This window comes from Cyprinus carpio, chromosome B2 (assembly GCF_018340385.1).
Source record: "Cyprinus carpio isolate SPL01 chromosome B2, ASM1834038v1, whole genome shotgun sequence".
NCBI lineage: Eukaryota > Metazoa > Chordata > Actinopteri > Cypriniformes > Cyprinidae > Cyprinus > Cyprinus carpio.
In genome coordinates this window covers 18,671,071-18,815,249 of record NC_056598.1, presented here as the reverse complement: position 1 = coordinate 18,815,249, position 144,179 = coordinate 18,671,071, and the positions used below count along the sequence as shown (strand labels likewise).

At 39.9% G+C, this 144,179-nt stretch overlaps 1 protein-coding gene across 9 annotated transcripts; it reads right to left on the bottom strand.

Moving 5' to 3' along the window:
* Positions 1–23,166: 23,166 nt before the first annotated feature.
* On the bottom strand, positions 23,167–143,491 carry rnf220a (ring finger protein 220a). 9 transcript variants are annotated; one of them, XM_042718516.1, is made up of 17 exons: positions 143,303–143,491; positions 133,022–133,859; positions 54,652–54,781; positions 49,821–49,869; positions 46,939–47,034; positions 44,745–44,787; positions 43,511–43,615; positions 42,404–42,525; positions 41,660–41,786; positions 37,224–37,320; positions 37,028–37,114; positions 36,870–36,925; positions 35,720–35,819; positions 29,138–29,246; positions 28,294–28,464; positions 27,993–28,067; positions 23,167–25,026 (listed from the first exon to the last, which is right to left on the bottom strand). In XM_042718516.1, the coding sequence occupies exons 2-17, from the start codon at positions 133,668–133,670 to the stop codon at positions 24,955–24,957; spliced, it is 2,088 nt and encodes a 695-aa protein (XP_042574450.1). In that variant the 5' UTR covers positions 133,671–133,859; positions 143,303–143,491; the 3' UTR covers positions 23,167–24,954. The 9 variants fall into 9 exon arrangements, with proteins under 9 accessions (XP_042574450.1, XP_042574451.1, XP_042574449.1 ...); XM_042718517.1 differs by having other exon boundaries at positions 42,482–42,525; positions 143,186–143,470; XM_042718515.1 differs by having other exon boundaries at positions 143,186–143,467.
* Between the last annotated feature and the right edge of the window lie 688 nt (positions 143,492–144,179).

The following is a 144,179-nucleotide window of genomic DNA, read 5'->3' as shown; positions in this document are numbered from 1 at the left end:
CTTGCCTACACTTACATCAGCGGAGATGAATTACGTGTTCACCAGTTTCTGCACTCCTATTGGCAGTTGTCTCCTTGCATAACTGCTCAGTTGCATAAAGTTAAACAGCCTTTAACTTTTTTGCATCCCTGAACTAACAGTCAGCAACCAACGGTCGGTGTTGATCAAATTTCTAGAAAATGAACTGCTTTGCTGGGGGAATCTGCAGGGCAGACTCTATATTTTTCTTCAGACAAACCGTCATTAAAGTGCTCTGAGGAAAATTTTACTTTGATCCCATAGGCATTATATATATCTCACCACCAATTTTCAGTCTCCCTTAACCCTTTGATGCACAACATGGGTCTAAAGTGACCAGACTGAGTTTATTTTTATCTTTTTTTATTTATTTCATCATTCAATATTCCAAGAATTCCTCAATTAACTTGTTTTTGACCAAATGCTTATTTTCATTTTCAATGCTGAAATTAGACAACGTCAAGCTGTTGTGGTCGTGCCGAGACAGCACTTGTGTTCGTTGTATCCATCACAGTGTTGCCAAGTCTGTGGTTTTCCTGTGGAATTGGGCTTCTTTATCACTGTTGCCGTGGGTTGTTTTTCATTTTTTTCGGGTTGTTGTTTTTCGCGTCGAAGCGACCCCAATAATGTGTATTTTAGTCCCTGGAACACAATTTTTATGGGGGGACCCCCTCGAAACGTGGTGAGTTTGGGCTAGGTTTGGGTAGCAATTGGGAGGGTTGTGTTGTAAAAAACCTGGCAACCCTTTCCTTCAAATAGGTAACGTTATTATTGCTAACATAGCGACTCATTGAAAATTACATCGGCATCATCTGTGTTAAAGAGAAAATCACTTCATCTGATGTTTAAGTGAATAAAACAGCCTTGACAGCCTTGGAGTTCCACAACTATTGACTTTGTTCTCTCTCACCGGACTTGTGTGTGTAGGTGATGTAAAAGAGGAAAGCAGGTATTTGGACCAAGCACTGTGAGGCAAGAGAGGGGAGACTCAAAATGTTTCTAAACTTAAAACGCATTTTTGCCCTGTTTGTGTTGTTTTACTACTTACACAATTATTTAAAGTATAAATCATTGTTATTTATAATACACAGACTGGTTTTTAATCATATTTTAGGGGGGGCAACCCTCAGATAGGGGGGTCCTGTCCCCCCCGACCCCCCCGCTATTTCCACCTGATTTCAGGTATTCATTAAATATCTTGTTTTTAATTTCCACAAATCATTATGTTTATTTTACCTTTTTTACTTTATAAACAAACACAGTTTTTGTATTTCTACATAAATTTTACACACATGGGTCTAAAATGACCCATATAGAAACCTTTGATATTTGCTTTTTTTATTATTATAATTTTTTTTTTTTTTGCAAGTAGGAACATATTTACTGTAGAAAACTATTCATCTGCCCCATATTTCACAACTCTACATGGCTGCTTTTGTATATTTGATGCATGTTAGTCTTATTTTATAATTTATTACCACAGAAAATATTTGATACATTATTAAAGATAACTAGACGTAATATTTGAATGTTAGGCTAAGGTTACCTTGACTTTAAAAATCAGGGATGTGTCTGAATAGTGAATCCAAATTCTGAAAGGCACAGAAAACAAATAACATGTTCTACGGAGCCACTAAAGGGACATGATTAGCCGCTTGCTAGTGGTAGCCTTTTACATTACAGTACATAAAATTACAATTACCACATAAACAGAGTAAGGTGAGATGACTGATAGGACAATGGCAAATGATTTGCAGATTCTGAGCATCACCGACAAAAATCTAATCTTGTGAAATGTGTGGCAAGTACTGGCGCTCCATAGTATACACAGAGTACGTGTGATCGGTAATCTCAAAAGTTAAAGTAAAAAGCGAGCGTGCATTCAAAAGCGATTTCAATGCCCCGCATATTAATAGCGGCTTCCTGATGACCGCAATTTATATACAGTATAATTACCTTGCAATATACTTGTGAGAGAAAGCATTGAAATTCGTATTTATTCCCTTTAGGGCTTCCGTAGTACAGTACATGTTATTCGTTTTCTGTGCCTTTTCGAATTCAGATTCACTATTCGGGCACATCCCTATCAGAAATCCATTATTAGTGAGAAAGAGAAACATATCCAATACTATTAGCCAGCTTGTTGCTGACATACTCAATTCTAGCAGGCTAATGTTATCTATGTTAACAAAATAAAAGTTAAATAAGAACATTATATACAAGTATATATTGTCACTGTCAGGTAAAAAACCATAGCATCGCCATAGTTCCTCATTTTTAATTTTTGTTAAATCAATGCTATTTATCTGTCAGTGTTCCTGAAAAGTAACAGTTTTGCACATACAAGGTTTCTGTCTGACAGTGCCGATATATTATATTTTAAGTATATAAGTAGAGGTCTGACCTTGGCATCTTGGCCAAATTTGCCCATTGCCACCTGACCATTATCATTTCCTCCTAACCATCCCCATATCTACTGCTTGGCTTCATCGCTGTTTCCACTCCATCAGTAAGCTGGTGTGTGGTGGGAGTTCTGGAGCACTATGGCTGCTATCACATCATCCAGGTGGATGCTTCTCACAATGTAAAGCTCTTTAAGTGCTTAGAAAAGCACTATATGAATGTAATGAATTATTATTATTATTATTTTAAGTATATACTTGAACAACTGCTTGATGTGCATTTGAAAATATTCTTGTGCTTTTGATTTTCTTTATCCAGAGTTTTAGTATAGCTGGTCTCAATCATTTTAGATTAATGGTTGTTGAGATGCTACAAAAAGAACAGGACATGGAAGATCAGGCAATTCTTAGTCCTGATTCAGAGTCTGAAATATGACTATGTGCCACAGGGTCAATCTGGAGTTGTGGGTGTAAATCCAGCTGAAGAAGACTCTGTGATGACATTGAAGACTTGTCTGATGAGTCCTCTAAGAGGAAACTCAGACCAAGTCCAATAGATTGAGTAAAATGGTTTGCATCTACTCATGTAAGTGGAAAATATGGAGGTGGTCTATGCTTCTGTGTTACCACCCTCGTTGCTTACACCAGGGCTGAGCAACATCAGTCCTGAAGAGCCACAGTCCTGCAGAGTTCAGCTCCAACCCTAATCAAACACACCTGAACAAGCTAATCAAAGTCTAAGGGTCACCAGAAAGCTACAGGCAGGTGGGTTTTTATTAGGGTTGGAGCAAAACTATCCAGGACTGTGGCTCTCTAGGACTCCATCCCTGGCCAACAACTTCACTTTTTTTATTTCAGTTACATTCACTACAATTCACTACAGTTGAAGTCTTAATTCTTTTCTTTTATTTCGCTTGCATAGATGGGTCGTTTTTGACCCATGCGTCCAAACTTGATGTAGTAACACAAAACCTGGCAAAAAATAAAAATAAATAAATATTTAAATTGTGGTCATTGAAAAAAGATATTTGAATACTCATGGATCATGGAATTCATAGATCAGGGTATATTAAAAGCTGAAATAAACTGATTTCAAAAGATATAACCAAAAAAAAAAAAAAAAAAAAAAAGCCCAGCAAAGTATGAAATAACATAGGAAATTAATACGGGTCATTTTAGACCCATGTTGTGCATTAGAATGTGTTTGCATAGTTTGTGCATCAAAGGGTTAAGTGCTTTAGACGCAGCCCTTCCCCACTTTTCTTTTTTGAAAAATGCACTATTTCTGCATTCCTTTGCAAGTTACACAGCAAAGTGGTTTAAATCTTTTCATACCTTCATATGTAATGACATTCTGCTGCGTGATCAATCACAACTTCAATGCTTCGAGCAAGGACATTCATCAGTCAACTGCAAAATGCTTTTACAAAAATTAATGGAATTTGAGAGACATGAGCAAAATCAATCGGCAGCTGAACTGGATTCACTCAGGCTGAAGAATGCGATTTAATTAATCATCATTAACTGAATGTGAATGGGATAAGAGATGAAGAGTGTGAGACAAACCCAAGGGGCACGGAGGTATGTGGCTCTTCTCCAGCTCGTCTCTGGCATGGGCCACGGCACGTATAAAGTCCCGGGGGATTGTCGACAACCAGCGGCTTCCAAAATGCAAAGAGGAAACTCAGCGGATTTGCTTGTGCGCAACATCAAAGACCTGAGATAGAAAGACAATTTCCACTCCAGATTTTCTATTTAGATGTTATTGGACTAGTGGCACCAGCAGTATGAAAGACATTGAGCCACACTTCTTGAATGGGAAGTTTGGGGTGATTTTGTCTCCTGTTGTGCTTGGCAACAAACGAAATCCTGCCATTCCTGATTAGAACTCCAAACATCAAATGGAACTTATGTTCTGTGTAGGCTCTTTGAATCTGATAAACCATTTGTTTGTGCTGGGTTCTGATATGCATCTATGCCGTTAGTTGTTAAAAGCCCTCTGCAATCTGCCCTCCAGCGCAGAGCAGCAGCCGTGGCTCGCAATCATTACAGTTCATGAACTAATAAGTGAGCAGTTGATAAGGAAGCGCAGTCGAGGTGGTAGACGTGACTGTGCGGCCCAAGGGAGTACTATCAAAACTGTCACAGACTGCGCGAAATGAAAATGTCTTGTGTTCAAACAAGCTGATGACAGCGATCAGGTATTTGATAATGCCACCAATTTTGTGATTGTTACTGCATGAGACATGGAGTTTTGTGACATGTGGATTATGAATATGGCCACTGATATTTTATTAGTATTAGTATTAAGTTCATCTCACCCCAAAGCTAAACATTTTAAAGTCTTGTGTATGGGCAACAGTGTGTGAGAAACAGCAGAATAATAATAATAATAATAACGTTAATAATTATAATAATAATACAACTCTGTGTCTAATAATAAATACTGTGGGTGCTTGCATGAATACAGCAAGTACAGCACCCTCCAGTGGTCTCACAGTAGTGCATCTAACTAAGGCTGCATTTACACTGCAGGTCTTGATGCCCAAATCCGATTTTCTGACTATATCCGATTTATTTGACGACCCGCTTACATCATCTTTTAAAAGTGACCCGTATCCGATTTTTGCATTTACACTACACTGCTGAAACTACCAAACGTAGACATTCTGACCCGGAAAAGGAAGTAAAACAGCACGAAATACAATGGACGCAGATGCAAATAAAATTATACAGTGTTTTGCTTTCCACAATATTTTGAAAAGTCAACAAAAAAAATCAGCAAAACATTGGTCTCATACGGCGGAGAAAAAAGCGCTTAAACCGTGCCTCCCCATATCTCATGAAATGTCTTCAAACACGGATTTATTTCTGTAACAATCCTGCATTTTTGCCTGCACTGTCTCTTCGCCCCAAAGACTCAAAATACATGAAACCTCCACATTGCTCCACTGTGTGTATCCTTCGTCCTCCATCGCGCCTATAATAAGTCATGTGATCTCAGTTGGTGATGTCCACCTGAGTTGACGTCACTTTTTTTAATGACGTACGACTCGCATTTACTGGGGAATATCCGATTTGCCTGCTTACATGGCACACGCAAATGCACGTATCCGATTCATATCCGATTTATTACCACATATGAATGAGGCCTGAATCCGATCTGAGAAAATCGGAATCCATGCGGTTTTTTCCTGCTTACACGTTCACCGGTCATATCCGATCTGTGCCACATGAGAGGAAAAAATCGGAATTGGGTCACTTGAACCATGCAGTGTAAATGGGGCCTAAAAGAACTGTGAGAATTTGAAATTTATCTCAGAACTAAGAAATGCATGATGTAAAAATGTCTGTTTAAAATAATTTGTAATGTGTAAAAATATACTTTTATAGAAATAAAACAGAATTGAAAAACTGAAAGAAAAAACGAAATCACTTAATACAATGAAAGAAAGTAAATAAGCTTAGAATGGAATTTATGTTTTTTTTCTTGAACTGCATTAGAAAGTTAAAGGGATACTCCATCCCAAAATGAAAATTTTGTCATTCATCACTTACCTCCATGTCGTTCCAAACCCATAAAAGCTTTGTTCGTCTTCGGAACACAATTTAAGATATTTTGGATGAAAACAGGGAGGCTTGAGACTGTCCCATAGACTGCCAAATAAATAACAGTGTCAAGGTCCAGGAAAGTATGAAAAGCATCGTCAGAATAGTCCATCTGCCGTCAGTGATTCGGCCGTAACGTTATGAAGCGACAATAATACTTTTTGTACACAAAGAAAACAAAAATAACGACTTTATTCAACAACTCCTCTCCTCTGTGTCTCTACAATTTGTTAAATAAAGTCGTTATTTTTGTTTTCTTCGTGTACAAAAAGTATTCTCGTCGCTTCATAACGTTACGGTTGAATCACTGATGGCAGATGGACTATTCTGACAATGCTTTTCATACTTTCCTGGACCTTGACACTGTTATTTATTTGGCAGTCTATGACACAGTCACAAGCCTCCTGATTTTCATCCAAAATATCTTAAATTATGTTCCGAAGACAAACAAAGCTTTTACGGGTTTGGAACGACATGGGAGTAAGTGATTAATGACAAAATGTTGATTTTGCGGTGAAGTAACCCTTTAAGTAATGAATATAAACATATACAATATCATTCAAATGTTTTGGTTCAGTAAATTTTATTTTTACTTTATTTTATTTCTATTTTAAAGAAATTAATACTTTTATTCAGACATATTCGACTGATAAAAAGTGACAGTAAAGGCATTTACAATTTTATAAAGCTTCTCTATTTTAAATAAATTAAGTTCTGGCAGGTCAAGTTAGTCAAGCTCGCAGCAGCTGACTCTCAGCTGATCCCCATCCACCTTTAGGAATACAACACCTATCTAAGCATTCATATATAAGGTCCCTCAGTATTATCAGCAGTTTTCGCATTGCTCAATAGATAATTACACTCATCCATCCCCAACTCCTCCTCTGTCAGTCTGGACTCAGCCTTCTGATTCTCCTTTGAATCAGACTAATTATAAATGTCTACATTAAATTTATGAAAAATTAACTTTAACGGTATCTGCAATACATTCATGTTGGTTCTGTTCTGTTTACCCTGGGGGGTTATCGCCGCTCTCCCTGCTCTTATCCATGCTAGGCTGCCCAGAACATAACCATACTGCCAATCCAAACTGTATGCTAATTGTCAGTCATCTTTGACGATAGTGGTCCTGACAGAAATGCTGTTCTTGAACTCCCTCTTCAGCAAAGAAACCTAAAGATATCATATTTCAAAAATATGAAGCTACATTTTTAATGTTGATAACAAGGGATGTTTATATATATATATTTATTTATTTATATTTTTAAAAATTGAATGCCCTAATCCACGCTTTACATATTTGTGAACAGGAATCAAACATCAGAGCAACAAACTTCAGAAAGGGACTGCTGGCATATCAGTGTAATCTAGTTGGTCTGACTTGTCTCGCTGATAAAGGATAGCTATCATTTTAACGACAGGATTGTTGACCAGTGTTTGGACAATGGGTAAATCAGTCAGCACATCTCGACACATTACACAGCATCAACCTGGCTGTCGGGGTAAATAAATCAAGTTCCAGATAACTGTGACTGATCAGTGAATAACCACCTCACGACAGGCCTGGTGGAATTTGTTTTGTCTGTGTTGTAGCTGAAGTCTTCAAACTGAAGCGTCATGGATTTGTGTGTGAAACTGAGGTAAACAACAAATGATATGATGCTGGGACCAATCCAGTATGACATCAAAGCATCACCGTACATGTTCTAATTGATACGGTCACAAATGCTAAATAAAGGATCTTTTACCGCTTCATTCTTTTAATTGACTGAATGAGTGAATAAGGCATAATTGTACCATAACAGTACCACAGTTGTTTGGAGTAAAATAAACACACCTGTTGTGTCCCAAGGTGCTGACTGAGAAAAAAAGCATTGAAAGATACCATTCAACATAGCATTTCTTCATCCTTCACAAGTTATCAAATGAAACTGATTTAATATTCAAGTGATTGATATTTGACTTGAATATGCAGCGTAGTATAGTGTATAGGTGTGCAATTTGACTCTCAATTTTACTAAGTCCTGCAGTGCTTCATAAGAAGGGGAATGCTATTCGTGATAATGAATAACACAACCTCATACAGAAAGACAGAGGTTACCCAAAAGTATGTAAAGACAAACCAAAAAAACAAACAAAAGCACCCCACAGAAACCACAGCTAAGATACAAGCCACCAGCGCGATAACCAATTGGACCTTGATGAGGGTTCCTACAGAAAGACAGATGATAATACTTCTTGCCCTTAAAATGAAATGATTTAACAAACCAAACATCACATCACTTGACATGACATAAAACAAAAACACAAAAGTATGTAAAGCCCTGAAGCTGAAATGAGTTGATTGATCAAACCTGACAGCTTTTGACTTGACATGCCCTAAAACCTGCATAATAACTTCCAAAAAAAAAAAAAAAAAGCACACCACGAGAAACCACATGCTAATAACAAGCACATGCGGATACAAAATTTGTGCACTTGTCATACCTTAGACTATTGCTTCATCCTGTGATAAAGAAAGAAATGCAAATATTGGTTGATCCATAGATACACAGAAAGACAGAGTGATAAGGAGGGAGACTGAGAGAGAGAAGGAGAAAAAGACAATCTGGACAAGAGCCAGGTATGTGTCGGCCTGCCTGAGGAGCAGAGATCTGTCTGTTTAACTAGATTGACGCAGATTGACCAATGGGACAGGTGCCCCTCTTGTATTCCAGCCTGACTGCATCATCTCGCTGATAATTACCCTCAAGTGAATATCTCTGAGACATCCCCATCAGCAGATCAACCTGAGCTTCACCCGAGCTTCTGCACTGAGTGGGCTTTGTGAATTTTACCTAAATATGCTGATGAACTTTTGTATTAAAGAGGAGGAAAATGTAAAAAGTTAAGATATGAAAAGTTCCCATTGTCCAATCAAACAGTGGAAACTGTAGAAACCTTAAGTATAAATACACTATATGGAAAAAAGTATTGGAACAGCTATAAAAGCTTCCAATGTTCTGGAAGAGTTATTGAAGAGTTTCTATGTGAACTTTTGCAATTGGATCGAGGTCAGGGCTCTGTTCTTCCACACTAATATGTTGAAGATGAGGCTAGTTAAATAAATAGATTGGATAATAAATATACAAACATGGTCATTGTTGTAACTCAAATGGATAAAATACATAAATCTTTCATATTAGGCCTGAATGTTTTTGAGAGTGTAAATATTCCTAGAAACTAGACCTAAAACAAGGACAGACGGTAAGGAAAATTAAAATGATTGCAAGCAACAGTTCTGTGTTTCTTGTACTGTGTTACAGTACAATTAAATCTGATAGACACCTTTGCCCACTTTTCCTCTGGCATAAAACCAACAACAAAAAAAGAAACAAATATAACAGTACATTAGCTGGAGCACAATAATAGTTAAAAAAAAAATCCTACAATTTGTTTACAAGATTTATGATGAAATATATCACGTTATTAATGACAGCAAGATTGTGCCAGTCATGTACTTACATTATTGTTGCACTTTGGCAACAAGACCAATCTGCATTCTTATTAGCTTATGAGGTTTTAAAAACACTTTAACTGCTTTGACAAGTCTTATTATATAATACTGTTATGCAATAAGCAGAATCCATGCTTGGTGTTTAAAAAAATGGTGAACAAGTTTCACACACCTAGTTCTGGTGATACATCAGGTTTTACAGTTTGGAGGTATTATGTTGTCTGAATTATTTATAATTATTATTTTAAAACCGGGCTTTAAGTTCCAAGAAACTAGACCAACAAAGAAAACATTCCTGTAGCTTAAATAATAAGCAGTTCACTGAACCAGCATTGTTAAGGTCATGATTCTTAAGGAATGCATTAACTTTCTAAAAAGTATATATGCAGAATCTTTGGATAACAGCATCTGCCAAATGATACATATGTTTGCAAACAGTTTTTGCTATTGTGTTTTGGTACCAGAATGCAGTACAAAAAAGTAGAATTAGACTGCAAAAGAGTGAAAGAGAAAACAGTGTGTGGTAGTATTTGGCATCTCCTCAGAGGATCCCCTACAAGCAAGGAGATTTAGAATTTTTCCCCTGACAAGTATCTGCATGCTGAAAGTGCCAGTCCTGGTTCCCTCATATCTGATCCTTATCTAGTGTTGTTCACTTACACGCTCTTTTTTGACAGCTCCACGCTAGGTGTCTGATACACTCTGACTTCAGCTTAGAGCTCTTGTTGTTTCTTACAAGGCTAGAGGGCACCAAGATGTGGTTCCGTTGAAGATGTCCCATTTAAGGCATGATCATGGGTCTTGACTGAAACATATTTACAGACATAGTGGGTTCAGATTACTGGGCTGGATTCATCATCTTGTCTCTGAAGAGCAAAAGGCTTAGTGGTATTTATAGACAGAGGAAAGACTAATCTAGAAGGAAGTCTGAAAGGCCTCCAGCCATGCTCAGATAATGACTGAAATCCCATGTCAAAGATACATAACCCTGACCTGAAGATATTAATGTACACATAATGTACACTGACATTTAAAAGTTTGGGGTCAGCAAGATTTGCTGTTTTAAAAAAAGAAATTAGTTATTTTATTCAGCTAATATGTATTTAAGCGATGGTAAGCAAAATAAAACACTGAATAATTTTTTTTGAAGAATGTTAGTAACCAAAGTCAATGGCAAAGTCATACAGATTTAGAACGACATGAGGTTGAGTAAATGATGACAATTTTGAATTTTTGGGTGAACTATGCCTTTTTAAATTGATCAAAAGTAACATTAAAGACATTTGTAATGTTGCAGAAGATTTATGAAAGATTCAGCTTTGCCATCTCAGGAATACATTACGTTTTAAAACCGTTATTCTAAGTTTTAATATTTCAAAATGTAACTGTTATTATTGTATTTCTGACCAAATAAACTCAGCCTTGGTCAGCATAAGAGACATCAAAAACATTTACAAATCTTACCGACCCCAAGCATGAAAAAGGGATACTCCACCCCAAAATGAAAATGCTGTCATTAATCACAATCATTAATCCCCATGTCGTTCCAAACCCATAAAAGCTCCGTTCGTCTTCGGGAACACAATTTAAGATATTTTGGATGGAAACCGGGAGGCTTGAGACTGTCCCATAGACTGCCAAGTAAATATCAGTGTCAAGGTCCATAAAAGGTATGAAAGTTGTTATCAGAATACTCCATCTGCCATCAGACATGCAATCTGGGTTATATGAAGCGACGGGAACACTTTTTGTAAGCAAAGAAAACAAAAGTAATGACTTTATTGAATAATTCCTTTGTCAACGGTCAACAGCACATCCTTGTGGCACAGATGATACAGAAGAGCATACACAGCATACAGTGATATGGAGAGACACAGAGGAGACCGTTGACAAAGGAATTATTGAATTAAGTCATTATTTTTGTTTTCTTTACTTACAAAAAGTGTTTCTGTTGCTTCATATAACCCAGATTGCACGTCTGATTGCAGATGGAGCATTCTGACGACGACTTTCATACCTTTTATGTACCTTGATTCTACTATTTACTTGGCAGTCTATGGGACAGTCTCAAGCCTCCAGGTTTTCATCCAAAATATCTTAAATTGTGTTCCGAGTTTGGAACAACATGGGGATAACTGATTAATGACAAAATATTCATTTTGGGGCGGAGTATCCCTTTAAATACATAGTATATACACCATATACGCACCCTCATGTCAATCAAAACCCATATTTTTGTGTACGATTTTCAATGAATAACTTTTGGTCCATTTCTAAAATAAATCTATCATTTATCTTCAGAAGACTTGAAATATAGAATATGAATAACTTCAAGGTGCTTTTTTGGAGCTTAACAGCCATCTGCGAGTCCTCATTTACTTTTGTTAAATGGAAATGAACAGCATGGGCATTCTGCTAAACTACTTATTTTGCGTTCTACAGAACAAGACCAATATTCCAGGTTTTAAACAACAAAAGTGTGTAGATGATGTCAGAATTATTATTACTATTATTATTTTTTTTTAGGTAAATGATCCCTCTCAGCAGTTTAAACAGAATCTGAACCCACAATATAAATAATCTGTTTATTCATCATCTCTCATGGACGGAAATGACTGAGAAGTGTAAGCGGAGTTAAATGGTACACTGAAGCAATAAACTTTATCTTTGTATTTACAGATGCCATGATAAAAGTCGAGCAGAGAAAGTAAAGGAACAATGATGTGGATGTGGTTTTGGCTTTTCTTGTTCTCAATGGAAGTGGCAGATGAGCAAAACCTGTCCTGCAGGAGGAGAGCCTCAAGAGAGCCGTTTGATGTTCTCTCAATAAGCCAGTTCTCTCTTTTGTCCCGATCTCTTTCTTCTCTTTCTCTGTCACTCCTCTCTCTTGTTCACACACATTTTCTGGCTTCCCATCCCAATCCCCCCTTACTCCACACACGCACTTCATCACACACACACACACACACACACACACACACACACACACACACACACACACACACACACACACACACACACATATATATATATATATATATATATATGCTTATTAGGTCTTAAACATTTAGCCCAGAGAACAAGTATTTCCAGGCTGGGACATGCAAAAACATATTGCATATGAACTACATCCTCCCTGTCAGTCCTGTTTACCTGTCGCCATGTCTCACGCTCTCATGCAGGAGCGTTGGAGTTGACATGTAGGAAGTAAACAGAATGCCTGAGCTCCAAAATATAATAATCCATCTCACACCTGCACCAAACCACACATACAGCGTAAGTGCTGTAGGCAACTGAACTGATTTTAAGGAGTTATGTTCTTTTTTGATGGCAGACATTTTGTTCCTCTATGATGAAATTATACGTCCATGTGCCATAATCATAGTGGAAACGTGAATAGATGTTTGAAACCTCTTCTTTGTGCCCGCCAACAAAAGGCATTGTCCGCCACAAAGCCTGCTCTACTGACAGAAAGATCTGGTAAAAGCAAAAAGGCAGCCATATCAAATACGATGTTAACTCTGCGCATGTCAAGCCGGGGTCACTGGAGCCAACGTTACCTGTGTAAATCACCGCACAATGGCTCGCAATCCCAGTATTCAACAGGTGACATAAAGGACCTTTGGGAAGTATAGTTTCCACTGGTCCTATTCTGCAACAAAAGGTTTCTTAAACATCACTGCCTGAGGACAAATCATACGACACTCCGAAACAGGAAATCTCTAAATCGCCCATTGTCTGACACCACATCAAAATCCTCCGTGCACACAGGTAGGCTGGGGGAGGGCCAGGCTCCAGTCGTTTTTTTGACAGAGGATATAGAAGGACTTTAAAGAGCAAGTCTAAGAATACACATCCTCGCGCAGGAGCAACACTTGAACGAATGCCAGCTGGTGTATGCTGAATTAGCATCATCACCTTTTGTGCCATCCGTGCTGAAATACAGCCATGAGAAGTGTTATTTTAGTATTATTTATATACTATTATATTGTGGATTAGCGTTTATATTTTCAGTTTCCATTTTAATTTAAATAGTTTTTTAAACATTTCTATTTAGCTGTAATTTATTTTAATTTCAGTTGGAGTTTTAGTGATTTTAATACTTCAACTTCAAGCAACATTTCTAATTTTCATTATAATTTTGTTGTAATTTTTTTTTTTTGTGTGTCTAATATTTATATTTTATTTCAATTGAGAAAACGTTATTTAACAGTCTTATAACAACAACAACAACAACACTGCTATTCAGGCTAGACTGAGATAGACAGTTTGCAGAGTCATTGCAAATCTAATGTAAGCTAAAACGATCCAACACAAAAGCAGCTGTACAGTGTTGGTTTAACAAGGATGTTAAATATACTTTTGTGAGTGTGAGAAAGCAACTTAGTCAAATATATTTCCCTTGAGGCTTCATGCTACAGCAGAAGTAACATATACTGTACATACTTTAAAACGGACAGACAAAGAAGGAAATAATGGAATTAGCTGTCAGATTTGCATAGTCTTTGGTTGTAAAGTAAGAGAGAAGAAAAAAAACAAGCACCCCAAGGCATCTAATGACAGAGATATTTTGGAATCATTTTGACATCGCAAAAATATTAATAGTGCAGATGAATGACTGAGTTTATGAAAACTGATTTGCTTTACTGTACTGGAAAGAGAGAAAAAACCATATCTTTGCCATAGGAAAACGAAGAACATGCTACATCCTGGTAGATGAAGAAAGAAACAAACTAGCATTTTCATATTCAGAATGGTTTCAATATTTACACTGGGAGTTAATAGGAAGAGCGATAAGGTTTATTTGCACTCTTGGGATGTTTACATTCACAGTAAAGAGAGATGTTACATCACATGTTTTTATGTCCCAACATAAAGTCAACTGTGAAATGCATGACGCAGGGGTTATACTAACCTGAAATGGTGTTTTCTCTCTCCCTAGTTGTATTTTAAATCCTAGTGAATCAAAACATAAACATTATATCCTCCTCTTCTGTAAAGCTGATAACTGTCTGCAATTAAAAGAAGGAACGTTTAGCATCATGAATGGGACAGACAAAGTTCTTAAATACTAAAATTTGTGGTTAATTAAGGCAGAAAATAAAGCTGGCAGTCAGTTACAGAATACAGTGGATTTGGCGGACTTAAAACCAGTCTTTCCAACCCCCTGTTTGCACAGGTGAGTCACGGCCGCCTCGGGCCATCATACTCTACCTTTACTTTATAAGACAGAAAGGATGACAGAAAGAAAAGAAGAGAAAGAAAGAGAGTAAACTAGGCACATAATCATATTTCAGCATGCCTCTCCTGCTCTATGCAAGTACCTATACAGATTGCATTCATATGTAAAACAACCACAACAAAAAAAGATCTCCTCAGAGGTTGAACAAGATCATTCAAGAAGCGGAAACAGGCCTTAAAAATGGCATAGATAAAATACAAAATGACCCTAAAATGTGTTTATTTGCTGCCCTCTAGTGGATTCAACGATGTACCGCTGACAACAAAAGTAAAGGACAGAACAAAGAATAGCCATGGCATGACTATACACTACATATCAAATAAGATCGAATGTACTAGAGCGAGTAAGCACACTTTGGAAGCTGGCAGGTCAGATATCCATGATGGTAGACATATATCACAGGTAACAATGGTCTGCCCAGCAGGAGTGATGGTCAACATTCTCCTGCTCTCTCACTATATTGACTGTAAGGATCAGAGATAACAGACTGAACAAGACAACATCCCTCTGGCCTTATCTTACTACTGGGTCTGGCCCAGGCCAAACTGTCGCCTCATGCCTGATCGCTCTCTCTTTTTCAAGAGTTGCCAAGACATGAGGATTAGAAATGGGTTGAAAGTATAGAAAAGTCAGTAAGGTAATCAGAATGGTAAAAGGAAAATAGTTTATTATTTCCCTTCAGTCTCTACAAACCAAGACCAAACATGTTTTAGTTTGTTTTTAACCAGCAGAACCCTTTAAAATGAAAGGGATGGTTTAACATTCAGTCATCATTTACTCACCCTTTTACATTGTTCTATACCTGTTTGACTTTCTTTATATAATGAGGGGAAGATTTTCAGTGAATTATGACTTAAAAATTCAGTTTTATTCATTGCACAAACATACTGCATAGCATCAAAATATTAGGCAGACAGTGAACTATATACACTACTGTTGAAAAGTTTGGGGATTGTCAGAAGTCACCAAGAAGTTACACTCACCAAAGCTGCATTTATAAAAAAAAAAAAAATTAAATTAAATTAAATTAAAAACAGGAATATTGTGAAATATTATTACAATGTAAAATAACTGTCATCTATTTTTAGGTGTTTTAAAATGTAATTTATTACTGTGATGGCAGTCAGTGTCACATGATCCTTTAAAAATAAATTGAAAAATCATGCCGTTTACAATCAGTTAAAAACAGTTGTAAACCTGTTTTTTTTTTTTTTTTTTTTAAATAAACCCTTACTAACCCTAAACGTTTGAATATGTGGTCCATTTTTATGGTACTTTTAGGGTGTTTTTTTTTTTTTTTTTTTTAAGGAGCAGGTCATGCTTCCATTATTATAAAGAAAAGGGTAGCATTCTTCAGCATTCCAACACTTTTTGAGTAATGAATGAACATGAATTCATGATCTTTCCAGCCATCAATGATTTTTGGATACAGGTTTTAAAAACCCTTACAATTTAGACCAATTCACTATAATGAATCATTCAGTCTGATTTGTGAACCGGTTTGAATGAATCATTGAAAAGAACCAACTTTTCCAGTCCTGGAAAACACAGTTCCTTTTTAGCGTTACAAAGCAAAGAAGGTCATACATGTTTAAAACAACCATAAATGACAACGGAATTTGCTTTTGTGGATGAACAATCCATTTACATCTCTAAATGAAGAAATCCTCAAAGTGAACTATGTACTGTACTTCATAGAGTCATCTGATCTCAAACTCCTTAAACATGTTTACAGTGTCCTAACAGCACCAAGAACACCTCACAATAAATAACATTACTAACAGTACAGTACACTGTTTCCTCACAACAAAGCCAACATTAACTATGTACTGTGTCTGTGTTTGTTTGGCAACAAGTGTAATGTTTGCTAAGCGTTGTAAAAATCCCCTAATTAGAGGCTCTTCCCATTAAACACGCTAAAGTCCAGTCGCAGGATTATGACACAGTTTAACGCACACAGTTAGTGGTATTATTACACAATTAGCGGGGCATATCCTCGCTAAGACAAACAAAGTAATGGAGTGTGATGAGCCACGGCTACAGTACAAGTACTGTTCTTGAAAGAGAGAGAAAACCAAAAAAAGCCATTATTATAAGCCTTTAAACAGCCTCGGAAAACAGATGCTTCAACATATTTCTGTATTAAGACAGTACACAAACTGCGCAAACACCTTCGCAAGATTGTGTTAAACCAGATTAAAGGGAAGCAATACCGATGTTCTAGCAAACTGAATTCACTATGTCTGATCTAGCAGGACTTGTGAGTGGCACTACAGGCTCATGTGAGGCCACGCTCAGACCTGTCATTCACCTGCCCCAGACAGACAGATACTGTAAGGGAAACAGAAATAGCAGAGCCACACATCCTACACCCCAGCCCCCCGACATGCAGACAAAGGGCCAGTGTTTGCCTCCTGGGCCGACGGAAGATGAAAGGTAAGGTGATGAGCGGGGCAGATGAAACGGCAGAGTCAAAGGCTTCTCTTGTGCGAGCGCTGTGTGTGGAGTGGGTAGCGGAGGGGCTGCTGGGGGTCTAAAGTTTCAACTGCTCGTGCCCATGTGCGGAGGTTACTGATAGCTGGGTGCGATGCGTTTTCAGTATCACAGAGAAACATTTTAGGGGTTTTAATAAGCTTAAAATTAAAATTGACATGAAATAAACATGCATTCTAAAAACTTTCCCTTTCCATTTGGTCTGGTTACATGATGGAACATAAAGTCCACTTTCCACTTAGATTTTCAATTTTTTAGATGTCACAAACCCAAATGTGATCACCCTTGTGCAAGGGACCCCCATGCTAAAATTTAAAAGGCATCTATAAAGTTTCTAGTATAAAATCCCAGTTTATACTGTGAAAATTTGATATTATGTCTAAAATATTATTTGGAAATAAATAGTTTATATTAAACTACAATACTATGTTGTTTTTCTACTCATAGTACTGTACTGTTAGATTAGTTATTTTATTATTATTATTTTTTCACTGAACTTTTCCATGGAGCCTATTTTGAAAAACCCTGTCCTGGGAAATTATGTATAGGATTTAAGGATGGCAGTTTTGGATTTAAGAATTAGGTCTGCTGAAGAGAGAATATTGTGCTCTTAAATAAATAAATAAAAATAAATGCTAGCAAGTTGCTATAAGGACTACAATGGTTGTCTCGCTTGTTGTCTTGATGTCTAAGCATATGAACTCAATTTTTCATAACTGTAATATGTTCTCTTTCATTTCGTCATTCTTTGTCAAGTTTAACCTTTATACCTTAAAGTATGTAAGTAACACGGGTTGCAAACAGCAACACATTTTGAATTTTGTCCAAAATTACATTCTGACCTGTAAAACATACCGCCAAAATTTTCTTACTTCTATAATAAATAAATATTTATGTTTGCTATGTATATTTATTTATTTTTGGACTGAAGAAAGGCTTATACTGAAATAAAACAATGCGAGACATAAACTCAGGTTATTTTTGACATAAAAATGTCAAAATAATATTACTTTTTATTATTATTATTAAATTATTTTATTTAAAAGCTGCAAGCAATGATCATATGAACATGATCGTGACAGCCTGTTTGGCTGACAGGCCACTAGCAATTTTAAAACATATTGTGCAAAATATGTCTCAATGCTACAAAATACAAGACTCTTGTTACACCAAAAACCTCCTCTGGACATGTTAGACTCAAAATAGAGCTAAATAGCGTAGTGGCTAGTTGATCACATGGGAACTGCTATCACGCAAGTGTATTCTCCTCACACAACAAAACCATTGAGAAATCAACCGCATACACATGACTACTGTATCAAAATGCCTTTGGATTATCTTTCTTGCTAATGAGAAACCAAACGATTCAAGATATTAAAAGCGTTCTAACTCAAAATGAAGTTTACCTTTGCCTTGAACCCGCTAGTCTCTCCCAAAATCTTTAGCAGTGCTTAGCGCCCTCATGTGGGACGTGTGGTGTACTACAAGACAGCTCGGGGATTTGAAATGGTCTTCTATACAGTAGGCCTGCGTGCATTTAGAAATCTTGGGAATAAATCTCTTATTTAAAACAAATGCAGACCAGAGTTCTGGGATGTGACATTATTATTAGTTTTTTTTTTTTTGACTAACTTTTTCAATAGCTGTTTTTTTTTTTTACATTTACTATAGAGTTTTATGATGAGATTAAAATATGAATACTTAATTTTTTCCTATGATACTTTTAGCATTGCAGTTTTACAAAACATACATTCCTTTGAGTAGACTATTTTACCTGCTCAGGCCCTCAAAGCCAGACAGCCTGTTTTGTAATTTTTTGAGGTCAGCAGGTCAGGCCTTGTTTCTTTTTTTTTTCTTTTTTTTTTTTTTTTTTTTTTGGCAGTCTATCATAATCAAACGTGGCAGGCAAAGTTGGTAAACACTCCGGCAGGCGACAGAGGATACAATGAGTATGAATGCATCTTGTTGCAGGGGTCGTAATTCGTTGTTCTTGTGATTGATATGTGTAATCTCAGGGAAGTAGCGGATATGAATGCTACAGCAGATTTTCTTTGGTAATAAATAGGTCTTGGGAGAGATTACTGAGCCTGGGGAACAACACTCCCACGCTGGCCCATTAAGAGTCGACGGCAGAGAGGCTTAATATCTCATCTTTCACGCGAGCAGGTTTATGGTAATCCTGTCAGTGCTAACACACATGCATGCACATACATGCACAATCCCCTACACAAACACACAAACCATTTCACCTCACCTCGTTATTAAACAAGCGTCCCTGCTAAATCCTCATAATGTCACCAGGCAATCTTGTAAGCATTGGTGAATATAAGAACAATTCAGTATGGCTTTAGCCACAACGTTAGCTAGAGAACAAAGCTTTCAAACAAGCATCTAATTCCTCCAGGCAGCTCGTGAAAGACAAAAGAAAAGGGGCCATTTTGCATCCATAAACCATAACCATCCAAAAGTGCCTTAATTTCCGTTCACTGTCAAATGAACAGATAAAACTTTGGAATATGGAAAACTGTGGATGGTTGTAGTACTTTTTAGCTCTAACATCTGTAACTCTGTTTTAGTTTTAACTAAAAAACCTTGAACTTTTTACATTTTAGTTTCCAACCTAAAAAAAAAAAAAAGGAAAAGTATTATTCTAAAACAGCAAACAAGTTATACATAAAGTATGCACTAGCAGTGTGTGTTAGCCACTTTCATAATTAGACTTTTCATATTTACACAAATATCTAATTTTGTTTAATCTCTGTGGGTCCAGCAGAAGTAAATTTAACTTATTACAAGATTATATTTCCAGGATCAAGTTCAAAAGAACAGCATTTTACAACTCTTTTGAAACAGTAAAAAGATTTTGCTGAATAAAAGTATTCATTTTGGAAGGTGATCATGTATGGTGGTAATTCCACGCCATGTTTGGCAAAAATAACTCTATGACCAAAAACAGTTGTCTATGTTACAGGGAATTGAATCTGTCTCTATCCACTTATGGTCAAGTGGAACTAATGCACAACCAGTAAATTTTCTTTATATTGGCTTCCTGAAAATAAGACAATGTGTAGTTTAAATGCACTCTGGAGATGCTATTTTTCATCACTAAACCTGGATGAGCAATTTAAAAATATGCCAGATGGCCAAATATTTCAACATTCCTTAATTTCCTACTCCAGCGCATAACAAAATATCCAAAGCCTTTTTTTTTTCATCTGTCAAGCACCTTATGTGAATCGATCTTATAAAGAGGCTGAGGAGAGGAGAGGCTCCTAATTGAATGAGTTGTACAAGCACTTCAACCAGGAAGTAGTGGACACTGAAGGGGTGGAGACACAGTAAAATTCCCACATGAAGGTGTAAATTACCATTGGTACAGACAGCCAGTGCGATCGAGGAATTACACAACGCAGAAGAGAAGGTCTGTCCTATTGATTGGTCTGCGGAGATGTTTGTAAACTGCCTATAATGGCCCCCACACTTTATACTCCCCATCAGGGATGGCTTTGACCTCCAAAAGCAATTTCTATAGATCTGCTTGCACTCATCTGGCTTCTTCCTGGTTCTAGCGCCACTCAGGCCACAGGGTGGGCAGTAACCTGAGCCCAGCCCGCAGCCTGCCTAATGCACTCTATGGATCGTGCGGCTGTCTGGAATACACAGCCTTTGACAGTAAGTAAAGACTTGGGTTAGATGGTAGAGAGGTGAGATGATCCAACCACAGGTACATTCTTTCACCACTACATAGGAGACACATTACTGCCTGGACCCCAGTCTGACCTCTGGTAACCATTAAATCCCTGTCCCTACAAGGTATCACCAATACTGAGGATACAACATAGACATCAACCAGATATCAGGTGCCTTTTTATGAACAGGATCAATAAAGTTCAGAGAAAACTGTATAATTTTAATAACAGTATATTATAGCTACTGTTACAGTAGACTATATGAACAAGCTATCATGTGTTTTTTTTTGTACTAAAAATTTTTAACTAGTAGAGACTAATCAAATGTAATCTAATTTCTAGTTTTTTTTTTACATCAATAAATTTCAGAGAAAAACTGTAATTTTTATAAAAATGTATTATATACTAATTTTTTTTTTTACTAAAAGTTTTTAACAACAACAAAAAAAGAATATACATATATTATTCCAGAACTGCAAACAAGTTGGAAAAATAATTTAACAAATACATAAAATATGAAAGCACAATAAGATGCAAAAGAGAACTTAACTCGGTACTGGCTGTGAAGCAGCTCTCTGTGAACACAGACATCCACACATGCGCACAGAAAGCCGCTTCAGACAGCTCGCCAGTGGTGCAGTGAGTTCTCTTTTGGGCTTAAACGGACAAAAAGAATTATATAAAAAGGCCCATTTTTGGTGAGTGACCACGTAAACACAGTCTTAAATTTATTAAAAAGTCCTAAATAACTACAAAGAGTTGGGAGAAAATCGAATGTTTGTCAGATCCATGTCATAAGCATCAGGTTTTAGAAAGACAGCAGGGCTTTTAAAGTAAAATCTGCTCTCAGTCTCTGCCATTTAAAGGGGAAAAAGGAAAGAAAAAGAGAATTCTTTTCAAAGAGAGAGAAATTTTGTGGCTTGAAAAATGCTATATTCATTTTATAGTTTATACAATTTATAGTTTATGTGAAGACTGTTTTTAGTTCGCTTAAATTAAAAGTTATTTCAATGCCTAATAAATGTTTAATTGCCTTCAATTATACTGAAATGTTGAATGGCTATAACTGAGGGAAAATGCATTCTTAGTAACAAGATGCCATTAAACACATTTAAACTATAGCATTTCTACTATAATTTGAAGATTCAGTGTGAAATTACGACAACATAAATATATTAATAAGCGATTAATTACAGAAAAATGTGATTAATTTTTTCATCGACTGACAGTATTCAGCATTTGTTATATATAAACAAATAAAATGTAAATAATTGTAAAAATAAAATGTATATTTTATATTTTATTAGTTTAGTTACCAAGGCAACATTTCAGATTTTAAGTATACTGTATAATATTTATGTTTTGAGCTTTACCTGTATGTTAGTTAACAAAAACTACTGTAATGATTTTTAGTAAACAATGCAACCCCAATGCAACTTTAGACGACTGACACTGAATAAAAATGGCCTCACTTGAATGTGCACAGTAATTAAGTCCATAAACTGCAACAATGTAACTGCTGTTTACTTGCAGGTTTTCCAAGCTTGTTTCGTTCCTTTCAAAAGAACCCACAAACACTTCCAACAAGAGGCTGGAGCTAGCCTACAAGGACTTAATAGAATCTCCTGCTGATTTTCCAACATATCTATCAAAATTTTATGGGCATCTGAAAATGCTTATGGACCCTGCTACTGTTTTCTCTAATATAGCATGTACCTAGAGTTTGGCCTGGGATCAGAGGCTTTACTGGGGAGGTAGACGACTTCTTAATTACATCTTGTCATTTCATTGAAATTTAAGTTACAGTCTTTATTGTTAAAGTGTGCGGTGCTTGTGCTTTGATACTGTTCAGGTAAAACACCACCTTGGGTAAAGCCTGTAGATGGCAGAATGGAACACAAAAAGGTCCAAAATTAGGTCCAAAAAGACCCAATTCGATGCACTTAGTGTCAGGGAAGATATGAAATCAATGGGCTAGTCTCAAAACCTCATTATTATCTCTACCGGATGCAGTGTAATGCACATCGATATTAAAAATTGCAATGCGTTAGGAAGTTGTTTTGCTGCCTGAAACTCAATGGACAAATATTGACTGGTGTACTTCAAAAGCTATGTCAGCATGTGGTAACATGATAACCAGCTTCACTTCTAGAGTATTCAAAACTAGCGTAGTTCCACTAGGCAGACCAGTGAATGAAGCCAGCACATGGTGACCAGTTCAGATTTACAGTCATTTAATTGATGTCAAATGTAACTTACAAACGGGAAAGACACGTACCATTTTCAAGAATATACAAGGACACAAATCATATCACACAATCATCTTGTGCAATCTGTCATCTTTGGGGCAGGAACGAATTGTTCGGCAAAGGAAGAATACAAAGAGTCAACCCTAATCCTCATTTACTACATGTATTTTACAAAATAGTTGCAGAGAGAGGTATTTTACATGTGGAAACAATCTTGAGGATATTGGTACAGCTGTTTTTACAGTTCTTGACTGTGACCCAGCTATGGTGAAGATAGATTTAAAGAACAGTGGAATAAGTTACAACATTTGACTGTTTATTGTGGTGTTGGGATCAGCAATGACCTTTCATTTCTTCCTTTTTTTGCGCTTACATCAATACAGAAATCACAGAATACATAGATGTACAAATATAAAGCACACGGTCTCACTCCTAGGGAAAACGTGAGCAGTCAGTCAGTCGGCCAGTCAGGGAAACAAGTCTCGACTCTTCAGTTCTTTCTTTGAGGGGAAAAAAAAGTCTCCGAGAGAAAATCGGAACGCAACTTTTAAATGAAACCAAGTTTGATGTTTTCAGAAAAGTCCCTTTTTTGAGGGAACACTGATAATATGCAACCAGTAAGGGGTCTTAATACTGTATGTTCAATGGAATGAATAAGCAGTCACTTCAATTGTTTGTAACAGACAGACAGCATTCAGCATTAAAGTCAAAAACGCTGAAAAACGTGGGTGAATAAAAGCAAATCTTTCCATTTCTTAGAAAAAAAGCAAAGAAAAAGAAAGATACTTTCCCTTGTTTCAGGGTTAAATCTACAGTTTTTACTGAAAAATGTACACCTAAATCTTTTAAGTCCTAGTTTGAGTAGTTTATTATTATTATTACTTAAATTTCTTCCTGTACAATGAAATACAACTTCAACTTCAAGACAACAACATCTGCTTTAAAAATACAGAGGGTTTTCTTTTCTTTTTTCTTTTTCTTTTTTAATTCACCAAGATTGAAACATATCCCCTCCCTCCCGACCCAAGCTGCCCCCAACTAAAACTGGACTTTTATTCAATATATTCTTCTGTATGTGTGTATGTCCATGTGTGTGTGTGTGTGTGTATACAAGTGTGTTTTGTTCTCTATGTCATTTACTCACAACACTGTAAACATACAGAGACTATTATACATGTGCTTGCACTGATTCATTGAATTTGGTTGACATCACTAGAACACCACAAAAGTAGTAATGATTTGGGGGTGAACGAGAACACAATGAAGAATCAAGGTCAATGGGTTCTGGAGAGCCTCAGGTGGTCCGTTTAAAGTCTCTTCTTATCGTCACGCTGATGTTCCAGTCGGGTTGACGTCAGCAGTCTTGGTGAAGAAGTTGCGAAAGTGGGAGACGAAGAGCAGCAGCAGTGCGGGTGGAGGGACAGAATGAGTACTCTTTTCTTCATCTGAGAACAACACGTTCCTCATCAAGGAACCAAGCTGACTTTGGAGAGGGTGGACCATGGACCAACACAAGAGGGAAGGCGGAAAGCCTCTTCACATAAGCATTTATAGTAGAGAACTGAGTCTACACAGTCCTCATTAGTCCTATGCTTGTGAAGTCAGTCCCCATTTAAAGTCAGTGTGAGTCTGTGCTCGAGTCTCTCATGGTCAGGACGATACTTAACTCCCTCAGGCGGTGGGGAAACCAAAAACACTAGCGCGAATAGAAACGAAAAGTAAAACAAAACGGAAAAAAGACTTCGGGCTGTTTTGTTCACAAATACACACGCCTGAGGTCCCCTGGCGACGTGATGGTGTTGCATTGTGGGCAGAGTTTCTTGTTTCCCTGTTGAAAGAGAAAGACAAAAAAAAAAAGAAAAGTAAGAAGATGGTCAAAATGCTATGCTAACAAAGGCACTCTTGGTGTACAAGCTTTTATCCTCTTAGTTTACCATACCATTGATAAAGTTTGGGGATGTGTTATTTTAATACATTTTAAAACGTAAATTATTCTTGTGATAGCCATTACTTGAGTCTTTAGTGTCACATGATCCTTCAGAAATCATTCTAATACACTGATTTGGCACTAAAAAATATTTATTATTAATCAAAATAAAATAAAATTCTTAATATCTGCATAATAATATCACTTAAACCTTTATTTTTTTTCAGGGTTACTTTTATTTGAAATAGAAATCTACTGTAACTTTTTAAATTTATTTAGTCACTTTTGAGCTATTTAATACAATTTCTCTCTTGAAAAAACAGAACAAAAACCTGAGCTCAAAAATGGAAAGGTAGTGTAGTTTAACAGCGTGTGTATGTGGACATAAAAATGGGCCTTACATTGGCGGCCCACCCTGTTCGACAAGCATGTGCTTTTCCCACTACCACTCTGATGTTTAGCCAGTACCCATAAAGCCTGCACCATAAAAGCAGGAGAACAGCAGGCAGAGGTAGAGGAGGAGGAAGGTGAGCTGTGTGGTCTGCTGTCTACACCACACACATGCTACACAGCGAACGACTGAACATCACAACAGGATCGGCAAACTACATACTCAGCTTCAAAAATACCACAACAATTGACAGAGACTCAGACAGCAAGGCACAAGAGATATAAAACCCTCACGTTTGTGCTCTGCCCCAAGAAAGGAACCCAACTGTTAGCTGAAGATCAGACAGAAATGTTACAGTAAGGAATCTCGCAACCATTGGCGATCATGTCCTCGTGTAACCTTCTCGCACATATGCCACTGATCACACACTGGGTGCATTTCTCCTCTTACACATGAAGTGCACTGCTTTGGCTCCTATAGGAACTGGTATGTTTAAACATACAGGAAAGAGACTCGCTGTTAGTAAACTAAGGGGTCTGGGAGCAGTAAGGGTGTCAGAACGTTACCCTGCGGTGTGCCTTCACATCTGACTGTAAAGAGGATTTGTGGCTCCTTATGATTCCACTGATCCCAACCGTACAGACTGAAATAAAGACATGGTCTGACTATGTGAGTGGTTTATTTTGATGTGGCCGGCATGAAGGAGTAAAACTGTGAAACTGAAGTTGAATTCTCCTATACAGAATCAGGCTAATTTAGGTTCATTTTTTGTAAAAAATAAATAAATAAATAAAACAAAACCCAAAGCAGTGTAGCAGCAAACCCCCAACGTGCTTCCCTCTATACCCACAATTCCCCAGAGACAAAGAGGACCTGAGATTTGGTTTCTTTGTTCAAGGAAGCAGGAGTTTACCTAGTTTTAATGAGCGTAGGCAGGTCACGGACTAAACGCGGGCTCCTCGCATCAGCGGCGGGTAGCTGCTGTGCTCCATTAACTTCATAAAACAAGGCTGACGCTAACCAAATTACACGCATTTACTTTGATCAAGACGCAAGGAGCCCCGCCGTGCTACTTTTATTGCTGTCTTTAGGCAACAATTTTAATGCCTGCATTACTAACAATCCGCTGTGGCAGCGCGGGCTGGCGCGCACACGTCTCTGTTCTTGTCGTGAGCCGTACACACAGAAGGCCTTGCGATAAGCGGAGATGGAAGGAGCTGATTTAATATATAGCATATTGGAAAAGGGCTGAAGCTGGGAAACATTTTCTTATTAATTGCTTCCGTGTGTGGTGACAGAATGTGTTAGTGGCTAATGAGAGCAGGCTCCCTGAGGAACACTGGCTAAAACAGCTAAGAAAAGAGGAAGAGCTTGTGAGTGTAAGTGTGAAGATTACAAATGGACAAGAAGAGGCAATTGCAATTCTGATGATAAGAGGTTAGCCGTCTAAAGGGATTAGAAGCTGGAGCACTAGGTTAGGAATCTCACTGGTCTGGCTGAGACGAACTCTTCAACTTATACTGTAGCCACAGTATTATCAAAATAAACTACTTCATTATCCGCATTATACAGTGGCCCAGGCCATGAGTGACTCACTGCATGAGAAGGTCTGGGCACTCTGTAGTGTGTAGAATTGAAATTTAATATGTACCTGAACTACCCGCATTTCAAAAATGAAACCATCCACATCTGCAACAGCCATATTTCTGTTACACTTCATTTTTGGTCATACAGATAAGAGTAATACATATTACAAACCTGTAAAGACTCTACATTTATTTGTGTGCACTCACAATTACAACAAAACGCGCTTTTGTAAAATAATGAAAGCAAACATGATGCGCTTTCTGCCGTCTCGGTCTTTGTGAACTTCAGCGCGAAACTCCGTGTAGTCTATATCTTTGCCTAACAGACATTAAAAATATATCTATAGAGAGTAAAATGTCTACTTTCAAATTAACCAATTCAAATGGAAAACAAATATTCTCAGATTATGTTATCCGTATGAAACATGCAAGCGCATCCACTACTGCGGAGATGAGTCAGCGTTGCCGAATTCTTAAGCTGAAAACCAAGAAAGCACTAGTGTATTAAATTATTAAAACGTTAATGCAGTCTCCTTACTGTTTTTCCCTTCTGCCGGTGCGCTGTGGCAAGCTTTATGCATGTGCTTGAGTGCTTATTAGGCTATGTAGGCAATTAAAGGCTCATAATAATGATTTAAATGGTTTATTAATACTACTAACCGACCAGAAAAATCCTTAGTCGAGGGCAGCCCTGTTAAATGGTGTTGACAGTACCCTATCCTGATTCTTAACTGTCAGCATAATCAATTTAGCCCAATTATTTAAAAACAAATACATATGTATTGCAAAGCAATGTGTAGAATTTAACATAGAAACATAGGTTTTCAGATGTTGCCTAAATCTGCAGAACATTCAGTGAGCCTACTGAACAGCAAGTATGTAATTCTTACCAGAGTCCTTAGCCAGCATTCTTCACAGTGCACATGCCAACACTGGATGGAGGTGAGTGGCATTGTATATGAGTCCTGAGTTAGAGAAACAAAAGACAAAAAAGAGCAACGATTAATTTTACCAGATCAACTGAACATAATTCACATCTAGCCACCCACATACACAACATCAGACGTCACTAGACAGCACCAGCACAGCACAGATCGGCCATGGGGGGCAGGCAGGTGGGCAGTGAGGGAGCATGTGGGGCAGTGCAGGGGTCAGGCGGGGTCAGGCCAATGGGAGCACAGAGAGCCTTACCCTCCGGAGCGGCAGCAGCTTCTTAATCCCACTGCTGGCCGCAGTGGCAGTGCTGCAGCCCGTTACGTAGCCTCTGTACAAACAGTACACGCCGAGCTGCAGGGCCTCTGCGCTCCCGTGCCTCTCGACCACCTGATTCTTGCCATCAGCCCCTGTTTGGGTCGGCTTGCGCTGCAGGGATATTCAAGAGCGGCACTGAGAACAAGAAAGTGGCCGCTACGGCAGGCACAGACACACACATCAGACCAACGGGTGCAGTTATCAACAGAAGCACTCGGCCAACACTGAGCCAAGATAAAAGGGATGGTTGTGAGTTCTGTTGCATTTTTCTGTGAATATTAAGTTTGGATATCATGCTTAGCTGTCTGAAACACTTCTAGCACTTTCAGCCCAAATAATTGACTGAGAATGAATTTTTTGGTCTGCTATATATCTAATAACCAGAAGGTGGCAGTAGGCCACCACTGGGAAATGCTCAGCCTCAACAGACTGCAAGACACAGAAGCAAAGACAAATGTCTTGAATGTCAGGATGGATCTAATCTACCTCCAGACCAACAGAGGCATGTTAGATTAGTCAGCACCTACAGAAATGTTTAGCACTGATATCCAACAGGATGGCCACTACTTCTAGAAGAACAGCTTCAACAGAACCTTATTGTGCGGGTTAATTTCCAGTCCATGCGAGATTGAAGCCACAGGGGGCAAACCATCACAAAGCTTCAGCCGACTGGGTGCATGATTGCGGGTGTTAGGTTGTATCACCACAACATGTTATTAAGGATGGGTTACAACCAAACACACCCACATGAACGCACACAATATTGACAAGCAAGAGTTCTCACCATGCATATGAGACACTTGTATCGGTCTCCTCTGAGGATCTGCTTTTCCAGTTCTCGTATGCGGGCCTTGAGAGCCTCCAGTGTGGTTGCTGTGGAGTCCTCCGTGATCCTGCAGGTAAAAAATAATTAGAGGTTTGTTAAATTAGAGCATTGCAAACCAGTTTGGTTCATACATAAAACTGCAAACAGTGGATTGCTAATTACTTTTTAAAAGTTGTGCAGTCAAGCAAACTAGCAATTTACATTTGCAAAGCTACCACACAGCTTCAGTTCAAACAAACAAGAATAACTCCCAAAAACACCAACGAAAAACTAAAAACAGATGGCCCGACTGGAAACGATGAATTCATCACTGCTAAGGACCACAAAGTCAATATGAACTAATGTTTTTTCTCTATTGTACCACCATTTCAACCTTATTAAATGGGGTTCTGGGCTTCCTCAGTCCTCTGAGGTCACACTCGCACCAGTTCCACCCAACTTCTCACCTCTCAGGCTTTCACAAAACATCCCTCAGACAAATGCCTCTCAGCTGCTGAATGTATATTTAACACTGTCCACAGCATATGAACTCGCAATAACTAAATCAATATAGCCACCATTGATTGTGCGGCGAGGCGCTTGGCGAGATGTTTATGGTGATCCGCTCATTTTCCAGCCAGATGGAGCACTGATCTACAGTATTGATTTAACGTTGCGCCAGCGTTCTCCTAGGCACAATCCCCCCGATTAGTGCCTGCCGTTCCACTGCCTTTTCCAATAGCTTCATTTATTACATGCCTGTGTGACTCCACAATGAGTACACGCTCACCACACACACTAGGACATGGGCCTCTCTGTAATCAGGCAGTATTAGAATGTAAATCAAGGAAGGGCTATTAAAACGGAAAGAACCATTTATGGACTCAGCATCTCCAATAAGGCCAACCTAAAGGAAGAACAATGACAGTGTAGCTGAAGAATCATTGGCACTTTGAGAAGTAAAGCTTAAAATCTGGCAGCCAGGAATTTAACACATCCTATTTCATTTTAAGTTGCAATCTCTGAAGTAGCAACAGATCTTTTCTTCTGTGTTGTGACATGAACAAGAAATACTGAAAAAGAAAAAAGGACGGGGACTTCTTACAATCCATCGGCTGTTGATTGGATGGAGGTCGGGTTTATAGGACGGAATTATTCAAGAAGTTTTAAAAATTACAAGGTCAAGACAAATAAAAAAACACGCATGGATAAATCGGTCACAATAAGATCTACATGTATTTAGAAAAATAAAGGGTGAATTTTTATTTTTATTTAATCTCAATAAAGAAGATGTTAGTAAAACACTGAAGTCTGTCATCTTCAGGCATCTTCTCAAGGTCATCCTAAACCTAAGCCAGATTTCTCTCAAAAAGCCCCTACAACACAACGACCTTGACCAAGGAGAGCGAGTCGTCCGGACGGTCAATTCCCTACATCCTACAATCAGCACAGGGACTATAAAGCTTTAAAATCTCTTCTTATTAGTGGGCGGCTTGTAAAAAAGCATTTAGTCTTGATTAGCGTGCATGCTTATAAAGCAGACAGGAGAGTAGGTGTACCGTGCTCCATGCCTGCTGTTTTTCTTTAACAGCTTCATAAATCGCTGCGGTTCACTTGCCCGTATGCCGTCACCGGCCCTACAAAAGAATACAACTTTTCCCCCAAGTAATGCCCGACTCGCTCCAGCATGAATATTCATTGTGTGGTGCTTTATAGAAAACCACATTCTAAAAGTTATTTAATTCCCCCGGGTTATAAAAAAGGGTTTTACTCTTTCTTTATGTGGATGGAGATGGTGAGATGGTTTGGGGGGAGAGAGAGCCAAGCTATGTTTTAATACAAAAGCAGGTGTAAAACCTGGAGCTGGGTGGCTAGGTAAGTTCAAAACTGGAAATCTTTAAGGTGCCGTTGAGTGTGTGGGAGAAAGTTTTAAACATATTAAACACAGGCCTTGGCTCCGCTTTGCAGCAGTGTGCTGGCTGAATAATGCCAATGACGTCATGAAGGGAAGGAATAATGTCATTTCAATTAAGAGTTACATTACTCAGGAAACCACAATGAGGACTGACATCCAAACTAATAATGTCACTTACCTACAGCTGTGGTCTATAACGGCACACTCATTATATTAAAAATCAATTTGGATGTTAAAAACAATGATGGACGTGCTGGTCTAATGCTTTGTACAGGCATCACTCTCTATTGGGGGATACTTTTATTTTTTTAAGCAACAAATTCACAAGTTAAAACAGGAAGAAGATGAAGCTTGCACTGCTATCTCACACTGCCATTACGATCTGGCTCTGAGTGTGAAGCTATTTCTCATTTCATTATCCTGCCCCTTAACCATCCGTCTTCATCAGAGCCGAGCCTAACTGTAGAAGGCGGTCTAATCTATAGGTCTATATGGCCTGACATGAGAACACATGAGTTACAAGTACTGATGGGACAGATACTGGGAGATCTTTATAAAGTCGTCACTTGGCTGCCAATCAATCCTTATATTCAGTTGTGATGGTAAGGGTCAGTGCAAACTTTAAATCAAGAGGCTGAGCACAGTAGCTTGTAATTAAAAGAAAAGAAATAAAAAGTAAAAAACTCAATTTTAAGTATTATATTTTAATTATATATATATATATATATATATATATATATATATATATATATATATATATATATATATATATATATATATATATATATTTTTTTTTTTTTTATTACAAAAAGAATGTTCCTAAAAATCAAAAGGCTTTTTTTATTATTGATTGAAAAGTGTAAAAAATGGCTGGTTAAAAAAAAACCTGATATAAAACCATTCAATTAATGAATTTGAGACTAAATTTGATTATTGTGGAGGTACACCAAAGAATTTCAAGTTGAGCATGAAATTTGGCTGCAATCACACGGGTGGCAAAGAAGCCCTCATTTATCATGTGCGGAATGAGCAGGGACAGAGGCGACCCCTGTACCCAGAGATCATTACCCATCTGGGCACAGGAGAGCATGGAGAATTCATCAGCCCCCTCTGCCTCACGAAGACACACATGTATACAATTTACACAACTCAGACACAGTAACATGCTCACCCTCTTACTCCAACACACACACACACACACACACACACAATCCACAATGAATCACTGTAACTAAAGGGGACAAGTCTCATTTTCATTGCAGATTGAAATGCATGCGTTTTACAAACAGTGGGCTTGGGATTGTTTTCAGGCTGGAAGTGGCATGAAATGATTTCAGCTCCTTATGTGGCCTCTTTAAAACTCGCTCAGATTAAGACCCCTCACTTCAGGAAATTGGAAATTAAAAAATGGCATAGTCATTACCGTAAATTTGCATGCTTCATCCATTTGATGCACACCATGAAGAAAAAATAGCACAAATACGTAATTTTTGTGAAGCTAAAATTAAAAAGCTATGGCAACTGCCCTGTGTTTCGGCTAGGAAAGAGTTAATACACTTCCCTCCCCCTTCTCATGACCCCTCAGGATTTGATTAATGATATCATCATTGAGATTTATCTCCCCGGCCCCTTTCATAAGACAATATCGCGTAACATCCTGTGATACCTGATCAAATCAGCAAAAGGAGAAAGAAGAGGTGCTCTTCGGAGGGCTCTACTGTCGGGGAGAGATGGATAGATTCAGACGGAAGGCCGAGGAGGACGGGCACAGACTGGGAGAAATATTGCGAGCGATATTAAATAAACGAGTGTGTGTCACGTCTGGAGCTAAGCGCTAAGCTAATAAAACGGGTGGCGGGTGGGTTGCGCTCATTGCTCGCTCTTCTCTATGACATCAAACAGCTGCAGTGATTCATACCCAGGCCGGCTAAAACACTTAATGCCCCCCGATACAACGCTACGGCTAGTCCGAAAGTGAGCAAGACTTTAAGGAGGAAAGCAATGAATCAATCTAAGCTGTCACGCTCCTGCAGCTCCATTTAGGAATCCTGTTCTGTCCATTTTCATCCTCCTACTTGCACACCCACGCTCGGACAGAGACACACAGTGTTCATAACATCATCCACTAACATTCATTTCCACACACTCAGTCAAACCTATCAAGCAACTGTGTGCAAAGTCACGCTTTTAACCGCTGGTCGTGATAAAAGTGGTTAACAAACGCGGTTTCAATTGCAGACCGGAGCTGACATCAAGCTTGCGCTACAGATGAAGTCATTCGCAGACGCACACTTGACTGGAGATGGGTGAGAAGAACGTGCTTACGACGTGCTGCCGAGAAAAATCAATTGCTTCGGGTCTGCTGTGCTTATTCACTAGTTATCCGCCCCTGATATTTAATATGTGGCCCCGTGATGGCCGCCCGCACAAGATTGATTCAGATACACTAGAAGACTCTCCCTAGAGAAGAAGGCTCAGAGGAGACAAGAGACAGACAGAGGACAATGAATTGCGGGGGTGCATTTTAGAAATACTCAGGAATGTTCTCGTCATTAATAAATAAAAACTGTGTTGGTGAAAATGTAAACTTAAAATATAAGTCTTTATATAAAAAAACCAAGTATTTTTAAAACACTAAAATGAACAAAAATCTTAAAATAAAAAATAAAATCGTATAAAAAAAATAGAAATATATATTAAAAAAAAAAAAAAAAAAAAAAAAAAAGAGAGTAGTGCTGGGCAACGATTAATCACATCCAAAATAAAAGTTTTTGTTTATATAATATATGCGTGTGTACTATATATATATATATATATATTTATTATGTACAAATAAAGACATGCATACTAATATATATATATATATATATATATATATATATATATATATATATATATATATATATATATATATATATATATACACACTGAAAATATTTACACATATACATGTATTTATATTCCAGGGTTTCCCATACATCGATTTATTTGTGGCGGGCCGCCACAATATCAAAACTGACCGCCACAAATAGTTTTTCCAAAAGGCTATGACTTATTGACTTTTAAAAATCAAAAACCGGCGCAGGTGTTTTTATATCACTATTTCAGAAGGAAATCGACTGTCTTCAGAAAATTTTCAATGTCATTTTCATTTAATCTTGCATGTAATGCCTGATAAAGCAGCGTTTGTGAGCTCAGTGCTGCTCTGTATACAGCTGTTACTGGAGAAACCTCTATCTCTCCCGCTCTAAAAACGCCTCCTGCTGGCAGAAAATGAATCTGCATATATAATATACAGGGCGGGGGAGTGCTGCCACAAATAGAGTGTAAGGCTGTGGGAAACACTGTATTCATATAATTTATATTATATATAAATATATTTAATTTATAAACATAACATTTTCTTAAATATATACATGCACAACCAGGGCTCGCAAAATTTCAAGATATATATAAAATATATATAAAATCAGATACAACTCACCTTAGGAGTTTTTAAGAACCCACGGGAGATCTGCATTTAATAGCCCGTCGGGCAGAGTGGTGATATATTTTGGTAGCCCGACTGGAAAACATAATAGCCCCACGACGTCGGGCTAGCGATTTTGCGAGCCCCGCAAGTGTGTGTATTTATATATACATAATATACACAGTACACATATATTACGTACACATAAACCTTTATTTTGGATGCAATTAATCGCTGCCCAGCACTAACCAAGCTACAAACTAAAAATTGGCACTGCCTTGAACAACCCTGCACAGTGGGATTAAACAAGGATAGAGACAGGACACGGGTCATGTGGACTGACAGAGTAAGGTACGTCTGTGGCTAACATGTTAACCCTGGTCCAGCTCTAGACAGCAGGGGGAGATCAAACCAGGACAGTCGCACCACCACTGTGCCAATAAGCCCCTCTTCTACCAGGAGCTACGCTCTGACCTCAATTACCCATTCACTGGGACTGGGCCCACACGCACGCAAGTGGGAGGAGAGTTTAGCAGGAGCACTTGTCGGGGAATATGGATGAGGACACAGAGATGAGGGAATTACAGGGGCCGGCCTTTCACCCACTCAGGTTATTCAAATTTATCTGCTGCTGGAGGCTGCCTGCTACACTCCCTCCATCTTGCTTTCTTTCCCAGTGGAGTATAAGAAATCATCTCACTTTCTCTGTGCTCCCTTGTTGTTTGATGGTACACTTTTATTTGCAAGACAGTTCTCTTTAAATAACATTTGTAGGTAATACAGATAGTATAATTTTCAGGCCACATGAACACTTTTTCTTCCATTAACATGCTTATTTGAAGCATCTGAGTGGTGTGTTGCCAACAATTTCACTTTATCTGGCTTCACCTCTCGCAATAAGAGATAAATATTGCACAATCCCTGCAGTGAAAAGCTGTAGTATGGAAAACGCTAAAAGCATATTAGCATTCCCGGGCTGTGCGGCAAGTCAAGCCCAGACAAGGCTCAGCTGCCTGGGATCAATACTCTGGGCCACTCCCTGTGATCAAGCATGCTCCGGAGAGATGAGCACACTAAATGCATCATTTATGATCTTGCAGTCCCTACACAAACTAATCTCACCCCAATACACCAGCAAACACACTGCCACTGCGGACAGGTGTGTGTTTGTACTCACTTCTCGATCTCGCTGTTTTTACAGGTCCTCGGTGTGGAGGACGAAGATGAAGAGCTTGGCTCCTGTTTGCTGCTCTCGCCATTACTGGTGGATGGCATTTCTGCAAAAATAGACACAAACAGAACATATATAATGAATGAAGGCCAAAAAAGCAACGTTTCATTTTATAACAATCTAACTCAAATATATAGACAAAAAATATATAGCTTCCTAAATTGTTTTTTTTTTTTAAATCAGAGATTGAATGCACACAAATTAAATACTTAAAAGCACAACTACAAAAATGTATATACTTATTGCGCAAATGTTTGTTTTTTGTGCTTTTTAACCATTTATTTGAATGAAAAAAACAGCAAAAACAGTACTACTGTAAAATGTTATTACAATTTAAAATAACATTACTATTTTAATACATATTTGAGTTAATATATGAAATCTGATTTAAAATATTCAACAATTGACAACAAAACCAAACATAAATGTATACATCCTATGAAAGATAAATAAACAACATCAAAAATCAAAAAAAAATAAGCCTTCCATTGATGTATGGTTTGTTAGGATAAGATAATATTTGGCTGAGATATACAGGTGCATCTCAATAAATTAGAATGTCGTGGAAAAGTTCATTTATTTCAGTAATTCAACTCAAATTGTGAAACTTGTGTATTAAATAAATTCAATGCACACAGACTGAAGTAGTTTAAGTCTTTGGTTGTTTTAATTGTTATGATTATGGCTCACATTTAACAAAAACCCACCAATTCTCAACAAATTAGAATACTTCATAGTTCATTATTGAGAAAATTACCTTCAAAGTTGTCTAAATTAAGTTTATAAGCAATACTAATCAAAAAATAAGTTTTAATATATTTACAGTAGGAAATTTACAAAATATCTGCATGGAATATGATTTTTACTTAATATCCTAATGATTTTTAGCATAAAAGAAAAATCTATAATTTTGACCCATACAATGTATTTTTGACTATTGCTACAAATATACCCCAGCGACTTAAAACTGGTTTTGTGGTCAAGGGTCACATATTATGTTTAATATATTTAATACACCACAAAACATTTTATTTTTCAAGATTCTCTGATGAACAGAAAGTTCAAAAGAACAGCATTTATTTGGAGGCCAACTCACCATCACTGGCCCATTTTGAGAACTCTGGTGTTATTCTATTGGAAGGCACACCACCACTATAGAAAAAAACAACAACAACAGATATTTAGCATAAGGGTCAAGTCTACAGATTTGTTCTTAATCATTTTAAAGTCTATGATGAAATAATTTCAGCTTACTTCAAAACAGCCCCACGTAGTGCCTCACGTTCTTTGGCCTCTCCCTGGTCCTCTCCAGAACAAGGAATGATGTCTGCTTCAGTGTACCTGAAACCTTGAGTTAAGGAACAAATGCATCTCATTTTAATTACTGTTTCCATGCCCACTACAGCGCCACTGAAGAGCAAGATGTCTCAAGACAACTAATCAAGGATACTGGGCTTTGCCGTACTCCAGTGTGTCATCTCCATCCACATCCAGGTCTGCATCACTGTCATGGCTCTCCTTCGTGCTACACATGGCAAAGCCTGTTCCTAAAAAGAGGGAGGAGAGGAATAAGGAATAATTAAATTTGGGTTTAAAATCCTTTGCTGCATTTAATAATACACATTATACATTACAAAAATTCTGTCACTCCAATTGTAACAGGTTTGTCATGCCAGAGAAACCCCAATTAGAAAGGCCTGTTCTAGCTGTGAGCAGAACCAGATTACTGCAGACAAGCCAGGAGTCTGTTACTCTGGGCCCAGATGGAGCCATCAGAGACAGTCTGAAAGGGAGTTGTGTCAGGTGCCTGTCAGGGTGTAGGTCCTGAGCACTGGGGTGTGCAGCCTGAGTGGCACTTCTATAAATCCAGTGATGAGCGCACAGACAAACTCCAGCTGCTGGCTGACTGGGTCCTTCAGTTCTGGTTAGGAAGAGGTTGGATCGGCAGCAGCCTGAAGGGTGGGAGCAGCCCGCAGAGACCCAGAGTCTGATTGAGCCGTGAAAGGCTGGAACGGGCCAGGCCCCTCCGGGGCTGATGGAAGGATGTCAGGGCACTGCTGGAGAACGGGTTTGTCATGGATGAGGAGCTGAGGTAGGAAATGGAAGTGGAGAATGGTACTTCCTCTTGTTCAGGGGATGACTACATCACAGTGTGGAGTGGATAAGTACAACCTTCAAGGAGGACTGAAAGTGGATGTGGCGGCCATGATCTGTCTCTCCCCTTCTCCGTAAAAGGATCCAAAAGAGGCAGAGTAGGGATAAAATGCATCACAAATGCTTGCCCTTTTTTACAATGTGCCGATGGTTTTTAGTGAGCAAATAAAAGAGACCTTTTAAGTTTTATTTGGTCTCCGTGACTGCAGAGGCATATGCGCACCATAGCTGAGCTACATAAATCCGAGCTCCTCAAACAGAGGATCAGGGTTCAACTGTGCACACCAGTCTAAACATTACTTTTTAACAATAACTTACAGAATTAAACATATCTGTTTATTAGACTACCTTGCGCTTAGAGTGTCTGTCCATTGATATTTACAGATAACACTTACAATGACAAAGCATTCTGTTAATAAATTATCTGTCTCTCATGCTCACTAAGACTGCATTTATTAAATCAAAAATACAGTAAAGCAGTACTAGTGTGAAATATTGCAATTTAAAATAACTTTTCTATTTTAATATGTTTCATACATTTACATTTTTTTTGAAAACAGTTATGCTGCTTAATATTTTTGGAAACTGTAATACATTCAGGATTCTTTGATGAACCTAAATATCAAAATAATAGCATTTATTTGAACCTGAAATCTTTTGTAACATTATAAATGTCTTTACTGCTTTCTTTTTCTTGTTTCTAACCAATTTAATGTGTCCTTATTGGATGAAATTATTTAAAAAAAAAAAAAAAAAAAACTTTTGAATCTCAGACTTTTGAACAATACTGTAGCTTGGTCAGAAATGTTTAACAGAATTCAATATGGGCAAGCTTTAATCATAGTGGCACCGAAGTGCAAGAAAGGAAGGAAAGTGTGTGGCCGGCTTGGAAATAGTGTAAGTGGTCTATAGATAACACTCCCAATCCTCTGACCCAACTGAAGTGGGTGGAAGGGTACAGTCAGGCAAAAATAAAAGACCATAATCTGTAAATGATGGCAAACATTTCATTAATGCACTGTCGACAAGCTGCAAAGAATGCCAAACTGGGGGAAAAAATGAGGGAAAAACGAATAAACATAATGTTGTGACCACTAATGGCAGACAGGCCAGAGGAAGATGTGGCAGGCCGTAAGCAACCAAAAGAAAAAGAAAAAAAAAAATCACTGTTAATTCAATCAATTGATCAGGCTGTGGATCCTCGCTAATGCTCTGCTATAACCAGGGCAGGAAGGATGTCATACAGCATTGATTCAGCATGGGCAGGAAGACTGTCCGCATTAGTGTGTACACTGACGAAATCTAGCCAGACTGAAAAAAGCACAGCAAACCTACTCAGGCAACCACAACTTCCAAACGGCCACCTGAATGGTGTATAACTACCTAAGCATTGTTGTAAGTGTGCCTGGCTGTGAAAGCTGAGGCCACTGTTAAGCGGTCTTGGCAGGCAATCTAATCTGTGCCGAAAAGGTCAGTGCCACTCTAACTGCCTCTCAGTCAAATTATGCACATCATCGCACCGCCTCTTTGCCCGGCAGCCTCTGGGACCTAAGCCTACTCCTCTTCTTCGTGTACAGTGGATGAATAAAAAAAAAACTCCCTTACAACGTAGCCTGTATTTACCTGTATTGCTCTGCAACACTTTGCATGACAATAACAGCCATTTGCAATGTGTCATGTTCAAAGCAAGTCCTGTACCCATTTAAATGTTAAGTCGTCACATGCATAAAGCACATTTTCCTTGTCAGGTCACATTTTGCAAGCTGATTTACATATGCCATGATTGTTAAGTGCTAATCTACATATGTCACCCAAGACAGGTGTGTCATGTCGCAGCTAAGAAAGGGGAAGCAGAGATCCCAGAGAAACAGGACATGAAACAAGGCCTCTCCTCCACCTCGTTGCCATGACACTTATCTGCCTTTCGCAGTATGTGTCGCAGGTCAAAGTTCACCCAATCAGGATGGCATTTACCATGTACGCCTGCCAGGGAGGGGGCTCAAAGCTGCCATCTCTCAAGGTTCTTTCCAAAGACGAGCGGCGGGCCTCTGTTCTTCTTTCCCGACTGCACCGAATCTCCTCCATCTCTGCCTGTGACTGCCATCGCTATCTCTTCATCAGCACAACAGCCCTGCTAAGCCACGGACACAGGAGGCCCTACGGGCCTCCACCACAAACTGATCCTCTTCGATTTCTCTCTTCCTCTCAGTCTCCCTTTTCCCTTATCATGCTCTTTTTGTTCAGTTTAAAGCGTTTCCTTTCTGCTTTCTTCCTGGGTCCTCAAAGAGAGAGAGGTGCTGGTGCTTCAGAGACGATAGCCCTCTTATCCCACTGAAGACTCCTTTCAAGCCCCCCTCCCCAGTCTAGCTCCCCCTGGGCTGGAGGGATTCTGCAATGCAGACCGATTGAACGCTTGAGGACTTCAGCTGAGCTTTCAAGGCAAAATCCACCTTCTGAGCATCCTGGTGGGAGCTTTCAAGTGGCCCCTGGGCCACCGAGTCACTTCTCACCAGGTCCCCCCTCTATCGCCATTACACCAGTGCCTGTGCTGAAGATAAAGGGCTGGCAAGCTTCTGTACAGACACATGGCTCTGTTCACATGCAGAATTGATCTGGGCCACCGTCTGTCTAGCCGGGTGTTAGAGGAGCAAGTCCGTTTCTTTTCTTAATCCACACAGCTTTGCAATCTGTTCTCTCCTTGGGATCGAACAACCTTTCCATTTAAGAGCACAGAAGTTTATAAAAGACCGCTGAGGGAGGAGACTAACTCCATTTCTAAATAAGAAAAGAACAGTGAGGAAGAAAACTGAGATGATTTTGATAGACGTTCACTTAGCACTTCCTCTAAAGTGCCAACTCCACAAACTTAACCGAAGAAATAAACCCCTTTCAAAACAACTGATCCAACATTGAGAAAAGTTCCGAGATAAAAATCTCAAATATGGAGGAATGACTGACACTTCCTCCCAAGTGTAAAAATAATCTGAAGGGGTAAATTATTTATGAACCAACTAGAATTCCCTTGAAAGTCTTTCAATGAGTGTGGCAGCACATCAAAAAGGGTCTTAGGGAGCGTGTGTGTATGTGATAGAGAACGTCCCAGGTGAGCAGAGTTAGGTTGGGAGCTATAATTGCATTCCTGCAGCGGGGGAAGCCCAAGGGTCAGCGGCCCATTTTTCTCACACACATCTCTGTACTGGGTGAGGCGGGTCAATTGCACAGCTAAATGTGTTTTCCTTTGACTCCTTAAAGGCCGAGCAGGGCCTTCCAGAACTCACCTTGTCTGGACTACAGCTGTCTAGCGTATAAATGAACACGCTGATCTTGGGGTACATCGAGAAAGAAATGTATGTACCCTGTTTAAACAGCTTTAAAGGTCGTGGTGATCTTTGAAAGCTATTTTGACAACCTTGGAATATAAACTTCAATTAAAAAAACCTCCACTAAACTTTAAGAAATGTTTCTTGAGCACCAAATCAGTTAAATTAGAATAATTACTGAAGGATCATGTGACACTGAAGACTGGAGAAATGGCTGCTGAAAATTCATTTTTGCCATGACAGGAATAAATTACATTTAAAAAAAACACACACACAAAAAAACAGCTATTTTAAATTGAGATATTATTTCACAATATTACTGCTTTCACTGTATTTTTATTCAAATCAGCACAGCCTTGGCGAGCATAACAAATTCCTTTAAAAACGTAAGAAAATGCCATAAAATGCTTACCTCTGAAACCACCCTCCAGTAATGTAGTAGCTCGGACCCTCTTCTGTCCGCACCACTCGTACTCCTCAAACCGCGTTCCGTTCTCTCCTTCAACATCCGCGGAATCCTCTTCTGTTGCACCTTCCCTCTGAGAGAACAAAACCACTTATCAAACATGTACCAACACACTTCAATCGGTTCATTCAATATAAAAGACAAAACCACAAAGTGTGACTACATCAGAGGAAATCAAAGCAGTGCTTTCAAATCCACTAACTTCTAATGATGTCTAATTTTAGGAGCTATCAAACCACATGCAACAGAACACCCGAATCCAACCACCAAGAGTGCATTAGTATCATAAGAACTACTGGATTAGATGGGTTAAGAGGAACCTGCTATATAATATAAAGGGCAAGTGCTGCATCCTGAACCACTAAAAAGATGGAAGCCAGTCAGACTGTGTGAACAACAGTTTCCATTGAGCCTCTTTAGAAACTTAGAAGGTGTTTAATGACAATATAGTAAAATATCTTTAAAGTAGGTTCAGGACGCCGAAACCAAATCTAAGTGGAGGAGGAGGTAGAACACTTCAGGAAAGAGCTAATCCTTCAACTATTCCCTGGACACCGAACTAATTTACAGAAACATTTATATATGTGTGTGTTTTTGTCAGATGGCCGATGTCCAGGGAAAGGTGAGGGCAGAAAAGCCAAAGCTTCTAGAGGAGGCTGGAGGCCCAGATCTCTGGGTTTACAAAGCTACCTTGAACAGACATTGTTCCACATGCCTACTCATTTCCTCCTCTGTCCCTGTCAGCGGGGCGCTGCACAGTGGACATACCTGTCCATCCTCAGGCTTCCGGCGCTTCATCTTCCCAATCCGGGCTGCAGCACAAGAAAAAAAGAGAAATAACATGATAAATCAATCTAATATCAGGTAGCGCTAAAAAAAAAATTTTTTTTTTTTTTTTTTTGTTAAAATAAATATTTAATTAAATTAAATATATAATTAATATATATTTAATGAAAACAACTTTAAATTTTAATTATTACATTTATTTTCATTAAAACCTGGATACATTAACAGCTAATATGCACAACCAAGGATGTCACAGGAGACACACAGTCTAACCCTAAAAAAGAAAAAAAAAACACCATTCAGAAAGAGCGAGCAGCATTAATCTCACATAAAAACCCCACATAGATTAGGATCCTTTACAGGTTTAGCTTGAAGCTAGTAGGCATCTCCACCCATGGATTTTACTGAGGCAAGAAAGATGAGTTGCAGAACACGACAGTGGCGTGATAGGGCTAAGAGGTGAACTCTGTCCATTAGACCTTTGCATCCAAACACCAATTCCTCCTGGTTACATCAGGGACAGGCACGAAACGGCCAGGGCTCGGATCTCTCTGGGTGTCCTGCTCTTCCCCCTCCCCTCCCCTCCCCTCCCCGAGCACATAATTAGAAATTTAACACAGCAGAACAGCGCCTATTGCGCCGTAAGTCTCTGTCGCTTTTTCTTAACTGCAAATGGCGTGTGGGGACATTAATTTTTAGGTGGCTGTGATTGCGAATGGGGCCGAAGGGGACTGGAGGAGGAGAGGCGGGAGCTTCTGCCATTACCTTCAGGAGAGGGAGAGGAGAGAGATGCACCGGCCACACTGACGCAATGTGGAGGAGACGGGCATCATTAAATAGCATGAAGAAAGGCAGATTAATTAGGCACGGCAGGAGTTTTTCCTCACTCTGAAATCACAGCGTCTCAGATGAGAGGTGATGTACTTTAATACGGGCTCAGGCTTAAACAAAGACAGCCCCATTTGCCCTTACAGTGCCTGCGGCTGTGATAAAGGGGGGAGGGGGTCTTACCATGCCGCAGGCAGCAAGGGGCTAGGGGCACTCCTCTGGGCACTGGGATTGGGGGACTTTTGAAACTTTCCTTGGCGTAGCGCCTGCACCAGCAGAGGTCATCGACTGTTGACACATGAAAAAACCAAGGGTTAAGGAGATTCTCTGCTTGGGCAGGTGCTACAGTCAAGGGAAGTGCAAAAACAGCTGGCCACAACTGACTATAAATGACACTAACTATAATAAACAGCCACGTTATTTAATATCAATACGTGGCATGGGCGCTGAGGTTGACATGGATGTCAAGATTCTGGCAAGGCCACACGACAGACACCAGTGCTGATGAGCATCTGGCTGATGCACCCTGAGAGGTGAGGAGCTCCTTATTCGTGCCAGACGGTTACCAACACCCAAAATATCAACTGGCCTCAGGTCAGTGAGCTCCCGGCTCACACCAACCCTGCCCACGGATGCGGCAGCTCCATCACACACACCGACTAATGACTGTGTGTTGGGGTTCAGATCACCATGCTGGGCTCACTGTCAGATTATAACAGCAAAACAAATCTGCAGAGCATGTAAAGTGTTTCAAGTAATGCTCAGTCACTGAGCAGAATGTCACATAAATGCCTTAAACTGAATTATTTTATCAAGTAAAGATTATAAATGATCTAACCACAACCGAATTCAACGCTGAATCCACAAATAATCAAATTTTGTTCTATATGACACCTGACATTTTTGTTAGGTGTTTAAAATAAGCAAATTTTGACAGGTATGAGCATTTTGTTGTATATGTAAAAACACCTACTGAATGATCATTCTACTGGTTTTAATTGACAAGTCTGATCTTCAAATATTAAAATAAACTATTAAGACCGTTATTTCTTCATCAAATATTACTATATGTAATCAGACCCTAGAAGTTGATGTGCTGCTAAAATAAAATTTATTTAAAAATTACTATTTAACATTGTTGACTTTTTATTTATGTCAGAATAATAGTAATAATCCAGTAATAATAATTAATAATAATAATAATGATAATAATAATAATAATAATTCATACTATAAAGTTTAAACATTACAGTAAAGCCTGCTAGGTAAAGTTTTCCATATCAACTGCACTTTATACTGATGATATAAAGTATTACACTATTCAGTAGATGTCAATTACGTTTTCATAAGGCATTTGTCAACAGATAAACAATCATAATACATCACTTTTCTTGTTGCAGGGTGAAAATATACATACCATTCAATCGTGTTTGCCTGTTAGCTCGCACTCGTAAAAATGTCTGCAGGTGGGGGAAAAAAGAACAAAGAAAAATATGTCAGTCATTTAAGTTTATTTCTCATTTATTTATAAGGACTTCAATGATGCGCGTATCACTAGATTGCGCTGGATTCTACCTGATGTCTGAATGTAAACAAAACCTACTTCTCTATTGCCAATGCTCTGCAACTCCTCTTCCATTGCAAACGCCACAACTCTCCAAACTCATTAGGTTTACTAAAGCATGCAGCACGGATAACTCTCCTCCAAAACGCCGATATGAGAGTCAATAATCAATTTACGAAGGATGAATAAGGATTGAAAATGTTAGGCTTACTACAGCAGCTCGCTTCAGCGCGCCATCGCCGCCATATTTCTACCGGTCATGTGACCGGCAAGTCAGAGTCAAAAGTATCAACTTGTGCAGTTCCGTCTGTCGCCACTGGGGCGCAGCAGTATGTAAACGACGCATTTGATTCTGTGCTGCTCGATTCATTTGACGCTTAAGAGTTCTCAACAAACTCTTCTGGCTTAAAAACTGTGCCTTGTTCAATTAGTTTTCTTTTTCTGGGACATTGAACTGTTCATAATAAAAACGAAATGTATTTTTTGAGATTAATTATTTCAGTGACTTTTTGTCTTATGAGCATTTTAAATTTCTTGTAAGAGATGAAGATTTTTTTCAACAAAAAATCAAAATATACCAAGCAACATATTTTAAAAAAAAAACAACATATAACAACAAAAATATTCTAAATAACAAAAAAAAAAACACCAAAAAAAAGCTAGAAATAATAATAAAAAAAATATTAATAAACAGCATTTATGTATTTTTTTATGACTGTCACATTGAACAGAAACACAGAAACGCGATATACACCTATCAAAATAATTCAAGTTTAACTCTATATACAGGTTCAAACTGTCGGTTCATGTATAATGCCTTAGGCAAAGCCCTTTAGAAACTCTTGAGCCACTGCTGTTAAAAGTCAGTCTATTTTATGATGATAAAATATGTTAATGGCTCAATGCGTGCACACCAGACAGATTGCTTTACAAAAGAGGATAATCATGAATTTTAAGAAAAAAAGCATTATTAGCATAAAGGCATTTGTACTTAATTACTTTTAGTTTTGTGATGTTAGAGGCAAATTCAAAAGACTTATCAGGACCATGCAGGAGGGCCTTCTTAAAGCTAATGTGCAAAGATCTGTGCGGATATTGTTTTAATTGAGAAATTCTCCCACTTCTAGGGTTGAGGGACAGATAGAGATGCCGGACGAAATGTCCCACAGACCCACAGCTCCAGGGGGAAGGAGGAAGAAAACAAACATGTCAAGGACACTGGAGCACAGAGATGATATCCGGGGCTCGGGGGCAGCGTAGATTAGCCCAGGGTTAAACTATGGATGATTACATATCAGAGCAGAACACACATTACAGCCTGAGTAAACCTGGGGCTGGAGATTAGCAGAACAGATTTCAGTCTGTATTAATACGTCCGGCAGTCAGATCCAGTCTGGGATAAGATGGAGGATATTGTGGAGGAGAAAAGCTGGATGCACATATACATCATTCCATTCTGTTATTTTAAAACATTCTGGATAAAATACTTTCGAGGAGACTTTTAGGAGATATTTAGGTTTCAAGGAGACCTTTAGTTTAATTTATAAATGTGAATTGATGTTTCCTTTATAGTAACATTTGTTTCAAAATTGCTATATTGAGTTATTGTTGATTTGAACTGTAAAACCAAAACTAAATCATATAGGATGTCCTTCAAAAACCTTAAAAAAAATTTTGTGGTGCTAATAAATAGCAAGTTGCTACAATTTGAATGTAGTAAAAAATACCTGCAGTAAGTATTCTGTTTAATAAGGTCATTTTTTTGTAATGGTTATTTATACGTCATCAATTCTGTTGACAGAATTCCAGTTTCATTACATCTCAGGTAAAGCATCAACTTTGACATTTTGTGCCCGGATTTCCCTTCAATTTGAAACTCCCCCATATTGAGACACCCTCGACGAGCTAAAGCCCAGTGAAATGAAGGGCTGCATCAGAGTGGAGAGTTTCGGTTTGTGTGTGGAGTTGTGCTCAGAGTGTCAGAACTGCACAGTCTGTCACTCTGCACCTGTGACAGACACTCTCTGTCTGAGGTTTCCCGTCTCACCTGGTATCTGTCAGAATGGTGAGCTTCATCAGAGGAGAGTGGGGACACAACTGGAGACTCGCCCTCACGTTTGATGTGCACTGACAACAGGAGAGACTAGCGAGAGAGAGAGAAACAAAAAAATGAGAGAAAGAGGTGAGCAGCCATCCGCTAAACAAACGTGTCATCCACAGAACTGATGGTGTAGCCAGTTTAAAAAAAACAACAAAAAAAACACAAGAACTCCAAACCCGGTGTGTTGAAACAATATGACTGATGTGAACAATTGTTGACAGATAACCATTAACTGCCATTTCAGCTTCAAACTATGTGTGCTGACAGGACATCAGTGTTTAGAGTAATGGAGGTTTCGACAGAGAGAGAGCAGGACACCAGACGGCATGACAGCACACTTTGATCGCCTATAAACGTACGGCCGTGTGCTAGAAGATGTAACAGGCCTGTCCTTCTGAAAACCTAATTGACTTAATTTCTCAAATGACTGTGGAAAGGGGGAAGGGGAAATACTGCTTACTTTCCCGAGAGTCTTGATCTCCGTCCTGCTTTTATGAGGCGGCTATAAAATATTTGTATTTACAATCTGCTTTGATTAATCAGAGTGAGAGGAGGGGTCGCTGCTTTAGTGGCTGACAACTGTAATCTAATATTAATATGTGAAAAATGGCAGCCTCTCTCTATGGGGACAGTAAATTAGACATTATGCATGGCTCCTTATGCTTTTGAATCGCAAGGTCAGGAAACAATTTATTTGTGATCTCAAAACCTTTGGCGCTTTGAATACGCTGTGTGCCAGAGAGCGAGTATGAGTGCAAAGTGTTTATACGGGTCGACTGTATCTAGTGTGTGGGATGTTTAACTGTTTCATTGTCCAATGAGAACTGATAACAGTCAGAAAATAACACATGAACAGCAAGTTTAGCACCAGGTAATCTGACTTGAAGAATATGTTATAATGGAATGTTTTTAAATGATAAATGTTATACATACAGTTCACAAGTCTGGGATAAGTAAAATATTTTTAAATGTTTTTAAAAGACTCTCTTACACTCAACAAATTTGCATTTAACTGATCAAAAATACAGCAAAAACAGTAAAGTTGTGAAATATTATTAAAATGTTAAATTACCGTTTTCTGTTTAATAACTAATTCTGTTTTATTCCTCTGATGGCAAAGCTCAATTTTCAGCAGTCATTACTCCAGTCTTCAGTGCCACATGAATCATATAAATTATCCTAATAATCTATTTAAAACAGTTGTACCGCTTAATATTTTTTATGGAAACCATAATGAATTTTTTTGATGGATAGAAAGTTCAAAAGTGTCACTTTTGATCAATTTAATGCATCCTTGCTGAATAAAATAATAATTAATTTTAAAAAAATCTTACTGACCCCTTATTTATGAATGGTAGTGTACAATCTTTGCTAAAAGATTTATGTTTAATAAATATCACATAATACTTTGATTATAATGGTTACAATTTCCTTTACACAACATGCCTTGAAAATCACCATTACATTTACAGTTGATCATTTAGCAGATGTTTCAATTCCTTTTAAAAAGCCCAAATTCCTTTGAAATACCTGAAAGTCATTGTATAAGTTGCATACTGACGTCTAGCTCAAGCAGTAGCAGTGCTGCAGATGTTAGCATGGTAACTGTGCCGCCTACCACTGTTGGCCTTCGCCCTGTTGGATTAAGAGCCGCGAAGACTGGCATGGAGTCGCTATGGCAATGGCGGCTTGAGAGAGGGGTGAAGACGGGCCAACTCGGCCCCGGGTTAATCCCCTTTAGAACTAGCGAGCTGGGCCTGATCTGCTGCTCACCGTCTTTCAAAGGAGAATCATGGACCCCCTCCACCATCCCAGCTAGCCTCTTCATTTTCCACACACTCCTACGGAATACTAAGTGTGAGCTATAGAATGCTCAGTCACGCCTCACACGGCCTGTTCTCTAACCCGCTCCTGTGTCTTCTGGCTCTCATGCTCTTTCCATACTTTCAGTTTCTCTCCAACTGCAGGTCAGAGCCAAAGGGTTTGCCCTCTGGATGAGGGATCATCATATGAGGGTGGTTTATTATTATCACCATTCTTGTTCATTTCTTTACCAAGAAATATGCATTTTTCTGAGATAAAGTACAAATATACATCTCAGGCAGACTGTAGAATGTCTTCAGTGAATGTGAGGTTGGTATTTCTGGCATTTGCAAAGGTTCATGGCATCATAAAATCCATAAACTGAAAGATAAATGCTTGATGTGTTGCAATACTCTCCATTGACAATGTCACATCAGCCTGTAATTCGTTCTTCCTTCAAAATCATGGCTTGAAGGGATAAGTTCATCCAAAAATGAAAAATTCTGTCATCATTTACTCACCCTCACCTGTATAACTTTCTTTCTTTTATGGATATTTTAAAGAATGTTTCAACAGTTTTTGTCCATTCGATGAAATTTTCATGACTTTATGACAGAATTATCATTTTGGCTGAACTATCCTTTTAACATCCATGCTTGGAATGAAATACAAAATGTCTAGTGAATCTTATGGTGACTGCACTACATAATTCAATTGATGTGGATGCGAATTTAATTGGGGAAATACACTTGGCCTCTTCCTCCTTTTAAGACAATGACACTGAAAAACATTGGTATCATTTTCCATGTCTAGGTCTTTTGAATGAGCAGTCAGGAAACATTGAAAGCTCTAAGTAAATTACTGCAGGAAATAAAGCCAGAAGTTTTGTTACCACCACTCTCTTACACAGGACGGACTCTTTTTACATGTTTGTCTATGGAACAGAACTAATTGCCATTAATTGTGGGTGAGCCTATCAGTGAATATAATGATTTAAAATGGCTCCGTGGCAGTGGCCATCTTACCTTCGGTGTGCCTGGAGCTGCATTGATGTTCTTGTGTGATGGGTTCTTGCTGTAGGGAAAAACAGACGCTGTGAGAGATGGCTATAACCAATAAATGTAATCAAGATTGAGGAAACCAAATTTAGGAATCTGCCATCAAAAAACCCACATATCGACCACTCTTCTGAGTATCGAGATTGATGTCTCGATGCCTAGTTGGTTGAACTTGCATGTAATCGATGAGACTGGAAGCGACTCAAAATGGTCATTCAAGAGGACAAGTTCACAGCCGACATGCGCTGATGTTAATTTCAATGGAATTTGATGTGCAAGAGCTACTTGTTGCCATGATGGCTGATCTATTTTGATCATGTGTCACAGCACTGACTATAAACCCATCACCTTTTGACTGAACACAAACTGCAATCTGTCATTTCGGAGAGATGCAACTTCTGTCCCCTAAGGAGCTAGACTACACGCGTCTCCTCCATCAACACTCACTTTAGCTCAGTCACATTGAGCACTCCCTTGTTGGCCTCACTTAGGACCCGAGCAGGCCTTTGAGAGGACATCCAAGACAAAAGAGAACAAAGCCACACAAATCACACTTTTAATCATCTGGAGATGGAAAATGGGGGGGAAAAAATCGAGAGCAGTTTCAAACCCATCCTCTACGCCACTCAATCCAGGCAGCCCTGGGTCATGCTGTATTTGAAACAATTACTGTCCAAAAGTACGACTGCTAAGCAGATTTGGGTTATAATTTTTTTATTGAAGTAATCATTCTCATGGATGCTTCCATCCAGACCTGATCCCCCCCTACCGCGACCCTCCCGCAGTTAGACTAAGGCAGAAGGGAATAAATGATTTTGCGGTTATTTGATTTGTCAGTGAAACGCCTTGGGCACTTAGGACTTTGAAATATGTTGAGGACAATGCACTGGCTTGTAAACATTGTATTAAAGAGGCGGAGAATGGCAGAGAGAGAGAAAAAAGGGTGGGGGCGACGACTCCTTGAGTCTGGCGGGTGGATTGTACATTGAATTTTTGCCTCGTGGACATTGTGGTTTGAGGATGACTGATTGGAAGGCAGGAATTATTAAACGGGGCGGCTAAAGCATACGCCGACAATAGGGAAAGACATATCAAATCAGATTCCTCTCTGAAACATTTATATCTTTCCTGCCATCTTTTTCTTTTTTTTTGTCTCTTGCTTCTTTTTTCTCGCTGTCTGCCTATTTCCTTGTCTGTCGCTCTAGCTGAATCTCTTATTTAGAGCCCCATAGATGGGTCACTGCTGGGTGTTTATGAAGCTGTGTGATGATGACCTGAGAAACAATGACACGGGTAATGTTACCCTTGTCATGTTCATTTTAAATCATGCATTCACACCCAGAGAGACGGTTGAATTGAAACTGAATTAGCCTGCACCCTAATGTCACACTTGTCACCGGACGAATGAAACAGAGTGAAGAGCGAAAGAGAACATGGATCCTGTGTTCATTTAGCTCCTGCTGTGACTGATGAAGTTACAGTACTGTATGTGGACTGGCTAAAGAGGCTCAGATGTAAGGAATGACAGGTGGAGGTGGGGTTTGGAGCTTTGCCCCACCCCTCCACTCAGGTAATAAGCCTCAAGCCTGCCTTTTCTGTAGTCGGCATGATTGATCTGACAGCAAGGGGAGGAAAGAAAGAGAAGGGGACAGAGAGAAAAGATGAGACAGAGAAGAAGAAAGAGACAACACAAATCAGGAACTAGGCCTTGAGAGGGGATAAATTGCCCCATAGGTGGCAGCGTGCTGTTTGTGAGATAATAAACGGACTCCTCGGCATCATAAATCCGCCCAACGTGGCACCGCGAATCTCTGTGACCTCACACATCTCCTTATGTCAAAAAAAAAAAACACAAAACAACAACACTAATATACACTTCATACCCCGAAGTGTTCTAAATGCCCCCTCTGCACTCATTGTACAACCTAGTATCTCAAAACGCTCTTTTCCCAGTGGTGGGACAAGCAGGCAAGGCCAATGACAGAAAAACACTCTTTACTAGTATAGAAATGCCACACAGTAGCTGAACTATAGGACCTGAGGGATATTATGTAATACAGAGAACAAGTAAATTTAGGACTATAGTGCACAGACTATAATACATATGCCATGACCGCTTATTGCAGTGAAAATATTGGCATTTTAACCGGAAAGCATGCAAGTGTTGTACTACTTAAACTTTAGGCAAGATACTGTATAATCAAATAAGGCAAAAAACTGTGATGATGTTAGATGATGAGAGATGTTATAAGTGGGGGGTTTAAAACATGTTTTGATGCCAAGGACCCAAAAAATATAATGATCACTTTGAGGAAATTGCATGAAAAGTGTAATATTAAACATGAAATCACTGGCTGCACTAAATAATAATATATTAATAATATAATAATAATGTGAAATCATCAATAATACTTTAGTATAATTTTATAGTCATTTTCAAAATAAATACATGGTCAAAAAACTGTTTAAACTTTCTTACACTTTCCTCTTACATTTTTAACAAAAACCCCAGTGTGAACCTCCTGCTGTAATTTAACGGTAAATGGAAAAAACAGATAGATGAAAGGTAATTTTTGAGGAAAAAGGCAACAAGATGATAAGATTGTTTCGTGTCAAGTCTGGTTGGGACATAGTATTAATATCACCCTTATTTATAATATATCATAGTGATAGATTCATACCTTCACCGGTCAAGCTGTTTTCATCATTCTGAAATTCTCAGTTTAAAACAATTCACTACATGTGGCTGACTTCAAAATCCCACAAACTCCACTTTACCATTCCCCTCTCACAGCCAAATTCAGCTAGACTGAGAAGAGGGAGAGAGAGCGAGAGTGAGGGAGCTGGTGAAAATTGAATAAATGCCAGTCGACAGTTGGGGGGTTGTAAGCTGGAGATAAAGATTGCTTTTTGTGTCGTTTGCCACCCGGATCTCCCTCGCTCCGCTGGAGGCAAATTGATTACGTGGAGAGGCTGGGAAAGGGTGGGGGAATATGTAGATTGCTGTGGCCCTCAGTGCAGGCAGACGGGTAAAGGGCATGATGGATTTCCATTTCCATACATGAAGAGCGGAGGACGAGTCAGGGGAGGGGGCACGGCGATGCGGCCACAGGGGAGGGAGAGAGAGAGGAGTGCGGCGGCGGGTTCCAATCTCACACACGCTCACCCGCATCCACTCAGACATCTGCCTAATGCTACATCTTAAATAGCTTTCCCCATTTTACATGCACTCAAGTCTCATTTGGTGCAGAATGAAACGCTATCATTAAAGGGAGATTTACTACAAATTGCCACAAATTCGCCATGTCACTTCCAATGATCTGTGTGTGCTAGCGTGTGTTGAGCGGAGCCCCGCCTGGGAGGAAGTATACAGGGAAGGAAGACGGCAGCAGTTACCCAGAGTTCCACACTGAGCATCGATGAAGCAATGCAGTGATCGCTCTCTGTAGTTCAAGAATGCCTGAATCTAGTTCAATATTGTGGATCCAAATGTTAATGTAGATTAACTAAAATGAAATCATAAAAAGCGAGTGATAAAGCAAGTGATAAAGTGTTTTTATTAATTGTTTTGATCACTTATTTTTATTTTATTGTCAAGCTGGGTAGCCCCACCCACAGTGTAATCTAATTGGTACAAATTGATGCTCAACATAGTCATCAATTAAAGGGATAATTCACCCAAAAATGAAAATTCTGTGCAGATAAATTACTTGAGTCTGGTTATGGCTAACATTATGAAATCAGTGAAGTATTACTCTCATTTTACTCACTTAAAGACATCTTAATCTCTATATTCAATTGCAAACAGCCTTATTTCTCTTTCAGCCCATCTCTTTCTTTCTCTATATCCTAAATCTTTATTAAGAGATTGGACTGCCTATAGCCTGGGAGAATAACTCTCTCGGCTATAAGTAGGGGTTAAAAGGAGCGCAGGAAAGGCTAAATCACGGGCCTGTAATGCCGAGCGGCATCCAACCCTGACAGACCTGGAGCAACGATGCAATTTCCTTAAATAACCACCACTATCAAACAGGCAGGGGCGGCAGAGGCCCAGAGCCATGTCAGTGTCCACAGCCGCTGCCCACCGGGGAGGGCGGCCCACTGCCCTTTATTAATTATTAAAAGATAACTCCTCACCACCGTGTGATGGATAACACTCGTGCTGGAAAGACATCCTGCTGAGAATTAATATCTCTCTCTCTTTCTCCCTGTGTCCTTGTTTGAAGCACAGCAGCATAATCTATTAAAACAAAACGGGGGGATATGCAGCACAATGCACAGCTTGAGCTCTATGACATGTCTGTGACCTATAGATTCTAACGGCATTGTTTCTTGTTATTGCTTATGTACCTTCAAGCTCACAGGGTGAAACTTCCTGTCTGGTTTGGGCGGACGCTGTATAAGAACACAGCTATTTAACCAAGTCAAGTTGATGTACCAGCAGTAGAGTTCTGGGCTGTTTCTTCAGGCTTCCCTGGCTTGTCTGAAAGCCTCAGGCAGTGGATGAATGACGGATACTGTGCTGGATCTCTGTGATCATCCCACCATGCTTAACCTGGCCACATGAAAGGCCTAAGTACATGTGGGTTGATGGATGATAGGGTGGAAAAGCACCTGTTCTGCTGCTGCTCTTTGTTATCACCGAAGCATTACACCAGTAGCAGGTGTCTTTACTGCTGATTTTTAGACCAAACATTTATGTGAGGGAGAGCAGCCAATGTGCTTCAATTGTTTGGGAAACAGTGACAAGAACTGATGGAGCTGTCAGAAGACGGCGGGTATAGATGTGTGAGTCTACCTGATGTGCATGTGGGTGAGCCTCTCCATCTCCTGTTCCATGTGCTCCTGAAGTTCTCCTGGACGCAACAGCACCTGACAAATGGGGCAGATGGGAGCCTGACTGTCATAGAGTGACACCTTCTTCTTACCTGAGAGAAAAACATAAAGATAGAACAAGAGAAGAGGAGGTTTATTTATAATTATGAAAGTGTTCGGGAAGTTTGTAGACATTCAAGATTCCATTGTTGGTCAGAACCAGTGTTGTTATTGTTAACTACAGTTGTTACAAAGAGGCAAAATCCCCAAAGCATAATTTAAAAGAAGATTACATTTTTGGAGAGACCATGTAAGAACGCCCTAGAAGTGTTGGCCAAGATTTGATATAGTAAATTTGGAGATGAGCATGGGTCAGATGAGTGCTCAAAGTCTTTTCCTCTCTCTCTGGACTGTGTGGATTAAGTGGCTCAGATTTCTCAGAGAATCCGTCATCCTCTGCCTCCTGTCTCCTGTTCCCTCATTAAACTAGATCCACAGCTCCGCACAGACAGTTACGCCACTGAGCTTGTGACACTTCAACTGTATCTCGCACACACACTTCATATACACTTATCAACTTACCAGCGGACAACATTTTATCAGATGCTGTAATATAAAGTACAATTATTCTCAGTTAATGTGAAATGCACAGTGAATTAAACAACTAGGCAGCTTCAACAAATACATACACCGATGATTTTGGAATCCCCGTGAGGCTTTTTATAGGATATCCACATAAACACAAACAGCCATTTTATCATAAACAAGTAGGTATGCGTACGTGCGTTCACATCTGAACACACGGCTATATTTATTTTTTACAAAAGTCCATCCGTGTGGGTGGGTGAGTGTGTCATGGCTGCCTGTGAGTAACTAATACATCTTTAGCATGTGATTTCTCTAACGTGCGGCTCTGTAAATGAGCGAAAAAACACTTCCTGTTTCACTCTTATATCTCTCGATCTCTCAGATCTGGAACTATCCAATCAAAGCGACTATTTTTAGCCCTCTGGGACAATAGATCCTCCCTCAAACAGGATATCCTGGATGAACTCACTGTTACCGACAGACTACAGCTGTAAGTCACATGGTGAGTCTGCTTACCTAACTCAAAGCACAAATATATACACAAACAGGAAGTGAGGAAATCACACCTTTGGAAATTCTGCCTTTGGAAATTCTCTGAGATAAGCACATACTAAATCATTTACGAATATGATTTATACACTTTCTTCAAATAACGTAAAAGGTTTTAGATAGTGGACATGTCCTGCTATTTTACACTCTCAGTTCTCTGATAACATTTTATTTAATGAGCTTAAGTTAACAGACATAAAGATGTAAAATCTCCTTCCATTTCACACAGAGAAACAGCAGTGTCCAATTATTAAAGTGTGTAAGTGTGTGACAAATGTCTGGTGTTTTGCAGTTCACTTGTAATGTCTGGGAGGCAGCTATTGATCTGTTGGAGTAGGGGTTAGTGAGCATCTTTTCTCGAGATGATGAGGTAACTTGAGGGCAGGTTGCAAACAGATGTACAAACACACACATACACACAAACAGTGGGGATGTAATCCTGGTTCTTCTCTCTACATAAAGCCCTGGGCTCAGTATGAGCCTGTCCTTGACTTCAAAGGGCACCGTTGTGTTTGTCTTGACATGATGTGTGCGCCGTTTGAGAGGGTGATGATCGCTAACAGTCCAGTCTAAGCAGACACACACACACACACTCACGCACACTAACATACGCGCAAACACATGTAAACGCTGACACACACGCGCGCATACATGCAGCAAAGTCCCTCCGGGGCCACATATCCTCCACTCACATATTGGCCTGTCAGAACTATTTCCTGCAAGAGCACAGATTCATCAGTGAGGAGCTAGCAAGGGTCAGTGTTAGCATCCCCAAAACTCCCCCTCCCACCCACATACATCTCTCCACCTCCTCCCTTTCCTCTCCTCTCCCCAGTCCTGCGTGCCTACGCATACCCATCCCCTATTCTCCAGCACCACTACTTAACGGCCCCACACTCTGGACACTTTAAGTGACTTTGAAAAATAGGTAATCGATTACAATTCTGTGTGTCTCTGTTTCTCTCACCACCCTTTTCTCGCTCGCCCCTTTCTCCCCTCCCTCCCAGTCTCTGTCCAGCAACATCCTGCACATCTATTTCTCATTTTCTGGCCCTTTATTTGTTTTCCGTGCTCTCCTCTGTCTTATCTCCTCTCACCTATTTCTGTCTCTTTCTTTCTTTCTTGATATATGTGTGTGTATTATATATTGTTATACAGTATATATTATTACTAATAATAATATAAATAATAATATACTATATAGATAGATTAATAAATAAAAGAGAAATTTAGAAATGTTAAGGCATATATATATATTTAAATATTAATTTAATTTATTAATTTTTTGTAAATATTTTAGAATTTCTTACATCTTTGGTAAAATAATTTTTTGGTAATATTTTTTAGATTTATTATTTTTTTTGTAAATATTGAGTTTATATAAAACGAATTTACTTTTTGTAAGGTTCTTTCATGAATATTCTTTTTTATATATATTTTTTTTTGTAATTCGTTATACCCATCGCCCCTACATCTCCTTCTCTCTGCTCCTCTCTTCAGCAGCGGTCAGTTTTATTGCCCTGACAAGATAATTTGAGTCGTGCCAAAGCAATCACTGTCTGCAAGAGTAAACAAAGAGAGGTCCAGACCCATTCTAAAGCAGATAAATCTTCAATCCAACTCTTTCTCCTATGTGGCCATTTGCAACATGAAATCACACAACCTGACATATGAGTTTGTGTAGGAATTACATAGTCTGTTCACACAGAGTCATTATCATTTAGCTCTGTTTATTCTTTGTTTTTACTCAGATGTTTACACACTGTTAATATGTAAAATCTAAAATGTACTATTTACATGAGTGCTAATGCAAATTGTGACTGTATCAGTGCATGTACTGTATTTTCTTGTATATTTAATTCATTTCTTTCCTTTTTTGTCTGTTGACATGTCAGATGGTTTACTGACAGAGTGTTACTCTGACTCTGTTATGTGTGCATGATGGGATCTGTTAACAGAGCGTGTGATTGTGTGTATGTGTGCTCCTCTTTAATTCATCCGTACACAATCAATGGGCTCAGTAATGGAGTCATGATGGTTTGGTCAAGCGCTTGTCGGGACTTAAAACACCTCCCTGTCACTTGTCTCCCTGAAAACACACGCACACACACACTCACAAACAGAGAGATGGTCATTTGGCAGCTTTGATATTAACGGAGAGGATTCACACAAAAGAAGGCATACTAAATCATCTGTCTGTCAGCACAGACTGATGAACGCCCATATAGTGAAAGGGTGTGTTTGTGAGTGGACATGGGCTTGCAAATACCTGAGGCCATGTCAAAACTCCGCATACATCTGTGTGTGTGTTAGTGTGGAGGCCTAATGTTTTTCCTATAGACCGCCCCATTATGTGTGCGTGCAGTGTGGTGTAGGTGTCTACATCATCCCCAGAGAGGATTGACTAATAGAGACAGCCAGTGATTAATCATGTCTTGCCTGTGAGGGCCGGAGGGACACAAACACAGTCCTCCAGCTTTGGACACACCCTCACAAACTCATTATTTGTTATACTTTTGTACATTTCCAATAATTTTTACATTATTTGCTGTACTTTGTATATTTCTTACAACATTTGTACATTCCCTGTATATATATATAAAGAAATAAAATAAAGAAATAAAGACAAAGACATAGGATAAATAAATAGATAAATAAAAATTAGTAAAAATATTGTACAATTATATACAGTCTATATCTATATGTCTATCTATCGGTCTGTCTATCTATATCAATCTATATCTTCATTTATAATAATCCAAATACTTTGGCAAAATGCTGAATTTTTTTTTTTTTTTTGGAAATAGATTTTCTACATGATATTCTAAAGAGAATAATAATGATATTTTGTTTTAATGTAATTTTTTTTTTAAATTTTACTTCTTTTTTATTTTATTTTTATTTTATTTTAAATAATACTTTTGTTAGTAAAATGGTAGAAAACACGTTTTATTAATTCAGTGTCACAATAGTCACATCTCTGCACCTGCACCTGACCACATGTGGTCTCTAAAGTGTCCCATTCCTCTTGTCCATTTCTTATTCTTTCCTCCATCTCTCTGTTCCCCCTCTTTCTCTCTCTAAGGGAGTGAGTGATGGCTAGCAGAAGACAGAGAGATAAATCCTGAGGCATGGAGGGGGTTTGGAGCATGCTGCTTGTCAGCGCGTTAAAGATGATTAATGTGGGATGCCCCCTTGTGCTGGACCCCTGCGTGGAGAAAGGTGGGGACTCCGTTTAATCTGAAGGGCCGGCGAGACCAGTGCGCAGAGAGGGGCAATAACAAGGAAATAGGACTGACAGAACTTTTTAGTGCTGAGATTTCTCACCTAAATGCCATGCTGTGAGAGAGAGAGGGAAAGAGAGAGATGTCTGTGACAGCTCTGACTGAGTGCTGGCCTGATCTTCTCTAATTTGCCAAGATGGATGGCTCTCTCTTGCTATCTCTCTCTCTCTGCTTTCAAAAATCCCCTCTTTTCCACCTCTCTTAGCCATAGCACACCTTTATCACAGTACATACGCTCACCCGGACCTCTATTCTGATAGCACAGCTAATGAGGGCCAGAGCCAGCGGCCTCTCTCAGCGTTAGACGTTCCCTAATTATTAAAAGCACTTTCATCAAAGGTAACCTCTTGCTAACCCCACTGATGGCACAATTACACACTGGACGGCTGAGTTAGCGCATGCTAATATCTTAATAGCGTCAAAATTTGCTGCCTTGGAGAAGGCAGATTCAAGCTAACTTGGCCACTAGCTGTGCGGCAATGTAGTGTTTGCTTCTAGCTGCCTCTGACACTCTTCATATGTTGTTTTACAAGCCGCTGTGTAAGAAAAAGAGCTCCACAGAAGCCGCCTCAAACGCAAGCTCTCCTGGTAGCTGGCAGCCCGCCACCGGCAGCTCCGGCTGGGGCTGTTAGCTGTCTGTCTCTCTTCTCATTTAGCCTCACACAGCATAACTCAAACAGCATGCGCCTATTTATTTAATTGCTTCCAAATGCAGAAAAAAACCCTCCATGCTTACATATCTGTGTCCATAAAACCAGGCGCAGCAGATACTGTGAAACGTTTAGATAGAAAATTGACATATAACGTAAGCAGGCATCTTTTAAAGATTTATCATTTTAATAATTTTAATAATTGCAGCAAATTTACTCATTCGGTGGATTTAATGGTCTTCGTCTGGTTTGCTCGGAGTCAGGAGTAAGTTTCTGAATGTAGGTGTGTGTGCCACGTGTGTGAGTGTGTGCTTGGTGAACAAAACAGAGAGCATTTAAGGTGCTGGCGAGAGAACAAAGCTGCCACTAATGGGCACAGGCAGAGAGCATGTGCCTTTTGAAATCTCTTTTTGCTTACAGTGTGCCCATGCTGAGCTCAAGATGGAGATGGTAAAGGATTGCCCTTCACACAACCTGCCAGGCCAACCTGGGAATGTCGGAATTAACTAACAAACCCTGCTGCCTCTTTTAAAGCTGATCACTGCACCCACAGGTGCACCATCTGTGCTGAATGGGAACTAAAGTAAAAGATGTTTTACTTTTTAAGTTATTCTTTTTTGATTAGAGGAACAAATGCATTTTTTAACCACCCAACTGGATCAATAAAAAACCCCTTAGACCAGCTAGGATGGTTCAGCTAGCAATGGTTTTAACCAGCCTTGCAAAAGTAAAAAGGACAGTCTTAGCTAGTCTAGTCAAACAGGGTGGTCAAAACCAAAAATATGGTCTAAAGTACAATTCTTTTAAAAAGTTGTTCTTTGTTCTAGAGGAATGAATGCATATTTTTAGTTTCGACTGCAATCGTTTTGGCCTATCACAAGCTAAGCAAGTTTAACGGGTGACCAGCTAAGCTATTGATTGGTCAAAACTATTCCTGATACGGGTAACTAAAATATACTACATTTTGGGCACTTTTATACTGGTTTTGCTTGTCACCCAGCATTCTACCTGCAGCAGTGTCCAGCTTGAGTCAGTATTGTCAGAAAAACATTTAAGACCACTCATTTAAGCTGGTCTAAAGTGTTTGTTTTTTTTTTTCTTCAGCAGCAGGTAAATAAAATTTCAATACAAAAATGTCAAACTGTTCACTGAAAGGTAGAACCAAAACTGGTTCTTCTATGGCATCACTGTGAAAACCCCATTTTGGAACCTTTATTTTTAAGAGTGTACTGATCACGAAATTTAGTGCTTTCACTGATTAAATTAGTTGCTCACTTTGACCGTGATCATCGTAGGTCCCTACCACACCCCCAAAAACCTATCCTCTCATCATCCGCCTTGATGAATTCTTTTTTTCATACCAGCACAGCGTTAAACAGGTTTTTCTAATATGCATCAAGTGTTTACTCCTGCCTCATTCTCTCTCCTCTTGCCCTTAAGCACGCCAACATCAGTAAACAGTGAAATCTCTCAGCCTCTTACCGAATGTAACCACATTACCCTGTCTGATAACGTCATCAAATAATGCCCGATAAGAGGAATTTGATTTGACTCAGGGCCTTTTTTCCCCTCCCTTTTGATGCTTCTCTTTTCTTCTCCTTGCCTTAAGGCCACACACACACGCATCTCTTTATACTCTGCATCTTCAAAAATGACACTGCCTTGTATGTGCAATCAAATAAATCCAGCGAGCCTGTCAGCCTTCATTTTTCGCCTCCCCTCCTCCTCTAAATCAGAACAAGGTGAGCCGCTACAAGTCATCTCCATAATGGGAAATATGTGCTTTATACGCAAAAGGAGGGAAATTAGACTGATAATGGGACCAGCCCAGACTATCTGTGTGTGTGTGTGCTTTTTTTACTTTATTGTAAGTGAGCAGAGGAAACCCTAAGCAGGCTGGACAGTTCCTAGGCTGATTACTCAGGGTTAGGTGAAAAAAAAAGAGGGGAGAGGATGAGAGAAGAAGGGAATGAGGCATCGCGCCTCATTCGAGAGGACGTCTGATGAAATGGAACGAGGTCATCTTCAGTTTGGGACCTGACGAGCGTCGGCGTTGGCATCTGTGCTAACGGCGCATGGAGGCCGATCACCGCTGACAGTGATGCATTGTGCTGTTAAACAGCAGCTCCTCACGCTACCGATCACACACACACATACTCAGGGCGTCACATTTAAAAAGGCAAATGCAATCAGCACCTGAGAGAGGAGTGGGACGAGGGGAGTGGTTTGGTGTCGGTATCACTCTGTCATTCTCTCTCAGTGGGGAGGAGTGTTTGGCTAAAGATGATGTCGGTTTGATGCGTATTATTAGCATATGTGCGGGGCGTGCAAAGATGCGCTGGTAGTCATGTGGAAACGCTAGCCAGTTATTAGGACCAGATTCATAACTATGCTCATCAGAGGGGAGGAGACTTGATTATCTGAAGACACAAACAACTTTGAGGACTTTTTAAAGGGCATGATGGGAAATTGTTTTGTTAGTCTGTATATGGCAGGGTTGTGCATATATCACAGTTTTCACAAAAATATTAAGCAGAAAAACTGTTTTCAACATTATTAATAATAATAAGAAATGTTTGAGCACCAAATCAGCATATTACAATGATTTCTAAAGGTCTATGTGACACTTTAGACTGGTGTAATGGCTGCTAAATATTCAGCTTTGCGAACACAGGAATAAATTACATTTTAAAATATATTAAAATAGAAAACAGCTGTTTTAAATTGTAATAATATTTCATATTATATTTTTACTGTATGTTTGATCAAATAAATGCAGCCTTCACAAGCACTTCTTTCAAATACATTGATAAAATATTGTCAACCTCTTGTGTACAGTAGTGTACATTCATAATTTGTCTTGACAAACTTCCTTGCATTTAAATTGTAATGCTTGTTGCCTCAGTTCAAATTCAGGAATTTAATCTAAATGTGCATTTTCAATTAATTTCTGCACAGCCTTGGTGTATTTGTGGGTAAGATGGTGTGCGAGCAATTAAGAGTGACTGCGGCTTGCTTTGGAGAGCGTGTGGGTTTACTTTGAGGGAATAGTGTTGAGAAGGCATCTTATTGTGGTTAGTGTGTGTGTGTTTGGTTTGAGTGTATGGTGTTCAGGATAAGACTTGTGTCGGTGGGTGTGAGCGCTCACAGTAGTGACAGCTGTTTATTCAATCAATCACCTTGTGGATGGCACAGCAGAGTGAAACGGCTGGAGATTGAGTTTTGCCTCACAGGGGAAAATGGAGCAAATTAATAGACCATTACCCAGGCGCTGACCCAGGAAATGAGGGTGACACTGCAGGGTTAGATCTGCCAGCTTGCCTGCCTCTCTTTCTCTCCCTCTCTTTCTATCTCTCCACAGTCCTTACAAAAGGCGAGAAGCCTCAGTCCCAGCACCCCCTGCCCCTCCCTAGGGGTAAGGACCATTACAACTCCGGCTTTGTGACTGAGAGGAGGCAGGAAAGGGCACATCTCTGCTTAAATATGGATGGATTTGAGCAGCTCTATGAAATCATGTGTTTGTCTGAACAGGTGGGCTATGTTTGCTGAGTGGGCAGTGTTGAGTCCCTGAGGACGTCATCCCTGCTGGGCCTTGAGCACGTGGGCGAAAGTTTTCACTGAGGGTCATTCGTCAACGACTAAAATGCCTAGCGTCCAATTATATTTGCAGTGAGAGTGCTAACACACATACAGTGCTACTTGTGTCCCATAGCTGAATGAGGGCGACCCAGGAACCTGCTCAAAATGTTTTGGCCAAAAGGACAAGGGTCATTTCAGCAGTCCTTATGTGCTTAGCATACTCAGATGTCTCCAAGATGTCTTTTAAAAAGAGCTTCATCTAGAAAACATTTGTTGCGCACAATTACCTGATAAACATCTTTAAGATTCACATGCATTGTAAATCATTAACATCTTAAAGACATTTAATATATGTCTATTTAAAATCTGACAGGAAACATCTTAGTGACTTATATAGTACTGAAAAAAAAAACACTCTAAAAATCTTCCAGCTGAAAACATATACATGAAATGCTAGAATGGAATGCTAAAGCTAATGTTGCAATAAAACTCAATACAAAATAAAAAATAAATAAATAAATAAAAACACACAAAATACACTGAATGATAATGCTAATACTGTTATGAAAGACATTTCAAATTCATTGAATGGGATAATGCTAATACTATTATAAAACTCACTCAAGTGTATTGAATGCTAAAGCTAATACTCACGTTTGTAAAAAAAATGAAAAAACTAACATGAAGTGCATTGAATGTTAAAGCTAATGCTTCTATAAAACTCACACAAAGAACATTGGATGCTAAAGCTAATGCTAGTTCTGCTATAAAACTCACACAATGTGCATTCGAAGTGTGTTGACGCATGAATGTAAAGCAATGTTATGTGTGCCCTAAACACATGTAAATACATTAACAAAACTTCAAAAGAGTGTTTTTAATAATTTGATTTAATTTAAGACTAAAGACTTAAGTAGCAAAAGACATTCCTAAAGATTTTGAAAAAAGAGAGGCACTTGGCCAGATGTCATACAATGCATGCTGAGTGCTCAGGCTTGTAACTGATGCCATGTGCTGCCTACTTTATGCCTGTCCATTAGTGGGCTTGTACACACACATGAGCACTGTTTCCTAAATAATGCCTAACCATAATTGATAGCACAAAGCCACCAATAACCTCCACAGGTTTCTTTTCATCAGTACACTGCCGTTGGTGTGCCCCTCTCACGTTCTCTCTCTCTTCCTGCTCTCAAATGTTTGTGAGGGGGAATTAATTACCAGAGCCAATTTACTGTTTATACTCTGATGTTTTAACTAATTACCACTAATGGTGACAGAACAGCAGCCAGTGGAGTTAATTGAATTTAGATGGTAGGGCTGCAGGTCCATCTGAATAGAGCCTCTCAGGAACTGTCATAACCGACCGCCCCAGATTTCTTCCTGCGTTAACACCCCTGCCTGTCATCGCTTACAGATGCACACACACAGACAACTCACATTCCCACAAACCGCCTGCCCACTCCACATCAACTCCTTTTCGTTCCTGCATAACTTCATATCAAGGGTGAATATAGATGTCTAATTAGCATCTGAGGCTGACGTGTGTACTAACGTAAACTGTCAAGTCTTTTTGTGTACAATTCAAGTCAAAACGCGCAAAGCATTAAAATAGTCAATAAGATGCTGTACATTTGCATAAAGGTCTTTGTCACTCATGTCACCTCAGATCGGCAACTTTCATTAAGTTGCAATGTAACGGAAGTAGGGACAGATAATTTTTTCCATACTGTGATGTACATATGAGTAAAATAGATTATCAAAAAATGTAGTGTGGGTACTTCTGTCCATTGGATGCAAGATTGTAAAAAAACACACTAAATAATTTGAGAAGTATGCAGTCATGCAATTATGTCTTTATGTCAGTGGTCCTGTGGCTCAGTGGTACAGTATTGCTTAGCGGCACAAAAGGTTGTGGGTTCAATTCCCTGGGAACACACATACTGGTAAAAAAAAATGTATATACTGATTGTACTGTAAGTCACTTTGTTGTTGGAAATCATTGTCAGTGAGAGCGGGCTTTAACATTCTGACAGTTTATCATGTCATGTCTGGTTAGGACACTGTGTCAGTAACCTTACACTGGTATTTCTGCTTCCTGCTGTCCTAGTTAGCCTCTGTGTGGCCCCTGACTGACTGCATGAATAATATTCTCAACACATCCTGCTTCAGCAATTTGTATGAGCTAAGACAAAAAAAAAAAAAAAAAGATTTCCAGGCAAAGTCGTAAAAGAGTCGCCTGATACACTAAAGGCTTAATGATTTGAAAGTTACAAGAGAAAGTGCTCTGGGCCGTCACCGTCAATCATATCTAGTACCGCCGCATACACCAAACGGTCTGGCCGCTGAGCTCACTGTTCGCACATGGCACGTACTCTCCCAGGGAGATTTTGCTAGCGCGAGTAACGGTTAACCTCTTTCCCCCTCCTTCGACCCAGAGCGCCTGAGACATATTCCTTTTTACACGTGTTAACCTGCTGGCCTTCTTCACAGTAGATCAGATCAATGAAGCTGAGCATCGAAGTGTAGTCACGGCCCCGGTGTGGAAACCGTCTTTGGCTCCGAGACTGTGATTTGAATATAGAACCGGGCAAACATGCTGTAATCTCACCCAAGACAGCTCAGTGTATTGAATGACTCTAAATTGATTTTCTGTTCAAAAAGCCACTTTTCTCATGTACTTGGCAGTTGGAGTGCAGCCCTAAAGGAAGTTTAGGTCTCTGTTGCCTGCTTTAAGCCCTCGGTGCGGCACTCTTCGCACCCTCCTGCCGCAGTTGTTCTAGCTCTGGTGTAGACGTGGTTTGAGGGATGGAGAAAGTGAGACTTGGATTGATTTGTCATCAGAGACGCTCCTGTGTCTGCCTGTCTGCAGCTTGTGCCCAAAGCGGAGAGCTGTGAGTCTAACCCTGCAGTACGACAACACAGCCATCTCTATTTATCTCTACCTCTACCACACACACACACACACAGACACACACACACATAAACACACACTCTTCTGGGCATTAGGGCCAGGGATTTCCTGTTCCTAGCTCCTGCTCATCTGTCAGCAACAGCATGAAGCTGACACGAGCTAACACCTCCATTCCACAAACCATTTAGAGCCTAAGCCTCCCTCTCTCTCCTTCCTCGCCCTCTCACTTTCTGATAGCAGTTAACACAGCACCTGTCTGTGCTTCACAGGAGAGATTGGGAGAAATAAATCTATCCCGCTGCCCTGAACACAAAAGCACTACTGAGCTAATGATATTTTCTATTCCCTAAACCAAACCCCAACATAATGGCATCTTCCGAATTAAATTAAATGAATCCTATATTTTTAAAAAATAGAGCCCAGGACATGTTTTTTTACTGAGCATTACCTGGAGTAATTCAGCCTTGCCATCACAGGAATAAATTACATAGAAAACATTTAATTGAAATTTTACAAATATTTCCCAATGCTACTGTTTTACTGTATTTTTGATCAAATAAATAAACCTTGGCGAGCATTTAAAAAAATCTTACCAACCCATTTGAACTGTAGTGTTTTTGTATTTTGCGTGTATACATTAAAAACAAAACACTAAAATCAGTAATTTTAAATAAATAAATAAAAATATATATATAAAAAAAATAAATAAATAAAAGTAAATTAAAATAAGTAAATTCAGGCATCACAGCATTATAATGTACAGTACAAAAATTAATATTCATTTAACTCTGTTTTTAAATATTAGTGTTTAAAGATTTAAGTGAGCAATAGAGGAAATGTGCATGCACTACCCAAATATTGGAAAATATTGGACTAATAAAAAAATGAATAATGGAATATTTAAAAAATAATGGAATATAAAAATAAAAAACAGAAGGCCCCAGAGTGATCACAGCTCAGCACATCTACCATTACAATATCACACCTTAACACAAAAAACACACAGTCCCACATATCCCAGCATTTCTATGTGTTTGTGTGTGTGTACTAATCTGTCAGAGGCAGTACGGCTAAGAAATATGGCACCAGGGTCACGGCAGTGGAGCAGAAGGCTAATAGGAGTGCTGCTAGTTAGACGTCTCTCAGTACAAATGGACTGTGATTTATCCTCAGCACATCAGCACAACTGCCCACAGCTGGACTTGCCCAGCCTGGTCTCTATCACTCTATCCTGTCACTTCTCTGTCAGTCTGTTACACAGTCTCTCACTCCCTCACCCTACCTTAGACACAGCGGGGCCCAAAAATATTTAAGAAAAAGTATTAAAAGGTTTACTTATTCTCATTTTCATGTTGTTCCAAAGCTGTGTGACTTACTGTCTTCTGTGAAACACAAAAATGTTTAAATGAAATGTTTATTTCTTAAGAACATAAGTCATTTGGTAAGACTTGAAAAACCTGTGGAGCTCAAGTATCCAAATACTTTTCTTGCCCACTGCATTTCCCATTTGTAAAGACTGTTAGGATGAAGCTGAGCTTTGGGAAGAGTGACTTCAGGAACAGATGTGTTCATCTCTTCAGGAGGTCAGTATGATGGATTGACAGCTCACCAGCATTTGAGGCCGGAGCACATTACAGCTCTCAGGCTGTTATCAGGTCTTGTCACCGACAGGAGACACTCAGCTAATCCTCCCACAGTGCTGCCATATCTGTATCTTTAGTTGGCATATATCCCCTGCTCTCGATTTCACCTTCTCTAAGAGTCTCTCTTTCTGTTTCTCTTCTCATCAGGCAGAGCTGGCAGGATGGTTTAATAAAGGCCATAGTGGGAATGAGGTCTGAGCACGGAGATGGTTATCTGGAGGAGTGGGTTTTAGAGCAGGCGAACCTCAGGCCACCTGATATGAAGAGACCATAGGGTCCTCAAGGTTCCCCTGGAGCCTCCGTGAGAACAGCTCAATCAGACATGGCCGACTGCATCACAAACATTAGCTGGCCACTAGTGGATACCACAATGATCTTATCCATGTCGGTCTCCAGGGTCCAGCATCACCATCTTCTCCATCAGCTTTCATAAGGAATGTGTTATGACTTCTAACAGCAGAGGGGGATGTTACCCCTTGGCTACGGTGTGCATGTGAGAGGTTAGATGGCTGTTTAACCTTTAACCTTATGGACATTACTCACCCACCATATGCTTGCCGATGATCAGGGCCCAAAATTAATATTTGCCAAGCACAAAATTAAAGAAAATGGTGAGCATCACTGCACACTCTATATATATATAGAGTGTTGTGCGATGTCGACCTGTGAATGCAGACATGGCTGGATTGTGTTTACATTACACTGAGATCCGATCACAATGCATCCTTGACTAACTCTGGAGCAGGACACGCTGTATCTGATAACATCCCTATCAATACAATTAATAAAAATAAATTACTAAATACATTATCCAAAAATTGCATCAAAAAAAATTATCAAAACAAATATTAAGATAATACAAACGCTACAAATATAAAAGCTTTCATTATTTATGCCTTGTTATTCTTTTCAATTCACTTGTCATTTGCAGGAGTGACTAAAAGAGGAGGAATGAGACTACGGATGCAGAGAAGAGGAACGTCTTCAACATCTCTCATGAACAGGAGACACCAAAGTGAACAGGTAAGGAGGGAGGGCTGATACTCAAAGCAGGAGCACAAGGATCAATAGAAAATTAAGAGACTGGAATGGTTCTGCTGGTGTTCCCACACTAACCTCTTCACTCCTCTATCATCTACTTTTCCTCCATCTCACATTCTCCCTCACACACACACACACACACACACAAAAACACACTCTCCCATTTTTCTCTTTTTATTCAGCACTTTTGTGTCTTCCCTGTGCGGTACGGGTGACAATAAGAGAAAGAGAAAAAAAAAGGAACTGACAGGAGATGGTGGTGTTTAAGAGTTTAAGCATTAAAAAAGGGGTGAAATAAAGCAGTGGAGCAGCGTAATAGCAGCAAGTGAGGGAGGGAGGGAGAGAGGGAGCTTTAGCAGTCGGCTTGCTGTCTGGGGACTCAAATCTCAGAGCAATTTTCGGACCGGGTGATTGGCAGCTTGATGTGTATTCTTCCCCTGCAGGAGCAGGGCGATAACTCTGGCCCAGTCGCCCATCTCGGGCCTGTTGTGGGGCTATTACAATGACAATGCCGATAAGGGACATTTATCACTCCTGTGGCGTGCTGACAGAGAGGCCCCATCAACAGGTCTACTGGGGCTGGTGAGACACGAGCGAGGAGAGGAGGTTCACTGAGCCTGAATTACAGGCCACTCTCAGCCACATAACAATACGTTTATCATACGCATAAGCACATGCACACAAACACAAATAGATATGTACACACTTTCACACCATATACAATCCAGATATGATGCATAACACGGGTCAAGATGCTTTTGCAATATATATTTTAATATATCCGCTCAGTATTAAGGCCTGTTCATGCCAACTATGATGATAACACTTAACAAAAGTTTTAACAACCATTCTTATTCTATTAGAACAGGGTTACAACTATAATGATAACAAAACAAAAGATTAATATTCACTCTCTGAACATTAATATTCCAGGTTATGAATGATAAAAACCTTTATGGCCAATCAGAATTTAACCGAGCTAGTGCATTTAAAGCAATAGACAACATGATAGCAGCCTGCGCTTATAATAAACAGAAAATTATTGGATGTTGCTGTGGATGCTAATATAGTTATAGTTATCATTTTTGGTATAAATGGGGCTTTGGTTGATTTTGGGAAGATCTGTTGAAATTTTGCATATTAAGCTTAATATTACATATAAAAATAAGATAAATAAAAACAGGGGAAAAAATCCTGCATCTTGCAATGGTGTTCTACTTTCTTTCAGTCATAAAATGCAGCCTACATTCCCTAAGTCTTTATAAAGCCTGTTTTTATGTAATCATTGAACACTTGAAAATGACAAATAGTGGAGTAGGTCTTTGCTAACAATAGCATTGTGCCGCAGTGTACAGCATGCAGGGCCCTTTGTGTCAATCTGCCCTCTGTGGTCAAAGGGCCCTATTGTGTCACGGAAGGTGGCACGGCTCAGACCAACAGCTGCGGACTGGTGGAGGGTGGTGGCTGGTCCAAATCATGGTAAATGACCCCCTCCTCACACACATACACACACACAAGCCTCTGAGACCTGACACTAAATAAACCGCAGTTATATTACACCACCTGTAGGGAGCGCCAATGGTGAGAAAACATTGAAAATTGGAATCAAAAGACATGTGGCCAAAGAGCAATTTAGATTCTGCATCTACTTTCACACCCGTATAAACACTTAGTGGATCTCTAGAGATGGGAGATACAGTTTTCAAAGAAAACACTCTGAATGAACACTTCTGTGAAACAAAGTTATCAAATGGGCTAAGCGATGTATGGTGGCAGGCTGTTGACAGCTGGATTTGGGGTTAAGCCCTGTTCACCTTGTGAATGAGGGCTCACATTAAGGCTCTGAACCCTTCTTAACCACCCTAAGAAGCAGCTTCCACCCTTTCTGTCCCTCATTTTATGGCCCTGACCTTGAGCCATTAACACTACAAACCTCCAGACGAGCTGGATATTTTACAACAAAGAGACTGAGAGAGTTAAAAATGGTGGAGACTATGATGACAGTAGATAAATAGCCTGATATGATCCTTTACAATTTATGAATGACTTCCACTCCTATTTGATAGAAACCAGTTTTTTTTAGCCCTCAACTGTCACCTAAAACCCAACAAATAAACACCCAAAATTGCATGCACCAAAATAAACAATACCAACTCCATTTATCATCGGAAATCCAGCCCTGCCCACACTGTGCTTTCACCGAGCTGCGGAAACAAACTGCTCCTGATGGATGAGCACTTCTCAGGCAATAAATGTATTAACTTTTAACTATCAGCTACCGCTTGGCATGAGAAGTGCCTGCAATGAATTAACCCCCCCGGGTACACCTTCATAACTCAGTCGCAAGTTTTCTCTCCCTAGGTTTTTGTCCATCTATCTCTATTTCTTCAGAAGGGCATTAGTCAGGTATCTATTAACCATTAGCCTCTTTCTTCACACGCCACAGGAGACTAAATGCAGGGGGGAAAGGTCCAAAGCTGCCTCCATGTTCAACAACAGTCATTTCCTGCAACCAAAGTACAGTTCACAGTCTTTTGAGCGTGTAAAACTCAAAAGGGGTGTTGTCCCAAAGCTGTTTCAAGTACATTTTAAGTGGCTGTATGTTATGTTTTTTTAGGGCAAAGTCATTAAAATCCAGCACCTGAAATGGTATGTGCTTGTGTTCTAAGTAGTTGCCTACCAGGAGGGAGTTGGTTAAAGCGGATTAGTCAAGAGGTGTGTGTTGATAAGTACGTAGTCTGGTCTACACATACACACACTTGACGCATTGCAGAATGACCCATGCCCTGTTTATTGACAGACTCCAGCTTGTCTGGAGTTCATAGGGAGTCTCCATAATCTCTCTAGAGATTATTAAAAATTAATTGATCATCACAATATTATCCATACTCCTCAACCAACCAGCACAGATGACAAGCCAGCTAATAAATGTTAATTACTGATTTTTTCCCTTCCTGTTTTACGACCCCTGCCAGTCTTTGGCCTCCTGATATCAGGTTGTAAATTCATTAGACTAACACACCTAGCAGGGCCAGCTCATTTAGCAATGACAAACAAGATTAGGACAGGAGCGAGGGTTGGTGTTCCCTCCGACTCCCGTCACCTGATAAGAATATGTTTCTTCTGTATTTTTGCTGAATAAAAAGCAAGTATCTCAATCTTAATGAGTCTATTAAGGACAGTCAATCAATCAGTCAATCAATCTCTGTCTTTCTGTCTCTCTGTCTGTCTATCTATCTATGAACCTCTTTTCGCAATTACAAAATACTAAGTCATCTGATCTCCTCTCTAATATTCAGCACCAGTGCTTATTTTCACCTGTTTGTCTGCATAATTATTGAATTGGCACCGGTGGATATAACAAATAAACACCTAGAGATCAAAGTCAGACAGAGAAAGAAAGATGGAAGTGTAAGGCTAACTCTGGAGATTTTGTGAGGGGATAATTTCATTAAAGTATAATAGGCTTTGTTATAATCCAGGCAATACTTTTAAGACATTCATATCCATCTGAACACACTGATCTAAAACAAAAAAGCCATCATCGCCTTTCACATTAAATTGCCAAATAATACAAGGTTCTAACCTCACCACCACAAACAAAAGACAGCAGCCTGTTTTTATCTTAGATTAAAAGGAGAAGCATGGCTGCCAGACGTCAGAAGTGAATCTAAAAATCAATCAATCACACGCTGCTTATCAGGAACAGCAACTATGACATCCGCAGACTAGCAGCCAATTTCCCTTGAAAGAAAAAAACAGCCTGAAGTCAAGACCAATGCTGTTTAATCCCTTTACACCAATACTTTTAACTTACAATAGAGATGATCTGTAAACACAACACGTCCACTGCAGTTAATATATTAATGCTGTGTTTCTTACAATGCTATATAATCGAATGAAACCCTTTTTTTTGATCTCCAGCCTCTTATCTAAGAGTTAGGTGTGAAACAGACAGTGGAATTTTTTTCCAGCAGTGTAAAATGTGACAACTCTGAGAGAGTCTGAGGCCTGGTCCCTGTGAAACACAAATATCAAAATACTCTTATTTACAGAGAGAGATGAATGTACTCTCCTCCAGACTCAAGTGCTCAGATTGTTGACAGTAAGAGACTTCTTGGCCTAAACTCTCTTAAGCTTTCAATCACTGCATACTAACAGCTGTAGCAGTCAGCATCAAACTAGGGTTTTATGGAGCAACAGTAAGGCTGGGGTAGTTAAGCGCTGCTGGGTTTGTCCACTTTAAGGGAATCATACAGAAATACCAATAGGAATGGCCAGAGGAGGAAATAAGTAGAATAAAAAAAGTAAATCTATAATAAGTAGAATTATTTTTTATTAGAAGTTCCTTATATTTTCTTATTTTTAAACATTAAATTTATTTAGAAAGCCAAAAACAAAATAATAATTGTATAATAAATAAACAAATAATAATAATAATAATAATAATAATAATAATAATAATTATTATTATTATTATTATTATTATTATTATTATTATTATTAAGAGCTCTAGATTTTCCTTTTGGACTGCATAATTAATGAAAGTAGTGACTGAGTGTTCCTTATGTTTGATTGACAGGACAAGATAAACAAGCTCCTCACAAAATTTATTTTTAAACTTCATCTATTAAACGTCTCGTTTTGTATATACTGTGAGTTTATGTGGAAGCTATGCAGTGCATCTTTAGTTTCATCAGTCTATGGGACATTTTCCTGATGACATTTCTCCACAATGCTCTGTGACATCTACGTCAACAACTGGTGCATAGCACCACTGAAGGTCAGGGATAATAGGAGAAAAGGCCAAGGAAATATTAGACTGCTTGAAAACAGTGCAGGCTCAGGCTCACCAGGACCTGTCACTTGTAACGTAAGTATATATGAAAGGCCAAGACTGAGGGGCAGTTTCCGTCAGGTTGACAGGCCTAGGTGGGCTGTGGTACCAAACGCCGTGCTGGTGAGAAAAAACATAGTTTAGTCAGTGGAAACTGTTGTGGGTGAGTGAAGACATGTTGACAGCTGATGGTATTTTTCAAAGGGCTTTATAGTAAGATATTTTGAAAGTTGTGAGAGTGGAGGACATAGCCTTGAGGCACTGCTTCAGACTACAGTGCTAGGCTGTGCAGTACATCATCAGTCCCAGAGGAGATGAATGTCTGTTAAGCAATAAGGAGGAAGAGGCGTACCTGTGGTAGGCTCATGCCGTTAGCTCACTTAAACCACATTACCAAAGGGCCTCTTCCTCAGGCTAACGGCTAGCCAGGTGGTGCTGTAGTCTGGGCTGCCTGCCCTACTCAGAAGGTTGAGAGAGAACAAGCATTGGGTCTCCTTACAGGAAACCGAGGTTATGATGCCGCAGACACGTTCTGAGAACATTCTCACACTGCCGCTTTGAAATTGGCATCCGCACCAAAACCAGGATTAAATAACAGTAAGAGCAATAAGGCAGGCCACACGACAGCAAGAGAAAGAGGAGAAGACATCGAACAGACACCTCACACAGGCAAGTCACTCAATCTCAACTGCCCCGCCACAGAAAATGATCACATTTCCCTCGGCATGTAGGAATTTCCTCAGGTGAAGTGTTTGCTTTAAGCAGCGGTCATTAAACCCATCCTGATTCATTAGTCTGCAGCTGCTCCTCATTAACTCAAACGTATGGGCTGCAGTCTCTTTATTTTACATACACACACACATACAAAAGCTCTGTTCTTTAAAGCATAGTAAACTGCCTTGATATCTATTACCTACATAAGCGTCCTAACATTATTCAATGCTGCTTTAGAATCTGCCTAAAATTATGCATTTTAAGAAGCTGCGTGATTATGATGTGAGATATAATTCAGATGATGCCTTTAATTGCAGCTCACCAGGTTTTGGAAGCAACTGAGTCTTGTACAGATTACATGTGTTGGTGTACAAAACAGTTCAAGTATTTAGAGGAAAGACATACACAGACGGGCGTAGTTTTGGTTTGATCATATCTGAAGTGTGAACTGTTTTAGTAGAGTCCTGGGTCATGCTCACTCATAAGGTTTATTTATTTGTTTGCTTATATATTTATTTTTGTGAAATGGTCTTTTGTGCTATTATCTATGCAAAGTTTGTGCAGTAAAGTAACATCATAGTAAACAATTACTTGTTTACATAGTGTATGTATATATATATATATATATATATATATATATATATATATATATATATATATATATATATATATATATATATATGTGTGTGTGTGTGTGTGTGTGTGTGTGTGTGTGTGTGTGTGTATTTTTTATTATTTAGGCACTTATAAGCTATAGTTTGACAGAATGTTCTAATTCAACATGCCAATCTAAATTAACATTTTCTTATATTGATATTGTTTATTTCTTACTCCTTAACAGTCCATCAGGCTCTTAAAGGGGTGGTTAACTGTTTTTTTTCTAAGCTTGATTGTGTTTATGGGGTGCAGTCTAACATGTGTTCATGCTTTGTTTTTTAAAAAACGCATTATTTTTTCACATAATTTACCTTTTTCCACACCAATCTGTCCCTTCTCTGACAGACGCCTTGATTATTTCCTGTTTTTATGAAGCCCCTCCCTCAGAAATACGCAATGGCCTGAGATTGGTCAGCTGCCTCAGTGTGTTGTGATTCCCTAAACCGCCTCTAGAGCGTGTCTGAACATCCCACCCCTCAAGCTCAGAATGTGCTCCGGTTGTATTGTAAACAATGACGTCCTCTATATAGCTTATCAATTTGAGCCTGATTGAGAAACAGAGAAAATTGGGCTTTGTTTACACTTGGAATTAACATGCGAACAGTATCCGGATGTTGTCCACATACACATTGAAAAGACAAGTGTAAACGCACTTCTGATCGGAATGTTATCTGTTATATGTTATTTGATTTAGAAAATGTCCAACGACTGAAAATGCTTTTCAAAAGAAAACCCACCACTTTAGGTTGACTTCGCACCGGGCCATTCTCTGCAGACTTATTTAAATATTGCACGGGAAAAACAGATACAATTGGTTATCCAGATAGAAATGTCAGTTAATGTTGCCAAGTGTAAACGCGCCGTGTTCTGATTGAATGATGATCCCATCTGCTTGATAGGATCATGGTGAACGCATGTTAATGCCAAGTGTAAACGCATGCTTGATGAAGAGAATCGTGCAGAACCTGTGCAAGCACAGCTCTTAATGGTATGTTTGTTTGTTGTTGACTCATACTTTTAGATACGTTGTTGTTTGTAAATGCTACTGCTTCTGTTAGCTTTTAATATACGGTTTTATTCTGATTAAAGCTTTTATCAGCACAGCAACCGCACGCGCGTCCATGTATAACGCTTCTCATTGTTATGTGAAAATAAGTGTATAAATGGAACAGTTTGTTGGAGCTGATCTGATGATCTGAATGAGAGAGGGAGAGAGAGAGATGCAGAGCAGGGCGACGCAAGGAACAGGGTTGAGAACCACTGCTTTAGAACATTGGTTCTGAAACTTGTGAATCCATTAGAATCGTTAGAAGACAGAATCGTGAATCATATATGAACAGATTTTTATGTGCACCCCTAGTTTTCTCTTCCTCTTCTCTAAAGCAGAATGTTGCGTGTTCCCAGGGGCGGGCTTTATCTCGGTTTGTGACGTAATGGACCTGGAAAGAAGCTTGTTGTAGTCCCTTAACAGCTGTTTTCGTAGGCATTAAACTACCAGATTTTTAAAAGACCTTTCAGCGCTGCAACTTTGCAGATATTGTTTATGCTCAAACAGCAACATTAAACAGTAACTAATGTTAAAAAAGCGAAATCGCAATCAACCACCCCTTTAATGATTTAATCTATGCCATCTTTTGGAATATCTGAAGGCCATGTACCATAGTTCTTAACTGTAGCATTTGTTATAAGACTAGCCTATTAATCATTACCAGGCCAATAATGATTTTTTTAAATTAATCAATATAGCATTTGTTATGAAGAGACAACCGCCTGCACATTTAGAACCAATAGCTACAATATGCCACAGTTGTTATACATATATGGGGAAAAATCTATTCCCTGAACAGATTATCTAATATAAATTCTACAACAAGTTAGACTAAATTTTTACACAATAAATAAAGCTACAATAAATGTGATAAATTCTAGTAAAGGAGGTCATGAGTAGTTTAAAAAGATTTTAATATATGTTAGTGCTGGTTGAAGAGCACTAACATGGTTCTCTCTTTTCATCAGTCTTTTTAGACAGACCTTTTTAAGATACTGTTCGACTTTCTCCATAGCATATAAAGTGGCTGTTTCTCTAAATAATTCAAATAGATCACATATTTGACCATCAGCTTTGTTATAGGAATGGCACGTGCAAATCTAATCACACTGATCTGCGCGCCACTTGTGAACTGCGCTTCAGTCATATTGTGTCATATTGCATATTAGCGCTTATAAAAGTGCCGAAGGCGCTATTTAAATGATTAATTAATAGTCTGATCTGAGGTTTCCATCAACCATGGTATAAATATTGGGGGGGGGGGGGGGGGGGGGGGGGGGGGTTGTACTTGCTAGTTTTGGTTACTGGGGGAGGGGGGGTTATATCCCCCCCACCCCCCCACAAACTACACCCCTGCATACACACACTGTCCTTGCTAACCGCCACCGTCACAGGCATTCCCCATAAAGCAGGCCTTTTACTCTCTGCATACTCTCTATAATATGGCCATCACCATTAAAGCTGTCAGGGCACAAGCACTAAGTGTTATAGCCCATACATTACACACACACAGACACACACACACACACACACACACACACACACACACACACACACACACACACACACACACACACACACACACACACACACACAGTTGGTGGCCTTTCCACCCCTCAGAGCTGACAACACCATCCCAGCAACCCTAAGTTCTGCCTCTCACCCTGTTGCATCCTGCCCTGTCTGTCCCACAGCTCCACCTTGCTTAGGGTTGGCCCACTGCACTGTGGGATAGAGGTGTGAGGACGACCCTACTATAATTTACAACCACAAAGCTGGGACCCCCATGTGCATAAAAATGTATATTTTATGTCCTCTGTGAGGTAATGCCCTACTCAAAAAACATCACTTAACAGACTGAGAGCAGAGGTCAGCCATTTTAAAACCATAGAATTCAGTTGTCAGAAAAGGGTAATTTTGAACAGCAGTAGTAAAGGTGTATCATCACAGCATGATGAAACAACAGTGCAAATGAATATAAAACAGAACAGAACTTGAAAAAGACAGGTGGATATGTTTGAACTGACTGGAAGGATAAAAATGACATGGATGACAAATAAAACTGCAATGCAATTTCAAGTTTGTGAATAACACTTGAAAAATACTTGATTTTATAATTTAGAGTAAATAAATACAATTTAAAAACAATTATATGACAACATTATATAATTATAAGTATTGAACCTTCTAAATAAATGTGTTGGTGTCTTGCTACATTCTTTTTACAATTGAATAAATGCACCGTGGGTTGACAGATTCTAAACCATGACCCACAAAAAACCCAACAATGCAATTTCATTTAATTCAGGCAGATCAGCCCTTGTCAAGTCCTCCCATTTGTATCATTCCACTTAGCGTACCTGACCTCCGTCATGCCTTCTCCCTCCCTTCCCTAGTCATTTCTGATGTTTTTACTACATTAGTATTAGTGCTTCTCCCTGTCATTCTGTGCTCGCAAACTGGGCTCAGACATGCTGTTTGTGGCCCACCAGGAACCCCGAGGGGGAGTGATCTGGTTCCTCTTTCCCTTCAGTGACAATTTTCACCCTCCCTTCTACCACACACACAAAAAAGGACCAGGCCTGGCAACAACTACGGCCAGCAAAAAGAACAGCGCTCAGGGTTTCCTGTGAGACAAAGATTGCCAACGCCAGCTTCAATATGACAAGTGCCAGTGTTATGAAGACAGACATGAGCACGGATGAGCGGGGTGACCTTTTCCAAATGTCACATGTCATCAGAGTTTTATGTCACCCTCCAAACAATATGTCAGGGGCATAAAAAATCATTACACCCTAGAATTATGTTATACAGGGTAAAAATAATAATTAACATCATATTATTCAGAGCCAAATGGAGAATTGAGGGAATTTATGAGCATTCGTGTAAGAATATTCCCAGTGATGCCTTTAAAAGTTTCCCTGTTTAGTTAAATTGATAAAAGTCATCTCTTTAGTCTCCTAATTTTAGTTTGCTTTAGTAGCTGAATATAAAAAGCTTCAAAGTCAAAGGTAAGACTTTTGGATTTACAGAGGTTTACACAGGTCACCATTCACATGTCCTTGACTCAAATTGCCCCTGTGCAAATATCTGCATGAACCAACAGTGAGATCCTCAGGAGATGCCTGACGTTATTAATCACGTTATTGATCACCTGACGGTGCTGCTGTCTGGAGATAAAGACACAGAATGAGTGTGTGTATCATCAAGAGCATGAACTTTCCAGAGTCGGACCTGAAGCTTCTCACTCTGAGCACTGCTAAACACCCATCTGCGTTTCAGCTCAGGTGTGACTCTTTCTTAGATCAGCAGTATAGTGGAAGTCAATACGGACCGACCTGTCCAATCAGCTCTATGCAGCGCCTGGGATCAAAGGTCAGGATGATGTCATACATTCTGACAACACAATAAAGATTGTGTCTGAACAAGACTGGCTTGTCCTGATCCTCTCTCTCTCTTTTTCTCTCTGCGATGGTGTAATGGGCTCTTGTCTTTGTTAGCCCCCCCCCTACAAAAAGGCTGCCTTTTTCCAATCTGGCACCGGTAATAAAGCACTCTGTGAAATCTTTATTGCTTTAATAAACAAGAAAGGGTGATTAATGTTGGTCTTCTCCTTTAGTGTTTCAAATAAATTATGACAGTTTTATATCATGGTCAAAGCAGAAAAACCCTATGAAAACCGTCAAGAGTGGATGGATGGCCTGATCTTACAAGTGCAAAAATTAGCCAAACAATGCAAGTGCTGTTTCTGTAATATGCTGAAAAAAACAATCAAACCCCTTCAATTTGTCACGGCAGTTCAGGTTTATTTTAAAGAAGCCTTTTTTTCCCCTTTCCTTCTGATTGTTCCCGCTTTCTTTGTTTCTCTTTGCCAGCTGGGTGCACATGAGAGCCTTGTAAAGCCGCACTTAGAAATATTGTGTTTGACTCAAAACGATGTTGGACAAAATGGGAGAGAACTTTGGCCCTGTACTGAATGTGCCGAAGGAAAATGCTGAGAAATTCTGGACATGGGGCTGTGAGTTATTCACATTAAACGAGTGAGAAAAAATACACATTTTGAGACTGCATTTATGCCACTGATAAATTCTTAATGATTTCTATCCCTACTGTTGATCTGACTGCTGCATTTATTTGCCCATTAGAAAAAAACATTGGAGGTCAGAGACAGGAAGGTCAAAAATATGACACACCTGTTTACCCTCAATATTCTGTTATATGTCAATGGGAATTCCTGTTGTACTTTTGTACACTGTCCCAGACAAGCCTTGCTAAACACACTGCTACCCATCCATCTCTAAACCCCAATTCCACCCACCCAGCTCTTAATAGAGCTCAAGCATGTTCCACTGTGCTTTCCAAAGGCAGGAATTCAGTCATTTCTCCAAAATCAAACCAGATATGCAGGAGTGGTGAGAAAGGCACCCCGCGGTGGGCTTCATTCATTGAAGTCTGCTTTTATAAGCCCCTGCCTGGCAAACATTGGGGTCAAGGCAGGGGGAACTTATCAGAAATGGATGCCCGTAAGTGGGCGATGCATTGCGTGTGTGGACGTGGTAATTGAAATTCAATGGGGGTTACATCATGCCCGTCATCTCTCTTAAGTGAGGTGGGAATTAGACGTCCAGCGTCTGAAGTGGTAAAGCACAGCTGGCAGAAAGGTTGCCACATGCTAAGGGGGTCGCCCTACAAAAGACTGGAAGTCATAGCGGGTGAGGTGGGGGTGGGACTGCTGCCCTGAAGTGATAGCAAGGAACACAAGATGTCATCTTTGTGTCGAGACGAGACCCCAATGCTCTGTTAAAGCACAACTACTGCCGCCCCCCGAGACAGAAAAGCACAGAAGAAAACGCTTCAGCTGCAAAGCTGTCAATCTGGAACCTTTTATGAGTACCGAATACTTTTTATATGAAGCAGCCATTAAAAATTTCCTAGAAAAGGAAAAGCAAGAGTAAACCGCCTATTATATTTGTAGCCTTGGGAAAAGGCACGTGGCGCCATACCTGATAGACTCAGCGGTGGTTAGAATGCCGAACGCTTTACAAGCTCTTTACGATCTCCAACTCCTCAGTCTTTTTCTTTAATCAATGATTACTCCATATAATGGAGGGAAGGGTGCTCCCGATGCTCTCTGCACAAAGGCTTTGGACACCTGGCACACAGGTAATGAAGTGGCTCCCCGTAGACCTAATGCTCAGGTGTGGGTCCCGCCAGCCAGGGGTGTGTGTGCCTGTAAGTGGGTGTCTAATTGAGCTCCAGGAGGTGTGCCAAGTGTGCCAGTCCCACAGCCAGCATAGAGAAGAGCACTAAACAGAAACAGTCAGCTTGACAGAACTTAATGATACACACAGAACTGACGGATGGAAATAATAGCTATTATTAAGGGTCTTGACTCAAAGCTTTATAAAAGAAATCATATTTGAGGGTTTTCTTTACCATGAAGTCATGGAAGCAATTTACCTTAAATTCAAGATTTACTTTACTTTAAAAGTAATAACATTACTTATATTACCCATCAGATGTCTAATCTCAATCTCATCACAATGTCTTCTGACCTTATTTTACTTTAGAACTTCCTGTCTAAGCTCCGAGTTTCTTCATCACCATGGGCCCAATTATCTAGGCCAATACATTACACAGAGGCTAATAGATTAGAATATCATAGCAATACAATCATTTCAGGGAGAAGTCAAGGGAGTCATTCTTCTTATTAGCCTTACTGAGAAATGGAGGCTAGAAATGTTCAAACAGGAATGTTAATACCACTTTACATGTAATTGTCCCCTGCCATTCTCTCCCACTGAAATATCTCTTTATTAATAGTAATTGAGGGTATAAATTATGAATGGAATGATTTTCCCCCAACATGCAAAAGTGAGTCATAATGATCATAATTCTTAATCATCTTTCTGCCCCAGCCTCTGTCATCTGTCTCCATCTCTCACTTTCTCCTGTGAGGAAACTGACTACCGAGACGAACAGGAGAGCTTGGTTTTTTCTCTCTTTCAGAAGCAACGGTGAGACTTGAGTAGGGCTGATGTGAGCAGTTATTATAATAACCAGTTATTCATGACTTATTGTAAAATAACCAATCAAATATAGGTATAATCATGGAAGATGATGCAAGAACATTCAGAAAGACAATTATGGCTTTCACCAGTCTAAAAATGTCAAAATATTACATGAAATTATATATATAAATGTTTACATTATATATTTATATTTGTATATTAATACATTTTTCTGCAATACTGTATATTTTTTTTAACTGGTGAGCTAAAAAAATCTAATTAAATGCAATTTAAAATTTTCAATAAAGCTATTATTGTTGCTATAAATTTTGACTATCCTGTCTCTACAATGGCTGCTGAAAACATTGCGATTTTACACCAAGCATGTATAGTATGGGCATAGTATGCATGAGTTTGCCTTCTTTCCTCATCTGGTGTTAGAATCCAGAAGTACATGAGTTTGGGGTGCAGTGTTGTAGTGAATTCAGCTCTTAGTAATTACATAATAAGAGTGCTGCCGATAGCCTGAGGCTAGGGAGGCAGCTTGGGCTTTTTTGGCAAGCCTTAGACAAGCGGCGCTTGGTCTTTTTTAAGATTGGCTTTCCACACCTACGATGAACCGCTGCATTTGTTGAGCACCGTACCCCATCCCCGGTCTGTTTTTTATTTAGAAGATCAAACGTTTCACTTCATTAGGGCCCTTTTGTTGCATTTGAAGCATGTTTTCCGAAACAAAAAGACTTGGAAGGAAAAAGAAATCATGCAGTCTGCAGGGATTTTATTGGGGGAAATAATAGGCAATTGAGAGAAGGTATTTAATAGGCCAAATCCAGCATTGCATCTGCTGTGGAAAGCCCGTCGGTGTACTTCTAAAAGTATAAGGCCCGATTTTTCCCGTCCCTCTCCCGTAGGCAGAAACTGTCAGAATGTGTGATGTCATAAAATAGGAGGGGTTTGAGTTTAACACACTGGAGGTAATGTGAAGACTCATAGCACAGGGCATCTGCTATGCATATAAATGAAAAGAGAATGGACAGAAGGCAAAACATTCACTGATCAATATTCCAATATCTAGAGCAGGAAGACTCCAATAACTGCATCAGTGACCACCGATGGCTACATTGGGAAAATGATACACAATTCAACCGACTGACTAAGTGAATCACTGCTCGACCCTGCAATGATGCTCCCAACAACAAACCATTTTTCAGCACAGCTAGATTTCAATATACCTCCCAGTAAACCTGTCGCTGTAATGCGCTCAGTGCGGGCTATTGGATAATTCTACGAGTTATTAAGTGGAAGCCATTAAGCAAGGAGTAAGATTTTCTAATAAGAGGGGAGGTGAACGAATGAGCCCTATACTAATCAGATCAGCGAGGGCTGAAGTGGACACAGGGTGCAGGGTGCTGACCTTTAGTGACCGGTGGTCGGTGTGGAACTGACCACAAAGGGTCAATAGCACATGCCCATCCCCCTCTAACGGCACATTCACAGTCAAATCAATGTCGAATTATAGGTTATTTATTGAATAATCAAAAAGGTATTATCGCCCCTGATGTGAAAGAGGTTGTCAGAGGGGAACACTATTTATCAGCCCTCCTCTCATAATTAGGGTAATCAGTTATCATGTAAACAAGAGCCAGCAGCTGCCTGCCAAAGCATGACTATTACTCACAGCTACTTAGCAGCACTGGGAGAGTATGTGTGTGTGAGTCCGAGAATATGCATTTTTCTGAACTGCAAAGCACCAAAAACCACCAAGTCCACTGCTGCGGGAATATTACACACATCACAAACACACACACACACACGTAATCTGAGCACAGTGATATGATAGAGGTCAAAGCACCTCGTTACAGTGAGACTGCAGAGGACACAGGATGTGGCAATGAGCAGATTGAGTTTCTCTCTCCTGAGCTTGAGGCTGGACACAACTCATGAGCCGGCCACACATATTCTATACACACACAAACCCAAAATGTGAACACAAATTAAACTTCTTTGTAATTGAAAATACACTCTCTGATTTTCAAGACGTGCCATAAGATTTTAAAATAGCAATATTTCTACTTTCTACTAAATTAATCAACAGAATGTTCTCAACACAAATGTGACATTCAATTTAATTTTCTCTATGTACAAATATATATGTGTGCGTGTGTGTATAAATATGTATCTATAAAAATAAATCTTTAAAGAAAGAAGATTAGATATTAAACCTCCTTTATAAAGTTTGCTAAAATAATTGCTTAATACATAAACCATGTTTTTCATTACATTTGTAGCTTGTTGTGTCCTAGTTACGAAGAAACAGTGTACTGATTTAATCATATGTTTTTACTCATAAACTCAACATCTAGACATCAACTAATGTAATAACTATACTGCCAAAAAATTAGAACACTGCAACTTTCAGACTGGAAAACCAGTGTACAGGCTGGGAGATTTTTGCTCAGTTTCTTCCCTCAGACTCAGTGAGTTTTAAGATCTCCTCAGCCGCTCTTTACAAATGAAATAAATGGCTGTACAGGTCGGTCTTAAACAGCCCTATCAATCAAATACACTTACATCTGCCATAAATTTCAAAGCAATCATAGGCCCCTCTAATGCATTGGCTGGAGCCACAGCGGTAGAATCCATAGTTGTGGCCGGCCCTTCCAAACCTTTCCTCCATTTACATTATTATCTGTCACCAGATTTTTTTTGTCCCTCAAAAGCATTAGAAAAGCTGATGTTGTCTCTCTAACCAGATTAAGATTGGTTTTTGTCTCGGCCACAAGGGAGGTAGAGTTACCGACAATAAGATCAAAATGAGCCAATTCCTTTTCTATTCTCATTCAAAACAAACAAAAGGGGCTAATAGCCCCAGCATCTGTGTCCAAAGCGGTGGCAGGTCGATATACACACTGATAGATGTGAGCCACAAAATTGCTGGTTATTATGGCAGTGAAAGGGCCTTGCTCGGTTTAAGTGGTCAGTGCCGATCATATCTCACTCTCTCAGATTATCTACCATAAGGCAGAGCTGCGTTCACTTATCACAAAAGACTGCGCTTGAGAAATGTTCTGATAAGATATATTGGGTTATAGCAGAGCTGTGAGGAAGCAAATATTGAATATTGTATTCCAGTTATTACACTATTTTGGCTGTACAGCATTTATCTGAAGCCGTTTTTGTAATGGTTGTACTAGCCTCCAAATGTCATGCCCCATAGTGCACATATTCCTTACCGGTGCCACTTGCCGTCTTTATTGCAAACACGCAGATGAAGCCAGCAGACTTTAAGGGCAGGATGGAGCCCAGCAACCCACTCAGGTGAGAGTGATACGTTGTTGTAATGTCGATTGTGCAGGCAATGTTAGTCACGGTGACCTGGCTTGCCTTGCTTCCAGTCCTCCGGGCTTTCTGTGTACCTAGTGTCAGCCCTCCCGGGGGAGCTATCACCTCTCTCCCCCGATTCAATTCCAGGCCGATTTCATTCTCTCGCTGCCAGCCCTAGGCCGCGGCCACACCAGCGGCAACCTTGTCTTAACCCCACACTCCCTGGTGTTAATTGCATTAGGGCCACGATGTAAGCCTTGTAAAGGGTCACCTCACAGGCAAGGCCGCGTGCTGCTTACCTCACTCTTCCACCTCACCCCATCACGGCCCAATATAAAGGGTTCTATTCGCTCTCATCCTCTCTTATTACGCATTTTAACTCCCTCTATCCATCCTGGGACCCGTCTTGTAACTCTGTTAGCACACTTGTTAGGAAAGCAACCACTTTTGCCCACCTCCCTCCCCTTCTTCTTACACAGATCTTCACCTCTAGCTCACCTCTCCTAAACCTTTGCCTTTCTGACCTCAAATTATGTTTATTTACCTTGTAGTGGATGTGATGTACCTCCACACATACTCAGATAGCAGAAAGCACTGCCAGATAACCTACTTGAAGGCCTTTATTAGGCAGCACTCAAGGACTTTGGCCCTATTGTCCCACCCTGAGGAACAGCAACAACAAGCCAAGAAGGTCTTAAGAAGGAACACATTGTTTACATATAATGTGTTAATTGGTCTGGTTCTCTTATAACCATCTAACCTGCTATTATTTTTTGTATTAAAAATAAATTATTATTAAATTAGAGTGAATAAAATTTAAAATATTAACAATACTAATATTCTTTCATCAATAATAAAAATACTCAAACAAATATAAGTAATAAATAAACTAAAAATACTTATCAAGTACAGCTACTTATCAAGAATAAAAATAGAAATAATACAATTACAAAATGCAAAGTAAAATAAAAAATAAAGCAGCAAAAATATGCATGATATAATATCTCATAATGCTGTGCTCCCCTAACTATTACACCTGTTCTCGTTCATAATCAATCAGCTGTACTCATGTAATGTAAATCTGGTGCAATTCTAGATTAATGGCGACAATCAAAGATCTGCTGCCTGGCTGAGAACATGAAACTTGATTAAACATATTAATTGGAGCAGCCTGTAAATATGGCCTACTGTAAATATGTCCAGGGAAGAACCTTGGACCCCTCTTATGAGAGACACATAAAGCCCTGTGTCTCTAGGGGATCTCGACCAATAAATATCATATCAGGTTCTGCCTCAAACACCACCCAAACCTCACTATAGTCGGACTGTTCCATTATACTAAAAGGAGCGTCGGTCTTTAATGCCATAAAGCTTTGCTGCCCACACTCCTCCACCCCCCACTGGGCTGCTGTGAGGTTAAGCAGCAAGATGTGCATCTCACTGCTTGTGTGTTCAGCTTTGCTCTCGGTCCTTGGCCGGGCTTGGGGCGAATTATGATCAAAACCGTGCCAGTATAAACGTCCTCGTAAAAATGACAGCTAGACATATGTATAGATCCCCATTAAAATTTTACTACTAATCACCCGGCTGGCAGGCCTGCTGCCTGGGCCGTGTGGGCTTTAGGCTCACAGGTGGAGCTGCGCCAGAGGGACCAGTTCTAAAGAAGACATCAGCTGCATCTCCCTGCCTTCGCCCACCATCATAAAAGACAGTCAACAACACCTAGCCGACAGGGCCCTGTAATGGGCTTTTTATTTCAGCTTGGTCATAGTGATAGGGGAAATTAAACCCCAATTTAGTGTTTGGGGGACATCAGGCTCAAGGTCACGTAAAAGTGAACTAGATTCACTGAATGCACAGGAGATAATGTTAACCTGCTTTTTCTAGATTTCAAGACTCTAATATTTCATCATGAAGGTCAAGGAATTTTGAAATATAAATGTTTTTATTCAGATAGAAATAGTATAAACACACACATATATATATATATATATATATATATATATATAGAGAGAGAGAGAGAGAGAGAGAGAGAGAGAGAGAATATCATACAATTATATATTAAAAATGTGTGTGTGTGTGTGTGTGTGTGTGTGTGTGTGTGTGTGTGTGTGTGTGTGTGTGTGTGTGTGTGTGTTTGTTTATGCTACATTGTGAGGACCAAATGTCCCCACAAGGATAGTAAAACCTGAAATTTTTGTAATTTTTGTAATTTTTGACATTAATTTTTGACAACGTCAGGAATGTAGATAAGAGATTAGACTAGAGGAATGTAGTTTTTGTTTGTGGAAACTGTTCCAAGTAACAAGAGGGTGGCATGGCAATCCAAACATGCTGGATTAAGTTGCAAACAATGACAGGTGTCTGATGGGAAAGCACACCTGCAGAAATTTACAACCATCTGGGGTTTCTCACACAATTAACCAGCTCTGAGAGCTGAATCTGCCAGACTTGTTATGACTGAAACTGACACTTAAATCAGTTTGTTTGTAAAGTCCACCTTCTGATCTGAGGTGGCTTAATCTCACTCTGCGCTAATAAAGTGAACACACGTTAGGATGCGTAGCCCCTGAACCTGTCAAATTACAAGTATTTTGTTGCATAAAGTAAGGATTAATGGACTAGCAGAAGACAGAAACACTCCCAGATTTACAAGGACAAACAATCAGCGAGGACGTGCAACTCAAACAGCCTGCGCCCAACACAACTCCCTCTCACCTAGTAAAGACCTATTTAATATCATCCGTGCAGTTCATCATCACGAAAGTGGAAGAGGCATGGCGAGAACAGAAGAGTCTAGTGGCGAACGAGAGAAGCGCGGCAGGTCAGATTGAGGAGATACCCTCTAAATGAACCCCTTTTATTAACCCCTCCCAATGCAGCCCCCATATTCAGAACACCTTTTCTGCCTCTATTACCTCCCTGCCCGTTTCATTATCCAGCCTGAACTCTGAATAACCCCCCGTGGTCATTTTTTATGTCACTTCGGGTACAGGGTCTGTGATTTAAACACACAGTCCCCATAATTTGATTTCTTCACAGGGTGTGCTACTGGTGCAGAGACAGGAGAGCATCGGGGGCCTGGGTCTCCGGGGTCGACTTGATAAGTGATAGCAGAATGACTTGAAGAGGCTAATAAAGTAATCAAGCCCTTCGTTACATGGTGATAATATTGCCCCTAAAACACTGATAACTATTACTTGGCCCAATGATTACCGAACATTAATGGCTTCCCACTTTTTCGCACCCTCTGTCTCCCTTTCACCCGCTCAGCTGCCAATTAGCAGTTAGATGAGAGAAATAAAAGCCTGTCTCCGCATGGCTGCCAATGATGGTACAGTAGCCACAGAGGACCAGTGAGTAAAGAAAGCAGATCCACAAACCAATGCCCACAGTTCAGAAATGGACTATATGAGCTATTAATCCTATTAATAATATGCACTTCCAAACAGAAGCTAGGCAGCTTTTGCATGATATTTTGGTCATAACTCACACCACTAGGATGCACCATATTCAGTTGAGCTGCCCACAACCCTGCTTGTACTAAATGTCCATTTTCTATGTATTTTGATTGATTCACTAAATAGAATTGATAGTCTTGTAATACTTTACAATTTGAGATATCATACATTGCTAAATGGGTATGAATTTAAGACCTGGCTTCTAACTTCAGACCTTATGTCCTGGTCTCCAGCCTTTCTCACAGAAAAGGGCTCAGTCAAGTGCCATCAATATGACCCAGCTTGTTTACACCTGGAGAGGACAAGACTGTGTAATGGAAATCAATGGGAATCACCTGAGTGGCACCTCGGCCACTGAAGGGAGGGAGCAGACAGAGAAACAGGAGGAAAGGGAGGGACCAGTCCAAAAGACAGCCAATACAACAAACAATCTCTCCCTGTCTTAGGGGTGAAGAGCATGGAACTAAGAACATAGTGATGTTTCATAGTGGACAGTGTAGATTTACCCTACATGCAATGAAATCAACATGATAAGGGTGTTGTTGCACGCTGTATCCCGTGCTTTCCTCACATCTGAGAGTGTTTGAGTATGACAGGTGCCCGTTTCTTACCCTGAGATGACTCCATCTGGAAAGCAGACTGTGGGAACTGCAGCCATTACATTATATATGAGTGCATTCAGATGAAAGGGTGTTTGTGTGTGTGGATAATTGAGTGTCTGCATTCCAAAAAGTTGCCTAATATTTCTTTAGCAACACTTAAAATAGTACTTGCTGAGCAGTAACTGGTAAATTTGTTCACCAAATGTGTGAAATGTAGATGAAAAGATATGTATCTAAACACAAACACACGTATATATACATAATTTTTCCCCCTCATTCAAAAGTGTGGGGTACGATTTTTTAAAATGTATTTTTCCTTTAAAATAAAGGCTTTAAATAGTAATATTTCACAATATTACTTTTGTTACTGTATTTTGGATCAAATAAACATAGTCTTGGAGAGAATAAGTGACTTTTTGAAAAACATTCAAACTACAGCTGTCAAACGATTAATCGCATCCAAAATAAAAGTCTTTGTATACATAATATATGTAAATATTTTCGAAATATATACTGTGTGTATTTATATATACTTAATAAATATACACAGTACACACACATATATTATGTAAACAAAAACTTTTATTTTAAATCCGTTTGACAGCACTAATTAAAACCAACCCCAAACACACAAAACATACATGCATATAAATTATGAAAAAACAACTTACCTGAAATGTGGCAACCATATTGAGGAAACATGCAAAATAAAAAACAGAGAGACAGAATAAATGAACAAACATCCATACAAATTTGTTCACATAAAAACATGTCAAAATATACAGAATTAGTCAGTACACTTATTTCAGAACAACTTCTAGCATCTGTTGCGTCTATATGTTTTTAAAAGACAGATGCTGAGGCTGCTTGCGATTGTAGCTGTGAACAGCATTTTCATCACAGACACTTGAGACCGCCTGTAGTTCACGTCTCAAACCCACGTCCCCTCCCGCGCCCTTGCGCTGTGGTGTAAACACACATTGTTAGGTTAGAGGTTAAAAGTGTTGTGCTTAGATTCTTTGACAGTAATCTAATTTCTCCTCTCTTGCGCATCTATATTTATTTGGTTTTGTCAACACTCAGGGCTCTTTTTTCTCCCTTTTTGCCTTCAGTGTATTGATCTCTCTAATGGATTGGATCTGATTCCAGAGCGTCTAACATGCTTTTGTATCCCTTTATTTTCACCCAGGAAAATCGATCAGGCAGGCCTGAAAATCAGCCAGGATCAGGTTTTAAGGGATCCACTGTGGTGGGAACACTTGGTGAGCGGACCGGAGAACTTTAACCAGCCAATAGGGCATTTTCAGATAACATCCTGCATCTTTCTACTCTTTATTTTGGTTGCTGTTTTTAGTTTTTATTTTCCCTGCGGACAACAATCCTACCATTGCTAATTCTATTGAAATGTCTTTTTGCAAGAGATATATGCAACGTGGAGATCTCGGCTGGCGGCAGATTGACTGGTACTTCTTTATACTTCTTGGGTTGAGGTTGTAATTGTCACAGACAACTTGGTCACAGGTTTAAAACATTACAACTGTAGCAAACACAAACCCAGGTTCTCCTGGCCTTTCCCACAAGGATCAGAGTTGAATACGAGAAGGGATCAATGACCAGGCTGGATCTGGCATGTGGCAGAAAGAGAGGGTTGGAAAGAGCCGCCACTTCTACCTCCAACTCTGAAACCTGAGCGTAGTGTGTGACGATATCAATGAATACCTTCACTTCCTCACACGTTCAAACAAATTGAACTTGTAAGGAGCTGCATGAGGGGCAGGACTGAGAGGCAACCTGGCAATCCTGGCTTAAACCAAACTAGTTCAGCCAGAGAAGTTAACAGGTTCCCAGTGGGTCTGTAAATATGCCACATGAGGAGTATGTGCTTCCTCATAGTTGTCTAAATTACATGTATAGGCAGGGTTCGACAGGAAGGACACACTTGTTAAATGAACCCTGATTCCTGTCTGGGGTCTTTTCAAAAATCCTTAACCGAGGAGATCACTACTGAAGGCCACAGAGGTGGTTACTATTGTTGTTTACACAGGGTGTCACTACTGTATGTAAAACTAAAAATAATGTGTATCATTTTTTATAAGGTTTATAGGCCTTACAGACAGACATTAAGTTCTCTTAACTGTGCATTTCACACAACCCTACTGTAAAATTACACACTTCAGCTTTAAAAACCTTCAAAAGAATTTTAAGTTTTAGACTAATAGAATCATTAGCCGTAAGATCAAATCAGGTTTTGTATTGTGCTCAGAAGCTTCTTCCTGTCCTTTTTCTCAAACCAGGTGCCGGCAGTATGAGAGGTGCTGCCCCATTTCCCCCGAGACAACTCTATTTGTGAGGCTGCCGAGGGTTTAACAGTGCAGAGAGCAGGAGGAGTAATGAGAGGCCGGTGACATCTCATAAACTGGTCCACCTCACACACACATGCACACAAACACACCTGTGAGAGCCCCTCTGCCACAGGATAGAGTGACATCACTGATCTCTGACATCTGCGCCGCGGCGGTCACCAGCGGCTGATGGAGCTGCCGGTCAAAGCGCTTATGACATGAGTTACAACCTAAGGAGGGTCCCTCGACGATCACACGAATGACAGAATCATATGTAGCAATCAGAAACAACGTCTGCTCTGTCTGTCATAAACACCTGTCCTTCAAACGCCCTGATGTTTCAGGCGATGGTGCGGAAACCGCTTGTACTCAAGGTGCAGGTCCGGATCTGTCTGCTCCCCAGCCCCACATACCCAGTGGCGCTTTTTCCCTTTGAGGATGAGAAGACGAGTAAAGATGAAACACTCTTTTCCTCTTCCCATATCTCTTGAGCAGATCCTATCAGGCTTTCTGTGACATTTGACAGTAGCCATTTCCAAAAGCATGGTGGCTTATGAGAGGTCTGATACTATGTTTTGGTTTCCCTGGAGCAAGCCGTCCAGCTGTGGTAACGTTCACCAGATGTTCTGCTCTTAATCACAACAGTGTCAGAAGGGGAAACAAAAACATCACTCAGGCTTGACAATAATACTTAACACTCAGGTTACACTTTTCTGCTGACACTTGTAGTCGGAATTAATTTCATTTTTATCTGGGTGATGATTTTGGGAATTTGTAACTCGACAATCTGCGTTTGGCGCGAGCCTATGAATTATTGAATATTTGATAGAGGGCAGAAACGCAGATGAGTGAGGACGAAGAATGAACTCATACATGTTTTAATGTGATGTGCATTTAGGGTGATGGCTTTCCACACACAGATCTCTGCCAGTGTGAAATCAAATCCCCAAATCTTGGAACTGCCTACACACGCGCACACACACGTATGTGAGCACACAAGGAGTACTAACATTCGAACACGCAGACACATGCAAAAAAGCCCCTTCTCTCAGATTTATCACCCAAGCCCTGCTCCCGTCGGCATCACAGTGGCTGATTTTCTCATTTCATAGGCCACCGGGGTAGAACAGACATGTGCTTGTTCAAATCTACCCAGCAAGACGCACCGGTCTCAGCACACAACTTTCTCTTTAGCAGCTTAACAGATGCCAGGCAGGGGGGTAAAAGCTCAGAAGGGGGTGCACACGTGGAGGGGGGCACACCCGTCAAGGGCGAACCCTCTTTGCGCACATACACACACAAGGTAGAGACAAAAGCGGGAGAAATGAGGTTCCTGCGGCCCTGTGCTCTAGTGACCATGACCGTGAGGGGTTTTATTTATCATTCTGTGCCAATGGTTTTAAATGATAGCACTTTTTCGGCCCCCTTTTTTCCAGCATGAGCCAAGCAGAGCATGGCTCCTCTCCAAATACAGAGATCATGTTTGTATTGTTTGACACTGAGGCCTGATGGAGTGCTTATTCTGTTCCTGTCGACATGGGTAACCTCTTCCTGTGTGTGCACGGCCCCCCTCCCCAGAACGGCTTGGAGTAAGAAAACACAGCATCGGGGCTACAGACGAGGCTGGCTGTTTGGGAAAGCAGGGACCCACATGAAAGGCATCAGCCCATGCACGGGGTAGACCCAAAAGAGGTGCATATATACGTGTGTGTCCGCACATGCAGGCAAATTGCTGTTTACGTGTGCCAGACTGCTAAAAACAGCGGTTTTTTGAGGGGGAGTCATGCTGGAGAGAGGATTTAATTGTGGCCTTTTGAGCAATGCCGGCTTATTGATGTAATAGTTTACTCATGGTGTGGTTGAGGAGGTACAGTTTAACAATAGGGGCTTGTTAGGAGTCACTGAGTCCTGTGCACAGCATCCACATTACTTAGTGGGAGCACGCAGGCTTGTAATGAGGAGCAGGAGCGCTCAAATGATCCGCTCTGTTTGGGCTGCAGCTCAGTGCAGGACAACGCACATGTAAATGCCTGTTAGCAACTGGGAAACTTTGAGTCTGTTCTCAGATCTAGCTTGGCTACTTGGCAACCTGCTAAGATGAAACAGAGTGGTTAACACTCACAAAGACAATAAGCTATGACACACAGTATGCAACTGGGAAAATTAAACAGTTTTTATAATCAGCCAAATGTAACATTACAAAAGTAGCCTTACGTAGCTTCAGGCAGACAGATTCAAGCTTCAATGATGAGAAAAGTCTGTTTAAAAAATGTAGTCTATAAGACGTCATTAGATATGTACTCTTCGTATTCATGTTTGCTTTATATGATTTTGAAAAACTTTATACCAGTTTTAAGAAAGGTTGAATGACTCTTGACATATCATGTGGTGCAACTAATAAAAAGAAAACAAATTTCCACATACCCTGAATACATTTGAATTTACACAATTCAAAAATGTCTGAAATATTTTTGAGGTTTTTTTTTTGACAAATATCATGAATTATTCATTCAGAAATCAGTAAATAAATAAATAAATAATGTTTCTGATGATTTACAGCACGACATTTCAAAACCATAAAAAATTTATTTTTATTTAAATTTTGAAATAAATTTGGTTCTCAGGTCTAGCTTGAAACCTGCATAAAGCGGAATAGTAAACACAGACATATGGCACATACTATGTAACCAGGAATGCTAAAGAGTTTCTAAGACAGCATTAGAGCTGAAAAAATTGAGCTTTAGTAGCTCCAGGCAGACAGCTTGATAGTCAGAAATGGGGTGATATAGACATATACACGGAGACACACATTTTGGAACAGTAAATGAAAATTGGAGGACCAGAGGTAAACATGCTAGAGAGAGAGAATAAAAAAACTTGGCCTTTTTTCTTGCAACCTTGGTGGTTTTCGGTAGAATAAAGGGAGTGGATATTTTTCCTCTGATGGTATGCCAGATGGAGTAGCTGTGGATAAACAGAAAGAAGCCAGGAAAATATACAAGGTCCGGGGTAAGGCCAGCCAAACCATAGGAAGAGCACTCGGTTAGGCATGAGATCACCTGCCCTGGCTCTGCAGTGCCACACCAAGGACTGGCGGGAGAGGCCACATAGAAGCTGGGACAGAGTGCACAGACAGACACACTCCTCACAGACCAGGACACACTACCCTGGGCGCCCTGGCATCCAAAAGCTGCACATAAAATGTGGAAGTATTGTACTTGGCAAACCTATGTTCCCACAAACAGATCACAGATGCACTACCGCTCCCTCTCTGGGTCGCCTGGCCCCTGCTGCACATGTACTTGGCAACCTTGTTCACAAACAGATCACAATGGGAGCAGCTCTGGCCGTTTGTGGGAGCAGCTGGTCAAATAGCCCTGTAAGCTTTTCCTAATTACCTAACATGCTCTGTGTCTAAGCAGCCCGCCGTTTAGTCCTTTTTTCAGCGCTCCACACTGCCAGGCCTGCACAGGGCAAACAAGTCCCACTTTCCAATGCAAGTGGGGGGTCAAAGAGAGTAAGAAGAGAGGGCAGAAAGGGGATGGGTGGGGGTGGTAACTGGGGATATGCAGCCTATCGTGCCCCACCCACCCCCACCCACCTCCCTGGGTCAGCCTGATACTCTTATTAAGATAATATATCAGCCTGCAGTCCCCTTGGCAACCCAGCCAGACCCCACACACAACACTCCAGGGTAGCCACCCCCTTTTCTGCTCCCCAGTACTGCCACCTGGCCCCCTTCGCCTAGCCTCTCAAAGAGAGAGCCTCATCGCTCAGCTAGCAGTCCATTGTTCAGCTCATGAAGTGACTGTGGGCCAATTAGCAAGTTAACAAGTTAAGAGGTGGACTCTGTCAAATGCAGAGCTTTTTCACCCCAGGGTCATCAGCGGGGGGAATCGCTGTTCCCATTCTGGGAGGGGCGCTTCATAAAATGGCCGCTGAAGAGTTGCTGAGCCCAGCATGACTCTGAGGCTTCAATGCATCTCTAAGTTCTCAGTTATAAATAATCATAATAATAATTTGTTGCATTGATATAATGCTTTTCTAGACACTCAAAGCACTTTACAAGTTTACACAACACAATGCATGGAGAAATTGCTTAAAAGGATTATTGTGCATCGGACGTGACTTCTGTCTTTTGGAGGAAGCGTACCAATGGCAAATCCAATTGTAGTCCGTGTTATAGACTTTGCAAAAAAAAAAAAAAACGGTATGATTTTAGTTGGGATAGTGCATTTAAATGACATTTAAAAAAAGACAAATTACCGCTTAAGCCCAACTGAAATATGACATAAGTGAAAGTGAAATATGCAATTCAGAGCCAATTCAGTTCATCCTACAATTTAACTGGTGCCTGAATTCAGATGCTCTTTTACAGCCTCTCAGAATCCCGAAAATAATTACAGTGGCGAGATGTTCAGCTATTCCGGGTTGGTTTACAAGGTTTGCCGAGATTCGTTTTTAACCAAATCCGCTTCCATAAAACCAGTCTGAGTTAGATTTTTTTTTCTTCTTGTGCATCAGCATTCCAGCTTACCTGTGGTCTGAACAACTCTACTAAGAAGCACGGCTAATCTGTGGAAAATGTTTCTTTCAGACAAGTCAAGCGTTTCAATCTGAAACAAAGGCTCAACATATTTTCCCTTTAAACTGTGCAATTCACAATGCATTCTACGGCTCCCACATCCTTTCAATGTCATAACCCCCCCCCCACGACACTCTCTCCTCCATTCCCCCTACCTCCTCGAGACAAAGACAAAGGTCCCAATTTGTCACGTCATGTCCAGCTGTTGACTGGGAAGACCCCTCAGCCAGTGAAAGCAGCACAAGTTGGGGGAGCCAAATAGCTTTTTCGCCTTTCTGTGGGAATGTTTGTCTAAGGAAACAATGCCACCTCGATGGGGCAGGGTGGGGGTACTCCCAGGGGGGTATGCGCCTAGCTCCTTGGGCTTTAACCCTTTTAGGGAGAGCTGTCCACCTTGAAAAGGCCATTGAGCTGCTGCTGGGTGGCAGAATAGCATCATTAAGCTTCACTAACCTCACTGTGAGTGCCAGGACACTGATAGTGGTGATGCCTCACATAGATTTACTGCCGGATAGTGGGTTTGTTCTCTTTCCCTGAAGGGACTAGATCAGGAGAGAGTCCCAGGCTGGATAGAAACAATACTTAGCTGTGAGGGGAGCGAGAGGGCCAGGAACCACTTAATGAAGAACGTATAATAAACTCCCTCCCCAAAGCATCTCCATGGGCTACCCTATGATACAACAGTCACTGCTAATTGAGTAAAAATGGGCTTGCTTGACCCTTCCAAACTAATGGCACCTGCAACCAGTTTAGGAGATGATTAATTGATATTCATGTGACATATAGGTTGACCCCCTCAAACCTAGTCTTGGGAAACCTCTCAATCCAAATTCAGTGCATACATGCATTAATCTGACCCCCTACCAGGGTTTGTGGGGGAACATCTTTGACCGCACATTAAACTCACAACGTGTAGTACTTCAAGCCAACACCTATAATGAATGCATCAGAAAAAAAATCTCATATCGGACACAACAAGGCTTATCAAACATGTCGGGCCATCTGATGGTTTCTCCCTTGACACAATGTCCTTCTAGTAGGTGTTCCTCACTCTCCTTTTAATGTGCTCCACAATTATAGCTGTCACAGCACAGCATACCTCGGCATAGTTCGTTTCATTACCAGCCTCCCTTCCCCTTTCAGTGTGTGAAATATGGAGGCAGGGAACAAACCTTCTGTCATAAATACCCTCTCTATGAGAGCCATCAGAGAGCAGCTTCATCACAGGAGGGATATGGGGAAAGTTGCCAGTGGGGGGTGAATGCTTCTCATAAATTATTTGGGTGTGCAATAATATTTGTTTTGTGGAATGGGCCCCCAGTGGAGCATCTTTACTATCATAAGGAGGCTGAGGAAAAGAAAGGAGAGGAAGAATATCCTTAAAGATCTTACCAAACGTTGCCCTTATGCACACCAAACCCTAAACCAATTGACCATCCGCTGGCTTGCACTAGAGTACTTAATCTCCTCACCCTGACTATGTCTAGGCAGAGCCCACTGTGCATCTCCTGTGCCTGATCTAAAGACATCAATATGCCAATAATCTATCCAGCCAATATCTCAGGCTGCATGTGCAAGTGAACAAAGGGAAGGTGTTATAGATCCTGCATCTCTCTGTTCTCCCTAAGTCAGGTCACATGGAAAATCAGGCACAAGGGCAACATTTAGCTAAGAACCAAATTCAGACTGACACTTTTGGGCTATGCGGGTCAAAGGCCAGCATGTCCATTATGGACAACCAATTCTCTCTGCCAACTGTCTGCTTTCATCTGGGTTCATTTGTAGGGTTTGAAGCTCTCAGAATGCACAGACTACAATTCACCAAGGAAGCACCAACAAATCTAACCAAATTTATTTACTGTGTAATATATTCATGCCATGAATAACCACGTTTATTCATGGCACTCACAAGGAAGCTTTACTAGGATTACTGGCGCAGACGCCTTCAGCTGGATGCACAAAAATGGCTAACTCATAAACAGCAGGTCATAATGCCATGCATATTCTGTCACGCTCAACCCCACAGCATTTTAATTCACAGGAAATTGCACATATTGGGTATACTCTGTGACTGACTGGCATAGACACCAATGAGAGGGCCGTATAAACAGACACCACTCACCAACAAACGGAAGCCACTGGAACGCGGGGAGGCGAATTGCTCCTCAGTACTCCGCTGTCTTCCCTGAGGACCCCGAGGAGTCATAATCAGACCCTTGTAATACACTAGTACTTGTGTGGTCCCCTGGGCTCATTTGCATACTAATTACTGATTGCAAATGAGAGGGGGTGCCGATTATGTTCTGCCTGAGTCGTCGTGGTGGCAGAATATTCCGGTGATGCCACTAAGGAGCTTATCCAACACAGCAAGCCGAGCAGAGCAGGGCCCTCCCCTGATTTATATACTGCCAAAGTGTTGTTTTCATACAAATTAAAGAAGATCCTGGTATTATATACTGCCAAAGTGTTGTTTTCATACCAATTAACACAGCTACTGATTTACTATCAGAGAGGATCCAGATCTCAGAGGAACCCAGGAACATTTCTCACACACGTACATGCACATATGTGTCAAACACACACTGAGCTCAGTGTGGTGGCAGAAGTGAAAGGTAACAATAGACCTAGGTTTTCTGATGGGAGGACCACATAACAGCCAGACTCAGATGGCAAATCATCGTGTTATTCTGCACTGTTAACTGGTGTAACAAGCCTCACACGTTGACGCACACACATACAGATATATAGGCTACCCACAGTCATTCTTATATACCTGACACTATCTCTGCCATCCCCTTTTCTTCCTTTATAACAGCTCTTTGTTTTTGTCACTCCTTGTGACTTTCGTTGGCGTGAAAGAAGGATGAGGTGATTGTGTGTGTCATAGTTTAGCCAGATGGATAGTACGGGTCAGGCAGTGAGACTGTGTGTGTTCAGCCATGATTTTTTTTTACCTCCTCTTTTCTTGCTGGCCACCGGGGGCCTGTTTTATAGATCTCTTTCACAGCTCTACTGATTTGCCTGCAAAATGCTGTGGGGGGTCTTTACTCTTAACTTTATAATAAAAGATCTGATAACAGTGAAACAGAACACAAGCACATACACACACACACAAACTAAAAGATGTCACGTGCAACATATTTCAACATCATATTTGTCTCTTTTTATTTTAAGACAAAATACAGTTACATTCAAAATACAATCTATGAAATGTCCAAATGTCTTATGAAGCATAAAGATAAATAAGAACAGGGACACACTGGCACATATGGGGACTGTTAGTTACCTTTTTCTAAGAATTATGAAAACCGTTTTAAGATTTTAATATATTTTAAGTATATTTACGAGAAGTCAAAATAGGTTCATTAAAAACTATTTAAGAAGTAATTCCTTTGTGGTGTATAACATAAAGAAAGCTAGCCTTTCTTTTTCACTATTGGTTGGAGTTTATTCTATCTCTTCCTGGCTTCCTTACTGTGGAGTAAGAAAGACTAAACAGGGCAGAACACCTTGCTAGCACTGTCTTCTTTCTCCTCTCAGCGGTGCTAATGGATCCTGGCCCCAGGCCTTCTTTAACTGGGGAATCAATCACATTGGGGCAGCCATTTCCAACCATTCTCACTCTCACTCAGTCTTAACCATTCCAAACAGCCCATTAACCTGCATTTAATCCCCACAATGTCTTCTGTGGCCAAACTCTCACACACGTAGCGTCCACCACAGCCAAACACATACACACACACAACAGCAAAGGCAGACACAATGACTAATTTTGACATTTTCTAACAGCAGTTTTGTTCAACATAGACAGAGATGTAACAGATTCTGTTTTTCTGAATTACAAGTGAAAATTACATTACATTTAATGCCGACAGATCTGTGGGAAACATCTCTAGCAGAGCACACAGCTCGTTGTTGCTTAACTCCAAAATGAGGATTAAAATTATTCCGAAATGAACATGGTTTTTAATAACACGCAGCTTGAGAAATATATATCTCATCACACAACCTCACGGAGGGCTGTGGAACGGCTAATAGACAGAAATGTGAGTGCAGGGATTTTAGTTTCAAGTCCTCAAACGTTCTCTGCGCACCGCTGGTGACACACATCTCCCTCTCCGCACGAGTCCCGTTCATGAGTATTATATCAGGCCTAATTTTCCCCTCCATTCAGTCTGCTGCTACGCAGGGTTAACACGGATCTTTATCAGCAATCTCTCTCTTTTGCCGACACAGCTTCTCTCGCACACACACAAACCACACAGTTTGCCCTCAATCTCTGTAGCGGTGTCATATACACATCCTCTTGCTCTCCTTCACTCTCTCTCACACAGAAAGAGACAAATAATCAGTCTTTGTTTAACTCCTTGGCTTAGTAAGAGTGCTAAACACATCCTGACACTCACATACATTACCATCAGCCAATAATTCCACAAATCTGTGCCCATTACTCCCTATCTGCAAAACGTCAAGTCAGGTAATACGATTAGCACGCTCAAATAAAATATTGAAGACCCCTGATGCAAGTAATGAATAGAGGTGTAGTGTGTGATGTGCATATGCATGTTTGTACAAACATAAACATTGGGATCCAAAAGTATGAGATCACAAGTGAAAGTGCTTTTATTTTGCCTTTAAAAAATTAATAAATTATATTTTTAGTAGATCAATTACCTTGTAATTGCATTGTTATTAAATTAAGTGTTTTTAGTATGTACTTTTCTTTGTTTAAAATTTACAAAGAAATCCCAAACCCTTTTGTTTACTGACAAATTTTCATTGTGGTCTCAGACTTTTGCAGTGATAAAGCAGATCGATCCTGGCAGTGTTAAAGATCTCAGGCACATAAAAGAATCGTGAGGAAGGAGAGTGGTGAGAATGAATAGACAGATGCTGGTAAGCTAAGTGCTGTTATCTGTTCTTATTGGAAAGGGTGAAGAGATTTGCACTTTACAAAGGAGTAAGCACAGCTGTGACCTCAATCGCTCCAGGGTAGTCCTGGCGACACTCCTGGTATGAGGACGTATTTGTGTGGAGATGCGGGAATTTTAAATGCAAGCTTTATGGTCTTTAAATATAAACTAGCACTTGAGCAGTTTTTGTAGTTTAGCACTAATGATAATGATCCCAAAGTAATAAAGCTTAAAAAACTATGTATTCTGTCACTTACATTTTACAATTATTTTATCTTAAAATACGTATTTTCAAAAGAAACTGAATATTCAATGAGGACAAATGTAGGGTGGAACTTGATTTGAGATCAAATGTAATTTGCTAAAATGGTAGCTAAACAATAACCTGCATGGAGATGTATGTGAAAAAGTAAAGACATTTTAGAGGAAAAGAAAGTTGCTACATTTTGGTTAATTTTTATATAGCCAAACTATTTTTCTTTCATCCACCAATGAACCATTTACAATTAGACCAGGAATGTTCATTGAGTAAATGGTAAATTCATTTAATGACAACAAGTGAAAACACATGTTTCCTCCTAAACGTTTTTTCTGTCTTCCTATCGCTCATGTCTTATTATGTGAAATGGTGTAGATTTCCAGACATGCTTCAGGGATGGGAGGGCTCATCCTAGCCCACCCACTTCCCCTGTCCTCTCGTCCATCCTTCATAAAAGTGCTGGCTCTTCCGGAAAGTAATGAAGGTTTACAGCTCAGCAAAGCCTGCTAATTACCCTGACTAACTACCAACCCCAGACACCTGTCTGTCTGCCTGGGTCTAAGATACAACCCAGCCGAAACAACACCAGGCTCTATAAAACAGTCAGCTATGTCTGCATCATCTTATATATATGCACCCCTAAACAAAATGGATTATTACCAAGAAAAAGAAACAAAGATCATATCTTCAAAAATTACAATTTGAAAAATCTAAATTTAAATGCATAGACTCATTTCAATTCCAAAAAAGGACATTTACAGAACTCTACCTCCTTGAGAGAAACACCTTTTTCTTGACCTCATGCTAACCTTTTCTAGAGCGGCATGGTAAAGACACAGGTTTTAAGGAAGCTAGGATAGCTCTCAGACCACTGAGGTGTATTCAAGCAGTCCCCAAGCTTACCCCAGTAGACCACTTGAGCACTGAAGCCCACCACCAACTAACAGCCCTACACAGACCAATAAATCCCTCTTCATAAACAACGGCTGTGAGGGAGCGAGAGAGTGGGGGGCAAAGAATGATGAAAGAAGAAAGAAGTATGACAAAGACAACATTCAAAAGAGAGAAAGTCAGCCAGACACATTGAAAGAGAATGTTGAATTTATCTGTAGGTGTGCGAGGTTCAGGTCTGCTCTGCAGTACCGTGTCTGCTGTCTGACTCAGGCTCGGTGGGTCATTAGGGGCTGACCATTTACTACGGCATCACGACTCATTAGAGTAGAGAGGAAGGAAAGGCTAAAACGACTTTCCCAGATGGGACAGGTCAAACAGGAAGTGCTCAAGGGGTCAAAAAAGACCAAACCAAATACAAACAAACATAGCCAGAAAGCTCCTCACTTCACCTTCAAGAAAAACAAAACCTTAGCAACCTGAGTCAATAAGGAGACAATCAGGAGATAAGTTGTTCCAGTCATTTTTGGAAATATGGGAAACTTCTAAAGAATTGGAGTTTATTAACTTGAAATATATTAAACGCAATCCCTGGTTTGCTTTCTGAGAGATGACCTAAGCCTTTTTGTCTTTGTGAGTCAGCCAGAAGTGTTGGTGGAAAGTTCACTGCATCCCTCCTCTCAAAAATACAGATCATAATATTTGGAGAGGTGCTGTCATGTTGTGGTGATGGCGTCACCACAAAACTACAATTACACTGTGGCCACATCACAGGGACATAATGGAAACATGGCTGCAGTTCGGCCTGGGCATTCTCCTCAGTGAGCCTGCTATACTGCAGGAGGAAATTGAGGCTGAGAGTGTGCCATAAAACATTCCATTACTGTATCTTCCGCCAAACCAGGACATAAATTTCTACAAATGCAGCTATTTTTCCCCTTTGGCTAAACAAATCTTGCAGCATCCAGGGACAGATTGCTCAACTTAAGACTAAAAAAACAGAAAAGGGATATGGGAAAACATCTATTTACAACACAGGAGACTTCCAATGCCTTCATTCCATTATCTTCATTGTGACTGTACATCAAGCTCTTTAGCTTTTCAACACTAACCTCTGAGATTCCTCGAGCTGAACTTTAAGAGTTTCTTAGGCTTGTGGGAGCTAGCGGTCTTCAGTGAGGCCTGCCGGCTGAGCCTTTGAAAGCAGCTGGCTTCTTAACGGAGCACAGGAGCTGCTTAAGAACTCTTCGACTATTAGTTTTACTGGTAAGGCAATCAGCCCTGCATGGAGGCTTTGTTCGGGCGGCTCTACAGAATGTTTCCAATACTATAAAGCATGGAGCCCAAGGACAAGCCACCGGCACCCTGGCTCACACACATACAGAGACACCGAACGGGCCTGAACGGGTATACAAGAGCCCAAACATCATGCGGTGATATCAATCCAGGCACAATCATGTTGACAGATGTGCACATGAAGGCAACTCTGTCATCTACACACACTTGCCCTGGCTGAACATGTGGGTCCTGTGCTCAAAAGCAGGGCATCCATTTCCCCTTTCTTTAAGACCAGCTTTTGCACTGCATGTCCACTACTCAGTATTTGCTTGAATGATTTGTGGACTCCAGGGACTAGGGATGTGCCTTTTTGTAGTAAGCCAACAATCCAAACCCCCCTCTTGCCTCCCTCTTCTGAATGCTTTGAGTCTCTTCCCTGCTGTCTTTGAACTGAGATCAGAAAGAAACATTTTGGCACACATGATGCTGGTCGATCAGGTGCAGGGATAGCCTCCTTTTGAGTGGTCTGTTGTTTTAATAATGTAACCCCCCTCTGAACCTTCGTCTTCCAGTGCTCTTCCTTGTACCCCTCCCATGTCTCTCCTCTCCCTTTCAAAATAACAATGGCCCACATGCATTTCCTACAACAAATGCCATGCAATTACTTCTTGTACAAAGAGAACAAAGTAAGGGCAGTTTGGGAACATGGGTCCAGAGGCTTTGGCTAGGAGAAGGGGGAGCACTTAGGATCTCTGAGGGAGGGGGTCAGAGTCCACACTAACCCCAAAGCCTTGCCTGGGAACTCACGAGTGGAACCTCTTTTAGGGGATTAATCCCCGCCTGGGCTGAGATCTCTTTCCCCTCGCCGGCACCTGAAGGAAACTCTTACTTATCAGGAAGTGATGATATAAAAGTCGATGGCTTGAGAAGTGACCTCGTAAAAACTCGAAGGAACAGAACTGCGCTGTGGCAAATTCCATAGCTTCTCTGAAATAACAAGTGCACTGCATCTTAAGGGTTCAGGAGGACAGACGAAATGAAGAGGAGGGTGGTTTTGTCTAGAGTCATGGGAAAGGAGGTTGCAGAAGTGGTCTAATTGAATAGTGCCTGGGTTGTGATTCCTTGTCTTCAATTAAGGTGCCAAACTTCCATACTGAGAAAAACAAAATTTTGACATTTTCACTCCTGACAAATGAAACCAAAATAATAATATGAAAAGGGAGGGGAAAAAAGAAGAGAAAGTGGGGGGGAGGATATCCTGTTTAACTACCCCTTTTTTACACCTGTCAAGCCTTCCAAAGCCCCAGCTCTACTCTGTTTATCTGGGATAAAAAAAGACAGCTTTGATTGAGTAAATCAGAGAGTGAGATGTCGGCAAGCGAACGGAGGGCAGCGAAACAGCCGGTTTCAGCTCAGCGCTGCAATTTGGTGTAAATTTGACCTGAAAAACACAGGGTGTTTATTGTGCACTATCATATAGGCCCTGTCAAAGCACCGGCAATTATTGCCATTAGGCTTCCATCATGTCAGTGGCTGTGCCTCTCGAGCGGCCCGCCCCCTTTCTCCAAGCCCTATAATCTGAACACACTTTTGCTCCATCAGGACGGCCCGAAGCAGGTAGATTGTTAAACCGGCGCCCATCACCCTCTCTCTCCCTCTCTTTCCAGCTGTCAGACAGGAGAGCGAGAGCTGGGTGCTATGTCACCGTCGGCCGCTCTTTTCTTTTTCATTTGCCTCCATCCGTTCCTGGCACTTCAGCAACTTTGACAGGCGTTTGGGGACCTGACTGATGTTTGTATTGTGTGCACTGAATTGAAAAGGAAATGGCCATTAAAGTATGGGAGATAGTGGTATGCGAGCGGGTAGGACGACGAGTGGCGAGGTGTGTGCGTGTTACCGTCCGAGTATTCTTCAACTATCCTCCAGACTGCATTTTAACTTGCTTGGCTGGCACGACTCAGTTCACAGATACCGGATGAATTGTCCTGTGTATTAAATTTGTGAGTCCCCCATGGTCACCCAGAGAGATGAAAGAGCATAAGAACTCTCCTTCCGTATGATGTCATCCTCCACCCTTTCCACATACGCCCCTCAACTCGAAAGTCCTTGTTTCTTCAACCTCCGCCTAGCTCTCTCTCCCTCCTCCTCTCGGCTTGCATCAGTACCCCAATACACACCCCAAATCCACCCAGACACCCTCACACACATGCACCACTCAAGCTCGGCTTGATGCAGGGGGGGCAGGAGGACCACCACCTGTTTCAGTTCTCTGAACACTGAACACATGGCCTCAGAAAACCATGATTAAATCTGTTTAACCTCTGAATGGTCATTTAGTCAAGTGATCATCACTAAAATTCCACAGGTGTAGTGAGTGTTAACCCAAACTATTTAACGAAAGTACTCTGTGAGTTGTCCCTTGTTAGATAAGACTGAAGGAAATGTCTTTCCAGAACTCTTACTTTTGTGAGAGTCAAAGCTTGAGCCAGCTGGCTAAGATGAGGGTCTCCTGTGGGCCCAACGCCGTTTGGCCAGTGATCAGGAAAGGAGAGCTTTGTGTATGAGTACACACACTAACGCAGTGACAGCGCAGTCAGTGTGAATGGCTGCAAAGCAGTGAGCGTTCAGGTGCGCAGTGTGGAGAGTCTCCTGTGTGGATCATTAGGGCTATCGGAGGCACTGGAGTGGGATTAAGTGACTTTGAAAGGTAGCAGGCTCAAGCTGCAGACTCTGCCTGGTGGCCACTTAAAGCAATAAGGTCTCTGGCACTGTGATGTCTACTCAGCCAAGCAGGCTGATACTGTCTCACTGCTGCTGGGCTACTACTTTTTTTCTACATTTTTCTGTCTTTTCTATTTAAAAGCATTTTCCTTTCTTTCCTTCATACTTTTTCTTTTTACTTTTTTTCCGATCCTTCCTATTTCATTTTATTCTTTCATACCTTTATTTATTTCCTCATTCTTTTTTTCTTTTCCTTACATCTGTATTTCCTATTTTTTTCCTTTCCTCCATTTATATTCTTCCTTCTTTTTTCTGTCTTAATTCTTTATTTCTTTCTGTTCTTCCTTCCTGTACTTTCTCATTCCTTCCATCTTTTTCCTCTAATTTGTTCATCCATTTTCCTTTTTTCTCTTTCCTTTTTTCCCTAATTTCATATTTTTTCCCTCTGTACTTTTCACTTATTTTCTTCCTTTTTTTTCTTTCAGTCTTTTCCTACTTCCTCCCTTTTCTTTCCAATCGTTCTTCTTTCCTTCCTCCACCCTCTTATCGTTCCTTTCTTTCTTCTTTCTTTCTACCCTTTTTTTCTTCTTCCTTTCTTCCTACCTCCATTTTCTTTAATCTGTTCCTACATATTTTTTGTTGCCTCTTTCTACCATTCTTTCTTTCTGTACTTATGAGTCTAAAAGAAAAATACAGCAAAATGAATAAGTGACACAGTGTGGTAATATATATTAATATATATCCTGGTCTCCACCCCCAGCTTCCCCTTGAGTACAGAGCAAAGTTATCAGAGTACTGCTGAGCTTGCTTTGTTACACACAAACACATGTGCATACATGGGCAAAAAAATGCACAAACACACACATCTGTGGGAGGCAAATGGATAGAGAAAAGGAGATTGAATGAAAGTGGGAGAAGGTTACATGGCCATTTGTCCCCAGAGGACCAGGCTCTTTTTTCTTCCTTCTTTGTTTTCTTCTATATAATATATACAGACACAGAGCACAGAATCTATTTTTTGAGCACACAGTATATTTTTGGTTACTTGTATTTGACATCAAAGAAAAAAAATCTTATAGAAAACACATTAATCTACTTCTTAACTACATTAATTAAATTTGTAAAATCTAAACATATCAACAGATAAATGTTTGCCTAAAACAATATGCAAAAAAAAAAAAATAACTTTTCTAACCACATATAAACAAATGTACCTATATACAAAGCTGTTTGGCTGGTCCAATGAATACAAACTTAGTCACAGATGGTTCATAAGAATTGGAGACAAATACTCTCTTGCTCACTCACTCTCTCTCTCTCTCGAACAGACTTAAGAAAAATGCTGCAGTCAATGGTGTGGATAGGGCCGTGGAACACAAAGGGTCGGCTTCATCGCAGCTCTTTTCAGGACTGCGGGAGGATAATGTCCGTCCTCTGTTTTGTGTGTGCGTTTTCAGGGTCACAGAGGAGGGCGCATTAAGCCAGTATCGCCAAGCTGGTCATTTCACTGCTACTTCTGCTTGCAATTTCCACCTCCCTCTTTCCCATTCTCTGTCTCTGAGCACCCCCCCCCCCTTCACCCTTTATTTCCTTTCTAATACAGCACCAGGGTCTAATAGGCCTTTTGCTGTGCGGCCATGGGGGCTTTATTGAGACACTGAAGTGTTTAAAAACAAGAGAGGAAAGTGGCGGAGGGGGTTGTTGGTTAGCTACCTTTACCTCTCAAAAAAAGAAAAAAAAAAAGAAAAAATAAAATAAACTTTTTCTTTGCTAATGCATTTGGGAAGGAGAAGGGAAACGGTAGCTAGCAACTCTTTCCCTCACCCCCTCCTTCCCTGAACCCCCCCGCCAGGATGAAAGCTGCCTCCACTTTAAAGTGGATTAAAGGAGCAAAACACTGAAACAATAGGAGGTGAAAAATCAAATTAGGCTCTTAAACATCAAAAAGGGGCCTTGAACAGTTAAGCTTCCTTTCCTCTAATCTGTTTACTTTCAGTCAACTATATATTCACAATCACAAACGGTTTCTCCACAAGCTTGGCACTAAAATGCAAGTCTGTTCCTGTCACTGTAATGCTGTCCACACAAACAGAGGGCGAAAGGGCACGGCAAGTCTGTGTGGTTTAGTCTGAAGTGCTTTAAAATGATCACTTTTGAGAGGAAACCCTTGAGAGTCTGAATGCTGCAGTGGGTAAATAGTTTGTCTTATTTCCGTCTGTTTTTTTTTCCTTTGCCTCCTTATTTACTCTGTTTTTATTTCCCCCTGTTCTCTAAATCTCTTTCTCACTCTCCCCTCTCTCTCTTCATCCAGGAGGGGTGATTTTCAGTAAAGAACACCCCAGCAGTGTTCCATGTTGCATTGTTCACGCTCTGCCTCCAATTTGCTTTCCACATTCTGCAGCCCCGTCCGAGACGTTACGCCGGCTTAAGAGACAAATCGCACACACAAAAAAAAGGGGAAAAAATGGAGAGAGGAGAAAGGGCCAGCCCTTCACAGCAATGCAATTATCGCAGCATTTGATGCCGGCGGCCGCTTTTGTAGTGTGGCTTCTGCTCTTCTCTGCTTGCCCGGTACTTCACCAGCGCACCTAATAGCCATGGAAGCAGCGATTTTTACGGTACAAGACATTAACATGGCTACACTCCCCAACAATGCCCACATTCAATAGGACTTAAAAAAGAGAGGTGGCTTCGCCTACTTAAGTAAGCCAGAACCTGCCACTGAAAGAGACAGTCCGTGAGTTTATTACACCTTCAAAGAGAGAGAGAGAGCAAGAGAGTCTTCAAACTACATCCAAAGCATTAGTAGAAAACTCAACCTTTTTTTCTCACTGATGACACATTTATTAAATACCAAAAACAGCTGCAGGCTTCCAGAAAGTGACATATCCACATCAGCCTGCCTCTTTAGCTAAATATTTATTTATTTAGCAATAACCAAATATTTTATAATTGTGGTATATAACTCACAAAATTTCAATAAAAATATGTGGATAATGAAAAATTAATTAAAAGTCTATAAATAAACTGATCTCCTGTGTGTAATCTTATTTGCATCCAATTTAAAATATTCTTAAAATCATCTTTGTTTCTATTAATTTTACTTAATTTCTGTTATTTCTCCTCTATTTTATGTTTTGAAATTTGAATGAAGTACAATAAAAGAGCAATGATATGGCAGTTTTAACTTTGATTTCACTTTTAAAAATCAATGCAGCAATTAAACATTTTAATTATATGAACGTTAGATGTTTTATTAATGTTTTTAAATTGAATGTGTTTTTTACAGTGTGGGAGCACAAATTTCAATCAATAAAAACGGCATACACTGTAAAATGAAACTATTTTACCAGAACTGAGAAATTATTGAGTGGTATTCACACATTCAGCAAAGTAAATCAGTTTATCATTCACGTAATTAAACAGTGTATCTAAAACATGATACAGTACATTTGAACCTCAAATACCAGAAGAACAAGTTGACACTTGGCCAGTCAGCTTCCTATTTGTGTTAGTGATACGCAGCTGATCTTCTGCTGTTTGCAGTTACAGATGCACCAGACAGCAGAGAGGGAGGCGGAGGAATAAAAGCGGGAGGAGGCGGAGGTGAAAAGAGGGGCAGATGAGCAGGAGGGGGCACTTTTACAAAGGCAATGGAAAGAGAAAGTTAGACACAAAGAAACAACGAGGAGCAAAATGCGGGACATGGAGAAAGGAGAGCTGAGCCATTCAAAAGACCATCTGTGATTTGAAATGGATGAGTGTTTTGAGCGCTGTGTTTTTCCTTATCCAGCGCTGAATGGACAGAAACCAATCAGTAACTTAAAAAGGCCATAAACAAATACATGTGAAAAAAGAGCCCTTCGTGCGTCCTCACAGGACAAATTATACAGGGCAAGATGCCTCGACACAGCCTTTAAATAACAAAAAACTATGAAATCGGGAATTAACCTTGAATGAATTATGAATAAGCATATAAACAAAATGGCATTTAATTCACAAGATGCTAGTAAAAATGTGTGAAATAAAAGGGAAAATACTAACAGTGATTACACAGGCTGTAATACAAATTGAATAGGCCTAAGCTGACAAGTGACTATAATCATTCATTCTAATTATCATAAGTTATTCTTCCTCATATTATCAGTGGCAAAAATATTATTATTGTTGATAATAATAAAATTAATCATGCTCCTTCTAATTTAAATTCATGTTACCATACAACCTTAAGAAAATTAAAATGACCTGTTATACAGAATTACTTAATTATCTCATGCTAATGACTGTTTATGGATGAAGAGAACACCTTAAGTGATTGACACGAATTGTATATAATTTAAATCATGCACTCAATCTAAAGTGCTAATACTTATTTTTATTCTAGTATAATTGAGATAAAGGTACATTGTAAGCAAGAGTCAAAGCTAAACACTATCAATATACTAAGCCTGTCTCAGTTCAGTTAAAGTATTATCTAAAGTATAGAGTATTAAAACAGACATTATTTAAACACAGAAGAGAGCAGAAATAATTTCTACAAGTGGAAAATTAATAATTATATATTTTTTTTAAATAAGAAGAAGAATAAGAAAATGAGGACCTTTATTATTACTACTATTATTAATGTCATTGTAAAAATTAAATCAGACCTGCAAAAGTTTCTTTGGTAAATTAGTAAATTAAGCACATAATAGCTTTGTATACATTACTAGACATTAAAGCAAAATAATAGAGTTCTCTAAAAGCATCACTCATTAAATGAAATGACAATGAATTACTTCTCTCTCCATAAAGTAAAATAATGTGAAATATCGCATATTTTAATCAACTTCAAAAGTATTGCTATCCTCAAATTTTGGACGGGTGCCGAACACATTCATGGCAGTTTAATTAAATTAACTCATGGTACATCTTTGATTTGTACCCATTAAAAATACAATTTTATGACTCAATTCAAAAAAAGCATCACAGAAGGTTAATGACTAAAAGTGGGGCATAAGAAGCTTAATTGCGGACAGACACTGTGGACAGTATTTTATTGTGTAAAGCTAAATTCAAGACACCAATTCTGCAGCTAAGAGGTTTGTGGATGGCATTAAATCACAGGGTAGCCTGAGACAACTGCTCTAGAGGACAAAAAATCATCCTTTAAAAACGTGAATGAACTTTTTATATGCCTCAACCGAGGGTTTAATTTAGGATTTGATTGCTGGCCATTTGAGAATAGACTTAGCATCGATTTATTAATAGTCCCATAAAAACACATCTGAATTTATAATTAAAAGATTTTAATTCCTAAAAATAGAAGAAAAACTAAAAAGGTTGAGAAAAGGAGAGAATGTGTGCAATTTGCTCTACTACCTGCATCAGGCCTTTTACACATAGAAATACTAAAAGCTAATAATTTCAACATACATTTCAAGCTATTTAATGAAACATTTAATTGATTCCAGAACTGTCATGTATCCAGATAAGTATGAATGTCAGATTTAACATATTAAATATATTTTATCCATCTTCTAATACTGAACCACATCTAAACCGAAGGTTCTTAATATGCTCATTTTACAGCTTAAAGGATTACAGTGCTTGGCACAATACGAGTGTTGAGTTGAATCTAACCTATAGGTGAAGCAAGCTAATAAACTAAAGACAAATTTCCGGATGGTGATTAACCCGTGCCTTAGTTGGAACGAGCTGATGTCAGTGGCAGATACTGAAGGGATGACATTAGCTGTAAATGTAATGATGCAGCGGTTCATCTCTCACTGCTGGGATGAGCTGCATGATGAAGTCAGTTAGGCAAGAGCACAGGACTCTTATTGACCAGGGGGAGTTTGCCTAGCACTAAATTCTCAGCAATAACAATGTAGTGAATAGGTGAGAAAGGAAGGAGAGCAGAGATCAGCCTGCGGCGTGACCCAAGAAGGGGTGGCCTAGGTTTGGGGTGAAAGGGAGGAGGAGGAGAATAGGGCTGACAGCTAGTCTCTTGACCTCCCAGAATCTCGGTTCCTCCTGGTGCACACCAGAAATGACAGGACCTCCCACCTTTCTTCTCCCATTTATTCACTATTAAAATGCATAGACACACATAGGCAAACACTTTTACGAGACATATACTGCATTCACAAAAAACTAAAACAGGGCAAAAAGAGAGAAAGGCTGATGTTGTCATACCTATTATAAATATTCAAAAGTGCTGGCCTTGACACATTAGTACATTGTGAGGGCGTAGGAAAAGAAAGTGTGAGAGAAAAATAAACAGCGGAGGAGAGTGGTAAACAAAACATCCCATAATGGATGGGTGTGTAGGGGGTTTTAAAAGCAGTCTACAGTTGCCATTAACAGATTAAAGCACCCTTTTGGCCTGATCAGTAAAGCGTGTCGGCAAACTACTCCTAACTACTAGCAAACCGCTCCGAAACCCTCCTGCCATATCCTCACAGCGGAAACACCTTCAGTAGTCGAAAGAGAAAACGGACAAGACGGGGTAACGAAGGATCAGGTCTGACCCGCTTGACTGCCCCCCTCCCAGCACACACACACTGACAGGGGGTAGTTCCAGCCTGGTTGTTGGCAGGACTCTCTGATTTCACGGCAGGCTGGGTGGTGCCATTGAGCAGTCATCATGCTCTCTTTCAGCCTTTTAGACTACAAACCCCCCACCCACTACCTCACCCCGCAACAACTACACACGCAGACATGCATGCAAACCCCGTAAGTCTCACACACACGCTCCAACATTCTCACCCAAGCACTCCCACAACCTTGCCCTACCATATAGCACCATCATAACGATAATGTTTAATCTATCAGACTTCTTTCTGCACTGATTTTTGGAAAAAAATCTGAAGAATTTTCTGGATTATTTGCGGAGTTTATATATACACAATTATAAAAACATATTGTTAAAAAAACAGACAGACAGACAGACAGACAGACAGACAGACAGATAGATAGACAGATAGATAGATAGACAGATAGATAGATAGATAGATAGATAGATAGATAGATAGATAGATAGATAGATAGATAGATAGATAGATAGATAGATAGATAGATAGATAGATAGATAGATAGATAGATAGATAGATGCAACATATTAATTTCATATATGTTGCCACAAGAAACATATTTTTTATAGTGCTGTCAAACGATTAATCAGGATTAATCACATCCAAAATAAAAGTTTTTGTTTACATAGTATATGTGTGTGTACTGTGTATATTTATGATATATTGGATGCGATTAATCGCGATTAATCGTTTGGCAGCACTATTTTTTTAGGTTACTTGACAAAAATGTTTTACATTGTGGTTTTTTGGAATCTAAAGGCAGAATCAAATTCTCCAAAATATTTAATAAACCCAGAGGAGTGGAGAACATTGTAAATCTGCTGAGCTTTCTGTGGAGCTCCATGTGGGCCTACTTATAACTTAAGCTCCATCCATAATGTCTCCTAATGTGTCATCTGTCACACATTACAGAGACGTGACATAATTTAGATGGCATGTGAGGTGAGAGAACCATGTGCACAGGGTGACAGTGTCTCACAGGGCACAGTGAGGTAACCAGTTCTCGCCCTTATTCTCTCCCTCTCCTCTGAAAACGTACCAGAGAAAAGCTGTGTTTTGTTTGCGAGTAAAGTTTTCTCCTCCTCTTTGAGTGGGCTTGAGAAAGTCCCCCTTCTCTCTTTTAACAAACTCCCCTCTCTTCTGTCAGACTTCCAGCGGGCTAATTAACATGCAGCAGGGTGACTTTTCGCCTCTTGTGTTTCTCTCTCTCTCTAAAGGGTACTTAATAAAATGTGAGTCTGCGGAATGCAACAAAGGCACAGCGCCTCAGAGCAGCTTCATTTCCATTAGAGAGGCCTCCCGGCTCTCACACTAATGTCTGGACCTGCAGTTCATTCTTGCAGAGCGGCCTAACAACAGGTTGGTACTGCCCCAGTCACAAGGCACAATTTTTTACTCATTATCTTTAAAACTGTGGAATGAAGAAGAAAGCACTTTCAGGACGAGAGAAATATGCTAAAACAGATACAGTGTCATACTGTACAAATTACTTAATAAATATATAGTGTTTATATACATATAAATAAAATAAACACCTTTTAAAGAGAAAATTACTGAAAACACCTTTAATGACAGATCTTAAATGGTCTTTATATAAAAGTTTTGCTTCTTTCTCTTCTTTTTTTAAATTTGATAATTTCCTTTAATCTTTAGTCATGCCTCTGAATTTTAATCTGATTGAAGTTACCTTTAAGTTGGGTCAATATGGGGGAAAGTCAACCTGCCAAAGCCTGGCTGGGACTAAAAGACAAATAGTGTTTACTTAAAATATCCCATCATCGCCCGATTAAAAATTCCATTTGTTAAAATTGCACAAATATGTGTTTCATTACACATGACTAATGGCTTTTGTATTAATGAAACACTTGCAGAGCTAAGGAATTAATCAAAGAAGAGACAACTGAAATAAGGTATTAAAAGTTATTCAGGTACAGTAATTGCGGCTGAAAATTGTTTGACTAAGATGAATCCTGCTGATTGGTAGAGTTAAGGCAAGAGATGACGCCCCTCCCAAAAATACAAATGCTTGAATAAGAGCTCCTGCTACAAAATCTCCAGTTATGAGATCATTGTGGTATAATTTCCAGTGGGAGGAAAAATTACCCCGCAAAATAAAAGTGGTTTTCTCCTCAACTTAAACTCTCGTCCTCCTTATGTTCTTATTGCTCTCTCTCACTTCCCCAATCTTGTGTCCCTGGTGCCTGGCTCTCCCTCACATCCTTTCTAAATTATTCACAAGCAGTCCTGCAGTATGCTTGATTAAGTTTTAATTTCAGCAAATTACCAATCGGCAGGAGACCACCCTAGTGAATCATATGGATGGCGAGTTATTTATCAGAGCTGAGGAGGTGCAGATACTTCAGCGTTCCCTGTGCTCTGATCTACTGGACACTGACCTGGACTTCATTGTGCAAATAGTCAATAAGCCACAGCTAGTCATTTACTCACTCAAGCAGAACTACACCTGACTTTGAATTTGAAGTGTTCACGTTGTTCATCTGTGCGAGAACAGCTGTTAGAGGTGTTTAAAGTCAACTTGAAAGCAAAATGCATTTCTTTATGTTCTTGAAGAGATAGATCACCTACAAAAATTATGCAATTATTTGATCAAACTCATGTCCAAACCTGTATTTCTTTATTTCTTGTGTATGTGTGTGTGTGTGTATATATATATATATATATATAAATTTATTTTATTTGTATATATATATAAATGTTATTTTATTTTATTTTATTCATACAGTAAAAGTCAGTGGGGTCCAGTGCTTTTTTGAACCCCTTGACTTTCATTGTATGGACAGAAACATTCTTCAAAATCCTTTATGTTCCTCAGAAGAAAGAAAGTCAGACAGGTTTGGAATGACATAAGGGTGAGTAAATGATCACATCATGACAGAATTTTAATTTTTGGGTAAACTAATCAGGTTGATTTAGTGACACTAAATGATACATCTGACTTGAATTAAAATAGTTAATTTGTACATTACCACAAAAAAAAAAAAAAAAATAAAATAAAAAAAATTGGCTCCCTGACAAATCCTTTTCTCCAGTATATAAATGTATTAAGTCACCGCAGTCTGGGAACAGCATGATATTCCCCTCCTAATCTCCTGACATCATATGTGGGGCGCAGATTAGCGCTCAACACACTGTAAATTACATTGTGGTCTCATTAAGACATAATAGCATCTTATTACTCTAATTTACCGATATAGGCATTTGAAGGGCTAGCAGTGGCACTCCATACCGAAGCTAACTCCGCGCTTATAGATTAGCGCTCTCCTTCACAATAATCAAGCACTAACTGCAGGTAGTAATTTAGCACTCAGGATAATTACCACTAATGATCACGTCGGTGTCGTAGCAAGGGAGCGTATGCGCATGATTATTATGTGCATTCACGCGGCATGTTTGCGCTAACACGGAACTGCTGTTGATTTGTGCGTGTGAAACACTAGCGGTAGCGCAGTAGCTCATAACCCATTAGCCTGAGTGTGGGGAGGTAGATAGGCCCTGCGTCAGATTTATCACGCTCTCCCTGGGTGATTGTCCAACACGGCTTTCCTGTAGCTCTGACAATAGGGTTGGGATTAACGCGGCCTGTCAGTTTCCCCCACACTACAGATCTTTTTGTCCTCGTTAAAAGCTCCTCTAATTAGCGCAGAGGGGCTTCACTGTTATCTGCTATCGCTCAGATACACCACAGGGTTATAGCTGAAAAAAATAAGCACATTTTTCCTCTTGTTTTCTATGGGTAGCACACCCACACACACACAAAAGCCCCCTTACGGCCTAGGAGATATTAGCCTTCCCCTTTCTGTGGCTTTTAGCACACCGATCATAGATCTTATTCATGGGCCGTATCGCCTTATTGCGGTCTCGGCTTTAATGAGACATAATAAGGGGGACATTTCGTAGCAACACGCCGCTCTTTTTTTTATTTGCTGAACCGTATCTCTCATTCTCGCTCGCTCCCTCCCACTCTCGCCAGCTCCCACTTGGCAGATGAATCATATCTTTCGTGCTACATATGCTAAAGCCATGTAATTACAGGATACCTTAAATACAACAAGTCATAAAGCTGTCACCAGAATTACTCTGAAACAAGGCAGGCAGCTCTGTAACCAAGCTGTCACTGTTAAAATTAATTTATCATGGGACGGGGAGAGGAAGAGAGAGAGATAATTTGGCAGAGGAAGGCTAGTGGCTGTAACAAAGTGAATTGAAAGCTAGACCGATTGACAGGAATAAAAAAAGAACTAAGTAGAATGTCGACACCAGACATTCCATGCTGGATGACTCATCTTTATCATTCTACTTGTTACTTTTTCGACTTCTAAGCCCTCACAGCTCACTATATATATGCTGTGGTATGATTGGCTGAAAAATGACTCACAAAGGTGTGTTTTGGAGGTACACAAGAAGTGTGTGTGCAGTTCAGCCAAGTTTCAGCTTCCTCCCTCCTGGCTGCTAAAGGCTTTAATTCATCAGCGGGCTGCCTGATTGATCTGCTTCTCATGGGCTGCTCTGCCGCTGCTGATGCTGCAGAGCCCGTGTAGACGGCTCGCAGAATAAAGAGTAGCAGTTGTGTGGCTGGCTGCGAGAGTGGAGGGGACATTTTTTAAAACGTATTAATCGCCCTGCCTGATCAGGGCCGGAGTGCTGCAGACAGGCCCTGTCAGGGCGAGCGTGAGAGAGATGGTCTATAGGACCGCGCGAGTCTCAAAAGGGCTGCTACTCACGCCTACAAAAACGGCTGAATCCTTCTCTTCTGTGAATAATGCACACACACATACGAAATCAAACACACGCTCGCAAGCAGCATGCATGAAAGAGCACACAGCTCTCTGATGATCGTAATCGGGCCTCGATATCAGCAATTCCCTGAACGTTAAACAAGCTCCATGAAGGAAAACCAATTTGTCATAGTTATGTTTTTTCTTCCTTTGTGATGTTATTTGTATTGCCCTCAAAGCTACATGATTAATACATTATAATGGCAGCGTTATTTCACTTTTCTCGGCTGCTTGTCTTTTTTAGTTTTTTTGTGCACATACAATTCAGTCGTTAATTGCGGAGGGATGCAGGGAGGAATAGCAATGAGAGAACCGCAAGGCGAACCATAAGGCGCTGTGTTTTCAGCCCCATTTAAACAGAAGGGTTTGCTATTGTGGTTATGCTACATCAGAGCTGGGCTCTATGGGTATAGTGACGTCTCTGTTTAAGACGTTTGTGGTTACGCGCCGTGCAACTGGTGGTGGATTAACCAAATCAACTCCCTGACCTACCACTGAGAAGCATGTAAAGCAATATTAACTTCATTCCCTCAGTTTAGAGGTTTTTTTTTTTTTTGAAAGTCAGTCATTTTTTAATGAATATTTTTTAACTGATAAATAAAACAAATGATGAGGAAGTGACAGTAAATACATTTAAAAATTTCACAAAAGATTTGTATTTTAAATAATTGCTTCTCCAAATTGATAATAAAAAGAACTGTTTCTTGAGCTCTAAATCAGCATATTAGAATGATTTCTGAATGATCATGTGACACTGACAACTAGAGTAAAAAATTCAAAAAATCCATCACGGCAATAAATTAAATAAATTACATTAAAATATATGACAATAGGTTATTATTTAAAATTTTAGATGAAGTCTTGGTGAAAAAAACAAAAAACAAACAAACAAAAAAAAAAACTCACCGACATTGGAATGGTAGTTTGATACTAATATATAACAATAAAAAACTTGGTTGTTGAATGATTAGTTAATTAGTCAACCATTAAGAATTGTTAGCTAAAATCACAATACAAATTTATAAGTAAATAAGAAAAGACATAATGACAAATAGCGTATAAACAAAGGGATCTAATACTATTTCTCAGTGTTGAGTCAAGGCCTCAGTACAGAGTGCATGAATCTTAAAGGAAGAAGACCGTTTAAAAGGACATGCTATTAATTGCTGGGCTACAAACGCTATCCACAAATGGAGCACACTAAAGGAAGCCATTTCTGATTGAATGACCACTGACTGGGACAGGGGAAGAAGGAGGAGCCAGGGATGAGAAAAGAGAAAGACAGAGAGAGGGTGTGTGTGGTCCGGGCCTCGCTGGCTCCCGGGGTGTTCCGCTACACTGAGGGCAGCACAGGGGAAGTGAGAGGAGGGAGCCAAGGTGGCGAATGAGAAGGGAAGGTGACAAGACATCAGGGAGAGTGCAATGAATTATTTATGAGGCCACTGATGGACAGGCTGAATAAGAGACACAGAGAAAGGGGGGAGACATAAGGATCAGTGGAGGGGAGGGGTGGACAGTAGAAACCAGGGATTCTTTCATGCTTTGCACACACATACACACTCACACAGACAGACAGATGCACATACACACCACAAGCTGTTGTGTGAGCCCGGCCGGAGAGGTACAGGGTGATGGGATGCTTTGATTGTAACAAACCCCCAACACAAGGGTGCGAGCTTCAGAGAACAGAAAGGATATGCGGTGTGGAGCATATGTATACGTCTGGCCTGTCCGCTTGCTGGTGAGAATGTAGAAATAATAATATAAATAAGAGGACTGTCACCATTTTTCACAGCTCCTGGCCATAAGAGGACAGTATGCTTAACCTCAGTTCCCTGCTGGTGCTCTGGGCCTTGTTCAGGGCACATGTGAGTGATGTAGTGCTGAGAGCTCTGTGCTCGTGTGACCGCTCTGTAGGAGCACAGTGAGGGGGGTTAGGACTGGTTAAAACTGGGATGATGAATATTTAACCCTTGTAGACGGGCGGTGGTTAATTTGTCAGGTCCGCTGGTTAAATGCCACCATTAGCATTGGGCCCCGATATTGACTGGTAGAGGCTGGAAGCAGGGATGATGGATGTAGAACAGCCCAAACCAGACAGCCGGCTCATCACGTCGCTGTATCGACAGAATATTATTAACACAGCAGCAGAGCGTGCTACAACAGGTATAAGGGCTAGAAAACACCCTTGAGGGTGGACACTCCAACACGCACACACACTCACTGAAAGCTTAAAATTTACACACACTACATGATATTCCTATATAAAATTATAAATAATATCAATAATAAATATTAAAAATATATTATATACTAATAAAATATGATAATTTGTATTATAAGTGACCCTGGACCACAAAACCAGTCTTAAGTCACATGGGTATATTTGTAGCAATAGCCAAAAATAAATTGTATGGGTCAAAAAAAAAAAAAAAAAAAAAAAAAAAAAAAAAAACTATATATAATCTTAAATCATCTTGTATATATATATATATATATATATATATATATATATATATATATATATATATATATTATATATATATTATAATATATATATAGGTATTTATTTAATTTAAAAAAATATGTTTCTTGACTGTATGGACAGTATAAAGCTAGCAGGATAGCAGGAAATGAGGGTGGAAGATTGGCAATTGTTGCAAGCCACATTCAAACTCACATTACTCACATGAGCACCCTAAGCAATTAAGCCATAACTCCAACCTGACATTAATTCTCCTCTTAATGCAATAAAGTTCAAACCTCAAAAAAGAGGGCAAATAGTTTTATTAACAATTTTACTTTTTAATGTTTTTACTTTTTGTGTAACCCCTTTCAACACCTTTTGGCAGCATGTGGCTTGGGGTGAGGGTCATGTCAGTGCTCTTCTCACAGCCACAGGTAAACCTCTCCCTGTGCTCCACTGCCTGCCATTACAGCGAACAGCAAACCCAGAACCCCTACCAAAACATTTCCCACCATGCAATCTGCCTACGGAACGCAGACGTCCTGGCCCACCAGGGGCTCTGACCCCGCCAATTGGCTGTTTCTCCCTAGACACCTGCCACTGGAGCGGGCTCATAACATCTCTCCAGTTGTTACTGTGACATTGCCGCAAAGACAGGCAGTTTTAAAACCTCCACTTTACAGGCCCTTCTGCTATTCACACGGTGTATGCCACCGTCTACATCCGCTGCTGATGCAAACAGCCTTGCGCTGTCATTATGAGAATTCAGCTGGAGTCGTAACAGTTTGGAACAGATTGCCTGAAAATCTACCAAGGGGGAAAAAAAAACAAGAAGAAAAATAAAACTGGCTTTCTGGCGAGGCAAAAAACAAATCTTGTATTTCTTTGTGCATCATTCCATGAAATACAAACACATCTGAGAAAACGAAGTGAAACATTCCTCTGTGTTCACCCCAGCTCGGCAAGCCATTGGTGGCAGGTTTGCTGAAGCCTGACTGAACAAACAGTCTTGTCTCAAAAACAAGCCTCTCTTCTCCAGTGCTGCAAGTAAACCGTTCACTCTCTTTCTCTCATGCTTTCTATCTACGTGTCTATCTACTTTTGGCTGTGTTCACATGGTCATTTATAAGCAGATGTGATTTTCAGATTGACCTACTTATTCAACAACTTCCAGAAGTAGCTTTAATACGGTCTGTAAGAATGATTAAATTAATTCCTTTTCTGTTCTTTTAAAACATCTGTAACAATACAACATGTTATTTAATACAAATATGTCAAATCAAATGTTTCAAAGATATAAAAACAAAAAAGAAATAAAACACTATTTAAACATTTGTTCATTATTAAAAGAGAATAGTCTACCATTTTCATAGAGCACAATTAAAGCATTATATCAGGATTACATTTAATTTATAATCATTTTTAAAGTATATTTAATTTCATACATTTTAAATATATTTTTAAGCCATGAAGACTTAAATATGCCTTATTCAGTTAAAAAAAAGACTGTGTCGCTTCTATTTATAAACAAACAGTGTGTTAACATAAACATAAACAGGACTCTAAAACTGGAGTGACATCAGTATTCTACTGCTGTGTGAACATAGCCATCTTCTCTTTCCTCCTTCTATTTTTCTCTCTCTCATGGCTTAGGCTGATGTACTGAAGGATAGACACGCTCTGAGATGCACAGGCCGTTCTCCCCTGATACTGTTTGTTTGTACATGCTCGCTTTGTTTCCCTCCTCTCTGCTCCACAGATCTTTGCATCTCGCCAGACTCTGTGTGTATCATAGGACACCAGTAAACAAAAAGTTAAAGGAGTCATGCTTGGAGGGCCTGCATGAGCCTTCCTAAACCCCACAAAGCAAACTGGACACACACGCAGGCCCATAAAAGGAGCTAAGTTAAAGCAAAAGGCCCCACACAAAGAGCAAACATGCTGTCATATGTGTGCAGAAAAATGGTCTCATATGGAGAGATCTGCAAAAGGGGAGCAGAAGGAGAGCCACTCGGTGGCTTTTGATTATTTGCACTTGTTTGATGTCCCCGCAAAAAAAGGACAGAAAGGAAACGTGTTTAACTTCTAGAAGAGAGCATCACGCTGTGTCCGAGCCATACGACCACTATCACTAAACCCCACTCAGCCTGCCGCTTGTTAGACAGAGCACTGGAAAATCAATATATCTTTGAATGGAGGTCACAGGGGTGACTGCTTTGGGAAAAGTGACAGATTTGCTCTCTTTTGCTCTCTAAGCCCACCCCCCCAGCCCCTCCTCAGGACCCCATTTGTAGGCTCGACTCTCCCCCCTCCACCCCCGTTTCCCCAGAGGCGGATGCCGTGCATTCTGCCGTGGGGATGTGGTATTAGACAGCCCGTATCCAAATGGCACCCGCAGAGCCGCGCGAGCACAGGAGCCAGGGGCCAACATGACTACAGGATTACACAGCAGCAGGTGTGAATCGCAGCTTAACTCACAAAAGCACACATATACGCAGGAAGGGGGGGCTCGATATATAGGGAGTTCAGATTAGCCACTTTTAGGTTCCATTTTCAATGGCGACAATTTTCGGCTCTGCAGTGCTAAAATTGTTGGGGTCTCGGGCCTGCAGGCGCACAGCCGCAGCCTGAAAATGGCCGACCAAAGGGGGGCAGTTATGGGCTTTGATGGGGTGAAGTGGAGGGGGTCTCCGCTTAAGAAGATTTTTGACCCACTCCCCCAGGGAGGAGACGCGGTCAAAGAGCGTCCATGTTCTTTGATGTGTCACAAAAATAAACTCACTCTCGACTTGCAGATAAAACACAGACAGGAAGAGCACTCGGCGCATGAGATCACTCGTAACCGTTCTGTCTTCTCTGTCCGATACTGTATCGCTCACACTGAGTGGACACCAAAAGGAACAAAGAACAGTAATGAAAAGTGAATGAATCAATATGCCTTCTACCAAATAAGATGAAATGGAGGATTGCTTCAGACTTGTTGATTGCAAAATCTTATTTTTTAACCCTCAGCCTATGTTTAGACTTACTTTTTGTTTGAGATTCAAATTATAAAAAAATAACCACTTATTTTCTCTCTTAATTATTTTAATGTGTTCCTCTAACCAGGTCAAGTAACATAAATTATTGAAGCTTTTAAAAAAAAAAAAAAGAATTAAGCTATAATATGTGTAGACTTGCACAACACATATTTTAAGGAATAGTCACTACATTAATTCATGTTTTATGTCTTTGAAATATTTGAAATATTTATAAAACATTTTATTTTTATTAAAATTTTCAGTGGAGCATGATTAAAACATTTTCAAGTTGAACATTTGTTTTAAAAAATTGTTTTAAAAAAGTATCAACCTTGAATGGGTACTTATTTACTTGCTTATTTTTCATATTTTAAGCCATTAGCACTTAGTCTTAATTGGTCTCAAACAACACGTGGGTCAATAAATTTAAATAAATGTATTTTTTGTATTTAAAACTTACAATTGTTTTTTTTTTTGTTTTTTTATAATATTATATTTATTTATACTTAGATTTTTATATTTAAATACGTTTTAAAAGAATCTGAAATACAAGGGTGCTAAAATGCAAACAACTGCAGATGCATATGGTTCAGCAACAGATGCATATGGTTCAGTTACAGCACCGCACTGGGTGACAGGATAATATAACCATAGATCCATGATCACAAAATAAAAAGAAGAGTAAAAAGGAAGAGGGAAAGAGAGACAGAGAAAGAGGGAGGGAGTGGAGAAGAAGAGAAGAGGCCCATTTGTAATGTATACTACAGAAGGCATTGATGATTGCAATTATCAAATAGCTGTTTTAAAAGGCCATTGATTGGTGTCATTAACTCAGCGAGTGTTTACTGATTGCTGCATTTGCACGATCACTCATGCTGGGCGCTCGCACATCTGTTCTGATTAGCCCTGAAGAGGAGTGGGCCATCAAAGGAAGGATATAAGCTCACACACGTCCAGCTGGCAGTGAGCGTGTGGGGACACACACGCAGAATTAGCACACACACAAATTAATAAAACACATGCATACAGTTCCTGCATGTGCACACATAGCCAGAATTCTCAGATGCATAGTGGCTGGCACACAAAATGCTTATCTACCCAGGGCTACTGTATTCAATTATGTCAAAAGCCTTGTTAGAACACAACTGAGAACGGCAGCGTAACCCATCGTGATAGGAGAGAAGGGAGGGAGTTCTTAAGTGCCTATTTTAACTGTTTTCTCCCAGGCTGCCTGGCTACCAGCCCACCCCCAAAACGGCCCTCTTTATTGGCATGTAAAAGCCCCGCTTCATGGGCCTGGCCAGACAGACCAGCCTGACAACTGCATGAGCGTTTCAGCTTCCTGACCGCCCCACGCTCTGGCCCTTTCACTAACCGCACACCGCCACGGCTACCAGCTGCCACGGTGCTCTTATCAGTGGTCTGCCTCCCTGTCACCACAACAAACAATCTCCTATTGCCACCACACAACCACCCACAGAGAAAGAGAGGGGGAAGAAAGTGAAAATGCTAGAGAGGGAGAGAACAGGTAAGACAAACACTGTACGAAAGATGAAAATCCAACCTTCGCAAGTAGTAAACAGAGGCAGGAGGACAAAAAGGCAACTTCACTGTCTGTGACATCCCACAATCCTGTTCATGCAATTGGCAGTTGGTAAAAATGGTGTCTTGATGAGTTGAAATGAGTAAAGTTTTATTGTCTGTAATCTATTGTTAATCTATAGATAGATAGATAGATAGATAGATAGATAGACTGTGCAGTGAGGTAGCAGCTGTTTTAGGTTAGAGACACCAAAAAAAAGAGGAAATAGGAATTAATCTAAGGGGGACTAAATGGACAGTGAGACCATGACAATCGGAACTAAAGACATATATATGTTTCTTGATTTCTTTTCACCCTCCTCCCACATCTCTTTCATTCTCAGCCACGTCTTTCCAAATAAAACCCCCCTTCCATGTGTCACTTCAAAAATAACAATGCGGTCACACCTGAGAGGGGGTGAAAGATACACTCTCACTTTCTACAGCACAGCTGTAGCTTAACACGGCCTCTGAAACGCAACCGCAGCAATAGACGCAAAAGTCGACGGCGCACAGACAGTCAGGCGCAGTGACAGGCATTGAATTTAAATATGAGCTAGCTGCTGCGAGAGGATGCACAATTAGAATGCAGGATTGGATCAATAGGCGTGCTGACAGATGGATTACTAAGGTAAATAGATGATACATGCTGCTAAATAATTAATCAGGCCCCTACGAGCGCCTGGACAGAGAGTGACAGGAAGAAGGTACAAAATGGCAACACTTTCTAATGTGTGTGGGCTATTGGCATTCTGGAGGAGCGTGCGTGTCTCCATGCAGATTCTCCTGAGCCGCTTTTCCGCCTCAGGTCTCACCGACCGGTAATGAGCAATGATCACACACACGCGGCCCTCTCAGAAGCAATAAAGCAGAGCTGGAAGCTTCGTTAGCACCCGAAAAACAAGCTACAAACTGCTACAGGTGTAAGGGCTTACAGCACGCCTCTAGCTAATGCTAATGTTCAGAAGAAAGCCCAGCTTACATTAAAGACATTTCTCATGCAAGCTGTCACTCCGGATGCTGTTGTTTTAATCCGCAACAGTCGTCTGAAACTCACAGAAAGCCCCCCTACGCATCCCGTTCGGTAATCACTCGTGTTCAATAATTCACATTTAAGGGGATGCAATAAATATATATAATATGTGTGTCCTTTAGCCAAGCTGGCTTTTTGGAAACAAGTCTGTCACAGAAGACTGCACCCGCACACGAAGAGGAGATTAGATTACTGGGGGAAACAGTGAGGAGGGGTGAAGGAAGAGGTGGTGGTTGCGAACGGGTGGGCTGGGTCTGCTGTGCTCTGGGTGGTGAACCTGTTAGCGAGAGTGAAGTTTCATCCCCTACCTCTTTAAGGGACTCAGGGGGACAGGGCTTTTCAGCACATCTGCATTAGTCCAGGATGGGGAGGAGGGGAGTTTGAGCCTGATCTAAGGGCTGTTCCTGGTTGCCGGTGGCCTGGAACTAAACTCAGGGTTGAAGGACGGCCCGCTGTGGTACCATGACCAGCTCCCTGACCCCGGGTGCATGAGCAGAACGGATACTAATGCCAGCTGTGTGGTTCTACAGGACTCAGCGGACCGCTTTCAGGTTGCTTTTATAGCAAAGTGTGACATCACCACAAGGCCCACATCCAGGCCATGGGAACAAGCCTGACCTAAATCCTGGGTGCATGTGTGTGCTTGAAAGAACCCCCATACAGCTGCGTGTACACATCTGCCAAGAGCTTGAATCTATGAATGGAAATCATTTAGGTCACGATGCATACTAACAGTTTTTTAAACCACAAATAAATCACAAGTAATATGCAATTTCATAACAAACAAGTGTGTTTGTAAGCTACTGTATATTCATGAGGATTGTGCTGCGGTGTAAGACCTTCATGTTCTACGTCAATTCACTCTGATCCCAGCTGTTTGTCTGCAGAGGATGCATGCTCTCATCTCATTTCCCCTGTTCATTTCCCTAACAGTGGCTCCAGCGGTCCGCACACACCAGCCTGTGTCCAATTCAAGTGGGTCTGCCAACAAAGCTCAGGCAGGAAGCGCTAATCCTTGATCTGCATCATGCCGCAACAATGGCTCGGCCCAGCACTCCTTCACACCGCACAGAGCGGTGCAGCCATGGCCTGCTGCACTGACACCTGCTGTCTTTTGCCAAGAGTAACCAGAGGAGAGAGCAAGACGGATCACACACTTTGCTCTTCTGATCTGCAGTAAAGTAATTCTCATCACTCTCAAATAGAGATGAAACCTAAATCCCCAAAGGTTGGTTGCAAGCAAATGTTTGTTATAAAGCTGCACAGTTTTATTGCTCTGTTAAGCAATTGTGAAGATACAGAGAGATAGAATGATAGATAGAAGGGTGGAGAGAGAAGAATAGTAGATATATAGAATGATAGATAGAATGATAGAATGATAGATAGAATGATAAATAGAATGATAGATAGAACAATAGAACTATCGATAGACAGACAGACAGACAGACAGACAGACAGACAGACAGACAGACAGACAGACAGACAGACAGACAGACAGATAGATAGATAGATAGATAGATAGATAGATAGATAGATAGATAGATAGATAGATAGATAGATAGATAGATAGATAGATAGATCTCCTAGGTGGCGGTAAGAGCAAGAGAGATTGAGAATAGAAAAAGAGAGAGGGAGAAGCTGGAAGGGAGGGATGGATGAAGGGTGGAGGGGGCACCGACAGGGAGGCAACATGAGAGGACAAGCCTTTTAACATCTGGGTAAGCACAGACAAGCGGCTGCTCTGCAGCCTAATTATTAGAACACTCTTACTTAACTTAACCTCGCCACTAGACCGTGACAGAGAGAGGGAGCAGGAACCAGAGCAGGAGGACAGATGAGGGAGGGAGGGAGAGACAGAAGGAGGGGGAATTTTTGCTGGGATGACAATGTTGATCTCCTTAACTCTTCACCTGCCGGAGACGAGTGACAATACTGCCGGCTTGAGAAAAGGAGAAGCCTAAAAGACGCTTCTCTCAAACTCCAACCATTTTTCATTGTTCTGTAATAACAGATTTCCATTATTATGATGTATCCTGGTGCATTTGCCACTTCTGCTGCAACTGTTTCCCAAAGTTTTCAATACATCCAAAAGAAAAACACACACAAACATGCCACTGACATCTGCTCTGGCAAAAAAAAAGAGGTAAAAAAAACAACAACTGTGTGTTTTAACAGCTGTCAGTGCACCCTGCTCTTCAGAGCTTTTGAAAGGGAAAAGACGGCGGAATAACTATACACTCTGACAGATCTGTGCGGCCCAATCGAAAAACATGAAAACAAGAATCAATCACGCAGACAGAGTAGGGAGTGAGGAGAAAGAGGGAGCAGGAGAATGAAAAAGAGACAGAGAAAGAGCACCGGCAAATAATTAAAGGCTCAAACCCAGTGGCTGACTGGCAACTACAAAGCAAGAGAGCGACAGGGAGACCCAATGCAAAAATAACTATGCTTGCTAACACAATGCATCTCGGCGCTACTGCTCAGGAGCCGTGTAAATTAGAGGACGAGCCCCGCCAGGTTTGCCACTGTAACAATATATCCTCGTGACTGACGCTCTGGTGCGTTCGGAGGACACAGGAGAATCTTTTAACATGTGTTGATGTGTGCTGTTATCTGTGCTATATATCGACCCGAGCTGAAATCATTTGAAGATCCGAACGATTGTGTGGAAGCTCCACGTGGAAGGACGGGCAGCCGGCGGCTCGCTGCTGGGGTGGTTGGGGTTAAGCACGGAGCTGCCAGCCACCCGGTTCCCTGTAAATCAGCAGGGATTTATGGAGACAGGCCCACATGGCTCACGGGCTGGTCACATCAGGAAGGAAGCCCGTGTGGCTGCTCTCTGTTGTCTTAAGGATTTTTTCCCTTTTATTTCAGCTGCTCAGGAAGGCAGCTGCAGTCTGCGTTTCAGCTCACGGCGCTGCTGATTGCTCATCCCCTGCCTTTTATTATTTTGTATCTTTCTTTCATCTCACTCTCCCTCATTCCTTGCCTTCTCTCCTTCTGCTTCTAAGACTACTTCTCACGTCTTATTTTTTCTGTGGCTCACACTGAGTTTGGAAACAGGTTACACTGTATCAGTCTCTCTGTTTATCACACACACACATTTTCCCTCTGGATGTGAAGCTGGGATAGCTGTCCTGGGTCAGGTTCACTGCTCGGCTCTGCCGTGCTAATATGTGCAGGGAGAAGGCAAACAAACATGCTCCAGATGTAACACATTCACACTAGGAAATGAACACACACACACATCATGCTAGAGACAAAATTTCATAGTGACTAATTTCTGCCAAAATAACACAGTTATTCATACATAATAATGAATTATAATAATAACGATCCCATTAATATTAGACCATAGAACCCACTGGACTATAATAATTATTTTTTCATATTTTTTTTCATATATTACATTTGATATAATCATAAAATTTAAGGAAAATTAAATAAAATAAAAAAATTATGTAACATTCTGTATATACACAAAAAACGGTCACGGGGAAAGAAATTATGTATAAATATAGCTGCTTTGGCAATAGTATATGTAAAACAATCATGCAAATACAATATAGTAATTTCAAATGTAATTGAAATACATGAATAGTTATTAGTGCTGTCAAACAATTAATCGCAATTAATCGCATCCAAAATAAAAGTTTTTGTTTACATAATATATGTGTGTATACTGTGTATATTTATTATGTACATATAAATACAAACATATGCATGTTTATATTTAAGAAAAATATGTTATGTTTATATATTAAATAAATTTTGATATAATACAAAATAGAAGAATATAAATATATAAATGTATATACATGTATATACATACATATAATGTATGTGTGTGTATTTATATATACATAATAAATAATAAATACACAGAACACATACTGTACATATATTACGTAAACAAAAACTTTTATTTTGGATGTGATTAATTGTTTGACAGCACTAATATATAAATGAAATTTTAATTTTTGTTGAAAATTTAGTTTTTTTTTTTTTTTATTTAACATTTTATATTAAAAATGACATATACAAAAAACAACGTAACCAGATTTTATTTGTGTATATATAGAGGCACTGGCAAAATGTAAAACAATCACTGCAATACTATACAGTTCTTTCAAGTGTAAATTAGTGAGAAATATGGTTAAAAATAGTTTTTGTAAGGGACACATTCCATTCACACGTTGTTCTCCTTTCCATTCAAAAATAATGAATATGTCATGCTGCGAAGCTCTAGATGTGACATGTTGTAACTCTTGAGGAACTCTATCTGCAGGAATTGTCATGATAGGACTGTATCTTGCAGAGGTTTCTTGCTCACCAGCACAGAGGCTGAGAATCACACCGGCTGCAGTACAGTGCAGATTTGGGGCTTAATGCCCAGAGAGAGGACAGGGCTCCTGAAGTGACAGCCAGTAGCACGGTAGCCAGTCAAGGGGAACCCAATTTAAGTCTCTTCTGCAACACTGCTGGAAATTCAATTGCATTAGAGCCCTTGGTGGGCCTAAGGTTTAATCTAATTAGATTCAGCTTCAAAAGAGAAAAGGAGAAGGAGAGAGGCAGAGAGTGAAAAGGCAAAACTGTCTCCCACTCTCCAAATCATTGTATTTTAAAACTCTCTCTCTCTGTTTTTTCTCCACAGAGAGAAGGCTGAGGCATTCCTATCCCTTCCACCACCCTAATCCCCTCTCATTTCAGCAAGAGAAGCCGCTGCTCTTATCTGATAGTATGAATGTCAGATTACAGTCCATTGAGGGACTTGGATTATACCTGGATTGGCCCTCGAGAGCCGCTATCTGCGCTTAATCTGAGCCGAGGGTGAAGGTGTTATAATCCCTCTAGCCGAACGGACCGGCACTGTATCACTGCTTCCTGTGCTGCTGCCGGTTCAAAAGCGCTACGGTGGATGTCTTACAGAGCGCTCTCAAACGAGACCCCCTCAGAGGAGAAATTCTAGATGAGATACTGGACACAGTTTCCTCTAGTCTGTCTCTCTTCCTCCCTCACACTCCTGCTTTCCTCTCTCGTTTCTTGTTGGTAGTCATTCACGCTCCTCCCAGCCTGCATGCTGCTGTTTTTATCGGATCAGTCTCAGCTCACTGCCCTTGTCTCTCATCTGTTCGATCAAGGGTGCTTCCATCTCTTCCTCTCTTTCTGTATCCCTCTCTCACTCTTTACCCTGCTGTTGGGCCTCCCCGTTGCACTATTATAGCTCTCCCAAAAAGAGTGAATGGGTGGGAAAAAAATTTAAATTTGAAAAAAAAAAAAAAAAAAAAAGAAAAATCAAAAAATTTCAGGATTTGAGTGAGAGTGCACACACACAAAAAAAAAATTAGGAAACCAATTCTATAACGGACAGTGCTTCTGACAGAGAGAGAGAGAGAGAGAGAGAGAGAGAGAGAGAGAGAGAGAGAGAGAGAGGAATTAAAAAAGTAAGATCTGCAGACAGAGGCATAAACCAATAAATAGACAAGAAAGCCAGGTAAAATGAACAGGAAAAAAGGTCCCATTTAATATATAACAGAAGTTAATGGAGCATTACATTATTTTACAGCATTTATTAATCTTTGTTAATGTTAGTTAATAAAAATACAATTAGTTCATAGTGCCTTAACTAATGTTGATTCAGCTTTTGATTTAAAAATTAATTTGTTTGAGAATTAGTTTAATTAGTTAATGTCACATCAAGTAAAACTAATAAATGCTGTGAAGAATTGTTCATTTTTAGTTCAAGTCAATTAATGTAATTAAGTATAAGAAAGCATGGAACTTACCAGAAAACAGAGAACAAATACAAACAATAAATAAATAAAATAAAATAAAAATAAGTGGCACCTAGCAAGACCTTCATATACAATCTCTGAATTTACTAAAAAATACACTTATTTGTGTGTTAAGTAATTATTGTTAAATTATTTTAATAATAATTAATTTTTTAATTAATTACATTAATGTGTGTCTCATAACAAACATTCTTCTCAAATCAGATTTATTCAGAAAAACAATTATTTATTTTTGCTAGTAAATAATTTGAGAATGAAAGCAGATAAGAAAGAGTTTGTAGAACTCTGTGTGTGTGTGTGTGTGTGTGTGTGTGTGTGTGTGTGTGTGTGTGTGTGTGTGTGTGTGTGTGTGTGTTTCTGTGTGTGTACCTATGTTTTCACTGGGGCTTCTAATGTATTTGAGTTAGAGTGGTCAGGTTAGATTACTACAGTAATACCACTGGGCTTCCACTCTGCAGAGGTCTTATGAATCTGTGCACACATTTCACATTTCCTCACCTCCCAAACACACACATACACACTCATTCAGACACACTCTCGCCCAAGAGAAACCTCCATTTCATTTATGAGTTTTATCTGTGGAATTTATCTGCTCTGTAAGACCGGTAGGGCACACTCTCTAAACATTCCCCAGCAGTTTGACTTGTGAAGCGGGACACACTTTCTACATTATAGGGATAACATTTTACGACAAGAAATTTATAAGTTAAGCACTGTTACACACACCCATATAAATATATATATATATATATATATATATATATATATATATATATATATATATATATATATATATATATATATATATATATATATATATATATATATATATATATAAATATTCATTGCTGTTTGGATTAACTGTTTTTGTTTTTTAATCAGTTCATTATTTTAAATGTTTTTCTAAAATCACTTTACATTAATTTATTTTAATTAACTATAGGTCTCACCTTTTATATGTTTGAGACCCATCTGAGAGTAGCTAGCTTATATAAAAAGAGGCAGCAAAATAATCAATATGTGAAACAAAACAAAATTTATCAAACAAAAGTGTGTTAGTGTGGACCTACACAACCAAAAAAATAAATTTTTGGATCTAAAAGTAGTAGTAGACTCTGAAGAATTTTAGTTATTTGTACAGTTAGTGGACAGTAATAGTGGACTTCATAAAAAAAAAAAAAAAAAAGAGTGTACTCACAGCGTTCAATGCGATCCTCCGGACTGGACGAGGTTTCTCGGTCTGACAGCAGGCCTGACACTGCGAAGATCTTCTTGCCTGCATCTTCCACGGCTTTGAGAGCACTTGGAGAGCTGGAGGGGATCTGAGAACCGCCAAAGTCATACTCTTTCCCTTCTGCGTCTGAGTAGCGCAGGTGCGGAGAAGACTCGGCCTCCAGGCAGCCCTTTAGCCGCTTGGCTGGGGTGAAGGCGGACTGGTATCCACCTCCCGCTCCATCACGGTCCTCCAGAGGAGAAGCGAAGGGCCGAAAGGCCCCAACGCCACTGTGGTTGAGCATGCTTATGGGGGAGCAGTCCAGATTTGGTGGGGCAAATTGATGATGGAGGTGTAGGAGGGAAGGAGGGAAGTCCCTGTTTGGGAAGCCTGGTGGTACAGCACCCTGCCGGTGGTACATGGAGGCAAACGTGTAGGAACCATTGTTGAAGGGGAGGTGAACGTCCTTCTCCACAGAAACTGGCACGCCGAACGGGCGAGGCTGCTGGCAGGGGATGGAGGCATCGCGGCTGGCTTCCGCCGTTGATGCTAGCACCATTAGCGCTGGGGATGCTAAAGGGTTGGGCAGGTAGGAGGAGCTCTCCATTTTGAAAGCTGCCCGGTGCAAGTCCATTTTGGAGACTGGGCTGGGGTTGGGCGGAGGAGGGGTTAGGGGCGAGAGCAGAGGGGTACGGGGGAGGGGTGGAGAGAAGAGAGACGGGGAAAACGGTATGGGCAGAATGGTGCAAACTTTTGTGCTGTCAACTCTCTGGCAGAATCGTGGGTCGCTCTCACTGGCAGCTCATCCTCGACGTTCCTCCACCTGAAGAAAGTTGAACAGAGGAGGAGTTAAAACACTTAAAACACTCTGAAACTCTTGCCTACTTTTCCCTTTCCGAAATAGAAAGTTTCCCCCTGCAGATCTGAGGTTCAGATCACATATAAGCCTCTTACTCCATCTCCCTGTCTGCAGAGCAGAACCGCGTCTGAGGCAGATAAGAGCTGTACTCTGATCAGATAAGAGCGCGGCCCTGCTCGTGTGAACACCCTGGTCCTCTGCCTCTGATGGGATTCTCATACTGATATCATATCAGCCTGCCATCTGCACAGGAAATTTGAATGAATGAATAAATTAGCCGCACTTCACCCTTTGACCCCTGCTGCAGCCAAACAGCCTGAGAAGAAGCCCTGGAGGATAACTTTCACTGATTGGCAGAAGTGTGAGTGGGTTTAATGAGAAGCGTTTTAGTGTCTATTTGTGCGTGTGTGCGTCTGTCCGTCATAACCAATCCCTTGAGGGTGACCTGAAAGTGATCTATTACTATTAGTTAAATGGACATTTAACATACATGAAATTCAGAATTTATTTTACTGCTCAAACTGCTCACTCAAATAAAAAAAATAAAAAAATTACTCTGTTTAATAGCATTAAATTTCTCTAAAATTTTTATCATCGACCATTACTGAAAAGGGGTTACAATGGGTATAAAAAGATTACTTTTTTAGTTTGAATATTAGTTATTTGAGGACATAAAAGTGTACTACACTACTGTTCAAAAGTTTGAGGTCAGTATTTTATTTTATTTTTTAAAGAAATGAATAGTTTTTTTTCAGCAAGCATGCATTAATCTAATTAAAACTGACATCAAAGTCATGTATATTGTTGCAAAAGATTTCTATTTCAAATAAATGCTTTTCTTTTGAACTAACTATTACACAAAAATATTAAGTAATATTTTCAACATTAATAATAATAATAAATGTTTGTTGAAAAGTAAATCAGCATATTAAATTTTTTTTTTAAGGATAACGTGACACTGAAAACTGGAGTAATGGCTGATAAAAATTCAGCTTTGCCATCACAGGAATAAATGACATTTTAAAATACAGCAAAATAGAAACCAGTTACTTTTAAGTGTCATAATATTTCACAACATTTATATATATACATATATATAAATGCAGCCTTGGTGAGCATAAGAATCTTCTTTTATAAAGATTAAAAGAAAAAACTTACTAACCGCAAACTTTTAAACGGTGATGCACGTTTTGAGATGTCACGTGTGTGTACGGAAAACAGAATTTAATCTGTGCATCTGGAGAGCAGGTCCTCTTATTCAGAGTAATTCAAATAGATGGGCCCTTTAGACTTGTGTCACGGCGAGGCCATTTCAAATGCCACACAGAATATCAAACTGCATCAAAGAAACTCCTGGGGAATTTATCAGGGCATTTTTACAGATATCAGCTGTCCAGAACACTCATTCGAATCAATTTTAAAACTCGATCTCCACACACACACTCTGCGGCCCAGTAAAAAGAGCTTTACATTATCACATACATGGCAAGGGAATGTGTGCTGTTTCCTGTCTGTAGAAAATGGGTTACACTACACCGCTTGATGCTGGCGAGAAGCCCAAGAATCGCATTACGTTCCGTCTTCTCACTCGGGCCTAGCTGGGAAAATAGCACCTTGAAAATGTACCAATATCGAAAGCCCCCTCTCTTTTTTCCACTCTCACACTCATCAGGGCCTCGTCTCTGTATCGAATCTCTCCCCTCGGATAACCTCTAAAAAATGAGTGCGGGTGGGTGTTGATAGCAAGGTAATACAGTGATAAGTACCTGGATATTTCAATTTTATTATCATTACCATCAGTGCAGTCAGGCAGTGTGAAACTGGCAATCCAATAAAAGGACACAGGATATCCCCCCAATGGCATACCAGAGAGAGAGAAAAAGGGGGCATGACTAGGCTGAGTGTTGTACAGATGTGCTAATCATTTCTGTGGCTGCGGCCGGTCTGCCTGGTGCCCCAGCTACACACACGCACAAAAGCATGCACAAACTGAGAGCCCAGTGTCCCAGAGCAACCAAAGAGAGCAGTGAGTCAGCCTGACACACACTGACACGCCAAAGTCTGTGTGTGTGTGTGTTTGAGTGAGAAACAGAGACAGTGAGAGAGAGTGAGAGAGAGGTCGAAAGGGGGTAGAGGACCACAATGTCCACCACAACTCTTGTCACGCTTCTTTCCCTCCATCCATCAATCTTCATGCGAAAAATCCAAGATTCAAGAAACCATCTTAAATGAGGCAAAATAAAATCCATTACAAAGTGCTCAACATTGTAACGCATCTCTGCATTGCAAGGATTATTAAAAAACAGACTTGAATGACAAATCAAAAAAGCTGATGTTGACATAAAATAACTACATGAGACTAAATTAAACAAGTAAAAATAAATACATGTTATTAGTTTTACATTTAATTTAATAGTAATAATAATTAATTACCCTAGGAACTTATATTTAAGTTTCATTATGTTATATTTGTCACAAGTAAAAAAATAAGATTGATTATCCGGGGAAAAAATAAATAAATCTGTCATTGTTAAATTGATCCAGCATAAATCTAGCATTGCATTTCCTTTTCAAATTACATTGTTATGATATTGCAGTGTCAGTTGCCATGATGAGCTATGTGTCTCTCTTTTAGAAAGTTAGTGATGTAAAAAAAGAAAGGGTACAACAAAGACAAATAAGAAGTTGTCAACGACACATTTTCTCGGCACAGCTCTGGGAAGCAGAGCAAATGAATCCAATTTCATCGACAACAAACGACTGTCAAATTTGACTGCTGAGAGAAAATGCAAAAGTTTCGGCGGAGGGTGTCACTCAAACCGCAGCTCCTGCTCCTCTGCCTGTCTGTCAGTATATTTAGAGATTGTTGACAACCGTGAAAGTGCCACTCTTACATTTTATTACAGGACAGGGCAGACACTGTCATTCAATACCCTCAGAAAACACACACATTCAAACCCACACATCTGAAAACTGTCGGAGCTAGACACCATGTGAGAAGACAAAAACGGCAACAGTTACAGGAATGCGGACGACGAAGGGATTTCATGCTAATTGCTGCTCCAAATTAAGCCATGCCAACGATTTCTCAAGCTTTTTTAACTTTCACTGAGCGGCTTCCAGCGGTGTCAAAAAATATGATGTGGTGTGAAGGCTGTTATGCGTGCAGCTGCTAAAATGGAGAGCCCTCAAACGACGACGCAGGAAATGACACTGGCGCAGTACGAAGCACATTTAAACTACTTTGCTCTTGAAAACTTCCCAAACGCCTTTGTCTGAAGGGTCTCAGCAGCACTCTAGCACTCGTTACGTTTTTAATCACCCTGGAGGGTAAACTTATGTTTATGCACAACAGACTTCTTAAGCATCCACTCGAAATGGCTGCCGCCACTGACACAAACACGCCACTCCAGTCTCCCCTCAGCTTGTCAATCAGGAAAGCCGCGTTAAATATTTGCGGTGAGGAGGGTAAAAGGTGCCACGCGGAAAGCCCAGGCAGCACTTGCTCGGCAGAGGACGGCTCACTTAGTATTCCTCAAGGAAGAGCTTTTGGACCGGAGGACAGTCGATATTATTGAAAATACAGTCATTCAACGTCGGCTGGCCTGCAACTTAGGACCACGCAGATAATATATCCTGCTGAATTAGAATCAAAGCCCTCGTGATATGAAATCTTCCTCGGTACAATTCAATAACATGCAGCAGCTGCGGTATGAGACATAAAAAAATGAACGCCTGCATCCCGAAGACGTGAAAGTGAGATTTAATGACAGACTGAGAACACAGTGAAGGATAATGACACTTGGACATACAGCTAACTAAATCAATAATGATAGTACAAGCTGTGCCTCAACACTCCAGTTCACTATCAACAAATAAATTCCCCACAGTGTATGACACACAATAAAACCCAGCAATAAATAGTGGTAATCAATCACTGCTTTATTGGATCTTATCGCCTACATAAGCATACCAAGGGCCTGCCTCTAAACTTTCGCAACTTTTTTCCCCCCCCAGACAAAATTTGCACGATTTACTCTAGGCGTAGAAAACGTGCCACTCGGCATGAGCTGTCAGAATAAGTGAGGATTTGCTTTTCAAATAAAGCTTTGCGGTGGGCACCGGGGAACATTGATTCATTGTGAACAAAATGATTTTCAAAGTTTCCTGTCCTGCCTGCCCTATTCATTTCAGGGGCTGATGGACTGTTTGTCTCATCCCACCCACCTGAGCCAACTAATTCCTCACTAAGCCCAGATTATTTGCAAGGTGTCTGGATCCTCTGCACTCAGAGCCTGGACTGGACTGCAAAGAAGCCGAGGCGACACCAAACCACCCACCCACCTCACCGCCCTTACAGCTGTCCACTGCTGCCCGCCACTGTGTACCGAGACAGAGCAAGAGAGAGAGAGAGAGAAAGAGAGATTTTACACTGTTTTGATTTCGCCTTGTTTGAGCACACTGTTCGCCAACCAGGGGCTCGTCAATAATAGATAACGAAGCAAAATGCGAGAGCAGTCTGCCACTAAACCGCCTGAACTTGTTGGCTGGCCTGTCTTATAAAACACAAGATTAATTTAACTAGCACGGTTTGCCTCTTATTCCAAATTCAGTTCCACAACATTTTCCACCGAGTAAGAAAACTGAATGAATTTCATGCTCATCCTTCCACAAACTTGTGCATAAAAAATAAATGCATTTTCTCGCTGTAAGAATAAAACACAATAACTAATGTAAAAGGCATTTATATGCATTTCTAAACTGGTGGGAAGAGCTGTGTCTCACTCCTAGACTAATGTTCAGTGGGAAGATACCAAGCAACATTCAGACAAGCAGAGAGATATAGGACTCTTATTGATCCCAGGCAAATGCACTGGTAATGCCTTGTGAGAGAGGGTGTAAAATTAACTTATTCTACACCTCTAAAACTCACATCTAAATAATGGACAGCTAGGTAAATCAAAAAAAAGAACAAACTACAAAAACTAGCATAGCCATTGAATCTTCAGTCATTGAATCTTCAGTCAGCTCAGCTCTAACAGTGTCTTTGCCATAAGTTTTATATTTATTCACACAGGACTTATTTGTTGCACATTATTTATATATATATATATATATATATATATATATATATATATATATATATATATATATATATAGTAAAAATAAATCTGTATGTTATTTAATTCTGCACTTCAAAATAAAGAGTGCAGGCACAGCCAACGCCCCGTTGAGTGCTGCTGCAATGGCTGAGACAAAATAAATACAGTTTATCATAAGGTCAATGCGCGGCAATTTATTCTAACTAAATTAGCGTTGATATAGTAGTTATCAATTTAATTTAGTAATTTAATAATTAATATAAGTTAGAAAGACATGATAAAAACATCAGCAATGAACAAAACTGTACGCATTAAAGCAATTAAATATAAATGAAAACCACAATATCTTAACTCTTAATAACAAAGAAACTATATATAGTTACACAGCATACATGCTAGTAAAAGAAGACGAAAGCGATAACCAGTGTTAAAAAAAAAACTTCGAGTAGCAGCAGATTTTATTCAAAGGCTTTGCTGCGGTTGGGGCGCTTTACCTAACAAACAAAGTATCTCACTCACCATAAAATTTCAAATGTTCCGCCTCGGCACTAAATAAAAAGGTACATGAATAGGCGTGTCTGCACGCTTCAAAACATAATGGAAGGGGACATGGTGAAGTTAGGCAATCCAAGGACTACACCTGATTATTTTCATCTTTATACAACCGTCCAAACTCTTGTCACGCACTCGCATCTTAAATATTTCTCTACAAATTCAAAAGAATCCTTTAAGGACCACGACCTTTCCCTGTGCTCTAACTGTGGTATTAGATTATTTTAATTACCATACCATGCCACCATCTGCATGACAAATGAGCTTTCGGTGAAGTGTTTATTAGCACGTGAAAACATAAACATGCACGAGGGCGGGTGGGTACGAGTTAACGGGGTTAATTCTAGTTTAATTCGTTGGGAAACAGCACGCTTGTCGATAACATGGAATAGACAAAAGGCCAATCAAGCCTCAGCTGCATTTGAGAAATGCATGCTTCATTTACTTTCAGTGCGCGGTTTCGAGTGGAATTTTCTTATGAATCCAGACCAGAAAGACTTTCTCAGTCACATATTATTGTAAGTTAGAGACGCAGAACTTCTTGCTGTCGCTATCCTCGCTGTCTGTGGGGAAGGATGCGCGCCTCTCCTTCTAATTGTTAACAAGAATGAAAACGTTTGATGGCGCTTGATCTTTTTTAATGCTACAAATCCAGATTAAAATAACTCTGGCCATTGATCCGGCCACTGGAATCGACATTAATTTTAGTTCACTTCTCACTTTGCACGGGGATCAATGAGAAGCAATAGCAATTGACATCGGCGCTGAAAAGGACAGAACAGAAAACGCAGGGCTGAAAATCGAAACGCTGACGAATAAATCATCTGCTAATTTTCTTCCATCCTCTTCCATCTTTGCATCTACTTTTCTTCCATCCTGCTGTCTCATTGGGACTCGAACCGAACTATTGTGTTAAATAATTCGGGGCAAATAAATAAATAAACTCACATGTTTATGGGATCAAAACTTGAAATCAGCCAGAATGAATAGAAATGCGATGTTGAAGTTTTGGATGCAGGAGAGCAACAGGGTGCAGTGATTTAATTCGGTTAATTTGCTTTCATTCATAATTTTTGATAAAACGGATTAAAAAACATACTAATAAATTTTTGACTATTTAAGAAATCTAAACTTTTCAACAGATGTTTTGCATAATCCTCCATGTATGATTAGAATGAAAGTTAATTAAAAAATAATTCAAATGAACACTGAAGGATTTCACAAGGCTCCTTATCTCACTGTCCATTACTTATATTTATCATATAATCTAATTTAACATTCTCAAGTGATTTTGGCCCTGCTCGCTCCAGTAGAAATATCAATTAACACACTTATCTTAAAAGACACTGTAATCTTTGAGGACTATAGTTTCATTATGTAATGCTATTTCCGAGATTCAAAAACATAAACATGATGCTATTATTTAAATAATCTACGTAATCATCAAACACGGCCAAATTTAATATTAAGTGTAATAATAAAGATTTATGACTAAAAATCTACAATTAAATATCGAGCAAATTAAGCGTGTAATAGTGAAAAATGATTCGGCCAGTCTAAATGAAAGCGCGTGAATAAAGCGCGTTCATGTCCTGTAGGCTATAACCTTTTAAAAATAAACAATGAATAAAATCATTTAGGCTAATATAGATTTGGGAGTACCAGATATTTGTTTTTGTAAATATAAAATATAAAGTTATCAATAATAATCCGAGTCAATTGCAATATAGGCTATTCACAGTTGTAAAGTGCAAAATAGTTTCATATTTACTGCACAAGGCCGTTAAATAATACTGGAACAAAATAATGAGCTAATAAACTCCCTCTTACAAATGAAAATTCACAAATGAAATATGTTAAATTAATGAGGTTATTTACTTAACAACGAATGTAGTCTGTCACCCTAAATATAAATAATTAATGTGACTGTGAAGAAGAAAAAGACTAAGGAGATTTGCAGGCTGTTTAGACATGTAGCTCTGTCCTAGCACTGAAAATATTAAATAGATTAAACAGACATATTAATGTACGCAAAAAAAAATGCTCCTTTTAAGTTGTAGAATTGAAGACTAGTGTTTTATTGTGTTTGCTTGTTTTATTTTTCTAATATTTATTTTTGTTGTTAAAAACAATACTGTTGTTAAAAAACAGGATACAAATAAGGCGTTAGTAGAATTATTCAAATTATTGGAAACTGCAAATAATAATAAAAAATATATAATCTAAGTAAGCAACGCGAAAATGTTTTTGTGACATTGTGGAGAACATACATTAAAAGAATAAATCGTAGATTACAAGTCTTAATCTAAGAGCTTTGCCCAGAATTTTCCTTGGAAATTATATTATCAACTCATGAGCACAGTGGAAACACTCCCGTATGTGTTGTGTAAATTGCAGTGACCCATACAAACAGGTGTTTCCTTGCAACTTGTTTCCTTACTGCACGGATTCGATCCCGTTATAAGTGCTATCCAACTAACTGCTCCGAGTAGGCCTATAGTTTTCTTATTTAACAACCATTGTTGACAGATTAATTTAAAACTAAACATTGCTTTTTCAATTAACACACATGCGCACTTCCAGAGAAGAAAAATAAAGAGTATAACGCAGGCCAAATGTCTATTGTGGCTTGAGAACAAAATATAAATTATCCGCAACATTGGTCTCGAGCGCATTAATTCCCGCTCTGATTACAGACTATAAATGGAGAGGACTATAAATGGAATAGTAAAATCTTCACTCACAGGAGCAGTTCTCACGTCCACTATACCAGTCACAAATTAGTTGGGAGCTTAACTGAACTACACAATAAGCTGGTTTTAAAGCCCGGTCTGCACTGATAACGTTTAGTTATTAAAGGTTAACCCACTAAACATCACACACAAGCATGTTATACTCGTGGGTGGCCGCATACACGCGCACATCATTACGGGTATCATTATAACAAGTTCCCCTTTAGATCCATCAACCAAAACCACTAGTATTTCATTGACCTGCCTATTTCCCACGACACTAGAAAACGCTTAGGCAAGAGAACAACTATAAAATGAGAGTTTATATGAACCGGCATTTTTGAAACGTTACGCCGTGATAAACAAGATTGTTTAGGGTCATAATGATTTATTTGTTAATAATATGTTGACATCTTTTAAGCGTAATAAATGTTTCTCACATTCTCAGAAGTATGGCATTCCAGTCAGTTAACCAGAGGTCAATTTCAGCAAACTTTAACACCAGGAACTGATGTTAAAGTCAAAGCAAAGTTAGCTGCTGAAATGTTTAGGAGTTCAGTAACACTTCCACAATAAAAGCCATAAAGAGTCAAAATTATTGCCGCAATCAAGCCATTACGCGCGAGCGAAACATGGTATCTGATAGGAGATCTATTGATATGAAATAATAAAGTTGCGCATCATCACCTTAACTCAATTTCCACACAACAAAAAGCAAACAACAACAACAATAACAAATGCCGTGCTATCCCGGAGCAAGACACAGCCACTTTGGGGTGCGTTAAATCTGGCTCGAGGTCACTCATTAAGCAGTCAGATAAAACTAGATTTCTTCACAGAAACATTAGACGCGTTCCCACGGGATCATAAGAACTATCTCTGTCAAGACATTCAGAGCACTTACGTTGTTTAAAAAAATCCCTTGGAAGATTTAGCAGTCCTTTTATCCCCACAACTGAAACTTTTCGAAACAGGCGAGCGAAGATCACCGCGAAGCATGAGAAGCAAAGCAGAGTCGCACCTCGAGGAAAGAACGCGAGACGGTCGCCGCGCGTCAGACAGTTTCCCGGGTCGTGTCGTGGGTTGAGAGTTGTATCAGTTGCATGTACCGATGAGAACGAGTCTGCGTTCAGTAGCAAAGCAGAGACGATAGGCAGAGATTTGCTCAGAGGTGGAAACAGTGTTGGAGGTGCAGTGCTGCCGCTCAGCGCCAGGTTCGCTCATTGACTGACATTCATTCTCTCCTCCTCGCGCGCTGAGGACCCTGACCCCCCTTCTCCACGCTCTCGTGGGGGATCTCAGAGGCTGTTTTGTGAGCACGGAATGAATTATCGTCTCTTCTCACCATTTAGAAGACCTGGAAAATGAAGTCCACGGCAAAACAAAAGATGTTTCAACAATGCGCCAGGTCTTTACAGAAATAGGTAAGTGTGCAGCGTCCCATCACGCACCGGGTTGCTCTCGAGTTTATCTTCAGCTATTTTTAGTCCATATAAGTGCTTTTACATGCTGTAAAAAATAATTATATTCTACTTGTTGCTTATTTTTGCACATACCTGTAACTAAGTACGACGAATTCCTCTTGAGAACATTTATCAGTATGCAAAAAAAAAAAAAAAACGGAAAAACATGCGGTTTACTCGTTTATGTTTTTTTATTATTAAACAAAATGAAAGCGAACATATATAAGCTCATGTGATATTATTTCTACAGCTTTACTTAAACTAAATGACAGTATATTAGTAAACAAACATGTTTAAACAGTAACAGACTTATATGATTCGAGACCACGCAGAAATCCACCTGCTGGACGGAGCTGTAATTACACTTTGTTTCAGCTTAGAGAGCTAATATAAAGCGCAAGTTTACAAATGTCTCGCTTTGTAAATAATGCGGTA

Excerpts from the sequence above, each read along its gene's own strand:
- rnf220a (XM_042718516.1), bottom strand. The coding sequence starts at position 133,670 with ATGGACTTGCACCGGGCAGCTTTCAAAATGGAGAGCTCCTCCTACCTG. Across the intron at positions 35,820-36,869 it reads CTCAAAATGGGCCAGTGATG|AAATGCCATCCACCAGTAAT; the intron begins GTGAGTTGGCCT and ends CTATTTTTGCAG. Across the intron at positions 25,027-27,992 it reads AATGCTGGCTAAGGACTCTG|GGAAACAAGAAACTCTGCCC; the intron begins GTAAGAATTACA and ends CTCTTTCAACAG.